The 125032-nt window shown below is 43.6% G+C and overlaps 2 protein-coding genes across 3 annotated transcripts in view; one reads left to right on the top strand and one right to left on the bottom strand.

The window, feature by feature from the left end:
* Positions 1 to 36127: 36127 nt before the first annotated feature.
* LOC120532229 (probable polypeptide N-acetylgalactosaminyltransferase 8) lies at positions 36128 to 102056 on the top strand. The gene is made up of 12 exons (XM_039758078.1): positions 36128 to 36174; positions 40829 to 40950; positions 56066 to 56288; positions 61534 to 61700; positions 62767 to 62950; positions 70830 to 71027; positions 72976 to 73090; positions 75670 to 75855; positions 80973 to 81110; positions 86724 to 86819; positions 96435 to 96602; positions 100970 to 102056. Exons 1-12 carry the CDS (start codon positions 36128 to 36130, stop codon positions 101096 to 101098), a joined length of 1773 nt encoding a protein of 590 aa, XP_039614012.1. The 3' UTR covers positions 101099 to 102056.
* Positions 102057 to 113143: 11087 nt separating this feature from the next.
* LOC120532246 (E3 ubiquitin/ISG15 ligase TRIM25-like) overlaps positions 113144 to 125032 on the bottom strand; it is a 14210-nt gene continuing 2321 nt past the window's right edge. Inside the window, exons 2-6 of one of the 2 annotated variants that reach the window (XM_039758097.1) lie at positions 122305 to 122400; positions 120691 to 120939; positions 120381 to 120540; positions 117946 to 118011; positions 113144 to 114195 (exon numbers count right to left, since the gene is read on the bottom strand). In XM_039758097.1, the coding sequence (XP_039614031.1) occupies positions 113993 to 114195; positions 117946 to 118011; positions 120381 to 120540; positions 120691 to 120870 (609 nt within the window). In that variant the 5' untranslated portion in view covers positions 120871 to 120939; positions 122305 to 122400 and the 3' untranslated portion in view covers positions 113144 to 113992. The other variant, XM_039758096.1, reaches the window with a different exon arrangement.

Raw genomic sequence — 125032 nt, 5'->3', positions numbered from 1 at the left:
GGGTGAAGATCAGGTGACTGACTTGGCCATTCAAGGATTTTCCACTTCTTTGCTTTAATAAACTCCTGGGTTGCTTTGGCTGTATGTTTTGGGTCATTGTCCATCTGTATCATGAATCAATTGGACGTCATTGAGCTGGATTTGATGTCTCTGAACACCTCAGAATTTATTCGGCTGCTTCTGTCCTGTGTCACCTCATCAATAAACACCAGTGTCCCAGTGCCACTGGCAGCCATCACACTGCCTGACTCCACTGTGTTTTACAGATTATGTTCTATGCTTTGGTTCCACGCCTTCCTTCTCCATCCTTTTTTCTTGCCATCATTCTGTTAGAGGTTCATCTTGGTTTCATCTCTCCAAAGAATGTTTTTCCAGAACTCTGCTGGCTTTTTTAGATGTTCTTTAGCAAAGTCCAATCTAGCCTTTTTATTCTTGAGGCTTATGAGTGGCTGGCACCTTGCAGTGCACCCTCTGTATTTACTTTCATTCAGTCTTCTCTTTATGGTAGACGTGGATATCGATACGCCTACCAGGCCCTGGAGAGTGTTGTTCACTTGGCTGGCTGTTGTGAACGGGTTCTCTTCACCATGGAAATGATTCTGCGCTCATCCACCACTGTTGTCTTCCGTGGACGTCCAGGTCTTTTTGTGTTGCTGAGTTCACCAGTGCTTGCTTTCTTTCTCACAATGTACCAAACTGTAGATTTTGCCACTCGTAATATTGTAGCCATTTCTCTTTTGGTTTTTTTCTGTTTTCACAGCTTAAGGAGCTCCTTTGACCGCATGTTGTCTGTTCACAGCAGAATCTTCCACATGCAAGCACCACACCTCAGATCAACTCCAGGCCTTTAATTGATAAGACATAGAGATGGACTTGAACACACCTGCCCATGAAATAGCCTTTGAGTCAATCGTCCAATTACTTTTGAGCCTCTAAGATGAAGGGATTGTGTTAAAAAAATGCTTTAGTTGCCTCATAATTTTATGCAATCGTTTTGTTCAACAAACTGAATTAAAGCTGAAAGTCTGCACTTCAACTGCATCGGAGTTGTTTCATTTCAAATTCATTGTGGTAATTAATGTACAGAACCAAAATGAGAAAAACGTTGTCTCTGTCCAAATATTCATGGACCTAACTGTAAGTTTGTTAAATCAGACTCGTAATGTTTGATTTGTGTGATGAGTTACGAGGGGAATACGGGATTATTTAAATGCAATGAAGTGACAAAAACTGCGTAAGTAAGAGTGCACAATGAAGTTGGTGGGGGAAAAGCTTTTATTATTCTTTGATTGTGTCTTTTTAAACAGGAGTTTAACAAGAAAGTTTGATCGATGACTGCAGGGAATTTCAAGAAGAGGAGGATATTGGGAGATGTGACCCGACATTTGTGCGATAAACACATGCGTGCCGACAAAATAGCGCCGATTAAAACGTAAAAAGTTTCATTAAATATGAATTACTACAGTTGTGGCCAAAATGATTAGGCCCCCTTATGAAATTAGACAACACTCCTGATTCCAATATGAAAATGACCCTAACAACAACAGTTTGTTTTTTAAAGCGTATCTGTGTCCAAAATAACAAGGTCCACTAATTGTAGTTTGGATATTTTATTGACACACTGAGTAGAAAGAAGAAAGGGCAAAAATGAGACATCCAAAATTATTAGCCCCATGCCCATTAATAGTCAATACTGTACCCTTCTTGAGCCACAACTGACAACAATCTATTAGAGCAGGTCTTTACTAGATTAGCAAAGGTCTCCTGAGGGATTTTGGTCCATTCCTCCATTGCAAATTGTTCTAGCTGGTCCAAATTGCGTGGTTTCCGAGCATGGACGTTCACTTTGAGCACTCGCCACAGATTCTCGATGGGATTGAGGTCTGGGCTCTGTGCGGGCCACTCCAAGATCTTGGTTTTGGTATCCTTGAAAAACTGTTGAACTCATTTTGATGTATGCTTTGGGTCATTGTCTTGTTGGAAGACCCAGTGACGACCAAAGCCTAGACTACGAGCAGATTTCTGCATATTCTCCCTCAGAATGTCAACATCATTTTCTTTTTTCATGATGCCATGCACCCGAACAAGGCTCCCTGTGCCTGGGGCACAGCATGATACTCCCACCACCATGTTTAACTGTGTTCCTAGGGTTGAAGGCCTGTCCCTTTCTTCTATCAATCAATCAATCAACATTTATTTCTATAGCACATATTCATACAAAACAATGTAGCTCAAAGTGCTTTACAAAATGAATAGAGAAATAGAAGACACAATAAAAAATAAACATAAGTCAACATTAATTAACATAGAATAAGAGTAAGGTCCGATGGCCAGGGTGGACAGAAAAACCAAAAAAAAAACTCCAAAGGCTGGAGAAAAAAATAAAATCTGTAGGGGTTCCAGACCAAGAGACCACCTGACCAGTCCCCTTCTTTGCCAAACACAAGCAACATCCATGTGCCCAAACAGTTCCAGTTTAGTCTCATCAGAACAAAGCACAGACTTCCAAAAATCATCTTTACATTTCAAATGTTCACGGGCAAACCTCAGTCGGGCTGTGATGTGCCACTCTTTGAGTAAAGGGGTTCTTCTGGGACGATGGCCGTGAAGCCCACCACGGTGAAGAGCCCTCACAACTGTGTTCCTTGAAACATCAACTCCAGAAGAGGCCAGGTCAGCAACAATCATCTTGGCAGATGTCCGGGGTTCCTTGCTGACATCTCTGACTATTTTTCTCTCCAGAGTTCTTGAAATCTTGCGCTTACAGCCACGGCCAGGTTTGTTTCTAACAGAATTTGTCTCCTTGTACTTGGCAATGATGCAACATACAGCAGCTCTAGACACTGTGAATCGCTTGGAAATGGCAGGGTAGCCTTGCCCCTTATCACAAGCCTCTGCTATCTTCTTTCTGAGCTCCAGACTGATTTCCTTTGTCTTTGGCATGGTCAGTAACAGAAGTCCCTCTCGTGTGTTCAAGAGCCCCCCTGTGCCTTGGGAGTCTTTTGATGCTGATTGAGTGTTGTTAGGAAGCCAATTGACTGCAGGTGTGGTTTCAAAGCTGATTGGTTAATTAGTGTAGGTGTGTTTTGAAAGTAGACATTAACATGGGGCTAATATTTTTGACCACCCCATTTTTTACTATATTTGATATAAAGCAAGACTAAAAATATATTTTATATTACAAAATGTATCAAAAGCTAGTAAATAGCACTGGTGGATGTTTGATTAAATCAAGTTTCATCAATGTTGCAAACTTTGGGAAGAAGTTTAGGAAAATGTTCCATGATTCCAGGGGGGCTAATAATTTTGGCCTCAACTGTAGTTTAAAGCATACTGTATATAATAAATAATATTTACTTCAGAAGTCAATATTATGAGATGCGGTGTGCCATCAGCATGGCACTCAGATAGTCCTTAAGATCACACCCTGCATATGTAGGAAGAATTGCAGCAAGGGCGTCCCACTCTCTTGGCCTCTCTCGCGATTTTGTCAGCGCGCATTTGTCGAAAACCAGTTAGCGGGTTTGTCGGCGCTCATTTGTCCATCACGGTTTTGTCGGTAAACCATTGGCAGATATGCAGATATAAAAGCAAATACTGAAGGCTCTTGAAGCTTTTAGTGTGTGTGTGTTTGTGTGAGATAAGAGCTCCCTTCACTGGCAGTCATCATGTTATCGTCATATTTAGCTGACATCTTAGCGACAAGGCCACCGAGACGATCAGCTCTCCGATTTCACCTGATGCTGGCACTGCTGATTCATACATCTCCAGCCGCCAAGGTGCTTCATAAAGATGGCGACCTGAGAGCAGCTCTCTTTGATGTCTCTGTAAGGTGAGCGGTGGGCTTTCTGATTCACATCACTGACTCAGACTACACATTTGATTTGTTCGGTTCAATAATAAGCTTGGAGGCCAGCTTATGTGGGATTGTGTTTCCTGCAGAGGCATTAGCTCTCTTGGAAATGTGTTCTTTTAATATTGTGGCTTATTAAATAATTAAACAATATCATAATATACCAGAAAAGGCGATATCCTTCCCATAGTGATTACGGCGGTACAAGAATCACATGAGACAAAATATCTTTTAGCTTACATTTACTGACATTTTACGCGGTTACAGACGGGGAGGCATATGGACAGACTTTATATCCAGGTGGGAATCTGGATCAACACAGTCAGCCATTTTCTCCGTCCCTACGCTGGGAGGTTTTCCAACACCTTTGTGTCGACACAGCCTCGAAGGGTCTGGCCACTGTCCAGACCTTTTATATGGTTCTTGCTTCATTTGCTGGTCTTCTCTGTCTCCAAACAAGGGCTGAATTCCTCTTCCCCAAAATACAGACATATCATAGTGCTTACATGCCGATTCTCATTCTCCCAATAAGGAAAGAAGATTTGTGCTGATAGAGGACAGAAATACCCTAACCTGTGTTTAAACTGACTATACAAGCCTCCAGTTGTCTTAGGCTATCTAATCCAATGCTTGGCTAGCACTTCTACCTGCTGAGCCGCTGTGTGCCACAGTTAACATGCACATGTGAATAAAACTCATAACAGTATTGTCCAGATACAGTGACATAAAGAAACATGGAGTATAACAGATTGTAGGGGGCATGTGGGGCTCTGCTCACATTGTTTAATCATTCATATATTATTATATGTCATTAATCACATACTGTATTTAACATGCTGCTGGTTCATATGACACTGTGCAGTTTCTGTACACAAAGCATGACAATGTCGTTCAAATGGCAGACATCACAATACAATACAATGCAATATATTTGTGTATAGCCCAAAATCACACAAGAAGTGCCACAATGGGCTTGAACAGGCCCTGCCTGCCTCTTGACAGCCCCCCAGCCTCGATTCTCTAAGAAGCCAAGGAAAAACTCCCTAAAATACTGTTGGAGGGGAAAACAATGGAAGAAACCTCCGGAAAGGCAATTCAGAGAGAGACCCCTTACTTGGTAGGTTGGGTGTGCAGTGGGTGTCAAAAAGAAAAAGGGGGTCAATACAATAAAATACTCAGAACACAACACAAGTAATCCTCAATACAATCTAATAGTAGAATAAAAATATTACAAGTACGGAGTAGAATTCAACAGTAGATGATATCCCATAATATGATTTGGATTTGTTTAGAGTCCTGGAGACCTCATTCATCAAGCTGCCTCCCCCAATTGGCCATTCCACAGCTGAACAGTGCTGGGCCAGCCATTCAGATGAAAGGACCCCTCTTTCCCATGATTCCTGTGATCCTCCATCAGGGATGACTTTACCTTAGGCAGGCACAACAACTTGGCAGGGGGGCTGTGGCATCAAGTGGCACATTTGAGTACCGAGAAGAGAAACAGAATAGATGAGGGTGAGTATTCAATACTAACTATCATGTGACTTATGTTTTAGTGCTAATGACTAACAACAGAGATGCAGTCTGTACAGTTGATCAGCAGCTCTAGTCAGGGTGTGCTAAACTGAAGTCGTGAGATTTGAAAGCTGAGACCGAAGGGGCATCTCTTATAGTGGCAGGAAAACCACCCTACAGTTTAGGGGTCCTGTAACTAAAAGCTCGACCTCCCACTCTTATTTTATTAATCCTGTGAATCCTAAGCAGACCGGCATCTTGAGATCTTAATGTGCGCTCAGGTTTGTAAGTCGTGATAAGTTAAGATAAGACCAGTAAGCCGGACCTCAGCCATTTAATGCTTTATATGTTAAAAGGAGGATTTTGAAATCTGCCCTAAACTTAACAGGGCGCCAGTGTAAAGATTTAAGAACTGGAGTTATGTGTTCGTATTTTCTTGTTCTTGTAATAATTCTTGCAGCAGTATTTTGGATTAACTAGAAGCTGAATAAAAACACATGTGTTTTGTGGACTTGGAAAAGGCATTCAACCGTGTCCCTCGGGGAATCCTGTGGGGAGTGCTCCGGGAGTATGGGGTACCGGACCCCTGATAAGAGCTGTTCGGTCTCTGTACAACCGGTGTCAGAGCTTGGTCCGCATTGCCGGCAGTAAGTCGAGCCCGTTTCCAGTGAGAGTTGGACTCCGCCAGGGCTGCCCTTTGTCACCAATTCTGTTCATAACTTTTATGGACAGAATTTCTAGGCGCAGCCAGGGTGTTGAAGGGTCCGGTTTGGTGGACTCAGGATTGGGTCACTGCTTTTTGCAGATGTTGTTGTCCTGTTTGCTTCATCAGGCGTGATCTTCAGCTCTCTGGATCGGTTCGCAGCTGAGTGTGAAGCGTCTGGGATGAGAATCAGCACCTCCAAATCCGAGAGCATGGTCCTCAGCCGGAAAAGGGTGGAGTGCCCTCTCAGGGTTGGGGGAGAGATCCTGCCCCAAGTGGAGGAGTTCAAGTATCTCGGGGTCTTGTTCACGAGTGAGGGAAGAATGGAGTGTGAGATCAACAGGCGGATCGGTGCGGCGTACATACTGTAGTGACGCGGGCTCTGCATCGGTCTGTCGTGGTGAAAAAGGAGCTAAGCCGTAAGGCAAAGCTCTCAATTTACCAGTCGATCTACGCTCCTACCCTCACCTATGGTCATGAGCTATGGGTAGTGACCGAAAGAACGAGATCGCGAATACAAGCGGCTGAAATGAGTTTCCTCCGCAGAGTGTCTGGGCTTTCCCTTAAAGATAGGGTGAGGAGCTCAGTCATCCGGGAGGGGCTCAGAGTAGAGAAGAGGAGTCAGATGAGGTGGCTCGGGCATCTGATCAGGATGCCTCCTGGACGCCTCCCTGGTGAGGTGTTCCGGGCACATCCAACCGGGAGGAGGCCCCGGGGAAGACCCAGGACACGCTGGAGGGACTATGTCTCCCGGCTGGCCTGGGAACACCTTGGGATTCTCCCGGAAGAGCTGGAAGAAGTGTCCATGGAGAGGGAAGTCTGGGCCTCTCTGCTTAAGCTGTTACCCCCGCGACCCGACCTCGGATAAGCGGAAAAGGATGGATGGATGGATGGATAGAAGCTGAATAAAGAACAGTTTGAATATCAAGTGAGCACCGCATTGCAGGAGTCAATCCTACTAAAAATAAATGCAGGAATTAATTTCTCACAATCCTGTTTATTTAGAAAACGCCTTAATTTCCTAACATTTTAAAGATGGAAGAAACCTGATTTGGACAACTTTTTAATATGCACTTTAAATAACCTGCTTGACTCAAAGATAACTTCTAGATTGAGGGCTGATTCAGTGAAATTAATGGGAATTCCAGCTGAATTAAATGATGACAGAATATTATTGTGATCAGCGTCACTCCCTCCAATAATTCACATCTCGGTGTTTAAAGACAAGCCCTTCTCATTCATCCACTCCTTTAATTCACTAACACAACTAATTAAAGACAACATCGGAGAAATTTCATTTGATCTTAAAGAAAAGTAGAACTGGGCGTCATCTGCATACGAGTGATAATGAACATCTAATGAGAGACCCCAGTGAGAGCCTGTAAAGTGACAACAGTGACCGTCCCAGTACTGAGCCCTGCGGGACACCATATTGAACTTCAGTGTATGAATATGGAGTCCTGTCAGCACATTTCTGTACATATTGGAGTCGATTTAATAAATCAGAACTAAGCCAGACAAGGTCAGTGCCTGTGAGCCCAACATCATTTTAAAATCGAAGGGTCGATGGTGTCAAATGCTGCACTTAAGTCTAACAACATCATTACAGTGGAGTTTCCTTCATCAGAGGATATCAGAATGTCGTTTACAACACACGTTAGTGCCGTTTCTGTACTATGACCAGTGCGGAAACCAGACTGGAATTTCTCTAATAAATTTTAACTAATTCATTAGTTAGGTGTGACTGAAGCTGATTGGCTTTTTCTAGTATTATGGAGGGAAACGGTAAATTTGAAATAGGCCTCTAATTATTTAGTATGTGTGGGTCTACGTCTGACTTTTTAAGTAATGGTTTAATGACTGACACTTTTAGAGCCTCAGGTACTGTGCCATGCAATAATGAACTATTAATAATGTTAGAATACGCACTGCAAGAACATCCATTGCACTTTTTGCTAGTTTTGTTGGCACTGGATCAGAGGTTTCATTTTAGAAATTAAAGACTTCCTGCTCAGTTACAGGATTAAAATGACTAAAGTGCTGAATGCCATGTGAAGCGGGGTCTGATAAGCTAGTGTGTGGTTTGCACTGTAATGCTGAGATCTTATATTTTTAATTTTCTCATTGAAGAAGTTCATAAAGTCTGTACTGCTAATATCTGTTGGTATTTTGCACTGTAGATCTAAATTCCCATTTGTTAATTTAGCCGCTGTTCTAAACAGTACCCGAGGATTATTATTATTGTTTTCTATTATTGTAGAATAGTAATCTGAGCGAGCTTTAAAGAGAGCTTTTTGATATTTTTTAACACTCGCTGTCCATGCAATTTGAAAGACATGTAGTCTTGTTGTTCTCCATCTGCGCTCCAGTTTTCGACACTCTAATTTAAGAGCTCGAGTGTTCTCATTAAACCAGGGAGAGTTTCTATGTGATTTTTAAATTTTTCTAGGTCCTTTTTGTCCTTAGGGCGTCATCCCAGGTGACTGGAAAATGAGACTTGTCGTCTCAATCTGGATCGCCTGTATTGAGGTGACTACAGGGGGATACCACTACTCTCGGTGCAAAATAAGGTAAGGTAAGGTCCTTGCTAAGGTCATCCTCAATAGCATCTGTGATCACTTGCTCACCTACCAGTGACCAGAGCAGTCTGGTTTTACGCCCATGAACTCTACAATTGACCACACTGAGGGTCCTCATGGAGTGCAAATACGAATATCAGCAGAGTTTCTTTGTAGCCTTTGTCAATTTTTGTAAAGCGTTGACTCAGTTGATCGAGCTGCTGTGGGACATCCTTAGGGTTCACAGGATCCCTTTGAGGTTGCTGGATATCATGGCCGGCCTGTCCACTGGTACTGTGAGTGGTGTGCAGAGTGGAGGCAGGACCTCTGCGTTTTTCCCAATTGATTCTGGGGTCCATCAGGGGTGTCTTCTGCGCCTACTCTGTTCAATGCTTGTATGGACTGGGTGCTGGGCAGCAGCCATGGGGTATCTGTTGGTGAAGAAAGACAATGCTGTGATCTTCACAGAGTCAATGAAGGCTCTGATCGGGGCTCTCGAGAGACTGAGTGAGGGAGTCTGAATTTCTGGGCTTGTGAGGGTCCTGATAAAAACCAAGAGCCAGGCCTTTAATGACATCTTGAACATGGCCATCAGCAGTGTGTCCGTCAACGGAGAGAGTATCGACCTCATCAAGAGGTTTACTGACCTCGGCAGTGACATTCATGTCTCTGGTGACTTTTTCTATTAAGTCAGTAGACAGATTGGGAGAGCATGGCAGTTGTCATGAGGTCACTGGAAAGAGGTGTATGGTGCAAAAGGATGAAGGTTCAAGTCTTTAGAGTCCTGGAGCTCCCTGTTTGTGAGACATGGATGCTATCCAGTGACCTGAGATGAAGACTGGACTCCATCAGTGCTATGTCTCTTCAGAGGGTCCTTGGGTACTGCTGGTTTGACTTTGTGTTGCTCACAGAGTCCCGAATGAGGCACATGACCTGCATGGTGAGGGAGTGCCAGTTATGGCACTACGGCCATGTGGCACGATTACCCGAGGGTGATCCCCATTGTGAAGACTTGAGCAGCTGGGCCAGGCCAAGGGGACGCCCACATAACAGGAGGGTGGGACTGCACCACGTGTTTGTCTGGGGCATTGCCAAGCAAGATCTTGAGCTGTTTCGTCATGTGGTGGGTGCGGTGATGTGCTGTACCAGTGCCTGCTGTCCAATCTGACCCCCAAAAGTAAAACTGGCAGGGAGTTAGTTGTCAGTCCGCTGTTTCTCTGAGACAGTAGTAATCTCTCCCTGCAGAATCTGACCCGACTTTATGGATTCGATAAGGCAGATTGTGTCTCAATCGTCTTAAGAGCCAATGCTTCTGAGAAGCAGCAGTAGAGGACACAACTACTTGCCATGTCTTATTGGAAAAGGGCGGCACTTTACCCCCAAGGAGTCTACAGTCTGCACTTTAAAGTATAAAGAGTGCAGGGCATCAGTTCTGTGGAGATTCATTCCAAGTGATAACCACCATGTTTCCCAACCCCTAACCCGGACCCTCACAGCTGCCTTGAACACAAAGCAGAGGACTGCGTGGTTACAGAATGCTTCACGTCTGCTTGCAGGGTACTTTTTATTTTTCTGCTTTTGTGGCACTTTGTTCTTTCCATTTGGAGTGTTTGAACGCGAGCAGTTCATTTATTTATCGTTTTCTTGATTATTTTGATGCTCTTTTCACATCTTGACACGCTACCATGCGTTTTCGTAATGGACACCGCCATTGTTCATGCTGTGCATGTGCGGCTGCCTCGGTTCTGCTGTGTGACAACTACAAGTCCCAATGCAGGACCTCAAAATGTCAAGGCCACTTCCTGGGCGTGTCTCGCTGTTAGCTGGTGTGTGTCTTGATGAGAGGCCTGGTGAATTCTGTGGGTTCTTCATCTTCATGTTGGGTTTGGTTTACTGTCTGAGGTTTCTTTAATGGCGGTGCAGGTGCTCACAACTTTTTAAGACCTCGAGTTTTGCTCTTCCATCTCCTGGTCACGTACAGTTCAGCACAACATCAAAGAGTCCCCACTGCTGAAGCAAACGGCAGTCAACAACTCCGCAATAAACCTCCCTGTCACAATCTCCTTCTTTCAGGGTCTCGATCAGCATCTGCGCCTTTGTAGGCCCGACTCTGCTGTTAAGATTTCCCTTCACCCCCAAAATGGCAGAGTTAATCAAGCTGATTGAGAGTGTTTAAGTAATTAAATGAAGTCCCCGCTAGGCTGCCACATATCTCAAGATTGGCACGACTTGTCTGGATCTCGGGCTGACCATCAGCTTCATCACTAACAACTCTTCACATCCCTTTAGCGGATTAAACTTCATGTAAATAAGACCAGGAAGCAAATCGTCGTCATGTATTCAACGCCATTCCATAATTACAACTCCCAATGCAAAGCACATTTGTTGTGTGCCAGGCTTCTTCTCCGTAGGTCGAGTGCAGTCCCATTTGAACACCCGAGTGACAGAGCCCAGTGGGTTCATCTGCAGAAATTCATTGGATTTCTTAAATGTATTAGACGTACGTTTCCTTCTTCCTCATCTCCGTCCTCAGCACATGGAGTCCTCAGAACCTGAAGAACTGCCCTGCAGCAGGTAAGGACAAAAAAACAAAAAGGGCTTGAGCAGCCTCGCCATAGCGGTTTGGGTCTCATCCAGGCTTGGTGACAAAGCGAATGTAAAACTCGCTGACACTTCTGTCCAAAGTTGTCTTGGCTGATGCTCATGCAGTTATCCACCATATTTGTTAAAGAGACAGCCTGACTTCAAATGGCAAGCTGAAACGTGCGACCTTGAAAGTGACCGAGTGTGTGTTAGACATTCAAAGGGGACCTCTGTGTCACTTGTCACACGCTCACTCAAGGGTGTCACTCTCAGCTTGCCCGTCCCAAGGCACGTCTGCTAATAAAATGAATTGCATTTTTCATTCCAAATGATTTTGCATACAACCAACATAATAAAAGACATTTTAAACAGAAAAAATAACAGGAAGTGCCAATCCCACTGGAGCCCGCCGAGTGTCACAGTTCGGGAGGCTGCTGATGGTTTGACGGTCCTCGGAGGCCAGCGTGTCGTCTTCACACCAGTTCAGGGGTTTGTTCCGCTCTCACTTTACTACTTTAATGAGGGCTGACGACCAGAATATTTATTGGACTCAAATGAGATTAGGACCCTCTGCCATTTGTTCGATTCCCTATCTGCTGTTTCTGTTTGTAAGTCGCCGTGTCAGATGTGCGTCTGGTGTTTGCTGCACGCAGGACGCTCGACAGCAGCGCTGAAACAGAGGGGACCTGCTCTGCTGTCGTCACCTTTGAACAGACGAGGCACCAATGGAGGCGGGCGACTCAAGGATTTGGGGGGCCAGGAGTTGAGGACAAGCCAGGGTTAAAACTTGGCAGAGATACAAACGTCGAGAACCTGGAAAGTTGTAGCGCACTGCTGAAAAGCCGAAGTGAAGTAAGTAACATGAAATAAAAGGCTTACAGGTTATGAGGAATAAAACGAATCAACTGGGATTATGTGGAGCTGCCCTGAACTTTGAAATAACAGAAATGGCAGAAACCTGGATGAATAACAGAGACGGGCCACAGACGCCAAAGATGTGGGGGAGTCACCGTTTCAAGTGCCAGTGTGGTGGGCACCGAGACCATAATGTGTGCAGTTTTGAAAGAGGTTTGGCAGAGTGCATACTCAAAAATGAAAACTGTTTTTATTATTAGTAGGGCAAATATTGAGAAGATGATGAGAAAACCTAAAAATGTAACCTTAGATAAGCTTATAAGAGTGAGTGGGGAGATGCGGGCAGATTAAATTACCATGGGAAGTAAAACGTATTATTATTATTATTATTATTATTATTTACCAGGCCGTGTGGTGGAGACCTTCAAATCGTGACTTGATGTTGTTGTTGGGCTGAATGGCCTGTTCCTGTCACAATTGTTTCAATGTTCTAGGGTTTGTGATGCACCATCTGTTGGAATGAAAGATGCAAAGCATTTTATTACAACATCCACTCCAACAGACGTCACATGCACATTCAGCACATTAGTGCTGAATACGCCTCACTGAGAGTAGTTTCTAAATGGACAGAAATCGACTAATACTATAAAAATGCTGTAATGAATGTGAAACAATTTAACAAGTTTAAAAGCTGTTACAAAACTAAAACAATGCATACAGAGTAAAAAATTTGAATACAGAAATCGGACGTGCAGAAATGTAATAAAAACAAATCAATAAAATCTCAAGTCAGTGTTGGCAGAGCAGACTCTAGACGTGATCAAAGGGAGTTGACGAGAGGGAGTTAGATGCCAGGCAGTCGTTTCACAGTCTTATCGATGTCGCTCAGGGCTTGGCTACCCACATCAGCGAAGATGGCGATTGCCTGTGCAGCACCAGAGGTTTCAGCTACTCCTCACTTTTGGATGCAATGATCCCACTTATTGCAACAAGGACAGTCACTAAATTTAGGGACTTGACATGTAACCGGGCATGTCACCATAATCATGCTGAATGGCCGAGATTAGACAGTCACAACTTATCATATTTATTGACCGATTATCCAGCACAAGATGTTCAAATGGCCAAAATACGAAAAGTGCAGGCACTTGAAAAGCACACAGACTCATTCTTAAAATCCATCAGTGGATGAAAATCCGCCATCCTGAAGTCATCACGTCTCTGATTCCCAGCAAGCAACAGCAGCCGCAGGGGACTCTGCCACCAAGCTCTGAGGTGACGATGGCTGCATCTTCCTCAAAACTGAAAGTGATCAGCAGCTGTGAGGAAATGTGATGAGCAAAATCATGGAAAAGGTCACAAACGTCACCAAACTCCATGGAATACAAAGACGTCAATGGGAAGAAGGAACTTGTTGTGATGTGAACTTTTGCTTACAAGTAAATAAATATTTTGTATGTCTTTATTTGTAATTTAGGCAAAGCAAATGGAATATTAGTGTCACATTAGTGAGAAGCATTCATGTTTTCCCCCCTTTTAGGACAGAGTAGGGGGGACGTGCCTTCAACAAGTTTGGCTGATGTTTCTCTGAAGTCTCTCCGTCAACCCCCTGTGGAAAGCCGGGCTGCCTACCTGGCAAACTTCAGCTCAACAAATGGTTATCAGGTGTGAAGATGTTCTGTCCCCCCATTGGTCTGAAGTGTAGCTGTTTGGGATTGGCTTGCATCAGAAGCCTTTAAGTACCACGATGTCCTATTGGCTCGAGGGGCTGGACAGAAAATCTGTCAATTTGCTTGCTTAACCTCACACTGTCTCTCTTGCCAAAGTGATGCATGAACTGAAAAGGACAACACAATGGAGAGCACAACTCACTCGGCAGCCATATTGAGACGGGCATGCGGCCTTTTCTGAAGAACGCCGAGCACAAATGAGGACTTAACTGGAGACAAGTCTGTGTGCCACCTGAAACTACACCTCACCATTTTATCAGGTTGTATGGTTGCCAATATTCAAATGTACTTTGCATATTGTTACTATTTATGAATACATTGGGGCTTCGCTCGCCAACCCCAGTGTTTGGTTTTCTGGATACGCACTTTTCAGATTTTTTTTCCTTTGAATTGTTGCTGTTTCATTAGTTTCACTTTTATTTCAGAACTTCTGTAAAAACAATATTTGGAATCTTTGGAGTCCCAATGTCCTGAATCTTGAGGTCAGTGAGACGTGTTTAATGACTTTGTACCCTAATTCAGGATAGCTTTCTGTTTGGAATTTCAGCACAGACAAAACGATCTTCAGCATCAGCAGTGAATCGTTTTTTTGTAAAGTAACCAATAAATGTACGTGAGGTAAACTCTGGTTTTGAAATTCTCTGACTTAAACTTCAAAGCCTTACAATATTTACATACCTCTGACATATCACCTGTGTCCATATATTCGATGTCAATTCGCCTTTTCGTTATTTCTCTGAGTAATCATTTCTCTTTGTTTGCGCTAATGCGATCTTTACTTTCTTTTTTTGACCGTCGTTTTTTTTCTGCTTTCATATTCTGTATCTCGCTCTGCTTGTGTTTCGCGCCTACGTTGTTTTTGAGTCTTTTGAATTCCAGTCTTCATTATCTCTACCCCTGCTCGGCATGTGTTTTTGAACCTCTTTATGATGTTTTACTTTGTTTTCGACTCTTTGTCTTTTATTTCTGACCTCGCTTTGTCCTGCTTTTCTTTTTAATGACACCTGGTCCGTGGTGATTATTTTCCCTTTTTCGAGTAATAATTTCTGTTTGTTTGCACTACTGTGATCTTTACTTTCTTTTTTATACTTTCTAATTTTCCTACTTTCATATTCTTTAACTTTCTCCACATGTGTATTGCGCCAATGTTTTTTTTGAGCCTTTCAAATTCCACTGCTTTCATAATCTCTAACTTGCTCTGCATGTGTTTAGTGCCAACGTTTGTGAACGTCGTTATGAAGTTCTACTTTGTCTTTTAATTCTAAGCCCGAATGGACCTGCTTTTTTCAATTCCACTTTCCTTATTTTCTGAATTTCCACCTTGATTATTCTTTTTCTTTTTTGCATTTTTTTTCTCTCCAACGCTTTTGAGTCTCTTTTCTTCACGCTGCTCTTTCTTCTTCACTTAGTCGTCGACGTATTGTTCTTATCCGCTTTATACGCGCTGAGAGCCCTGGATTTGTGTCTGCTTAAAGCCTCACACTCACACGACTGAGTGTTTTGCTGCCTGTGGTCTTATTTGATATTTGGTTGTAAGTTCGGCGTGTCTCGCAAGAATCTCATGTTCTACGTCATCGCGAGACGGTCCTGGGTCAACCTCTTGGCACAAAGTCTCATGTTTAATGTCCCCACGAGATGCTCAGTGGCCATTCTCTTTCATCTTGCAAGTCTTTTAAGTGTCTTCCGTGATCTTAACGTGAAGATCACGTCTTGTGTCCCGTCTTTGTCTCCCAGGATTTTTTTTTATAATAGAGAGATTATCAATAATCCATTATTTGAATTGTAACTTAACTCCTGCTCTTTTACTACACCTAATTGCCTGAGGTCATACATGTAGAAGGGAAGGTGGGGAGAAGTTATAAAGTACAATACAGTAATCCCTCGCTATATCGCGCTTCGACTTTCACGGCTTCACTCTATCGCGGATTTTAAATGTAAGCATATCTAAATATATATCATGGATATTTCGCTGGTTCGCGGATTTCTGCAGACAATGGGTCTTTTAATTTAGGTTACACGCTTCCTCAGTTTGTTTGCCCAGTTGATTTCATACAAGGGACGCTATTGGCGGATGGCTTAGCAGCTACCCAATCAGAGCACGTATTACATATTAACTAAAACTCCTCAATGATATAAGATTTGCATCCCGCGCGGTGCTTGATTGTTTGCTTGTCTCTGCCTCTCTCTCACCCTCTCTGACATTCTCTGCGCCTGACTGAGGAGATGTGAGCAGAGGGGCTGTTTGCCTAGTGGATACGGACGCTCCTCTAAGAAATGCCGGCCGCTTTATCGCAGTGCTTACAGAAGCACACGTATTGATTTTTTGATGGTTTGCTTTTCTTTGCAAGCGCTCTCTTCTCTCTGAAATTCTCTGCTCCTGAAGATGTTTGCATTCTTTTAATTGTGAGAAAGAATTGTCATCTCTGTCTTGTAATGGAGCGCTGTTCAAACGTTTCACTAAAGGGTGTTATTTCATGTCTAGAGGGCTCTAATAAAGTTAACAGTGTGGGAGAGTTTATAAGGGTTTAAAATATATATAAAAATAACTACACAAACATATGGTTTCTACTTCGCGGATTTTCATTTATCGCGGATTGGGGGGTGGGATGTTCTGGAACGCAACCCCCGCGATGGAGGAGGGATTACTGTACCTGATAAAGAGTGCTGAGTCTGGGAGATTTGAGCCGTTCTGACAAGGGCTACTTAATAATACAAAAGGGGAAAGGAGAGCAATATATCACTCTACCAAGACAAAACTGAACTGAACCGGTTTTGAGTCATTAAAATGCTGCTGTGCTCTCTTAACAACAACAACAACAACATTTATTTCTGTAGCACATTTTCATACCAACAGTAGCTCAAAGTGCTTTACATATTAAAGAATAGAAAAATAAAAGACACAATAAGAAAACAAAATAAATCAACATTAATTAACATCAAATAAGAGTAAGGTTCAATGGCCAGGGGGGACAGAAAAAACAAAAAAACTCCAGACAGCTGGAGAAAAAATAAAATCTGTAGGGATTCCAGACCATGAGACCACCCAGTCCCCTCTGGGCAAAAGTGTCCTTGAGGTCTACAGAAAAGTATGCCAACTACGCTGGGCCGATTATGGCTGCCAAATATGTGATCTGAGCTGAGAGGCTGCAGTGCTAGGCACCGTCTCCACTATGTCCCAAAAACAAAAAACATAAAACGTGGCAAATGGCCACAAACTAGCAATACGTCAATCAGATACACAGCAGGTCAGTGCACTCAGAGCTGTGTGAGAAGAAACTGAAATGTGAGTAAAGGTAAAGAAGGAAGAAATTAAAAATAGGAGGTCTGTAAATATAAATACTGAAAATAAGAAGAACCTTAGAGTCGTAGTGGACTCGACACTCTCAACTGGCAGACAATGGACACAAGCCATTAACAATTATATAGCGCCTTGACGTGTGGAGTACGAGTCACAGGAGGTTCTGCTCAGGCTTTATAACACACTGGTGAGGCCTCATCTGGAGTCCTGTATGCAGTTTGGGTCCCCATAAAGACATAGCAGCTCTGGAGAAGGTCCAGAGAAGAGAGACGAGGCTGACTACAGGGGGCTACAGGGGACGAGTTATGAACATTAAAAGAGCTGAGCCTTTACAGTGATGAAGAGGAGACCTGAGTGAAGTGTTTAAAATTACAAAGTGAACGAGTCCAGTGGAATGAGACTGTGATTTTAAAATGAGAACACTGGGGGGACACAGCTGGACACTTGTTAAAGCACACAAACATTACAAAGTTTTCTTGACGCAGAGAGCCACAGACACATAAGCGACCAAGTAGTGCGGCAGACTCAACTTGATTTTATTAAGGATGAATAAAGTGGATGGGACTGGTGACCTTTTTGGGCTGAATGGCCCATTCCTGTGAAAATGTTTCTATTGTTCAACGGTACGCATCCCAGCCATTTGCTGTCCATTCAAGGCCCAGCGGTACTCACCCTGGATTAGTAGTGACAGCGTTTGACGCCCGTATACTGGGAGTGCATTTCAAGGTCTGCGATTTCCCAGTGTGATGGTGGTTGTCCATTTTCTTCTGCTCCTTACCTCATACACTTGGACCCCTGGTGAAGCTCGGCTCTCCTCCCTGGCTGCTCATCTCTCCATCTGCCGTCTTCTTGTGATCTTTCAGCTCATGGAGCAGCGCTGCTTTATCGATCTCGCTCTTCATTAGCTTCACTCTGCAGAAACAATATGGATATAAACATTCACAAGGGTCTCCCTGGCATGATGGGGTGGCAGTGACGCAGCCCAGATACCAATCCTCTCCTGTCACTCCCATGGCAGGTACTTTATTACTGCAGAATGGACTCTTTACCGGTTTAGCGTAGTTTCTGATTCTGTGGCTTGTGTGGCAGTTGTCTTAGCCAGTCAGACGGAATAAGAGTTGTAAAATGGTAAAATTCAAATGTCAAAGGCACCCTTCAATGGAGTCACGGATGCAAGCCTTACATTCCTAATAAGTGTGAGGCCACAGCTGGACCACTAAAGGGGTTCATCTTCTTTTATTATCTGTTAGCCCTTTTGAGTTCAGCTCTATAACCTGTAAATTGTAATTTCCCCTTGGGGGCAAATGAAGTCTGGCCTGGCCTAGTCTGGTCTGGTTTAGTCTGATCTGGTTTAGTCTGGTCTAATATAATCTAATCTAGTCAAGCGTTTTGGCCAGAAGGCCTCAGTTTTGTTGTATGGCTTGTCTAGGTTTCAGCCCGTTCATTTACGCAATTCTTTAATAAATTCCTTTTAAAGTTACTTTGCAGCTTCTCTTCTAAGTGACTCAGAGTGATTTCTGAGCCCCCTTCTTTAGCATCCACACTTACAGCTGGCACCATGGCCTACTCAGGCAGCTTTGGGCACAGCATTGGCAAGCACCCTGGGTGGCACATCAGTCCATCACAGGGCAGGCCCACTCACACACAAGCTGAAATTCACACTTATCGTTGATTGACCACTTTTACAGAATCTAAAGTGTGGCCAGAGGTTAAAGGAATCAGCTGCCTGCTTTCTGTGAGCCCAGTCACAGACTGGCGGTGGGACAATTTGGAAGGGCAGGCATTCAACTGAAACCCTGACACTAAATGTAAGGGTCAACCATAAAGCTAAAATGAATGCATTTTTAAGAAGACTGATACGAGTGCATTCATTGGTTAATAAGACCTAAGGAGCCGTGTGGTTAAGAGAAGCCAAACTAGAAATTCAGAGGAGAGGATCAGGTTGAATGGCCTCCTCTCATCAAACGTTCTCTAAGGTTCACATGCCAGCAGACGTTAAGAAGTAAAGAATTCAGGTAAAGAATCACCTTGGGCTCTGACCTAAACTTTAAGTTTAACCCTAACCAGATTACCAGGACTGCATTTTTCCATTTAAGGAACATGGCAGACCTTAGATGTCTTATTACACTGCAAGATGTTGAGAAGATCATTTACACTTTTACTTTTAGTCCATTAGGTTACCGCAACTCACTTTATTAACAGGACCACCGAAGAAAGACGTCAAGCAGTGGCAATGAGTTCAGAATGCAGCAGCAAGAATCCTAACTAGAAGAAGAAAATCTGAGCTCATCACACCAGTCATAGCGTCGTGACACTGGTGACCAGTGGCTTTCAGAATTGACTTGAAAATCCTGCTAAGCTAATCTGCTCCTTCCTACACTTGGGAGTGTCTGCTCCCTCCATTCCAATCTGCAGTCTGCTAATGGTGGTCTGCTTGTTATTCAGAGAGCTGAGGTGGTCGTCTGCTGCTATACACCAAACGTGTGGAACACTACACCAATAGAGATATGACCACTTTAGAAATCTCCCGAGGACCCACCTTGTTGTAACTTGGACTCTTAATGAACTAGATATGAACATATTCTTCAATCTGCTTTCTTTTCCAGGCACGGCCACCACCTGATCAAAGTCCTGTGCAGGCGCCTGTGATGTTGGAATGAAAGCGAATTCCACGAATTTTTCACGAGGCCCACTGAATCAAATCCTCTACAATGAATTCAAAAAGTTAAACAATGAGGACTGACTGGAGAACGTTAATGGGAGGTGGAAGGTCCAGTGGGACGGCTGGTCTTTTGGCTTTTCGGGGTTTTTTGCAGTTTTTTCAGAGTTTTGTCTTATTTTTTCTGACCTCCCAGCCATCGGATTCATCTTTAGAGACTTAAAAAACCAAATCTACACACAAGGACTCCACTTCTCTAATAATTCTACGTCTGTCTTATATAGAAGTGGGCACTATTTTCTTGAATGTTATTTATTCATTATTATCTTTGCTATTTTGAATTTGATCTTCTCTGTAATTATTTTTTGAATTCTTTCTAAAAGCTCTTTGAGCCTCGTCTCTCGTATGGAAAGGTTCTGTAGAATTAAATGTCGTTGTTGCTGACGTCAGCTGGTGTTCTTATTTTAGGAGTTAAAGTCAAACAAACGGAGCGATTGAAGGGAATTGAACAGCAGAGCTCAGTCACTGAAGGATGGTGTGCCCGCCTTGAACTCTTACAAAGATGGCCATGTGATCCTAAAAGACCCCACTGGTATCTCCACTGTGATTAAATTGGTTCAAATACGACTGCAGTTCTCAGTGGGGAGCACGCGCCCCCTGCTGGACTGGCTGAAGCCTAAGATGAGGACCCTGGGTTAGTGACTTTGGCATTTTCCACACCTGCTGTTTGCACAGGATTTTACAGTTGTGTGCTTTATAAAGACGGTGAGCTCAGGTATGGGCTGGCATCTCAGCCAGGATTGATGGTGGTCCCAGTACCCAGTCAGGAGATCAACATGATGAATGGAGAGTGTTCCCCATCATCCCACTGGGCATTTGACCCCCCAGACTTGCATGGGAGTTGGAGATCCAACAGGCAACCCAGTCACACGGAGGTACCACCTGACCTGGAAATGCTGTTTGGATGTCATACTGTTGTAGTCGAAGTACTCCTAGTCCACTTCAGCCTGGCGAGTTGGACTTTGGAGAGGAGCAGAACACATTGCCCTGGTTAAGTGGAAGGGGACATGGAGGAACGTCTACGGTGAGTCTCTAGAGCCGTCAGCATCTCCTGCAGTATTGGAATTGTATTTGAAGGTCCCATGTGTAACCAAAAGGCTTGCGTGGACTACAGTCACAGGTCTGGAGCAGTTGTGGGTGCAGGATTCCCCTAACGTCACACGTGGAGTTCAGGATCCCACCTCCCCAAAGGTTTTCCTCACCTGCTCACACCAGTCCCGTCTGAACCAGGGGTGCTGAAGGATCTCATCAAGAGTTGGCCGATCCTCTGGTGATATGGAAAGGCACCACCACAGGAGGCGCTGCAGTTCTGCCACGAGACAGAATCACAACTGTTAGCATTCATTCTTACCACTACAGGTGATCACAGCCGGCAGGGTGGCTTGCCTTTGGACACTGTATTGAAGATATGGAGGTTCCCCTCCACCAGACAATCTTCAGGGTTTCGAAATGGCCGCCCCCCAAACACCATGAAGTACAACATGAGTCCGAGGGCCCACACATTACTTGGCATCGCCTCAATCTCCCTGCTTTCCAGGTACTCTGGAGGAGAATGGACACGTGTACCTAGACAGAGAAGCACGTTTTAGTATCACGAGACTCGCAGAGAGCGACACTACGACATTGTGACAACTCACCAATCCGTCCATTAATGGCGGCTTCCGCGAGCAGAGCACCACAGCCAAAGTCAATCAGTTTTACCTCCTGAGTATCAATTTGCACAAGGAAGTTGTTCAGTTTCAGGTCTCCGTGAAAGACCCCATGGCTGTGACACTGCTGGACAGCCTGCACCATCTGCCTGAAAATACCTTTAGCCACCAGTTCGTCAAGAATGCCACCAAACTGATAGAGGAAGTCAAGCAAGTTGATGCAGGGTGTGGGCCTCTCCAAGACGAGAAGAAAATCTGACGGTGTCTCGTACCACTCCAGCAATCTTATGACTCTGGGGGAGACTGGTGGGCTGCTCATCCTCTTTAATAAGGTGACTTCCACTGGCTCACATGTCTGCAGGGACAGAGGGGGACATCAAGATAGGCAAGCAGGCGGGTAACACACTTCTCCTGGTCAAGCCCAACAAACGAAGACTGATGCCTGCTGGTGCTTTGTGGGGATTTGAACTTGAGAGGAAATCCAACTTTATACACTGGTGCTGCAATGAGCACACTAGGTGGTCACAAAGATGAAGAACGGAACTTAAAGACAGGTTCATACATCTAAAAAATAAGTTTGGGGCATGAAGCCAAAGCGGCATCTTAAAGAGCATATAGAGAAAGGATGGAGAAACGCAGCCGGATCAAATGATGGCCAAGGAATGAAGTCATTCACAGCCAGGAGTGCTCGTTGACACCAACTGTGCTGAAACCTCAACAGCCGTGGCATCATACGTGGCAAACCCCTGGTCATCCGGCCTAGCAGTAGCCCAGAATGGTGGCATTCATAATTAAAACAAAATGGCAGCACATTTTCAAAATAAATCTTCAAAAATGAGAAAAATTTTAAACAATGATCTGTCCACCACATTTCTCATTGCTGTAAAAGCGTCGAGACGATATTACGGTTACTTTTAGTGACCAAGGAAAAGGCTGTAAAGACATCGAAGCAGTCCAGAGCTGATTCAAACAATTTGGACAAAAACTGACCATTCGGCCCAACAAGCCTGCCAATCCTATGTGCCAAAATGACATCAAATTGAGCTCTAAAGGTCCACCGCAGTGCCTGGACGTTCATTCCATGTGTCTGTGGTTTTAATTTTGTACCATCTGTGGCCCCGTCTTCTTGTTAAAGTCACAGTTGGCGTCCACTGCACGAGTCCGCTCCTAATCTCCATTTGGCTCTGCTCCTTCACTTGCTCTCCGTGGTCCAAAATCAGCCTCGTTGCTCTTCTCTGGACTTTCTCTCGTGCTGCTCTGTCAGAAAAGCCAAAACTCCACTCATCTGAAGTGATTGATAAATGAGAGTTTGCCTCCTTGCTCACCGACTATCACAATGGCTTCCCATCAGTGCTCTTTTCATGTCATTAACTTGTCCTGCCCTCAGACTCCTTTTCTGGACGAAGCCCACCACATTTCTGCTTTGTTTGATGGCGCTGACGTTCTGCTTTCATTGTAATTTGTGTTAAGAATTTCAGTCAGTGCTACAAGATGAGCTTTGTGATCTTTATTCTTCAATTTTTGGCTTATGTGGGTGTTTTTGGGCTCCTCTCAGATAAAACAGCCTGCATGTACCCCCCTCAGAGGCCATGAACATTGGCATAGCCATCGTGGTGGGGTGTCATTTGGGTTTGAATCCCCCAACATATGTTCTTGGAGAGTTTCAAATGATCGATCCTGACTGCAATTACAATTCCTATACTTTCCTAGAAATGATTCCTGGCTCTGCTTCTGCTCCAGCATACTGGGAGGGCATCATATGCCCCCATTCAGGTTGTCCTTCTATGCTTTGTGGTCTCACGCCCCACCATCCAAAATGACTTCTTTTGGTCTACTCAGCACACTGGAAGACTGCGGCATCCCTGGAGGTTGTACTCACGTGGCCCTCCAATGAATGACTTGTTATAAAGTCAAAAATAAGCTGATTTGCAAATTTCAATACAAAAAAACAAAAACCCAAAACCAAGAAGAAACACAAGAATTCCTGAGCATTAAGTCAAGAAACACAAACCATCACGGCAAAAGCTTTCTGTTGGACAACAAGAGCTCTTTAAACTGTGGGGACAATGACATGTCAAAGCACAACTTTCAGTGCCACATAGCAGTAACTGGGATGGAGAGGCCACCCAAAATGGTGGCACCCACAACAGATGAAATGGTAGCACACTAAGATCCGAGATATTTTCAGATATTTAAAACTGACATCAAATTAATAAAATCAAAGATGGAATTCCATTTATTCCAAAAACCCCAAACAAACGAAAAAAGAAAGGAAATTAAATGGAATAAACAGAATAATTATTCAAAGCTTTTGCCAGCAGATACATGCGTTGGCCTGCTAGTCTCCTCCACAGTCTGAACGTGGCAGAGTCATCAACAAGACAGCAGTGCCAATGAGGCACCCTGCTCTCGGTGGGAAGGAGCCCCAGTAGCTTTCTTGATTCACTTCGCTGAAAGACCTCAGTAGTAGAGATGGCCTTCAAATGAGGAAGGAGAAGATTCCCTCGTGTTTCAATCAAAGCTGGGCTTCCAAAATGGAGGAGAACTGCTGTAAGGTGGAGCTGCTAGGCCTAATAATGATGGCGTTCAACTCAGAACATTTTCAAATATGATACCTGAGGTGACCTCTCTCATCATCTTGTGCTCAGACAATTAGTAAATGGCTTCACCGCAGAGGGTGACATTGTTACTTGGTACAGCAGACTTCCATTGAGTTTTCCTTGTAAGGCGCCACACTTAGCTTGGATGAACAAACTGCACAAATGAGTAAAGCAGCTGTGACACAGTAAAGGGACGCCATTATATGCCTACCAGTTCCAGCCAGTCCTCCACCTTTTCCTTTCCATAAATTTTGATGGCCACCTGCATGACAGAGAAAGAAAGAAACAAAAGAGCAATTCATGTTACTGTTTCAGCGTGGTGGCTGAGGGACCGGGCTGCGGACATCAAGGCTGCCACTTCATTTCACTGCTCTGAAGATGGCTGGGCTGCAGTGGTAAAGAATTTGGTTTTTAGGGTCCTTATTGTCACAAGTGCAGAGTAAATCCCTGAAACACGTGTGCCGTGTCCATAGTGAGCACTTTGGACTGCGTGTTTAGTAGTTAGTAGTGGTAGCTGAGTGATATTAAAAAGGTGAGTTTACAAGGGGATATTACAGTCATGGGGGGAACTTTAAGTATCCAAAAACTAACTGGGATAACCTTGGAGATGGCGGAGCACAAGAGCAGCAGTTTTTAGAAGCAAACAGCGACTAGCGACTAATAACCCTAACATCAGCATGTTAAAGAGCCAACACGAGGTGAGGCCTGTCTGGATTTAGTATTCTGTAATAGTCAGGACAGAACTGAGGGTGTCGAGGTGATTGGACCACTAGGGTCATGTGACCAGAATGTCATACAGCTCACAGTGTTTTGAAAGAGTGAAGACATAAGGACTAAAACTGTTAAGCTGATCTTTGGTAGGGCAAAGTCTAAGGAGGATGGACTGGGATGAGCTGTTAAGTGTGGAGACAGTCGAGGAGCAGTGGAACGGGTTTAAAAATGTGTTAAATTTAATGAAGGACAGATACAAAGTATGGTGTATAAGACGAATAACTGCAAAGTGAGTCAGAGGGTGTATGAGAACATGAGGACAACCATTAAAAAGGATATCAGGGAGGCTAAATGACAGCTGGAGAGGAATAACAGATAAGGAGAAAGACGGCCCCAAGAGATTCTTTAAATAGTAAAGGAACAGTCAAGGAGGAGGTGAAGTGCATCAGAAATATTAAAAGGGGAATTAAAAGACACAGACAGTGAAATAGCAGACGCTCTAAATTCACATTCTCCTGAGGTCTTCACGTGTGAGCAAGTGGATCACCTCAGAGCAGTAACAGGGACTACTAAGGAGGTACTGAGTGGTTTGGAAAATGTAGAGAGAGAAGAGCTGTGATGATTAAATAAGATGAAATCAAACAAATCACCAGGAGCAGATAATATTTGCCACAGAGTTCTTAAGGAAGCTAGCGAGTGCAGATAGGAACCCTTGACACAGATTTTTAGGAAGTCACTGTGCACTGGAGAATGGCAAATATTACTTTGTTATATAAAAAGGGTGAGCAGGCAGATCCAGATAACTGCAGGCCAGTAAGCTTAAAGTGCATCACAAGAAAATTAATGAAAGGAATTCTGAAGGAGAAGACTGAGCAACAATTGGCAAGGACAGGAGTTTTACTGAACAGTCGGCATGGGGTCAGAAGAGGGAGGTCGTGTTTTACTAACAGGCTGGAATTCTATGAGGTGGCAACAAAAGGATACGAGAATAGTGGAGCAGATGAGATTATTTATCTGGACTTCCAGAAAGCATTTGATAAGGTGCCACATGAGATGGTGGGCATCAAACTAAAAAAAGTGACAGTCCAGGGTGTGGTGTGTAGGCGGGTGCAGAATTGGCTCAGACACAGGAAAGGTGATGGTGTGAGGAACCTCATCAGAACTGGCCGATGTTAAGAGTGGTGACCAGCAGGGGGCAGTGCTAGGGCCGTTGCTATTTTTAAAATATATAAATGATTTAAATAGGAATAGAAGGAGCAAGCTGGTGAAGTTTGCAGAAGATACCAAGGTAGGTGGATTAGCAGATAATCTGGAATCTGTTATATCATCACAGAAGGACTTGGACAGCAGACAGGCTTGTGGATGATGAAGTTTAATGTCAGTAAATGTAAAGAATCACACATAGGAGGTCAAAATGTGAGGTTTGAATACACAAAGCGGAGTCTGACAATCGAGAGTACAAGCAAGCAAGATGGACAGCCTGACTTGAGGTCAAAGGTCAAATCACACTACTAGACTTTTTCATTTCTGTAGTTCAGATAACCAGTAAGTGTCGACAGAGTGAATTATTTCTTGGGTGCACTCCACACTGTCGGTCACTAGGAGGTGCTATCTGCAGTGTCACGTGGTGCATTGTGTACTCTTTCTCATTTGTAATTCGTCCTTTTTCTACATACTGAGTTAATTTTAAATTATTATTTGTTCCCTTTTTGCATGTTTGATATGAAGTTTGAGTCACATGTATGTGTTTCTTCTTTTTTTAACCCTTTGTAACCCTACCCATAATAACCCTGTTGCAATGTTATGGAATTTTAAGTAAAAAAGGACTGCCACTAATTTGGACCTCACCCAAAGCTGGCTTACGTGATGTGATGCTGGTCTGGCGTAGTCCTAACGTAACTGAGTTTGAAAGCGCTGAGGAGCATCCCGGTGAAATCTCATGGCAGGAGCCACAAATTGAAGAAATATTCAATGGAGCCGAGGAACAAGTCGTGTCCAAGGACTCGTTTTGAATGACACCTTTAACAAAAGGCACCACAACAAAGTGCTATACAGGCCGAGCAAATGCACATTACAGAATCATCGATAAAGTGCAGGAAAATGAAAATATTTCAAATACGAGGACACAGATTGCAGGGGGAGTCCAGAAAGATTAGTGATAAATGAAAATGGCAAATATCAGAATATTTTGATGAAAATGAAACACTACAAGGAAGAAAACCAGAAATGGAAAGAGCAGGGCCGATCAAGTTAAAAGGTTCACGGCGTAGTAATGGCAGTAAAATGTCCGCTCATTAATATGGAGACGGCAGGAGGGCCACAAGTCAGGATTTGGGGGCGGACAGAGAAGACGTCTCACATGATTCTAGAGGTCCAAGTCTACGGGTCATTTTATGTCTACGTTTGATTTTATTTCATCTGCCTTTCTTCACGTCACGTTCTTAATGTTCTCCAGTTGTGTCTTCTTTTTTATGCTGCACGTTGTTCTGCATGGATGTTGTAATTCCAGGCTTTACTTCAAGGCCGTGCTGTTTGTGTAAATGACATTCAGGGCTGGTCTGGCTGCACGTGACATTGTTATGCAGACATTCAAGACTGATGTGACACAAAAGGGACGTCCAAAGCTTTTACAGGAAAAGGACATTTGGCATCTGGGCCTGCTTGACTACATCTGTCTTTTGCATTCCAGTAAGGAAGGTGACTTGGTGGTCTTCGTCACCCTTGAAGCAGCGCTGTATTTAGCGTCTTCAGCTTACAATTCTGATGTTGAAATTGTGACTGACATCAAACGCATTTTGTGTAACAGGACCTCGCCTTTCAGTCAGCCATGCTGTCATGAACTTTTCAGAGCCAGCCTTCTCGGATGAGCCCTGAGGATGTCTTCTCCTAACCCAGAATGAGCCGCAGTAGGCCAAAGTAACAAACATTAGTCTTTATTATGATAAAACCCACAAGAGAGGGACGAACACAAACAACCAAGCAAACCACGTAAGTAAAAGACGGATGACCAACCCCTCCGGCCTCTCCGAGCCCCCAAGATCCATGACTTGTATTAATAAAACAAACGCTGTTCTTCTCATCTACCACCTCCTCCTCTATGACCGTCTGCTCCTTCTTCCTGCCGCCAGCCAAATTCGTGTCCTAACCACCCTCTGGAGTCCAAGCCCACCAGTTAATGGACTTTCAGGGGCATTTGGGCCCCAGTCTGGGTCTGGTTTGAATGGTCGGTCAAGAAGAGCCCTTGCATGTGCGCCCTCTGCTGGCTGCAGATACGTCTAGGAAGTTCTTTGTAACTCACAGCAGAGGTCCACAGTACTGGAGAGGACCACCTTACTGACCCTCCTTCGAAGGTACTCGTTGCTCGCCATTGTCTTTCTCCCACTTCTTTCTCAGTAAGGTGTGGCCTTTTGTACGGTAGTCAGTGACTTTCAGACATTGCTCTTAAATTTTCGGACCAAGTCGTTTGTTGAGGATCAGAAACTGGGAAAATGAAAACCCAGGGCCTTCTGGGGCAGCGGTATTGGAGGTCAGGGGGCGAAACAAACCCTCATCACTCTGATGGCTTCACCTACACAGACAACTGCATGATACCCTGGGCTGCCAAGAAAGAGGAGGTGCCACAGGTAGTGCCATGTTTGAAGTGTAGAATGCCCATCTGGCCCACTGCTCTGACATTGACTGCCCACCTCTTCTTATTCTGACACCTCATTCTTTGCAATGTCCACTGTGGCGCCCATCATAAGCCCCGTACTACGTAACTCTGCACAACAGTCCTGTGGCCCCCCAGTGCTGGTGCCTAAGATGGCCTCTCTAACTTTCTATCCAGGCAGGCGGTCTCCTTACCGGCAACTTGTCGACATTTCGGAATCCTTCATAAACGGCTGCAAAGCCGCCCTCCTCCAGCAGACACAGCTGCGTGTAACACTGGGAGAAAGTGCGGAAGTCTGCAAAAAGAGCAAATCAGATGGCAGAGAAAAGCCCAGCGGACAACTGGCATCTTAGTCTTGTCTGGGAAGCTCACCTCCTTTCACAATGGATTTGGTCGCATGTTGCCACCACACTCTTCCTCTGTCCTCTTCTTCTGAAGGGGACCTGCTTGTTGGGGTCTGGTTGCTGTGATCTGTGCACTGCATTGTCACCAAGGCCCTCTTACTCATCTTTTCATTCATTTCCTCAGTCTGCTGCACTTTCTGCTGTTCTAAGAAATGGAAGAAAAGTCAAATATGGAGAAAGTCCAAGGGTGAGGCGACGGCAGTTACTGGCATTTAATCGCAAATTCAGAAAAGTAAGTAGCTGGCTGTCAGAGCATGTCAAAGTAGTGGAAGACAGAAGGAAAGGGGAGCAGACCAGATAGTCAAGTCAAATTAGAGGGTCTCACGGGACCACCTTCCAGGCTTCACTTGGCATTCCAACAGGGAAGAATGAGAAAGGCAAGCCTCATGGACTCGACAGAGAGCACAGAATGTCCATGCGAAAGACCGCTGAGTGGCACACGAGGCCTCCACCTGCCAGATTGAAGACATCACTTTCCATTTTCCAAAGTGCAGGACACAAAGAGCAGGATGAACACATGGCAGACGGTCAACGTGTTCAGCCCAAGAGAAAATGCCCTGGATGAGGCAACTGGCATATATGCCAATCAAAAGCAGTGATATGCAAGAAGACCCCCAAAGCCCGGCCTCTCCGTTTGCCCTGACCTGGGATGAGAACCTCCCTCTGCCTCAGGAACTTTAATAAATGACAGGCTGCCCCCTAGTGGCTTGTCAAAGTCCATAGGCAGGAGGACTCCGGCTGACAGCAAATACAAATGAGCACATTAAACCCAAGCAACTTGTTTTTCAACTGATGCTCAATTCCTGTTCCTCTAACAACTTCTACTTTCTAGTTATGGACGAGACAAACTGGTTTTGATGCCGATGACTATGTAGCCATGTGGCCATCACTCAAGCGGAGCTAAATCACTTTCCATCACATGTAACTGGTGGTGTGTACAGCGGCCATGCAATGAGCTCCAGCTGGCCACTGAGATGAGGAGGAGGAGGAGGATGAGGGCCACGCCATGCCACACCCACCACGCTTGCAGGGCTGAATGCAGATTAGCCTCTATGGTAATTCTTGGTGTCTTTCTGACACGTCCCACCTGTGCCATCTTGGGCAGTACAGCTGCTGCCAGGTGGTTCTGCACAATCAGCACTTAGTGGTGGCTTTACCAACTCCATTGGGCACCAAATCATCATGAAAAAGTGTAAGAGGTTTGTTTAGGCGTGGCGTCTACACACGGGACACACCTTTTTTTTTAACAAAATGAGACTATGTAAGGGATGGATGCCATTTGGTCAACAGTTAGTGCCCCCATTAGATGGGACAAGCAGGTGTGCTAGTGACTGGCCAAGCCACATAAGGCTGACGACGGACTCTGGGCAGACGTACGCCTGGTGCAGTGCTGCTGTCCTTTCCTTTTTGCTGGCCAGATGGTTGATGGAACTCCTAAATGGACTTCTGACCAGTAGAAAAACACTAACTGGCCAGTTAGGAGAAAGAAATTGATTACATTTTCATTCAGTTGATAAAAGAAAACACTTATTTCCATACTGACGAGGAAATCCGCACAAGTGAGACGTGTGCTGTCACCCTGCAGCAGAGAATCGTCACATGTAGGTGACACGGTCATAGAAGGCCAAAAGCAAGCATACAGATCAGAAGTGGCTTATCTCAGAGCTACAAATGGAGCCCAACATTGAGCAGTTAAGGAAGTAAAAGAAGACATTTGTGAAGAGCGGAGCACGAGTCACACTGAGAAGGAAAACAGAAAAGCCAGTCGGCCGTCAGGTGCAAAAGACACAGGCCTATGCCACCTCGACACAAGTCCCAGAGCCGTCCGTGCTTTTGGTGTGTTGTGCTCCCGGTAAATGGTTTGGATTCCTGTGGCCTCACGTGTGTGTCAATTCTCTGCCGCAGCGTCAGAAGACACATCTCTGACTTCCTAATTGCGCAAAAGTCAATTTGAAAAGGCAGAGGAGCAGACAAGGAGAAGAGGAGCGTAAATACACAGAAGAGCAATAACTGAGCACGGAGTGACAAATGTGCTACAAGGATTAAAAAGGCAAAAAAACAAACAAAACAAATAAACTACAGGAATCTGACAAGAGTCACCAATGAAGGCAGTGGTGGATAACACAGTCGGTTTAAGGTCTTTAGCCATTGTTGTAAAATTAACTTAGAAAGAGTATGTGCTGACCCTGGTCAATACATTCCTGCTAACTTCAAATATGTCACAAGAAACAATTAGAAGAGAAGATGAAGAAGAAGCCTCATGGGAGGTGGTTACAGATACAAGAAAATGTTACAAAATGTCACCGTCACCTCCTGGAGGCGCAGAAGAAGCAAAGCGACAGCAGCAGCGCTGGCAGCAGCAGCAGTACAAGTGTCCAAAACACAAGCCGGCCTGGGCCTTTAGCAAACGCTCGGCCTGAAGAACCGACCCAGGCCAGAAGTCACAAAGACTCAAATCAGGCTGGATAATCGAGCAAATGTGCGCCATCTGACCGCTGGGAAGCTCAATTCAACAATAGTTTCCTCTGTTGAGGGTGAAGGTTTTCAGGTTTTTAAAGATGTCATTAAAAAATATGTATTCCTTTTTAAATAATTATAGATTAAGCATGACATTAGAAGAATAAAGAAAAAGAATATAACAAAAACTTTATAATCATACAAGAAATGTATTTTTTATCTATGATGTATGTTAAAATTAGAAGAGGCAGTCCTGCACTTGCACAGAACAGAACAGCCTTACGTTGCTGTGCCCAATGGTGTGCCCGCCGCTCGATGGACCAAAGACAGAATTTAAAGGTGGCAGTGGAATTCACAAATCAATGCAGACATGAAGGGAGAAATCTGTGCCAGTTTGACTGGAGTATTGGCTCCAGCAGACCCCCGTGACCCTGTACTTAGGATATAGCAGGTTGGATAATGCATGGATGGATGGATTTTAACTGAATTAGAGAGTCCTGAGCTGAAGTAGTTTCTCTTGTTTTGTGTTCATTTATTGTTGTGTTTTAAAAATAAAGAATCCATTTGGTCCAGAAACTCACACTATTCTGGCCTCAGAGGTTCTGGTGTGGGAGTTTTCAACCCAGGGGTCTCTTTGAAGGGCTCATCAGAGTTAAGGATGTGAACTGCAGGACAGTGTGGGCATCAGGCCTACAGGTCTGGAAATGCAGGGTGCGACTCCAAGGACCTTAACGTCCCCACTGCCTGCAGGTCTCTCAGACCCTGTGAAGGTGAAGGGTGGCTTGGGTGGCTTGGGTGTCCAGCAGACCCTGCTCTCGACAAGGCTTACGATTTGCTGAAACCCTGGAAAAGCTTTCACTGCTCTGCTTGCGGACTTATCAGGTGTCAAATGGTAAAGCACTGATGCAGAACAGAAAGAACAATTCAGATGTCAATGAGCTCTTTCTGAATTAGCCAAAGTGGCATATATTGGAGTAAATGACTTATGCCATCGCCCTTTTACATTAAAAAACAAATCAGATCTGAGGAGACAGATGAAATTTCAAGTTAATATATGGTGAGTCCTACGTTTTTATTCATTCATCCATGCATGCAGTTCAAAGGAACAGGGCCCTCAAAATATACCCTGCCATAATCCAGAAGCCATTCCTGGACATGGTGCTAATGAGATGAGGCCATTCCCCACTGTGCCACCCCAGCCATAACATCAAATAGTGAGTCTGAATTAGATGGACATCACAAACTATTAATTAAGAGCGGACAGTGCTACATCAACAGCTGGTATCCATTCTCTGCTTCTCTCTGTTGTTTCATTGACAGAAACAAAGCAAAGGCAATCAGGGAACGGTTACGGCGACAGCCTTGTAACTCTACACAAGTGTACCTTGAGGCAGTGTGTTGAGTTGTGCAGTGGGCGATCAATGGAACTAATGTGCTTCTGACGGGAGCCTTTGATGGACTGGCAGTGCCAGGTGCCTTCATCCTATTAAACACAACTGCTTTATGACATCACCCTCCATATAAGGCATGCAGGCGCTCTGATAGGGACGACGGCCCATTGGATAAAGCCGTGAGGCTGCAGGTGGTTTCATGCACTACTAGCTTTGCTTGAACTGAATTAAGTTTATTCTTATATAGGAGACAAATAAGTAGATGAGTGCGGATTGCAAGGACTGGTAAATTAAGATTACAAAAAGAACCCAAATAGGTGAATACAAGAACAACAACATTTATTTCTTTAGCAAAAAAACAAATAAATCTATACGATCTTATAAACAGATAAATATCAATGAGAACAGTGGCGTCCTTATATAAAATATCATGTTGTGTGTGTCTAAAGATGAGTCTGATGACAAGGTCAGATGGCCAGGAGGACCAAAGACTCTATTTAAGCTGGAGAAAAAAACATAAATCTGCAGGGGTTCAAGGGGGCACAAGACCACCCAGCCCCACTGGGCATCCATCCATTATCCAACCCGCTATATCCTAACTACAGGGTCATGGGGGGCCGCTGGAGCCAATCCCAGCCAACACAGGGTGTAAGGCAGGAAACAAACCCCGGGCAGGATTGACTTGTGAGTTTATTACATCATACACTGAAATATGGTGGTGTCTCTCAAACAGTACACCTTGTGTTATTTTACACTCCTGCATTAAAAGAAAAAGCCTCTGAAACTGGTGACAAGGACGCCTACTGACGTTCCAGGAATCGGCTAAACAACACAGTCACAGATACCTGGAATGGAAACACAGAAATAAACAGTGTGGAGCAGACAATGGTGCAACCTTCAGTTTCTTACAAAGTACAAAAAGTCCTCCGCTGGTGCACTCTCCAACTCATCCGTTCCTGACAAACTTAAAAAGTTTTATGGCAGATTTGAACAACAAGGTGCCAAGGCCTTTGATCCCCTCTGCTCCTTGAGCTCTGAGGTGGTTTGACCGGCAGCCTCTTCACTGAAGTCTGTCTCTGTGTCTCCTTTTCTTCTAAGCTACGTGATGTCTGCAAGTTGTCAGCTGGCCCTGACTGTCTCACCTGCCACAATTCAGCTCACTCCTCTCCTCGGACATCTTGAACTCGTCTCTCTACCTGATTGTTTAAATCTTGTGGTGGTGTCCCTGTACCCAAAGGTGAGGAGATGAGCTGCCTCGGAGATCACAGGCCTGTCGCTCCTCCATCACTTCTAATGACATTTGAACGACTTGTTGTTACCCATCTGAAGTCTTACTGCTGCTGATCTCGGCCCTCTTCACTTTGCACATCGAGCACACAGATCTGTGGACGACGCCATCACCGTGGACCTTCACTTTGTGTTGGAGCCCCTGGACTGTAAAAGAACTTGTGCCAGAATGCGCTTTGGAGACGTCAGTCCAGCTTTTAACACCATTGTCGCTGAGCTGATGGGAATCCTTCCCTCTGTGACTGGATTTACAGTTTTCTACTAAAGCAGATTCAATACGTTCATATGGACTCCCACCTCTTAGATGGTCTCTGCATTAGTGCAGGAGACCCTCAAGGCTGTGGACTTTACCCTTTGAACACCAAAGTCTGCAGGTCCAGTGATCCTTCAGTTAAAATCATTAAATTTGCTGATAGCCCCACCATTATTGGTCTAATTACCACTGCCAATGAAACACCTTCTAGAAAACGGGGGTCTCGTCTTGTGTCCTGATGTGCTTCTAACAACCTGGTGCTCAGTGCCACCAAGATGGTGGAAATGGTCCTTGACTTTCACAAATGGCAGTGACAACCTCACACACTAGAAATGAAGGATTCTGCAGTCACTATGGGGGACTTCTTAGAGTTTATGGGCACAACTGAAGACCACGGCCATCACTAAGAAGGCACAGCGGTGATTGCACTTCTTACACCAACTAAAGAAACTCCATTTGCCAGCCAATCCTAGTTCAGTTTTACAAGGCCTGTAAGCCCGCCCTCTGTAACCCCGCCCTCTGTAAGCCCAGCCTCTGTAAGCCCGCCCTCTGTAAGCCCAGCCTCTGTAAACCCGCCCTCTGTAAGCCCGCCCTCTGTAAGCCCAGCCTCTGTAAGCCCGCCCTCTGTAAGCCCGTCCTCCAGGTCTGGTTGGCTTCAGCTCACTCCACATCTAAATTCCAGCGCGTTGTGGGGTCTGCGGAGAAGAGAATTGGCTGTGCTGTTCCATCTGTGGCAGACCTGTGGACCCCTCGTGTCACTAACCGTGTCCTAAGGACCACCAGCTCATCACATATTCCAAATCTCCCCTCTGCTAAACCCTTCAGGTCAAGTCAAACACAAAATAAGACGCCTCAGTGGTTTCATTCCCAGAGCCTCAGCAACTGAGCCTCTGTATGTTCACCTGTTGTGTCCTATGCTGTGTGTGTAGATGTAGGCGTGTGTGTGCCCAACACACTCGCCCAGCACACTCGCTCATCTTCCTTATTATGGTACTATTCTGTAAATTTGAAGTTTGTCTTTTTAACCTCTGCTATTTGTCACTTTAAGTGACGTTCTGCCTCCGTCTTCTAGCAGCTCCAAACCACAAGTCCAAGTCCAGTACGTTAAGTTCTGGCGAGTAAAAGGGACTCGGACTCCGATTCTACTTTTCACAAAAGTTGGCCGAAGTGGGGATCGCTAATCCTGGCATCTGGACTGTCATTTTGTTTCGCATCACTTTGCGGCATCCTCACAACAGGCTGGAGGTCTCACATAAGACCCGCTCATCATGGCACTGTGTGAAGTGGACTCCAGGAACATTATGATGAATTATCTGGTTGAAATAATCTCGAAATGTACAATTCTAGGGCTCCTACAGTATACTGTCCTGCCACTCTGCTGTTATATTAACTTTAGAGGTGTGTCAGCGGCCTGCTGCTTTCTTTTCTGCTTGATTTTCTGATATGCAGACTATCGGAGGCCTGGGACTCGGGTCAAGGCAGAGTGGGCTTGTTGGGGAGGTAACTGACATCAATTTTTATCCACAGTTATTTTAAAGTATTTCTCGTTAGAAGGTTTGCTTTGTTAAAGAGATAGATGGAAGCAGAACAAAATATGTAACTCCAAGTTTGACAGGATTGAATTCTGCACCCAGCGGAAGTTCTGCCAACATCTTTTCTCCTGGAGATGGACTAGAATATTGTTTTTTGCAATGAAGCCCAAATGGACTGAATTCTCTTAAAATCAGGGGGCAACACCTCACTTGAGGTGCTCACCAAAACGTCTCTCATATCACAAACAGTCACAACTCATCAGTTTTCCCTCACCAAGTGGCAGCTTCAGTTTGGGTGTCTCCATATCAAAGGGTCAGAACACAAAGAACAGCAGAACAAAGAACCACAAGGTGCTTCTCCAGATCATTCCACTGACACGATGGGGGCTCAAGCAGAAAATCCTGACACCTTGTGCTCCTTGGCCAGGTTAGCCAAAAGGGTTCGCTGAAGGAGTCGTGAGGTTTTCCTTCCTGCGTCCGAGAATCACAAAGCTTAATGTCAATTCAACTCTATCGACTGCCAGTCAGTGCTCAGAAGCCATTAAGAAGGCTAACAGACTGTCAGGTTATATAGCGCCTTGATGTGTGGAGTTCAAGTCACAGGAGGTGATGCTCAGCTTTATAACCCACTGGTGAGGCCTCATCTGGAGTGTGGTGGACAGTTTGGGTCTCCAGGCTACAAAAAGGACATAACAGCACTAGAGAAGGTCCAGAGAAGAGCGACTACGGTGACTACAGGGGGCTACAGGGGATGAGTTATAAAGATTAACAGAGCTGAGCCTTTACAGTCTAAGCAGAAGAAGATGTAATGTCAGTAAATGTCAAGAATTAGATATAGGAAGTACAGATGTGGAATACATGATGGGGGTCTGAAAGTCAAAAAAAGCCCACTTTATGAGAAGGACTTAGGGGTTATAGTGGACTTGACTCTATCGACTGCCAGACAGAGTTCAGAAACCATTAAGAAGGCTAACAGACTGTCAGGTTATATAGCGCCTTGACGTGTGGACTACAAGTCACAGGAGGTCCTGCTCAGTCTTTATAACACACTGGTGAGGCCTCATCTGGAGTGTGGTGTGCAGTTTGGGTCTCCATAAAGACACAGCAGCACTTGAGAAGGTCCAGAGAAGAGTGACCAGGCTGACTCAGGGCTACAGGGGATGAGTTATAAAGATTAACAGAGCTGAGCCTTTACAGTTTAACAGGAGAGCCGAATGAAGTGTTTAAAACGACAAAAGCAGATCCAGCGGATCGAGACGGTGACTTTAAAACAAGTTCATCAAGAACACAGTAATCACAAGCGGAAACTTAAGGGTGAATTTCGCACAAACATCAGGAAGTTGTTCTTTACACAGAGAACCACAGACACTTGGACTAAGCAACCAAGGTGTGTGGTGGGCAGGAGGACTTTAGGGACTCTCAAAACTCGACTTTTAGAATGAAGTGGATAGGACTGGCGAGCTTTGTTGGGCTGAATGGCCTGCTCTTGTCCTGATTGTTCTAATGTTCTAAAGCACAGGACGTCACAGCTCTGTTCAAACTGTCCATCCTATAACTGAGGACTGGCATCTCGGCCAGTTTCCATTAGCAGCACCCACATCATAAAGAAAGGCTGATGTTTTTACAGACAATATGACACCTAAGACATGTGTCCACTTGGTAGAGAATTGAAAGACCAGAAAGCCAACTTACAGAGCAGAGAATCTGCTGATCAATAGCCATGATAAAGAGTGTGTGATGAAGACGGAGATTAGGGAGGAAGATGAGAAGCAGGAGGGCAGTTCAATATGGCCAAGGCAAGAAAGGAGAATCTAAAATGAGTCACAAGTCTGAAGTGATGAGCAGCAGAGCCCCAAGTGAGGCGTGTGTGCCATCAGGAGATACCAAACAGCAGCCGCCAGCAGGGGAGGACACTCTGAGGCCACGTTAGGCCACCTGACGATCACCGAGACAAACATAAAGGGTTGGGTGGACGGACTTACACTACAGAGACCTTGTCTTTGTTTGTCAGCTGTCACCTGTGTGCCTTCATGTAAGGACACTGAAGGGGGTGCAGCATCTCGCCCTTCTATCTGCAGCAGTGTGACGATAGGATCTGAGGGACTTAAGCCACATGCCACCTGCAGGACGGGACGGGACAGGACTCAAAGATGAACTGTGGGAACAGTAATAAGAAGCAGACGGCTATAATTATAATACAAACGATACATTTTATTTATGTAGCGCCTGTCCAATGCTCAAAGCTCTTCACAGAAATTCAGAATGAACAACGGGGCGTACACAACATCGCATTCCTCATAAAACAGTAAATAAAGATGAACACAGCGTATCCAAAGCACTGAAACTGAAAAAAACACAATAAGCCAGAATAAATGGCAGACCCCGTGAGCCTGTAGTTAGGGTATAGCGATCTGGATAATGGATGGATGGAAATGCAAATACTACGAGCAAAAAACAAGTTGTGATGCAAACAGAAATCCTTCTGGGCAGCTGGACAGGCAGAGTGTGAGGGTCCGTTCAGCGCCTTCCTGAACAAATGAGGGTCTGAAAAGAATGAACTGCGTCAGCTGATCTCATTAATGAGGGGCACTCATTCTAAAGTTGGGCACCATAGAGCCGAAGGCTCTGTCATCCATTGAGTTCAGGTTGGGGCACAATATAGATATAGATATAAAATTAAACCTGTAATAGTCAATACTGTTATCTATCTATCTGTCATATAGTGCCTTTCACATCTATCTATCTATCTATCTATCTATCTATCTATCTATCTATCTATCTATCTATCTATCTATCTGTCATATAGTGCCTTTCACTCTATCTATCTGTCTGTCTGTCTATCTATCTATCTATCTATCTATTATATAGTGCCTTATCTATCTATCTATCTATCTATCTATCTATCTATCTATCTATCTATCTATCTATCTATGTATTATATAGTGCCTTATTTATCTATCTATCTATCTATTATATAGTGCCTTATCTATCTATCTATCTATCTATCTATCTATCTATCTATCTATCTATCATTATATAGTGCCTTTCACATCTATCTATCTATTATATAGTGCCTTATCTATCTATCTATCTGTCATATAGTGCCTTTCACTCTATCTATCTATCTATCTATCTATCTATCTATCTATCTATCTATCATTATATAGTGCCTTTCACTCTATCTATCTATCTATCTATCTATCTATCTATCTATCTATCTATCTATCTATCTATCTATCTATCTGTCTGTCTGTCTGTCTGTCTGTCTGTCTGTCTGTCTGTCTGTCAGCACATCTCTTGTAGAACTTAAGAACAATTATCAGGACACTTGTTCATGTTGATTGCCATCTCAATTTTTCACAATGTTAGTTTAAGAAGAGCATCCCACGGACTTTGTGAAAACCTGAAAGAGCATCCTATGCAATTTTAAATCCAGGCTTAAATCCTTAAAATAGTAAAACATAAAAACTGACTTTTGGCAGGATGACATTACTTTAAAAAAATAACTAAATAAATTGATATGCTTTGTCAGTCGGTCAAAATCGTGGTATTTTTATTTTTTATTGTTTGCGGACTTAAGCATGGATTTAGACAGCTGATGGTGACAGACAGCTAGACAGATATAATAGACAGACAGGGAAGCCAACAGTATTAGCTCTATATTACAGTTAGATATTTCTATTTATATATATCAACAGACTGTACAGGCAGGCAAGCAGCTAGTGAGAGCAGAGACAGATGTGATTATCTTTGATTATAAATTATAGCATTGTATATTTAAAACTTTACGATTTACATACGGAAAAAAGAAAACCGCACCGCCGTGATTTGAACCCGGGACTCCTTGTTACGAGGCCACTGGGCAGATCATTTGCATTGGCACCATTGTGTTTAGCGGATGTTTAACGGCGCGCTTATGTAAAGTCTCGTAATCACGTCTTAAATGGTGCCTGCCAATCAGTTTACATTCTAACGATGCCCCCCAGGGGCCTGGCACTGAACCCCAATTCTAAATGGCTCGAGATCGCGAGGCTTTACGTGAGTCCATCACGGCCACTCCGCGGTGTGTAACTTGTCATCCTGCGCCCCCTGCCACTTCACGTGTGATTTGAGTCCTTCTTTTGTCAGCCTGTCTGTCCGAGCCGATCCTTCACAGACGGCATAGAGCATCGGGTAAGAATACAAAATCAAACAACAAGAAAGGATTTCTGCGCTCCAGCCTGTAACTCAAGTACGTTAACCGTTTTTTGACTCATCCAGTCAGTCATGGCAGTCGCGACTTCGTTGTGTGTCCATCGACTGTTTCCTGACCAGAAGAATTAGCTTCAGAAAGCTCAGCAATTTAAGAAATTGTTATTTATGTCGACAGAAATCATTTTGAACTCAAAGAGCACCTCACAGTTATTTATGAAGACTTAGCAATTTCGTTTAGAAAGCCGTTCATGTAAATTGTTAATTATTAAGTAAACTAACGGGGTTCGTTTCCCCAGGGTGTCCTGTAAATGACGGCGGACAGTAAACTTGAGTGGTATCGAAAAATGTCACCGGTTAGCGGGCCCCACAAGCCCAAGTGCCCCACGCTAATCTGTGTGTGTTGTGGCTTGCTGACAGGTTGGGTGTGGGGGGGATTTCTATACTGCTCTCAAGATGGCCCTGCTTGTCAGTTGTATTTTCAGTCGTTTTGGCTTTTTAACTATTTGTTCTGTTAACTCTTCAACTGCGGGGCACATCAACAAAGAAAAATGGGGGATAAGATTTAGTAGAATATCAATAATAATAATTCATTACTACCACCTAATAACTCAGTACAAAGACATTTCAAAGACAAATTGTGAAAAGAAAAGTAGTGATCCCACGCTCTTTCAGCATTTACGTAGGCAGTTGTTCCTGGGGATTAAAGGAGGAAAAAAAATCCATCGCGAAGGTTTTGTTGTCAGAACTCAGCCATATGAGTGATGAAAACCGTTGGAACGAAATACTTTAAGTTCTATAAAAAAATAAACCTAAAAAAATCCACCTACATTAGATACAGAATTGCTCCTAGGAGATTAGAACTATCAAATGTATTTGAAAACTTGTAGGGAGCAGTCAATGGAGATGAGTGTCCCCTGCAGTGATGATGATGATGATGATGATGATGATGATGATGATGATAAAGCTCAGGCCGCATCCAGCACGTCTTTAGTGCCTGCGTTCTGGAGAGGCAAGTAACTGTTGGGCGAGGGTCTGCTGTTTTGGCCTTCGCCGTCTCTGCCATCTCCTCGCATTGCGCTCATTTCAGTCATTCACTGCTGTGTATTGATTGTCCGGCGGCAGTGCTGCTCTGCCCTGTTCTGTTGATTTGCTTTGCTTTGGATTGTAAGAACTGAACACCATAAGAGTTCTCTTTCAGTTCAATGCTCTTATTTGTTGTGCTTTTCTACTTAGATTTTATTAACCTCCTTTATTGCATAAAATGTCAAGGTGTGAGCCTAAGTCTTTGTCTGTTTGTTTCTATTTTTGGGTAAAAAGAACTTGATGAAGATAATTCAAGAAAATCTTTAAAAAGCCAAAAGATAACAATTTGAAAGAAAGTAAACTTATGCTGTGGGATGTTTATGCTGGAAAAAAAGTGCAGCGGAGTGACATTGAGGAGAGTGACTGAGGACGCAGATTCTAATGCAGGCCTTCATCTGGAGCTGAAGAAATGCCCACCTGGCTGCCCATCCGTCTGCTTTCCCTTCATACTGATGTATGAAATTGTGTTTGGTGTTTAGCACATCTTTCTTACCGAGGTGAGTAATTGTTTAGTAAAGTTTAGTAAAGTTCTGGAGCCTACAAATACATTTTAAAAGATTGTGAAATGTTGTGATGTTACAGTAGTTAGCTGTCTTAGAAACTGGAGACCTTTTGGGTGTTCAGCAAACAGCAGCCCCTCACTGACCCCAAGTGCTGTCTCTTCTTATCCAATGCTGTGCTCAGATATCTTTGACTGGGCTCTATCGAGTATGATTGCACCTTGCTACCCAATAGTTTATGCTTTTCTCCTGTCACTTTGTCATGGTGTGCTGGACATACGTGTCAGTCAGTGATGGGGGCAAACAGCTTTGTGCCCACCACTCCCTTTAACATGTCACTTGCGCTCATCATATTCTGCTTCTGTGCCCGACTGTGCCAGTCTGGGAGTGAAGGTTAGGGGTCTTCATCACACGGGACGGATACTTCATAATAAGGACAGCGGACTAGCAAAGCTCACTCATCTCTGAGCTCAACTTCAGCGTAGCATAAAAGAGGCAGATGCTTGAATTTCAAGGCCTCAGAGTCAAATTGCTCTCGGTGAAGATGCCACTTTTCCAGACTGATTTTTATACGCCTTGTGTTATTTTCCACAGTGAACTATGAAGCTCAGTTACAATAAAACGTTTTGCCTGATGGTGCTGTTTATTGTGGCAGCTGCACTTTATCTGAGCAACGTGTGTTTTGAGAGAAGTGGGAAGAACAAACTTCTTGAAGACATTCAATTATTGTTACGGCAAAATAAAGAAATCCTGAATTATCTAAAAAGAAGAGAAGAACAATCGGGTGAGTTTTTGCTCTTCAATTACGTTTACTGTTTTTTGTAATATTATAGTGAATGTTAAAGATTACTTTTAAATGTCTCATTCACAGTCTTTACATGAAACAGACATACTTTACGTGATTAATTACAGTTAGGACTTGCAACCTAATATTGGACTTTAAACTTCTTTGGAGTTTCCTCCAAACTATTGATTCACATCGAAAAGTAACAACTTGAAAACAGCAATAAAAGTGAAATTGCGAAGGAGGCCTGCGGATGAACGAGGCGCGCAGGCCGCGCGTGTTACGGGGCTGTGCTGCCACCTGGTGGCGGACACTGTAAGCTGACGGCAAATTCGAAGTTGGCTCGTGTGTGGTTTGTATGTTCGCTGCGGAGTGTCGGTCACAACGAACACTGCCAAATGATTCATCGGGGTATTCCACACAGCAGCTCTGGAAGAAATTCTGGCTAATTTACGGAACGATATGGAGAGAATTATAGACACATGTGAGTACGCGAGGGGCTACAATAAAGAAAGGATACAGAGAAACCCATTAGTAACTTATTGTCGGCAGTATGAAATTTAAAGCAATAAACAGTATTAACTTAAAGTATCATAATAATGTAAAAACATGAACTTATTATTGAAATAAATAGTACTGCATGTAAATAACACGGAGGCAACCCTTCTTCCTATGTAAACGCTAAACAACGCGATATCTTATAACAAACAGGGCATGCAAGTTAAACAAATGAACTTACTCCTGGTCATTAAACACGCTCTTTCTTGTGGTTTCGGTTAGTTATTACAAATTACTCTTTTTATATGCCGAAATCCTTCCTCTCGAGGAACATCCCATAATACTACGCGTTCTCACAGAAGTGAGAGGATTAAGAAGAACAACATTTATTTCTATAGCACATTTTCATACAAAAAGTAACTCAACGTGCTGTACATAATGAAGAATAGAAAAATAAAAGACACAGTAAGAAAACAAAATAAGTCAACATTAATTAACACAGAATAAGAATAAGGTGGTCCAATGGCCAGGGTGGACAGAAAAAAAAAAAACTCCAGACGGCTGGAGAAAAAAAAAATCTGCAGGGATTCCAGGCCACGGGACCACCCAGACCCCTCTGGGCATTCTACCTAACATAAATGAAAGAGTCCTCTCCTCTATGTATTTAGGGTCCTCACGGAAGGACTTGATGAAGATGATGGTCACGTAGACTTCTGGCTTTTAATCCATCCATCATTGCTGGAGCATCATGATGCTTTGAGTAGGTGGTGGTGGCGCTGTCATGTCAGCTTCTAACCTGATTAATTCAAGCCCCCGTCGTGGGGTGGACATCTGAGCGCATCCCACCTGATATTAGGTACAAGGCAGGAACAAACTCTGGACAGGATGCCCGTCCATCACAAGGCTAACACGCGCCCAGGCCAAATTAGCGTCTCATATTCACCAAAACCTTCGCAGAAACGCCGATAACACGCGAACTCCACACCGGCCGGGACGCCCCCTGTATGTTGTCCTTCCTGGGAGGCAGCGGCGCCACCTCTGCGCAACTCGACAATAAAGAGTAACAGCGTGAAAACAAAATGAAAAAGGACGGTGAAATTAGTACTAAAAAGTGAGAACACTACATCCAACAAAAATGAAATAAATAAATTTAACAACGAGAAGGGCATTTTGAAAACGGAAATGACGCTCGCCCTCGGGATGCACACTTAGCCCCAGTTTCCCACAGTGTGCTGCCCCTCTAATTTCCGCCCGGACCGCGTTATCGAAGGGGCGACAGCGAAGACATCGATTTCCCGGCCACGAGGACACGTGTGCTCCGCTAGACGGAGAGGACAGCCTCGTGCGACCGCTGGGGTGGCGGAGGGTTGAAATCCCAGCCCAGGAGCCACCTGTCCCGAGTTTCGGCTGAGATAAGCACCCACTCTTATTGGAGTTGGTCGTTATTCTTTCATGATCTGCTGTTTATGCATTAAGGTATAGTAACACACTAGGTGTTCTGGCCAGCTGGCAGCTCCAGGTCACCGAGTGCCAATCCCACTCCTGGCCTTCGACTGAATGGATTTTGCTCCTGCGATGCTCTTCCAGCGGGCACGGGCGCCACCCTCTGACCCTCCACGGCATTGCCAAGGTGATACAAGCGGGAAGTTTTTATAGGAGGGGTGGCCTGCCGTTCACCTGTAAGTTTATCATTCTGAAGAACTGGCGGCGGCATTTATGGCGACTTCTCATAGAAAACTAAAAGAGGAACCTGCAGGGAGTTTGCCTGGCCACCCACATCAGGGCTACCGAGAATCCCGTCAACACGACATAGTCGCGACTTAAACGATGCTATCGGTAGGTCGGAGGAGAGGCGAGCCAAACACAAAGACATACAAATACGAAGGCGGGCGAAAGGCAGAAACCACGCGGCGCAATTTTAATACGTGCGAGGAAAAGCCACGCAGACACGAGGAGAACACGCGCAGCCCCAGCAGACACAGGGGGGCAAAACATCTCGAGTGAAACTGAACGTTTAATCCTGAAATACTGTAACTGATCGCAAAAGAACAACACAATACAATAAACAAGTCTATTCATTTCGGCATCAATTTTATACGTGCGCTTCCTGGCCGAGGACTCTGAACCTATGCGCCTGTGGGCAATGGGATTGCTCGTCCATCGGGGGGCGCTACATAATTTTAAGCAAAAAAACATATAAAGACGCGAAGACAAAAAGTTCAATAAAATGTACACATATTTAATTAAATATAGAGTTTCTTTGAAATAGTTTTTGTACGTCATTTTTGTGCATTAGGATGCCACCTGTAAATAAATTAATTTAGAAACATGAATATGTCACTTAAAATGTAAACACTAGCTACAATACTTGTGCTGCATGGGTTTTATTTTGAGCGGCCATCACAGGCTAGTTGTTCCATGTGCTGTTTTCATTAATATGTATGGTGACATTAATGACAGAAAGCACACATTAAATTGTTTTCTCTCAGGTCAGTTTCTTCTTTTTTTTATTTTTCACTTGATATGATTTGCGTGTGACCGATGACAGTTGCTGTTACTTCTAACAAGGACAGCCATTAGCGTACAAGTTTGAAAACCGTCCGCTTTCAAATCGCTGTCGCCGTCCTCATCACATCGCTTGTCTCATTGATTGTCAAGACGCGCTTGGGGGGTCCGTGGGATTTCTCGCTCTTTCCATGCAGTTACTGCGCCCCCTGGCTTTGGGTTTGGCAGCCGTGATTCTAGCAGCCCTGCGCCGCCGTCCTCTTCCGTTCACCTACCGGGGCGATGACCGCGGACCGCTGCACGAGTGAATGGGAAATGGCGATTGTGAAACAGAGCCTCTGCTCGTGAGTCCTACACATCGATAAATTCATTTTCTTCATATCTGCGTCCGTTTCTCCGTTCACAAACTTTCAACAACGCAGTTGACAGCGAAGGAAACGGCCGGGGGGCGCCTGCGCATTATTTCGGTTTCCATTTCCCAGAGTGGGTGCAGCCAGAGCCATCTCTTCATCCCTTAAGCTTAACCTCTTTATTATTTAACTTTAACTTTACATTCTCATTTTTTGTTAATTTTACACTCTTCTTTTTGTAATTTTCGTTTTACCTTTGAGAATGGTCAGTTTTCTAATGTTATTTAGGCTTTGTTGTATTTTTTTATTGCCTTTCTTTAAAAGAAAGGAGAAGATGTCTTGAATTACAGCGCCCTCCATAATGTTCGGGACAAAGACACATTTTGTTCTTGATTTCCCCCTCAGCTCGACCGTTTAATATTACAAACCAAGAAATTCAGACATCGCGAATAAAGTGCACATTGCCGAGATTCTTTTAAGAGGATTTGCAAATCTCTGGCCCACCACATAGAAATGGCAATGTTTTATCTACATGGTCCACTGTTTCCTGGGGCAGGGGGCACCATAATGTTCTTCTGAACCCCTTGTATAAAGGCATCGGGCAAATATCTGTGATATAAGGCAGTTTCTGTGAAACTCTAGGCGTATTCCACGTTAATACCTGTGATGCACCACCTGTTGGAATGCATTTTGTGATGTGTTTTGTGTTCTAATTTTTACAAGGTGGTTGTAAGTTGCCAGGAAGTATTAGAATAAGAAATGGCTTGGCACGCTGAGACATGATGCCAATCATGCAGCACACACCCAGTCAGGCTAATTAGAGTTTCTCATGAGGCCAACATGAACATCTTTGGGAATGGAAGGAACATTTCAGTGTCTGGAGACACCGTGCAGAGGGCCTGTAGACAGCGACGGGGCAGAGGGCTCAAACCCACAATTCTGCATCTGGAGGCAGCAGTGATTGCACAATTCATATTGCATCATTTTCCTCAATGTCTCAATATTTTTAGATTCATCCATCCATCCATCCATCCATTTTCCAACCCACTATATCTTAACTACAGGGTCATGGGGGTCTGCCGGAGCCAATCCCAGACAACACAGGGTGCAAGGCAGGAAACAAACCCCGGGCAGGGCCCCAGCCCACCACAGGGCACACACACACCAAGCACACACTAGGGACAATTTAGGATCGCCAATGCACCTAACCTGCATGTCTTTGGACTGTAGGAGGAAACCCACACAGACACGGGGAGAACATGCAAATTCCACACAGGGAGGACCCGGGAAGCGAACCCAGCTGGGTCTCCTAACTGCGAGGCAGCAGCGCCACCATGCCACCCATTTTTAGATTCAGATTATTAAAAATTGTTCATTGTGTGCTGGAGCTAAAGGTGAGAATATAAGCTGGTTTAAATGTAACTGAGGTAGTGCAGTAACACTTCATGAAAGCTAAACTCCTAAATGTTAAGTCACGTGAGCCAATCCGTTGTCTCTCAGTTTCTTTCTGATCTTTGCTTTGATTGCAGTTTTTGCCCACTGGATCTCTGCGTCAGCAGCAAGGCACAGCGGCCAAGTCCTTCACCTTTAAGCCACAAGTCTGCAGCCTCCATTCTTGGTCATTCATCTTGATCCCGAATCAGTCGCTTGTGTGTTAATTGTGTTGTAACCAAAGCTGCCTCGAATAAACTAAGGACAAAAACAGCAGACCTGATTGAGCTCTTTATAAGTGGCCCGGAATTATTAATTCTATTAAAGAATCTGCCAAAGATTCCACCATCCGGTTGATGGCCTGACATATCTGAAGGAGCCATTGACTCATTTTACTGTGGAGTTATTGGGGATTTTTGCTGAATCCCGTTAACCAGCCCGCTCTTTACGTGCTTTAAACGCCCTCTAGTGGTCTTCTAATACAACTACAACACCAAGACAACGCTAACGCTAGGATAACTTCATTCATTTTCAGATAAAAACGAGGGCTAGCTACTTTGTTGTTAATGAAGCCAATTTAGGAGCCACTTAATAATATTTCAAAATTGTGTTTGTGTAATTATGACGTTTGTAGAAGTGAGGGTTAGAGTTTGCAACAACCAGTTGGTCTAAAATGTCTGATGCTCATTGTTGTCTATTGACGTCAGAACAGTCCGACTATGGTATGTATTGCCATTGTTCTCAAGGTGACAAAGCAGAGCCAATTATTGGTTACAGTTTGAGTTTTAAAATTTACTCACCCAGTAAGTCCAATCTAATCATTTAATGCAGGGGTGCAATACATCAATTGCAATCGACTGGTAGATCGGAAAAGTAGTGCAGGTAGATCACGTTACATTCCAAAAAAAACTTTTTTAAATGTTAGTCTATCTTATATCCTCCCTATGGCATTTGCCACTTGATTGGCATACAGGACGGCCAGTCTGAGATCTCTTTTCTTCTCACACACTGGTCATCCCGCTCGCACGATCAAACGCGTGAGCTACTGCAAAACTCCGGCTGTGATCGAGTTAGCCTTCCAATTTATATCAACTAAAGAAGGGATTTAAAAAAAAATTGGGAAGCGGGGGTTATGGGCTGGATGTGGAATTGGAAGAGGATTTTTTTTTCTCTCACAATGTCACAATCGAAGTGCGTTTGTCTGATCTGTCAATCTGTCATTGCTATTCCAAAGAAGCAAAATGTGGAAAGGCACTTTGGAACTGTTCAGAAAAACTACAAACCTGACGTCCATCTGAAAAGCGATCTGAGAAAGAGAGAGGGAACTAAAATCACAGTTAATCGGACAGCCTTCATTTTTTACTTGGCTGAATTCAAAAGCAAAGGCAGACACACCAAAGCGTCGTTCAGGGCGAGTCACTCGATCATTAAGCATAAGAAGTCCTTCCAAGATGGAGAGATGATAAAAGAGGCCTTCATTGAGGCAGATGGCTAGGGAGAAACTCCTGCTGAGATTTCAAGACCCCTGGCCGGAGAAAAAGGAGTTTCTCCTCGTTGTCATTAAACATGCAGAATACAAGCAACTTAATAACGATGAATGCCTGCTAGACTTGGCATTTTTACTGATCTGAACAACTTGTTCAAAGAGCTTAATTTACAGCTGCAAGGAAAAGAGAAAAAATGTGGTCAGTATGATTAGCTCAGTTAATGCTTTCAAACGCAACATCTGTCCTCAAAGCTGCAGCGCCTCGATTTGGGGAACATCCGACACCTCGTGACAGAGCTGGAGACGCAATGGAAGGCGTGTGCGCAACTTGACAGTGTGAGCTCCTCGGAGCAGATTGAAAATAAACTGTCAGACTTTATCTAATGGAACAAAAGTAACGAGTCGAGTGTCGCCCAATGTAGCGGAGTAAGAGCAGCGTTTCTTCTTCACAAATGTACTCAAGTAAAAGTACAAAGTATGGTGCAGTAAAACTACTCTTAATGTTTTAAAAAGTTACTCAAGTAAATGTAACTCGTTACTGCCCACCTCTGATACTCAGTATTAGTATATATAGAAATATCGATTGTGACGTGTCTTGCCATTGTAAGGGCTGTAGGGAATGGAAGCAGTGTTGGGGTTAGGGTTAGGGGGGAACCCTGTTTGTAAGGGCTTGGGACACCTCCCTAGAGAGAGATGAGTGACAGGGATCCGGGTTAATTAACGGTGCGTGATAAAAAGGGCAGCTGGTGGCCGGAAGTGGAGTTGGAGGGGCTGGAGAAAAGAGGAGAACAGCATCAGGTGGAAAAAGGGAAGTAAATGTTTTTAAGAGGGGGAGATAGGATGAAGGTAATTTGTCTTTATTATTTTGGAGGTGTCCCCGTGCCCCAGACAACGGGCAGCTGTAGGGCACCGTTTATATCGTGGCATATTGAATAAAAAGCCAGTTGGCATTTGAAAGACTTCCCCGGACAAGCGGCTCCTGAGTGTGTTTATTCGACGAGACGTCACTATATACATATTATATTCTATTTTTATATATATATATATATATATATATATAACATTTTAATGTAGGTAGATCATTGTGACCTGATCATTTTAAAAGTAGCTCACATGCTGAAAAAGTGTGGACACCCCGATTTAATGTAAAAGGTGCTGGGAATAATTGAATACCTGCACTAATTGAATGTGGAAAGCCGAAACAAAGCCAACAGGAATAGTTGAGCATTGAAGAGGGGCCTAGTAGGCACTACTGCCATCATCACCATGGTGTGTTTTTGCTCATCTGGGGTGGGGACGTGTGAGGGGTCTCCTTTATTGTGACTATGTGAGAAAAGTGCTTTATACAAACTTGTCAAATGAAGGATATTAGTGAAATTCAGGAGCTTTACTGAGATGTCTGGGCTGCTCTCAGGGTAAAGTCTGTTTTTGCACAAATCTTGGCCAGTTTATTTCTAATTGTGCCATTAGTTCATTCAACTAGTGCAGTGGATTTAGAATGATAAGAACAATGCAGAATATGCCGAATGCTTAATTCTTTACAAATGTCCTGAATGACTTTATCTGTCACCGGCCAGAGCCCACGGTATTCCAAAGTGAGACGTGAAGTCCTTTAAGTGAAAAGCTTCTACCCGTTTAGATAAGCTGGTCTGACGGGGACAAATCACACTTCAGCAAAGGGATGGTGCAAAAGGCGCAAAGTGCTTTTATTAAAAACAAAAAAAAAATCCAAGAATACCAAAACAGTGTCCAAATAAAGTGCAGTGCATCAAAGTCCATAAATAAATAAATAATCCATAAAAGCAGTGAAAGGTGGAGGTTAAAATAATCCAAAGACAAATCCATTAAAACGAGGTTAAAATACTGGCTGGAAGCAGTTTCATTTTAATAAACCCGGTGCCTTCTTTTAGCAGGCGGCTCCCCTGCTTCTCCCATCGGGCTTTGCAGCTCCCTGCAGCTGAGCTTCTCCACGTCTGGTTGTCTTCTGCACTGGGCTACATATGGCTACTTTCCCGGACCGACACTTGGGTCCCACCAATGGCCAGGGCGCTCACGCTGAATTTCCAATTCCAAACCTCCAACTCCTGCTGCCTTCCCGGTCTTACATGGCGAGCCGTTCACAACCCTGGTCACTCCTGCTCCACAGACACAGCTCGAGTGTCTGCCTACACCCTACCAGGGCTGGTCCCCCCAGTGAGCCTGCTCTCACTCGATCGCTCCTGGACCGGCTCCTTCACCGGCTCCTTCACCTCCTGCCTTCCTCCTGCCTTCTTCTTTTGTTGCAGCCGTGTCAACGGCAAAGGAAACAATTTTCCCCTCTACAGTTAAAGTTGTTTGAGGTTCACCTAAAGTAGTTAGGTCTAAGTAATGAACGACATTAACATGAGTTTAGGCTCCTCAGTAGAACTCAGATCCATAAATTGCTCTCCTTGACCTGTTGGGCTCCTCAGTCCAGGACACATAGTAAGACCATCATTTCTGATTTCCCTCACTCCTGGATTCATTTGTATATTTTTAGGACAATCGCCATTCTCTCTTCAGGTAAAGCAGAGACCCCTTGGTAGAAAATATTACCTCAGCCTCGAGTATGGCTTTGCGGTCTAAAGTGCCTTTGCCTCTGTTACTTTGGCTCATATAAACTAAGTCTGAGCAATCTGTAATTTATCTGATTGTTTTTGTTTCTTTTCTTTAATCTGGTTATAAAAATGCATGGCTGCTGAGTCTCACCAAAAGTGCCGAAGTCAATGCAGTGCTCCTTACACATGCACTTCAGAAGAAGCTAATCATGTTTGGGCCCAGCCAGTATGTGGACGGGAGACCATCTAGGAAATGTTTGGTTTGCTACTGGAAGAGGAGCCAGCAGGAGCCAGGGTGAGGCCAGCAGGGGGCGCTTACCCGGTGGTCTGAATGTGGATCTCAAAGCCCCTGTGCAGTGACAGGGACACTGCACTGTAAAAATGGTGCTGTCCTTTGAATAAGATGTAAAACCGATGTCCTCACTCTTTGTAGTCATGAAAGATCCCAGGGCATCCTTTGTAAAGAGTAAGGTGTATCCTGATGTCCAGGCTAAGTTGCCCACCACAGCCTGGTCATTCTGACCCCTTAATCATCCCCTGTCTCTAACTGGCTCACTGTCTCTCACCCCTTCACCACCTAACAAAGTGTACTGGCACAAAAAGGCTGCCATGGCATCATCCAGCGCTATGGCTCTCAACTCACTAAAAAAGCAGTTTGAGTAGTGAGGAAAGCACGATATAAATGTAAAGAATTTTTATTATTATTACTTTGCGATCCATCAATGAATATGGTAACAAATAAAGGCAAATTGTCTGGACCCGCAATCTGGTTAGCATATTTCTCAAACATCTCCCCTAACCTTTTGCAATGTTCTTCTTCAGACTTTTGCAATGCAGTCTTTTACCTTAAATCTCCAGTCAGTCTTAATTGGATGCGTTACCTTCAACTTGTTCAACAACCTCTGCTCCTTAGAGACAAGCTGACTGAGATGGCAGTAGACTCACACCTGGTGGCATGGATCATCTCACAGACAGACCTCAGTATGTGCGTCTCGGGAGCTGCAGGTCTGACATTGTGGTCAGCAGCACAGGAGCGCCGCAGGGGACTGGACTTTCTCCGGTCCTGTTCAGCCAACATACATTGGACTTCCAATACAACTCGGAGTCCTGCCACGTGGAGAAGTTCACTGACGACACTGCTATGGTGGGCTGCATCAGGAGTGGGCAGGAGGAGTAGTATAGGAAGCTAATCAAGGACTTTGTTAGATGGTGCGACTCAAACCACCTACACCTGAACACCAGCAAAACGAAGGAGCTGGTGGTGGATTTTAGGAGGCCCAGGCCCCTCATGGACCCCGTGACCATCAGAGGTGACTGTGCAGAGGGTGCAGACCTTTAAATACCTGGGAGTGCAGCTGGATGACAAACTGGACTGGACTGCCAATACTGATGATCTGTGTAAGAGAGGACAGAGCCGACTATACTTCATTAGAAGGCTGGTGTCCATCAACATCTGCAATAAGATGCTGCAGATGTTCTACCAGACGGTTGTGACGAGCGCCCTCTTCTATGCGGTGGTGTGCTGGGGAGGCAATAATAAGATGCTGCAGATGTTCTACCAGACGGTTGTGATGAGCGCCCTCTTCTATGCGGTGGTGTGCTGGGGAGGCAACATAAAGAAGAGGGACAAACTGGTGAGGAAGGCAGGCTCTATAGTAGGAATACAGCTGGATTTCCCAGTTCTTTGATTATCTCCCAGAGGTCCAAAGAACTTCAGCCACTACATTCCCACGGCAAGTGCCTGTGCTTGTAACCTCTCTGAACCGCCTTCCTGTCCTAAATCTTTATCTTCCTCTGTGGAAGCAACTTGACAGTCAGCAACTGCTAGTTGGGCAATGGAAGGCTGGGCTAGGATGTGGATGGCAGCAGCTGCCTGCTGATTTTGATTATAAGCAGGAGGTGACAGAAGAGGTGGTGCCCATTCTTCATCCTCCTGGTGCCATTTTGAATGGCAGTCTAATGTTGGGACTGCAGATGCTTTAGTGATTTGGAAATATAAAGCGATTTTGTCTGTGGAACCGCCATAGAATTTGTACCAGGGTGCCACCCAACTGCTTATGATCCTGTTTCCATATACTGTATTTGCTTTCATCTTTTATATTTCTTTCTTTTGATTTTCTAATTTACTGGCCATAATTGATTTTCATGTTTGTCAGACAATCCACCTTTCCAAGCATTATATGCCTTTTTGTTTGTCCGGTCTTACTTATCTTTAGACAATACTTCTTGTAAATGAGCCCATCTCCTCTGGCCACAGTGTTAATCCTGCAGTCTTTATGTGCCATTATTTTCTTATTATATTTATCATCATCTGGCCCTTATTTATTAGCTGTCTGTGCAGATGGACTACGGTCACCTGTGCTTACTTCACCTTTTTCACCTGAGCTTTGTTTTTGACTCATTGCCACTAAATTAATGCCAGTTTAGTTAGAAGAAGTGCTCATTAATTTATCAAGGCCCCTCTTTGATTTTATTAATTAAAACTGTTATATGTGCAGGAGAAACAAACCTAACACCCTCAAGGACTCACTTTGAGCAAATATGTACAGTATATGTGTAAGCCTGTGCTGTAAAAAGCCCAGGGTCCTAAAAACTATTGAAATCGTCAGAAAAAAACTGAAACATGGAGTGGAGATGTCGGGTAATTGAAAGGAACTCTTCTGGGTGTCTCTGTCCTAGGAGGATTCGTTTTGCTGACGCGTTCACCTTGCTTGGGCATTAGCGATGGGAGGAAAAGTAAAAGGGCTACCGTCTTTTAGCAGCTAAGTGACTTTGTCTTTCTTCGGAGGTTTCGTTTTACTGACGCGTTCACCTCACTTGTGTATTAGCAGCTAAGTGAATTTTTTGTTTCCATGAAGGCGAAGCCCTCACCCCGACTCCACCTCTCACCTCTCAGACACACACACTTCCAGGCGTAGACGTTTCTATGCAAGATATACAGTATATGAGATGCTAAACCAAGGTCCTGACTCTTTGTAGCCATAAAAGACTACATAAAAGACTGGGCATCCTTCATAAAGAGTAGGGTGTACCCTGATGTCCAGGCTATTCCGGTTTGTTTCAGAGCTCTCTGAGAATGTTCTGCAGGCAGACCTGAGTCATGCATGTGAGAAGAGACCATTTTCTAAAAAGGAATTCCTACCTTCTCACAATGCAGTCCCACATTGGATCCCATGAAGCTGGAAAGAATCATCCGAGTGGCCTGATCCCACTGCTGACACCAATAACTGTGGAAGGAAAATGTTTAATTTCGAAAATGGAGGTCTTTAGTAGCATTGATGCTAATGCAGAACCTTAATATTAAGTCCTGATTGACCAATTAACACAGATTGCCCCCCCACCCCTTCTCTTTGCCATGTCGTAAGTTAATTGCAAACTGCTTAGTTTATACCAAACAGGAGTTAAGTTATGTCTGGTTATGTTCTGGAGAATTGTACTTAGCAAACATTTATCAGCCTTACTGCCTACATACTGTAGATCATTCATTGTCTTATCAGTAACAGCCCATCTTTAAACTCTACGATACTCCATTAACAAAAACAGGACCCCTTCATGTAACATTAACAGCTGGCTGCCTGTGGGAGTATTTTATGGGTATGATATACTGAATAAATACCTATAAAAATACTGATTTGGTTAAATGTAAAGAAAATAACTAGGGTGAAACTATTTAGCATGCATGAAACCCATCTCATTGCTTACTGTTAAATAATAAAATATATTTTGCAAGTGACAGGATTCAAAGTTCACAGAGTAGAATACAAACCCTGAGTAGGTTTACGTAAATGCAACCCAAGCTCAACTTCTATTTCCACATCAAAGAGTTGGCATCACTTACAGCCAATTTACTAGAGACCCACAATTAATAAAATAAAGCAGGGTGACATTTTAACTGTAATGGAAAGAACCGTTTGTTAAAAATCGTAACACACATTTATGCAGCACTAATCTGGATAATGACGAGTTCCCAAACTTCTCTTGGTCAGGAGAATCGGCATCTTCAAGTAAAGATCCACAAGTAAAGAAATACTCAAAAGCAAAGAAAACATTTCTCTACATGCAAGTCTTTCAAATCTCTCAAAGGTGCTGAATTATCCTCTTAAGAATTTGAAGCCTATTTGAAAGTCTATTTTATGATTTAAAATGTAAATTATCTAACGCTATTATAAAAGAGTGCAGCGACAAAGGAAAAGAAGAGCTGGAGATTCAGCCAGGACTCCCCATTTATTTGGCTCTTTGGTTTGTTTAAATGGCACCCTGGCGCTCAGAACCCAGCAGTCTTCCTGTTGACAGACAGTCGCCACCAAAGAGGATGATGAAATCTGGGGACCATTTTGTACGGTGACATAAAGTCAAATGAATTTTTAAATTTGGTGAGTTCTGAAATAGAAACAAAATATTATTTTTATGCTTTTCGAGAATGATATTTTAATGTTGTTTGAAATAAAAACAATCTTTCACACTGAGTCAGTGATCCAGACAACCACAAGAGTTTCAAAAGCCCTATAAACAATAAAAAATGTTGTGGAATTTTTGCTTTTATTTTCAGCTGTAAAAGTCAGAAATGTTCATTCTGTTCCTCCATTAAATTGTAACTTCCGTTTAGGTTTAAAATACTAATCATATCCAGCATACGTGTTTTCAATGAAAGACAGATGATGAACTGAACCAGAAGTGAGGGCTCAGAGCTGCGTTTATTCACCAGATGCCCAACTCTGTCGTCCCTTCTGAACTGGTTTAATTGGCAGCTCCAAACTGGTCCAGTGTAGCTGCGCTGCCCTTCGATGAACTGATGCTGGGTTGACGTTAGTAAAGATGAAAGATGAGTACAAATGAACCAATGAAAATTGCAAAAAGAAGAGAACTATTTCATTCTTTCATTTGATATTTATGGACCCATCTCTCTTTCAGAAAAGGAACAGAATGAAGAGTTCAAGGACGCTCCAAAAATGAAGGCAAAGAAAGTTACTAAGAAAATTTTCCCCAGTTCCCCTCTGTTTGAGAAGTGGGGAGGCGAGTTGTCTGAGAAAGAACAAAAGGAGGCAGAAAGCTTGTTTCTACAATATGGATACAACGTTTTTCTAAGTGACAGGCTGCCCCTGAACAGGGACATCCCAGACACCAGAGATCCCAGGTACAGTAGGTAGCCATGTCAGGCCTACTTTGGGTCTCAGCTTTTTGTTCACAAGGAACTTAAAAGAAAAATCATAAAGTGAAAGGCCCACCTTAACACACAAGGATGAGCTTTTAAAGAGATGTTTCTGCCTGATATTTCAGCTTTTTGTTGTTCTGTTCTAACTTTGTAAAATCTCAATGTCACTGTCTTAGCTTGTTTTATCCATCCACTTAGGAATGAAAATCTTACGCCAACAAAATCTTTTTAGTCCTCTGGATACTGCTGGCTTGAAGCGCTTCATTTACAGGCACACAAATGACATTAAACATGAACACGCCACTATGATCTCTTAATGGCAGAAGGTAACCTCATGGTAGGTGCAGGGGAAGACATGCCCCACTGTAGTGGAGTCTAGATTGATTAAAATTACCTTCAGCGTAGCCATTTATGACCCTTCTCTGGAGATACAGATGTGTCTGCTGGCCAATCAGATGAGTAATACGTAAACTACTACCACCTCTTGGGGCGTGTGGGGATGTTCTGGGGTGAGTATTGGACACGGTGTTGAAGAGTTATTGTTAATTAAACTGTTGTCCTGAATTGTCCCTCTGCGTGTGACACCTTCTAGATCAGCAATTTGGGAGAGCGGTGAGTTGACCGAAGTGGACCAGCTGTGTGGAGGTGCTGGGCTTGCTAAGAAACTTACAATCCCATTGCCCCCGGAAGGAAGCCCAGACTGGAGGGCAGGTTTGAAAAGATAGTTTGCTCTGAGATGTGCCTGGACTGGATTGGTCTGAAGTAGAGAGTCGCCTTCTCCTATTGGTCCAGGACGTTTATCAGAAATGATAAAGACAGAAGTAACAAAGAAACTGTCTCCCTTGTGCCAGTTTTCTCTTGGCAGCCATATTAAGACAGACAGACACGCCATTCAAAGGCCTGGTGGTACCTGACAGAACATCATACGATGGAGAGGCGCCACCTATGGACGCCTGGTTAACTGCTGTGTAGTCTGTTGTAGTGTTTTTCTCCCACTCATTTTACTTTGCTTATAATTTTGGGCATATTATCTAAAATCCATACTGCCTTTCCTGTCCTAGATAGAAACACAAGTAGGGAAGTGCAGAACTTCAGTAACTGGCAGTAAGGTAATTGTGTGGGATGTGAGACGCTTTGCTAAAGTCTGCATATTAAAGCGTATAACACAGGGTCAACCTGTTAAGACAAAACATCCGCAATTTCTGAAAGTCTGCACTTTTTGCAATGAAATCTAAAAACATTAAAAGTGCAAATCACGTCCACCCGCAGTTTATGTTACCCCTGAAGTTGTTTTGCATTGGATGCAGTGGGGCGGACTGCCTGCTCCCCTTCCACTGTTCCACTGACACCATCTTGTTATTAAATGGCAGCTTGTTGCACCTGAAATGGAGATGTGGTGTTGAGCTTCATGCTGAGACACCTTTTCTCCTTCAGTAGTTTTTTCAAGTCTGCTGGAAGAGAAAGTTTGGCTTGTTGTGTAGATGTAGGAAAAACGCTGGTCACGTGTGCTTTGTGTAAAATCCTTTTGTTTGCTGACATTTTTATGATAATTGGTGGAAGGAGAGGAACCCTGAATAGTCTTTGAAATTACAGACTCCAAACAATGAATTATTACAAGAAATTACAAGAAGGAAAATAATTGTTTAATATTTTAATGTCACCGGTCATGAGTCCAAGGATATGGGATGTCTTGTTAGCTTTGAGGTGGCCGGACCCTCGTTACATGGGGGGTTCCATCATTTTAGTCTCAAGTAGCTGTTTCAGGTTAGTCATCTTGGCCTCAGTCATTTGTCAAGTGTCATTATTTGAGACTCCCTCTAATTCGGTGGCAGTGCTGTAGATATGTCACCCTTCAAATTGTTGAGATATCACACATTTTAATGGCGCTGCTGCGTTTGTTTTATATTTCCAAAACTACAACTAAAGACCCACTGATGCCAACACAAGTGATGCGGCTTTGGGCAGATGGCAGCAAATAAAGAGGAGACCGACAAGGGCCCTGATCTGCTCTACCTGGCACTGAAGTTGACCATTTGGCTTCAACAAGACCAGGAGTGAAGACTCCTTGCATTCAGTCTACAAAACAAAACACGAGCTCGTCTTCAAACAACAAGTGTTTAGAAAACGCCATCATAGCAGTGATAAAATGCTCCTGACTTGAGGAAGCTGACCATTAAGCTGCTGGCTGTGGACAGAAAAGAAATGAATGGAAAACTAGCAGAGCTTGAGTGATGCTAAAGAAGAAATGAAGGGTGCAACGAGATGTTTAGAAGATATAAGAATATGGCGAGGAAAGCTGGGGGCGAAATTAATATGTTTAGCATCCAACCTGATAACATGACATGTGAACATCCTACTGAATAGTTGAAACAAATGGCAACTACTAAAGTGTGATGGATTGGGAGTATCTCTATGTATAGTGAACAACAATCCTGTTTTAAAAAATGAGATTGCAATTTGATTACTCTGAAAAGCAAAGCAGCCGTGTATTAAAAGATGACTCTTCAAATATCTAAAGCAGTGAGCGGCCTGACATTACCTACGTCACAAATGTTTGTAGTTCAGACTACATAAGGAACAGATGGTGACAGAACAGCACCTGCTTACCAATAGAAAGGACACGTTTAAGTCTTTATGCTTTACTTGTGCTCCAGCCATTAATTAAAAGAAATTCAGAGTTGAGTCATTCACTCAAAATCAAGAGCCGGTGCTGCAGCAAGTCTTTGATATTCAAGTCATCAGAGGCGCTAGGTATCCCAACCTTAAGATACGTTTACATTGACATCCCTTTCAAGGACACTTCAAATAGACTTTTCTAGCATCGCACCATATTTTCTATGTAGAAAACTTGTTTTCTGCGCCTTGAAACTAATCTATCAACTAATGTCAAGGTGCCCATTCTTAGAAGATCAATGACAGAAAAAAGGCCTCTCAGTTGGAATTCAAGATAAAGAATGGAATTCAGCCTCTGCAAAAGAAGACGTGTTCAGTGCATTGCAAACATCCACCTCAACTAAAATGATCCAAACTACAGTACATCAGAGACAGGATACAAGCCGTGAAAGATGCCCTCAAGCTGCAGTCTCACCAGATCCAAAGCTTTGAAAATGATTGCCCAACTCTCAGATTTGATTATTTGATCATTCATCAGATAGTATCATGTTTGCAAAACTCTCAGTCATTTGACAACACAACAATGGGATAAGATTGTGCAACACAAATCTCTCTGCTGCAGTACATTGCATGCATGTTGATTCATTTTACTCAGATGGAAGAATCCTTACCCACCATTGATGATTCAGTAGTAAAGAGATGTACTGTAATATCCAAAACTGGAAATAAATGGATTATGTAGGTCATATGAGAACATGGCAACCATTTTAGGGGGGCTAAATGGCAGTTTGAAAGGAATATAGCAGATAAGGTGAGAAATGACCCAAAGAGATTCTTTCAGTATTTTAGTAGTAAAAGAACAGTCAAGGAGGAGGTCAAGTACATCAGAAATAGTTAAGGACAATTAAAAACACTGACAGTGAAATAGCAGACGCTCTAAACGCACATATTCTGAAGTCTACACATGTGAGGAAGTGGATAACCTCCCAGAGGTAACAGGGACTACTAAGGAGGTACTGAGGGATTTAGAAATTGTAGAGAGAGAAGAGCTGCTCAGATTAAATAGGCTGAAATCAAACAAATCACCAGGACCAGATAATACTTAAGTTCTTAAAGAGTACAGATGTAAACCCTTGACACATATTTTTAGGAAGTCACTGGGCACTGGGCAGATTCCAAAGAACTGGAAACTGGCAAATATTATCCTATTATATAAAAAAGGTGACCAGAAAGATCCAAACAACTATAGGCCAATAAGTTTAAAGTCCATCACAGGAAAATTAATGGAAGGAATTATTAAGAATAAGATTGAGCAGCACATGGCAAGTACAGGAGTTTTATTGAACAATCAGCATGAGCTCAGAAGAGGGAGGTCATGTTTTACTAACATGCTGGAAATTCTATGAGGAGGCAACAAAAGGTTATGATAAGAGTGGAGCTTCTGATATTATTGATCTGAACTTTCAGAGAGCTTTTGATAAGGTGCCACATGAGAAGTTGGGCATCAAAAAAAGTGGGAGTTCAAGTTGTGATGGGTAAATGGGTGCAGAATTGGCTCAGACACAGGAAGCAGAGGGTGATGGTGTGAGGAACCTCATCAGAATTGTGCAATGCCACTGTAAGTGTCAAAGTCAAAGTCAAAGTGAACTGTGTACTGGCATCTCAACCATATACAAGTATAGACGAAATTACGAAGCTCAGGGTCCACAGTGTAACAACATGATGTGCAAATAATAAATCAAAAATAGAATTAAAATTAAAATTTAAAATTAAAACACAAACAAGACAAGACATTGTGCAAAGACAAGACAAAGAATTAGCAATATTGACGTGTAGTTAGCAATATGAACATTGACGCAATGTATATACTTGAGCACTTTAAAACATATTGTAATGGTGCATGCTGTTAATGGTGCTGATTGATTGATTGATAAAAAGAGAATGAGAAGGAATTTGCTGAATGAGGCCTTTGAAAAGTTTACCACCTGCCATGCTGTATAAGCACAAAACTCAGAAAAGTTGAAATCAAGACACCCAGTTCAACATCAGCGCTTTACACAGTGACGCATAAAGGACACTCATCTCCCAACATGCATTTTTCACACTGAAATAAATATACAAAAACAGCATGAATACACAAAAAATACAATCCCACAATGATACTGTATGTAGGAGATACTAGTTTATTGTTAGGGACTTGTATAACGAGTAGAAGTTATATGATTGTGTAACGTTTGTAGCCGCAGTCATGGTACTTGTACTGTCATGTGTCCAGAATTCAACATGGACTCTAATATCAAATGTCCAACCAGCATACAAGTCACCACACACTCCAGTACCATGATAAAAAAGGATCTTTTAAAATATATAACTTTATTTAATTAGATGAAAGCAAATTCAAATAAACAATTTAACAAAATATTGTATTCTCTAATTTGAAAGTGCCAGTCTGTTGGCGCATTCAGCATTAAGATTCACGATGCGCCATCCATTGGAATGTACACAAAGACACTTGTCCTTTTCTTAGGGTGGATAATACATTAATGAGGTGTAGACATACGGTATAATGTTAGATACCTGTGCTAATTTTGAACTTTCCATGTCTTCTGTACAGTTGTGCAAACAAACAATATCCAGAGGACCTTCCGACCCTGAGTGTGGTTCTAATTTATCTGAATGAAGCCCTGTCCATCCTGAAGCGCGCCATCAGGAGCGTCATTGATAAGACCCCTCCTCACCTGTTGAAGGAGATCATTCTCGTTGATGACTGCAGCACAAATGGTTTGTATTGTGGTGTTGGGCCAAAAAGTAGTTTGCTTCACATGCACGTAAGATTGGAGTTATCTGCAACAAAGAAACCAGCGTTTCACTTTCAGGCATCACAGGGAGTCCCAGCTTATTACGGTAGCACTGAAGAGAAGGCAATAAGCAGTCCTGGATGGGACACCAATTCCTTATTACACACTCACTTTCACTCATAGGGGGTGAATTTCGAGTCTTCGCACTGCATGGCATACTTAATTACTGCATGTGTCTTTGTGGAAGATAAAAATAAACAGTGCCGTATAAAGCAAGCCAAGCCCATAAGAGTATTTGGCTCATCAAATTCTAAAGAATATGTACTCCCTCTTATTATTTAGCAGACCTGTTGAAGCCAATCTTAAATGGGCACAAAATCATAATTTACTTCTGTTTGACTGTGCAGCCTGCCTGTTAAACAAACAAGACCAAACAAAGTCAAGGCCAGAGACCCGCCAATGTCAGAATCAAATGTCATATTCCCAGAGTAAAGGCCAAAAGTAGAGCTTCCTTTGGGAGATATTGACCTGAGTCAACTGTCCAATCTGTACCCTTCTTTCCACCTGCTTTTGAGAAAAGGATGGACAAACCATTGCATGAGCTTTGGTGTGTCCAATTATTTTATCAAAGTGCAAAAACCCGTCCTGATTTCATTTTAAAAGCATGGCCTAGATGCCAAACAAAATGCCCACATAAATGGCGACGGCCTCAGAAAACATCATGGAAACTTGCTCAGATATTCCAGTGGTGGTTCCTCCCTTTCATCTGATGCTGCCAGGACAGTACTTGACTTCCCACAAGTTTTTAAAAGATAGCAGTAGTTTGATGGTGTTCTTGGTACTAAAGAATATCCTAAATATTGTAATACCTTTCTTTTTGACTTAACGTCCATGATGGAAATAGAAATTAGCATGGACATTCTCTGTATACTGCAACATTAAAATCTCAAAGAGACTTTCTCCGACAGAGACAAGGAAGTTGGCACAATTCCGAGCAAACACAAATGAGGCATTGTCACTAATCAGTAACACTTTGCTTCCATTAACAGATGATCTGAAAGACAAGCTTGAAGACTACATCAGGCTAATAAACAAGCAGCGTCCCGGGCTGGTTAAGCAGGTGAAACATGCCAAACAGATGGGGCTGACACAGGCACGGATATCTGGATGGAAAGCATCGACGGGAGATGTTGTTGCTATCTTGGATGCCCATATTGAAGTTCAAGTAGAATGGTAGAGTATCTGTAATAAGTTGGTATGTTAAGGAAAGCTGCCAGTTGAAATGTGGTCTTCAATTCTGGAGTAATGAGACTTTACATTATTGTTGTTAGTTCCTAACCATCACACAGATTGGCAGTTTTGTTTCTCTTTGGGATATTTGACAACATTTAGGAGGCATGTCATTTGTCATTTGTCATTTTCTAACCTGCTGAATCCCCAACCAGGGTCATGAGTGGGGAGCCAGAGGCTGTCCCAGATAGCAGGAACAAATCCTGGACAGGGCGTCAGTCCATCACAGAGTGAACAAACACACACACAGATCCAAACACACACAGGTGACAATTTAGTGTCACTAGTTCTCCTAACTTGTATATCTTTGGGCAGAAAGTAGAGAGCAAGTGCTCACTGGGCGTTATAAAGGAAGAAGCCTGCCAATGGCTTTCTTGAGTGGACATAAATGCCACCTTTTTGTGCACAGTCTCTTCCATTAAGGTTGTTGCCAGTTGAGGTTTGGCTGTTTGTTCAGTGACAGGGAGTAGCAGGCAGTGGCAGACAGACACCTCTGGATGTCACTTGCCTGTGCTTGATCTCTCTTATGAGAAGAGGCTCAGAACCTCCGAAGAGATGCCCTGAGAGGAGAACCTACACTGATTGTCAAAAGAAGGCTTCTTTAAGAAAAGACATGTGTACCAAAGAAAAGTAAAATGGACAATGCCAGCCCTAAATCAAACATATTTAGCCAAGTTGTGCACTGTAACCATTTTCAGAATCTTGTAAATGTCAGAAAAAAACAAAGGTGGTTTTATGATTTCTCTGCCTTTGGACTAAGGATGTAGGACGTCCATACTAACAAGATCTGCTTAATGAAGAATAGAAAGGATGATAAAGCACAACAGTCACTGGCTGTGACAAACATGAAAATGGATACATGCCAAATGCACAATGGAAGCATTTTAGATGTTTTTATCAATTAGTTGCTTCCCACAGATCTGAACAAAATAAATCAGAACATACCAAACTCGAGTACAAACATACGGGTTATTACTTACATTTGCTTTTGAAGTGGAACCTGCACCAGGATAAGTAACTTGCTGTAAGTCGTCAGTCAGTTGATCAACGATGAGGACTAATCCAGCACTCCACTGGTGACTGAGACCATCTCCTTGGCCACAGATCTCCAAGTGGTGTGCGTATATCCCACGTGCCCTGTGAATTTAAACACACAATCAAAACCACAACATACATCAGCTGCTCCTGTTATCTTTTAAGTTAACTGGATCAGTGGGTTCGTCAATTGTTCCATCTTGTCATTCAGGTGGGACTATAGAAAACATTTAGCTGCTTAAGAAGAAAATTGGTTAGAGTTTTAATTAGCAAATGTCACAAATGGTCTTACTTTTAATTGCATTTCACTAAGACAACAGAATAAAGAGCAAGACAGCCAGGGCCCTTACCTGGCCAGGACGCCTATTTTATGGAGGGACATCATCTCTCCTGGAGCACTAGATGGCAGTCCCCCTAGGTTGCAGTGGTGCCTCAGACTCCCACAGGGCATCATGGGAGTTGGAGTTCGGAACAGCCCTGTTGGGTTCTGTCACAACCTGGGGGTCTGCCATCTAACTCTCCCAGGGACTTGATGCCCTGTGCATGTTTCCTCCCACTGTACTTCCATAAAGTAGGTGTCCCGGTTGGGTACAGGGTCAAACATGAATACATGTTGTCAGGGATGCCAGGGGCCATGACCCGGCCGGGACGCCAGGAGGGACCGGAAGAGGGTCAGAGCCCTGCCTGGATCACGTGGGGTTTGCCTTCCGGGTTGCTTTGGGGGCCACGGGTCAAGGGCATGGAAGCCCTTCCCTGTAGGAGCCCGTGGTCACCGCCAGGAGGCGCCCCAATGCCTTGGGGACTTGTTTCCCCAGCACTCCCGCCACACCAGGAAGTGCTGGGGGGAAGATTTATGACGGCGCCCGGAGAGCAGCCGGGAGGACAGCCGGCACTTCCGCCACACTTGGGCGTGGCCAGAAGATTGCCGGGAACACCTGGGGCTCATCCGGGTCCTCCATAAAAGGGGCCGTCTCCATTCATTCGGGGCTGGAGTCGGGTGGAAGGAGGACGAAGCAGTGGAGAGTGGAGGCGGCCCGAAGAAAGGCATTGTGGCCAGGACTTTGGATTTGGGGTTTGTGCACGTGATTAGGGTCTGTGTGACCATTGGACTGGGTCTTTGTGACCATAATTAGTTGTAAATATTGTATTAAATAAACGTGTGGTGATTTTAAACAACATGTCCGCCTGTCTGTGCCCGGGTGCCGTTCACATCTGGCGTAGTCGGCAGGATGCTCCGCCTGTTTCAAGGCGGAGACCTGTTCAAAAAAATATTATTGTGGGCGGCCGGTGCAGCAGGGACCCCACCCACGTACGCGGTGCTGCGTGCACACAGCCCGCGGTAAAGAACCCACGGACCGCCAGGGGTCCGCAGGAGGGCCGTTATTCCCTGAAGCGGCGGGCGGGCGTGCATTGGAGGAGTGCAGCGGGCTCCCACGATCGCGCCCGTTGCTGGAAGCGCCGGGGCGGCATGGCGTCCAGAGAGGCCACGCCGAGGCTTTTCCTCGGTTAGGCGGGACCTGGGAGGTGAGTTCCCTGCCTATCGGCAGCCGGCCCTTGGGGGCCGGGCGTGTGTTTTGTTTTCCAGGCAGGGACCTCCCGGATCCGCGTCCGTGGCGGGCGCATGCTGGTTTGCGGGGCTCCGGTAAGACGGCGGCAGCCGCGAGGGCTGCGGAGGAAGAGACGCTGCAGCTCGAAAGGTGCTGGCAACGACAAGGCTGCCGGCAAGCACGCGTCGCCGCCGCAGAAGGGGAGCCAAGATGGCCGCGGACCAGAAGTCCCTCCCCCTGACAGGCACGCGATTGGGCGGTGTGTCTTGTGTGCCCGCCGATGACTGCAGAGAGGCGGGACCAAGGAATGTCCATCACGGGCAGGGGAGACCCGATTGGGCGGAGGAAAGGCCTACAGGAAGTGGCGGCGTCGGAGGCTGACAGACAGGTAGGCTCAGCGTCGGTTAACTTCCTGTCTTTGCCGGCTGCTCTGGCGGAGCTGGGCGTCCCTTCAGCCCGTGGAGCAGCGTGTTTACAGATGCTACGTGCCCTCCGGGCTGAGGTGCTGGAACTGGAGAGGAAGGCGCTGGGCGCTGCAAACGTTCGATCGACAGCGGGGCGGCGCGGCGCTGGAATCTCCAGCCGGAGAGGTACGGCGGAGGCGGTGAGTACAGCCGACTCCGTACAGCATGCGGGAGGGTCTGTTGAAAAGGCTGTGATGATAGCGATCAGTTCGAGTAAGCAGCCCTCCGACAGGAGGTGCGGCGCCGCGGGCTGTATCTTGGCGAGGGGAGTCGAGGGGCGCTGACTGGACACGGGCTGCTAAGTGCCCCGGGTCCTAGCGCCCTCCGCCCCGAGTCGGCTGCGGTCTTGCACCGCACTATAGGGACGCAGACGGAAAGAGGCGCCTTCATTTCCATAAGGAGTCTCAAACCGTCATGGCGTCCCAGAGTGAACGGAGGAATAAGAGGCTGGGTGCGATTCCTCCGATATATTGCGGACGCAGACGGAAAGGGGCTCGTGTTGGTTATCACGAGTCGCATATCGTCAAAGGCGTCCGAAAGTGAAGGGAGGATTAAGCGGCTGGGTGCCGCCTCCTCCAATACAGTGAGGCAGCGTTGCTGGGTGCAGCGTCGGCTGGCCGCCCTCTGAGGGAGCAGAGGGAATCCCTGAGGCGGCGGTGAGAGAGCAGGCGGTGCCGACAGTTCCACTATCGAGAGGACACGGAAGCCGCGGAGAGGGTGCCGATCAGGCAAGTGCGGGGTGCGGTTGGAGGCGCTGCCCGTGCGTGGCACGAGCTGGGTGCTGGCAGCGGTTCTGCCCCTGTATTCTCTTTGTAGGGGCGGACCCCGGCGAGTTGAAGGAACCCCTTGGCGGAACAGCCCTCTGATGTCGGGCCGTCTGCAGAATGATCTCTCTGCCGGTGCGCAGGTGCGCTCACAGCTGGAGGAGCCAGCGGGGAACCAGTGACTCGGAACAAAGGCGTGGAGGTCCCGGAGGGTGCCTACCGAGGAGGCCCGGGGTGCCGGTAAAAGGGGGGAGCACAACCTGTGCGAGGCGCAGGGATGCACCATGGGTTGGTGCTCGGATTGTGTCTCCGCCCCTGTCCCTGCTAGGAGTGCGGGGCCGGACCCCGGCTATCCTCGAGTGGGACCCGTTTCGGGGCTCTGCTGCCCTCGGGGGACGGGTCGCTCTTACCCACGAGTGGTCTTCGCTGGCTGTGGGGCACTGTCAGGGATGCCAGGGGCCATGACCCGGCCGGGGCGCCCGGAGGGACCGGAAGAGGGTCAGAGCCCTGCCTGGATCACGTGGGGTTTGCCTTCCGGGTTGCTTTGGGGGCCACGGGTCAAGGGCATGGAAGCCCTTCCCTGTAGGAGCCCGTGGTCACCGCCAGGAGGCGCCCCAATGCCTTGGGGACTTGTTTCCCCAGCACTCCCGCCACACCAGGAAGTGCTGGGGGGAAGATTTATGACGGCGCCCGGAGAGCAGCCGGGAGGACAGCCGGCACTTCCGCCACACTTGGGCGTGGCCAGAAGATTGCCGGGAACACCTGGGGCTCATCCGGGTCCTCCATAAAAGGGGCCGTCTCCATTCATTCGGGGCTGGAGTCGGGTGGAAGAAGGAGAAAGCAGTGGAGAGTGGAGGCGGCCCGAAGAAAGGCATTGTGGCCAGGACTTGGGGATTTGGGGTTTGTGCACGTGATTAGGGTCTGTGTGACCATTGGACTGGGTCTTTGTGACCATAATTAGTTGTAAATATTGTATTAAATAAACGTGTGGTGATTTTAAACAACATGTCCGCCTGTCTGTGCCCGGGTGCCGTTCACAATGTGTACACAACTGTTAACAAAAAACGTCGCGGTGGTCCAGGGGAGAACTTCCTGGTGTAAACAGGCAATCAGTCAAATAACTTGCTATAGCAGCTAATTAAGAAATGGAGTGATATTCAGTGTAGCTGCCATTTTGGTCATCTGTGCTGTTGTTGGTTTTCACTCTTCATTTCTTTCAAATATCCCTGCTGTGGATGTTAAAGCAAAGGCCTTTCCTACCTCCATGAAGCATGCCAGAGAGTATTCAGAGCACCAACTGCACAAGCACTCTCTCAAAGCCAGCTTGACTGACAGCATACAGATAGCTCCAGGGTTCCTCCAGTTCCCTCACTGGCGTGCCCACCTGGCTTAGCATCTCCTTCACACTCACTCTATCACTGAGCTCGGCCCTGTACTGTTTCCTCAGGCTTTTCATTGACCTTTCTTTGACAGTAGAAGATTGTGTCTTCTCAACCTGGAATCAAAACTGGTCCTCGACAGACCCCTTCTTCAGGACTAAGCTTCTAGATTTTGATGGTGTAATCTCCATCAGAGCTACCTGTCCTCTGGGACTGTCCTTGATATTATTGCTAAGTTATCCTTGAATACTGCAATTGTCAAAACTTCAGCCCATCTTAGCTTCTCCATGGTAGGCAGAGTAACAATGCCAGCACACAGCTGAAATAACTCTGGACAAGTTGCTGAACTTTTCTGGTAACATGTTAGGCTCACAGCGTGGCTTCTACCAGCTTGTCACCTATTGTTCCATCAGAGCTGGCCAGGTGAAGCCATCGCACTGCTAGATCCCCTTGCATAAGTTCATTGGAAGGTTTTTTGAACCCATTTAATCCACCCAGATGGATTGCTGTTGGTGGCTGGAGTTGATCCTGAGCTTTTCAGCAGAAGGAACAGAAAGGCAATTAACAGTTACTATAGTTTATTAAATACTAGAAAATACCCGCGCTTCGCAGCGGCGAAGTACTGCCTTAAAATTTTTATTAAGAAGAAAATTAAACCTTTTTAAACTGAGGGGAAATATGGCAATAATTATCTGTTAAGGATCTCTTTGTATACCACGTTGTGAGTTCGGCCCTCCGGTTGTAATCTGACCAAGCTGTGCACTGAGCCTACTCTTGAGCATGTAACGTACAGTCGGCCATGTGAACAGTAATCTTGTCTCAAATCTCACAACTTGGATTGCTGCTGTCATAATCGGTTTGAGTTTCATGGTTTGTTTCAATGACGACAGTATTTGCAGGATTTGTTGTGTTGAAGTGACATTCGGCATCTGTCAACCGTTGTAAGCACACAACCAATAATTATTTGTTAAGGATCTCTTTGTATATCACGTTGTGAGTTCGGCCCTTGTAATCTGACCAAGCTGTGCTCTGATCTTACTCTTGAGCATGTAACGTACAGTCGGCCATGTGAACAGTAATCTTGTCTCAAATCTCACAGCTTGGATTGCTGCTGTCATAATCGGTTTGAGTTTCATGGTTTGTTTCAATGACGACAGTATTTGTAGGACTTGTGTTGAAGTGACATTCGGCATCTGTCAAGCGTTGTAAGCACACAACCGGTTTCATCGATAAAATCACATCCAGCTTTTGAGAGTTTAAACATTCATAAACATCAAAGTGTCCACTACTCAAATCGTCACCTGTCAATCTAAGATGTTTAAGAGGCATTGGCGGTTGTCCAAAGGTGTAAAATATTTGGCCATTTCGGTACACTTGACAGCAACAACCAAACAATTCAGCGGCAGCCATCAACTCACATGCAGATCCATAGGTGAAGGGTTTAAGCATTTCACTCTTCTAGTGCTCCTGTGTAGTCTAATTATCTCCTGTACGTCATCAGTCCACACCTTGAACCTGTCCAGTCATTCAATACATAAGACACAATGGATATCAAGAGTGAGCCTGATATGGCCGTGCAATATGTAACACAGAGAATGGAAAAGGCAGGTGCCATCTCCGGGCATGGAAACCACTCGGTAACTGACAGTTCTTTGATCGATGGTGATCACCTCGATAGACATGTTAATGGGGGTACAGTTGGAATGATAAAGGAAATGGGTACCTGAACAATATAAAGTAAGTCTAAAATACCTACACAATAACTATAATCGTAATAAACAAACAATAAAACAGCTGAGAAGCCGTGGATTAAATAAAAAGGCTGTAGTTATCAGCAGGGAGATGTGAATCATGTGGCGAAGCAAGGAAGGGAATGTAGAGACCAGAGCGACAGACTGTCTTATATAGGCAGGCAGCCAACAACGTGGGAGGCATTGAGATGGGGGACCCAACGCCACCTCACATGGTGACCGAGCTGCAGGCTATGGACGTATATATGTACGTAAGTAGGATTCAGTTAGCATTGGGAACCCGCGTATCAAATTTCTTGAAGATGGGCCCGTAAGTAACAAAGACCGTTGAAACGTTCAATATGGCGGCCGACAGTGGCATCATACCACCGAAATAAGTACCAAATTTCAGCATTCTGCCTACACGGGAAGTTGGAGAATTAGTGACGTTGGAAAGTTCAATATGGCGGCCGACAGTGGCGTCATACCACCGAAATAAGTACATACATCGGTTTTGGTTAGCGCAGGGAAGCCGCCTACCAAATTTTGTGAAGATGGGGCCATGAAAAAGAAAGTTCAACATGGCGGACGTTGTCGACCGTTATGACCGTTACGTGTAAAATTTTGAAATGAAACCTGCTTAACTTTTGTAAGTATGCTGTAAGGAATGAGCTGCCAAATTTCAGTCTTCTACCTAATTAGTGATGAGTCAGTGAGTGAGTGAGTGAGTGAGGGCTTTGCCTTTTGTTAGTATAGATCATTCAGTCATTTCTATCACATTTTGAGTGATTTGGTCACATTCATGTTTACAACCTACAGAGTGTCATCTTGTTTTCAGGATCAAGAACCAACGTGCATTTTGCTGCTTGTTAAATGTTTGCCTTGTCTGTTATGTCTGTGCAGGGCTCAGCCAGTTCTTGCCCGGATTAAGGAAGATCGCACCGTGATTGTGTCACCAGTCTTTGACAAGGTGAACTTCGACACCCTAAACGTGGTCCATTATGCTACTGCAGCTCATGCTTTTGACTGGGCGTTGTGGTGCATTTATGAGTCGTTTTCACCCGACTGGTACAAACTAAATGATGTCTCCATTCCAGGAAAGTAAGTTCTGCTCTTCCTTTCTGCCAGCTAAGGATTTCTAAAGCTGCATGATGTGTTTTGTGTGATGATACTACCAACAACGCTGGACTCTGCAGTGTTAATTTAGCTTCACTGTGTGTTCACTTAACACAAATCATTTTGACCTGCCAAAAATCTGACTTCCGTTTATGACTACGTACATATGCATCTGCTGGATTCTAAATGTCATTTAAAGTGCTTTGGTCATCTTGAAAACGTTTTAGATTAAGTATGGATTGAGTGACAATTCATGGCCATATTCCAGTAAATTCAAGGTATCAAGGTGTATGAACATCTTGTAAAGTAACATTTGGGCCTCACCCATCCATCTTTCACAAGGACCCTGTGACTCTTCTGGAAGTAGTGGATGCAAGGTGGGGATCATCAGCCTCGTCCCCTCATGGCGACCCGCTGACAGACCCACCCTGCTGACATGCTGTAATGACACTTCCACTTGGACAGACCCAGCTGGGAATCATCTCCTGGAGCTGAAAGGCAGCCGTGATAAGCGCGGCACCAGCTCTCATCCTAATAGCTTTTGATTTCAGGGCTTCATCCATTAATCTGCCTTTGATTGCACAGATGTGCTTATTGCCTATCGCAGGGGTCGCCATCTCCAGTCCTGGAGGACCACCAAGGCTGCAGGTTTGCATTCTAATCCTTTTTTAATGAGTGCCCTGCTTGTGCTGCTAATTAACTTTCAATTTTAATTGAATTGCTTCTTAAAGATTTGTTCCCCTGAATTTCTTCCTCATTCCTCTTTATGGCTTCATTTCTTTCCTTAAATGGCACCCAAACAGAAATGAAATGTGAAGTGAGTGAGCCATCAGAAGACCACCTAAGTCAGGGCCTCAAACTCCAACCAGTTTCACTCCAACCAGCTGCTTAATGAGGTGCTGGTTCTTGTCGTTAATTAAGCCCTAATTCTTTAATTCTGTGGCTTCTTGCTGCTCTCATGGTGTATTAACAGACATTTCTGAAATTGTCGATTTCCTCTCCCTAAGAGCAACTGTTCAAAAGTTTTGGGGAGCGGAGCAGATTGACATTCCTGAGACCCTCACCTTTATTCTCTGATGGTCTCAGTTTGCTAGTCACGTTTTGGCTCATTTTGTATCTCGTTATAGTTTGGCTGCTAATTAATGAAAAGGAAACAATTAAGGGGTCTGAGTCTTTAGAAGCAAGTCAATTAAAACGCAGCGAAAGCAGGTCCCGCATTAAGAAAAGGGTTTGAATGAAAAGCTGCAGCCACGGTGGTCCTCCAGGACCGGAGTTGGCGACCCCTGGCCTAAAATGAATGTTTTTTTTCTTGACTTTAGATTGGATAATAAATGAAGTACAAAAACAAGTACAAGGAACTAAATACACAAAATAAACCATTCTATTTGAAAGCATTCAAATACTTAATGGCAAAATAAAGTTTAAGTAGTTTGCAAAAACAGCAATTAGCATTTCTGGAAAGAACTAATAGATAAACAAATGTATTAAACAAGAGAAAATTGCTGAATAAGGAAGGCCTGCATTGTATTAGTGATTGATGGGCTTAGCAGCAGAGTGGCACAGCTACTGCAGCAGCACCATCATAGCTCCAGGGTGCCCGGGTGTGAAGCCCACTCTGGGTGGGCAGCTGTTTACTTGGCACCCATGTCTGCTTGGAGCGTCTCTGGGCACACTCACATTCTAAAGACACGCTTGTTAGCTCAGTGGGCAGCACTAAAGTGACCCTCTGTGGCTGTGACTACTATTCAGGTCCATGAAGGTCTGGTGATCCCATCACGAATGCTGCCTGGAGAGTCTTCAGCTCCTTGGGACCCTGTGCTGGGAAACACTGGTCCAGAAAAAGGAATGATGGACAGATGAATGAAAATCTCTGCATGTCTTCTGGCATCATTTAAAAAATGTTTAATGTGGTGTGATATTCGATTGTCTGCAGGTCTCCTTCTATTATGGGCATTCTCTTTGCAGACAGATTATTTTTTGGAGAAATTGGTGCTCTGGATGATGGAATGAAAATCTATGGTGGAGAAAATGTGGAGCTGGGAATTCGAGTAAGTCAAGCCACATTCACTTTACAGAGAGATTGTTTCATGCTTTGAGATCCCCATTGCTGTTTTTTTAATAATTTATCTTTTGTTTTTACAAAACCCCTGAATATCCAAGTAAAGCATCAAAATCTTTAACAATCTTAGTGGACCCCCATTGCAGAGGGTCCCCGAGTTAATGCATGTAAAGCTGATGCCACAAAGTGTATGAGCCCCAGGTCTCAAAGTGCATTCTGACTGACATTTTCGTGTTCCCTCTGGGTTTGTGTGCGTTTTATCTTAACACAGGCCTTCCAGAACGGGTAAGCTGCGAAAATATGGCATTGGGCACCAGACTGTCAAAAAAGTAAGAGAACCACATGGCCAAAAGGAAAAGTCCTTTATGTGCCAAAGTAAGAAGGCTGAGGATACAACAGCAGTTCCTGTTCTGTGTGGTGCCCACTATCTGGGGGAATGAGGGGGGCAATGGGAGGGAGTGGGAGGCCATATTTGATAAGAGTCACCCAGCATGCAAGAGGGCAGACAAGGGCATTCGCCTAAGGTGGAAATCCAAGTTAGAATTACACTTGACAGTAAATGTGATCTTAAACTTGAGTTTCAGTGTCAAATTGGCTTTTTCAAAAGATGCTGAAAGATAACTTTATCATTTTTACTGTACATGATTTGAACTCTTACAAATATCTTTAAAAACTGCATGTACATTTAATAATACAGTATACTTAAATAAAATAAAGACATCTTTAAATCTGGCTACTGTGATGGAGTGTCTACATTTGAGTGCCACTAACTGTAAGAAATACGAATGCACACCGCGAATATTTGAATGGTTAGCCGAGTTCAGCCACAACAAATCATTGTGCTTCACCACGCAAGACATTTGGGTTTTCTTAGCAACATGCAAGTAAACGCCATAGAGAGGCCTTCACCATTACTTATAACATGGCAGTGTGTCGCCCAGACAATGCAAAGTGAACTTGCGCTTCCTTAAATAATGTTACATGACTGTTAGAGCATATAATTGTATTTACAAAGTCAGGTCTCCTAGGAAAGTTAAGGATACCTTAGAGTGGCCATTAAAGCACAAAGACTTAATATAAAGGGTTTATTTGAATAAAATGTGTGATAAATACAGTGGCATGTGTCGCATGGAGGTAAGCACTTGTGTGTGCTGGACTGTGTAGATTTGATATCCTGTATATTTAGGGTTTATCACCTAACTAATCCTTTGTGGTCAACTGACAGCCCCCCGTTTTCAAACAAGCTGGGTTGCAGTTTGTTATCACTTAGAAGGTAGTTGTTAATGTTAGCTTATTATCATGTCATAAGAAGTTGAGACTTCGTTGTCTACATTATCTACATGATAGTCTTTTATCCCACAACTTCATATTTCAACTTTTATGCCTGAAAAAAAGGAATGAACAAATGCTCTTCTGGATATCTTTGATTTTCAAAAAAGATACCTTTAAAGAATACAGCCTGCTTTATTTATAGATATCCTTAAACAACATCTAGATGTTTTCACATCAATTACAGACACATTTAACTTGTGGAGGCTTCCGAGCCGATGCCACTGTGTAGGTATGTAGGCTCAAAGCATCGCACGTATGCTGCATTTCAGAAAAACGCTTAGGCAGCAACCCTCGTGGGGCACAATAACTACAGTGAGAAACAAAAGCGCAAGTCTGCCCCCTACTGATGGTGCCGCGAGGCACTAAACACTTCAGGGCTCCTAAATTGCTGCTCTACAGTAAATAAAATTGTGCTGTTTTGGTGGGAGAAGCCCCTCGTTTGATTCCTCTGGGCACATTTTACTTCCCACTCTTTGAAGCAACATATAAACTATTAACACGTATACTGTAGAGAAGAACACAGCTTATAGAGGATCTGAATGTTTCTCTTATTTTACCTCAACGGCACCTTACATTAAAGTGGATTAGATGCTTGAACATATTCTTAATTTATCTTAAAAAAAAAGCCAAGTGATTTAAAAATATATGTAAGTATATCTTTAAATTCACAGATTATGGGATATATTTGTATCGTGTAAAGAGAGCTGTAATTTATGATAAATATCTGTAGGCAGTTACACTTTAATTTTGGTGTACATGATAAACTAATAATTAGCAGTCTATAAACATTTTATTTAATATGCAATTAAAAATCATAAATTATCAATAAAATAGTAAGACTGTTGCTGCAGTCATTTTTCATTGTTTTATGCAATTGTCTTTGTGCTTTGAGATCCTTTTAACTCATCCTGATACAATTGGCTTGTCACATAAGAGCGTTGCATTTCTTGTGTTCACTATTTTTGCATTAATATCATGAATCTAATCTTTAATTTAGTCTGCTGCCCTATTCCAGCAGCTGACAAAACAAAAAGGTTTCAATTATTTAGCCTTACAGTAAATTTTCCGACTCGATGACTCGCTCGCTCACTTGCATGTTATCCTGAAATCTAAGTAAAGTGAAAATGTCGGCACCACAGCAAAGATGAAATAAATTGTTGAATAAAGCAGAAAACTGAAATACGCGAACAAACCTGATCGCTGTTTTTTTTCTTGCCATTTGCTGTGCTGATGCAGGTCTGGCTGTGTGGGGGCAGCGTGGAGGTGGTCCCCTGTACCCGCATTGCCCACATCGAGAGGGCACACAAGCCGTATCTCCCAGACCTGAGCATCACAATGAAGAGAAATGCCCTGAGGGTGGCCGAGGTTTGGATGGATGAATATAAAAGAAATGTACTTGTTGCCTGGAATCTCCCAATTAAGGTAAGACGTTTTAGAGACAATTTTTCCTTTGAGAAGCAGTTGTGCATTTTAAAATATTTTTCCTCTTTACAAAAATGAAATAGCTATAGTTGCCAAGTAATTTAATACTGTGGTAAATAGCCCCCAAAATATTTTTCTTGACAAAATGTTTGAGAGACGGACTTAACCACCTAACAAAAATCAATCACTTGTATCCATCATATAAGCACTCGTCTGTTTTGAAAGATGAGAGCTGTGCTTTGAGAGATGTGCTTTACAGTCTGAGAAAGGCTCTGACACTGCTGGATCATCCAAACCCACTCATGATGTCATCTCTCTGAGCGTGTGGATCAGATGATTATTATCTAAGACGCGTTCCCTTTTCCAACAGACAATAAAAGTGGGGTTCAATAAGTGAAGAAAATGGTTCAATATCCTGATATTTGTATTATTGAATTCTCTGTTACTAGGACTTATTTTTTGATTAATTTATGTTTTGTTTGATACATTCATCCAAGATTATTTACAACATTAGAATCCATCCATTCATTACCTAACCCGCTGAATCCGAATAGGGTCACGGGGGTCTGCTGGAGCCAATCCCAGCCAACACAGGGCACAAGGCAGGAACCAATCCCAGGCAGGGTGCCAACCCACCGCAGGACACACACAAACACACCCACACACCAAGCACACACTAGGGCCAATTTAGAATCGCCAATCCACCTAACCTGCATGTCTTTGGATTGTGGGAGGAAACCGGAGCGCCCAGAGGAAACCCACGCAGACACGGGGAGAACATGCAAACTCCACGCAGGGAGGACCCGGGAAGTGAACCCGGGTCTCCTAACTGCGAGGCAGCAGCGCTACCACTGCGCCACCGTGCCGCCCCAACATTAGAATTCATTGCAAAAATCTTTTTTACAAGTAAAGCACAGACAAGCTGGGCGAATTGCTGTGAATGTGCGACAGAGACAGACAGGAAACAAACAAGTGCCTAGAAATGAAGACACTCTGGGCAGGCAAATCATTTTCAAGCATTTATTAATTTCTCCTTACCCTGCGTACATTTGTGAAGCATCCAGATGTGTTTTACTATGTAAGAAATGGAACTCAGATACAGTATACCATATAGTGATGTCTGGAGAAGGAGGCGAGTCCAGGTTTCTGAAGAAATCAGCTTTATTGTTAGCCAAACAGGAACATTTCTCAATACTCCATACGGGAGTTTCACTTCAGTGCACACAAACACAGCAAGCAGCAGTGACGTTGTCAGTCGTCTTGTATGAAAGAGAAAAATAGAAAGCTGTTATTGTCATTGTAAAAAATGACAACCAAAAAAGATGCTCTCGATGGCTGAACAATAAAAAGCCACCAATAGTTTTCAGTATAGTGCAGTCTCTGTTGCACTTTCTGGACCATTCCTGTGGTGTTCTCAGACCAGGAAAGGTTTTCTGAGATGTGGGTTCCCAGAATATGTATACAATATACTGTACTGTATAAATGAACTCTCTTCTTCAGATTAAAAAGAACACATAGCCTCCTTCACCAGGTTCACCAAACAGGTTCATTCTGGAGGAGAGATGACAGAAAAATGAGCACACAGCCAGTGTGTTGTCCACATCAGCCATCAGGTGACAGACAAGTTATACGGCAAGCCTGCGAACTTGCAGTTGCAGTGACAGAAGACAACCACTTCCTGCCTTTTTCAGTACATAGCACAGTTGGGGGTAGTCAAGTGCCCTTTCTACGGTAATGGGGGCTCAAAACTCTCATTATATTATATTATATTATATTATATTATATTATATTATATTATATTATATTATATTATATTATATTATATTATATTATATTATATATCTATCTGTTATAAAAAAAAACCTGTGACAAGGCGAGACTTTTTCCCAGGGACAAGACGTGATCTTTTGAAGAGAAACAGAGAGACACTTTCACTTCCCGCGAGACGTACAAGTCACGTCATACTTACTACCTTCAGAAGCAAGTCCCGTGATACACATTCAGAGCAGGTTAGAGATAATGGAAGTAGGAAAATTCAAAAGTCTCCAAAAATGAGAGTAAAGATCGCATTAGCGCAAGCAATCTGAAAATATTACTCAGGGAAATAACGGAACAACGAAAACAGATTGAATATTCAGGTGCTGTACAGACTTTAAAATGTTCGCATCTCCGCATGAAATGCAGATCACGCAGCAGCAGCAGCAGCAAGCCAACAGCTTCTCGAGCAAAGAGGCGGTGAAAAAAACAAATGTTACTTGTTTCCCATTGTATCACCGTTTAAGAGGGGGTTTCAGAGGAGCGACTGCGTCTCCTTGGGGTGCGCTCAGCCACCCTCTTCACAACAGTGCCCACTGCTGGGGGGGGGAAAGGGTAGGCAAACGAAACACAAATCACACGTGAGGGCAGCAGCAGCACACCAGCAGCTGCTCGAGCAAAGAGGAGTTAAAAAAATGTATTTGTTTCCCATTGTATCACCGTTTAAGAGGGGTTTTGTAGAGGTGGCCGCTGGCGGGGGGGAAGTATATATATAAACGTCTACGCATGGAAGTGTGTGTGTCTGTCCAGCCAGGAAGTGAGAGGTGGAGTTGGGGTGAGGGCTCCATCTCTGAGGAAACAGAAAACTCGCTTAGCCGCTAATACATAAGCGAGGTGAGCACGTCAGCAAAATGAAACCTTCAAAGAAAGACAAAGTCGCTGAGCTGCTAACATCGGCAAAACGGTATCCCTTTTACTTTTCCTCCCGTCGCTAATGCACAAGCAAGACGAACGCGTCAGCAAAACAAATCCTCCTAGGACAGAGACGCCCAGAGTAGTTCCCTTCAATTACCTGTCATCTCCACATTTTAAATTTTTCAGACAATTTCAATAGTTTTTTTGGACCATGGGCTTTTTACAGCTAGTTATATTATATTATATTATATTATATTATATTATATTATATTATATTATATTATATTATATGTGTGTGTGCGCGCCCTGCGGTGGGCTGCCGCCCTGCCCAGGGTCCGTTTCCTGCCTTGCACCCTGTATTAGCTGGAATTAGCTCCAGCGGACCCCCGTGACCCTGTAATTAGGATATAGCGGGTTGGCTAATGGATGGATGGATATTAAATTATATGTTTGATATTAGCAGACCTGTGCCACAAAGGAGTGTCGGAGAACCATCGTGTGTGTGTGTAGCATTTAAATCCACACCGTTAAACCCATCTCCAACAATTTTTGTTCATCTGTAATGTAAACTGAAATTCTTCTTTTCACATACATTAAAAAAAAACATTGGTATGTTAAAAATAAGTGCAAACGTAGAAATACATTAACATGTATTTGCTTAAAAGACGCTTTTATCCAAAGTGACTTACAAAAGAGGTAAACATAATTGAGTAACATTAGGCCTGGGCCCATTTATTCAGCAGGTAACATAAGTTGATTGCCACAAGTGAAAAGATGTAATAAGTAATAATTTACAATCAGTAGATTGTTTCGACAAACGTCATGAAGACAGGAGGACAGAGTGGACAAAGGGTGTCTGAGGCAGTGTTGGTGTAGAGAGAGCAGAAATGGTCAGGAGGAGGGAGAGCAGAGGAGACCAGTCTGGGAAATGTACAGTATACAAATGCATTACACAAGCGTCAACTGGCAGAATTTTACAATATACCATGATATGAATTTTTGTCATATCACCAGCTCCTACTTACAGTATAACAGTTTTATCATCCAGGAGCGGCTTTGTATAGTAATCTCTGCTATTGTAATGCTTGCGTTTCATGATGGTGGCCATGTTTTTATAGCAACAGTAGCCATTCTCAGTCTAGCAAGTTACATAACGTTTGGCTTTTTGTGTCTCACCTATTAAGATGATGGCCCACAGTGCTTTGCATGCAAGCTTCACAATAAAATAAATGTAAAAAAGGACTGATAGTTAGGGGTATTAAAATAATCAGTGTAGGGACCATCTTTGACAATCTCACTGTATGAAATTTCAGACCCCTGACTTCTTCAAAGCCAGGATGTTTTATCTGCTGGGCATTTCGCTCTCCATTTTCACCAGCATGAAATCACCCAGTCTCATCTGCTCCTTTCGGTTGTGACTGTTTTGGTTGGTTTCTTTTTCCAGAAATAGTCTAATTTTCCTGATTATTAATACATTTATTCTAAACATTTGAAGGTATGATTTGCAAAACCAATGCACTTGTAAAGGTGTTGCTTTTGAGTTTCACATGGTGGTTTGTGAAGAGTGTTCTGTTTAGCACAGTTTGTTTGATTGATATGGAGCTTGTGATTAGATAGATGATTTAGTTTTGAACATTCTCCCCAATGTTAGTTTAGGTATCTGTTCTGAATAGTGTGTCACAAAAAATCGCATGCATTTTTAATATGCTGTAAAACAAAAATGACTGTAAACATTTGATGTGTTGCTATGTTTTGTGATAATTAACTAGTGTTAGCAGCGTAGTTAATTTGCAGGTCCAGGCTGCTCATAGCTGGTTTAGAATAGCTGCCTAAAGTAAAGTGTGACCACGACTGAAGAGACTCTGGTCTTCTCAAAGTCTAATGACGTGAGGTTGTTTGTCCACTCTAAGCTGACCGCATTCTGAAATTGTGGACAGCCTCCTTCTCACTGGCTGCTCCTGTGGCACCATGGGAAATGGCACCTGATGTCACTGGACTGTGACATGAGCCACATCAGCATTCAAGGGGAGTTAAAAATAATAGGCTTTTAAAAAGTAATTGCTAAACCAGATATTTTTCATTTCAAAAGAACCTTTAGCTCTTAACGGGTTATAATGGAATACAGACATACAGTATATGTTGGTTCTTGGTGGCACTACGATTACGCTGAGGTTTTTGATGATTCTAAAATTACCAGCTGTGGATGCAATGCAGTGGTCTGGCGCCCCATGCGGGGATGATTCTTGTCCATTATATGCTGCTTCCAGAACAGGCTCTAATTTCTCTTTGACCTCAAGTGATCAAATAAGGATCTAAAAATTCCAAAATTCATACAAAGCTCCGAATTTATTTTAAAGAGATACTGATAGAGACAACACCTTAGCTGGAAATGCAATATTAATATTTTCCTTTTCTTCTAAAACATCATTTAATCTGAATTTATTTAGGATCACGGTCTTGACATTGGTGACATTTCAGAAAGAAAGAAGCTCAGAGAAAAGCTGCAGTGCAAGCCTTTCAAATGGTATCTGGATAATGTGTACCCTCAGCTTGATCTGTGGGAAGATCTTCTTGCATATGGAGTTGTAAGTCATTTTCAGTTCTCAAACAGCAGTTCACATGCAGAGATGAGTATTTGCTATTGTGCAGTCAAGTCATTTTTATTGCAATGAGTTCAGAGTACCAAAATATTAAATGTTTTAAATTTTGTTGTATTGTTCTCAATGTAATGACAATAAAAGTTGTTCAAATCAATTGAGTTCAATTTAAAATGACAAGTCAAGAGTTAAGTCCTTTCACCTTCCTTTGCTGATTAATTGCTAAATACAGAAATATGACTTAAGAATTTTATTTTAGCAATAATAATAATAATAAAGGAAGAAAACATGTTTGTATGTATTTGTTTCATTAAACATAAATTACATTACTTAATCTCAATTTGCAAAAGATCTATGTTCTACCTTGTGCACAGTAATGTGAATTATTAATGGGAGCATTGCAAAGGTATACTAGTATATGAATAATAATAGTAGTAGTAGTAGTAGTAAAAGGGAAACGTCAAGATTTTGGTGATTCTGGTGATATGGATGAACTCAAAAACACAAGAATCAATGGTGCATGAGTTAAGGGGTGTGTGTGAGTCAGTCCACACCATTGCATTGAGTTTTGTGTTTCTGAAGTTCTCCCCAGCACAATGCTAGACTAGAAGATAGATAGATAGATAGAGTGAAAGGCACTATATAATAGATAGATAGATAGATAGATAGATAGATAGATAGAGTGAAAGGCACTATATAATAGATAGATAGATAGATAGATAGAGTGAAAGGCACTATATAATAGATAGATAGATAGATAGATAGATAGATAGATAGATAGATATGAAAGGCACTATACAGAGGTAAATGAAACTCTGAAATGAAGCAGAGAAAGCAGAAAATAGTCAGGCTCTGGCAGTCAACTTTAAAGCTCAAATGCGACAAAACTAAAACTTGATGTAAAAAAGCAATGAAATAAGCTGCAATTCTTAAATTGATTCTCTTATTTACAAACAATAAAAATCTCTCCTTTTTATTTTATACTTCAGGCAAGTTGTAAATGTAGTCAGAATGACTCAGAATGACTGGCATAAAATGTATCACAGGCTATGGGCAACACTCCTTTGACAATAGCAAACCGGAAAGACACAATGTAATGACAAGTTGATGCTCATTGTCACATACAGTATTTTATGACTGGCATTTTATCTAACTTCTAGTGCCTCTACATATAATGATTTTCCATTGATCTTAATGACATAATTGGTTAGCACTTCATGCTGCTTTCTTCCAGTACCAGGCACCTGAATGTGATTTCCACTCAGGTCATCGTCATTGTCACAACTGCATGCTCTTTGTCTTTTCTGTCACTTTTGCCTCTGGATACACTGTTTTCTTCCCACATTAAATGTCAGTGTTTCAATCCATACAAGTCTATCTACATTCAACATCCCAACATCTAAACATCTTTGAATTGCCATTGCGTTGACGCCCTGAGGGACGGGGTCTGGGTCATCCATGCACTCGCCTTGACCTGTCTGAGGTGGCAGAGTCCGTGTTTCTGCGCTGCGTTTTGTGGTACAGCTCAAGACATCACAATGCGGCAAAACTGTGTGGAGCTGCACAGCAGCCTAACTTCAACCACCACCATCTTCCTTTTAATGAACCAATCATCTTTTCTATCACCAGCCAGTCTGGGAGAGCCTTTCATTGTATCTTCTTTCTTGTGGTGTTTGTGGGTTGTTGTGTGGTGTGAGGAGCCAGGCTTTGAGGGGGGTATCCACTATCACCTGAAAGAGATTATCGAAGTTGTGCTGTGTGTTGTACAACATGACTAGCAATGGCTCTTTCAAAAGATATCACCAATGGCAGGCTACGGAATGAGCAAGTTGTTGGCAATCATGGTGGCTTCTTGGCCCATGACGATGACCGCCTTATAAGCCGGTTTAGACTTTCCAGAGCTTTCCCTCTGGAGTTGTAAGCTGACTTGGAGCCTGTAATGCAGAGGTCATCTTGCAGAAATCAGGTGACTGCCTGCTGCTTTACAGGTTTTAACAACTGTAGGCATATTTGGCGACAGGCACGTTTTAGGGTGAACTGGCTGAGTGGTCAGGAACCTCGCAGTCATCTCTGACCCATTCCATGCCAACATGTATGCGATGCTATAATGAAGTTGCTGCCCAGATACATCCAGTCTCCTTGCGTAGGGTGAGCAGACTGACATTAAAAGGCAACTTGCACTGATTGCTGCTCTTCCTAATGTAGTTGCTGAAGATGACTGAACACAATACAATAAAGGCTCCATCACAGAACAAATTTATCTTTGCAAACAGAAGGCACTTTCATTCAAATTTAATTCAACTAATATGTGATGCTCAGCTATATCTGACTATTGGACTGATTGAACCCTGTAATAAAACAAGACAAAGACAGATAAAGGTTTGGGGCAACCACCCATATAATTTGGTATCCTGGCTGCAAAAGTCGTTTTCAAAGCACTGGCACTGAAGTGCATACAACAGAGTCTAAAACCAGACTGCAGGAGAAGGGAAAAGGTAGGCTTTTAAAGGGGAAGACAGGAAGTGAGGTCATAAGGATCGGGCACGCGTTCATTATTCATTGGATCAGGCCCGGATGTGACATCAGGGGGGCCGGAGCTGGTAAGGTCTGTTTCCATTGGTTCGGTCCCAGAAGTGATGTCAAGAGAGCCAGGTGGAGCCTCCCGGGTTTGGTCTACAGGGAAGTGAGAAAAAGAGTAAGTGCACTCTGCCACATCCTGGCATGCCTCAGAACTGCCTTCATTTAAGCACTTTAGCTGCCTCCCATGCGCGCGTGCGTGACAACCCACAATTCCTTCATTGTATTAAATAATAGAGTGGAAGGCAGCCTTCGGGGTCGTGCTGTGTGTGAAGGCTGGCTTCTGGGTAACGCTGCCATTGTGACTTATGTCTTACAAGATACAGCACACCCTTTTATAGAAGCTATCGACAGGCTACACACTAATTATTACCAACACTGAAGACCGCCATACTGAGAGAACATGTCCAGTAACTGTGATAAAATCAGTTCAAGACATGTCATTGAAACAAGATCTTCTGTTCACTTCATTGTCTTACTGCCTGCAGTCACCACAACACCAGCACCAAAAAGTTACTCTTATCTTAAGCCAATTTTCACACTGTCACAGGTGGCTGAGGGTGGTACCCAGCTGGGACGCCCCAGAGGACCAGAGGAGAGCTTATGCCTCCCCCAGACCATGAGAGGGCGACCGCCCTGGTGGCTTTGGGGACCACGGGAACAGAGCTTGGAAGCTCAACCCTATAGTGGCCCGTGGTCACTGCCAGGGGGCGCCCCAATGCCTGAGGAGCCCTGGCCCTCAGCACCTCTGCCACACCTGGAAGTGCTGGGGGGAAGAAGACCAGGGACACCCAGAGTGCTTCCGGGTGCGCTGCCGGTACTTCTGCCACACTGGGGAGTGCCGGCGGAAGATAATCAGGAGGCACCTGGAGCACGTCCGGATGGGAATAAAAGGGGCTGCCTCCCACCATTCAATGGCTGGAGTCGGGTGGAAAAAAGGGGCTGCCTCCCACCATTCAATGGCTGGAGTATGGTGGAAGAGGACAGAGCTCATGAGGAGAGGAGTGGAGGCAGTCAAAGACAAAGAAGAAGGCATTGGATAGAGAGGCCTAGACTTTGGGGGAGTCTGTGGGTTATATGCCCAATTGTAAATAGTAGACTTGTAAATAAACGTGTGGTGGTGCTGAATACAATGTCTGCCTGTCTGTGTCCGGGCCATTTTCCACAACACCAAGTTTTTGTGTTTTAGAAATCTCACATTTTGCCTAAGGAATGGCTAATTCACATTTCTGAGCGTAATCACATTTTGTACATGAGGCCCTTGGCATTCAAGTGAACTCAAAAGATGTGCAAAAGGCTTAATCTGTTGAGGCCAAGTGTGAATTGATACTACAATCACATTATGAACAATTCTGTGCCAATGTGGTCATTGTAGTTGAGCTGATATTCTATTATCTGTTGGGTCTAAATTAAGATCAGGATTAATCTATATGATGATGGTTATTAAGAGTTAAAGACGAGATAACAGACATAAAAACATGAAATGTAGTACACTACCATACAGTTCATCTGCCATGAAATTCACAGACCCTCGTAAATTGCAGAAACACTCAGAATGCCATGTGCTGCAAACATTTATTTGATTCAAATACACTTGTCTTGTTCAGTAGATGCTTGTTTCTTTGAGATAAACCATCGCACATATTCATTTTTAAGCAGGTTAGACAAGTCCATTTATAAAACTTAAGTGCTGCCAGGTGCTGATTAAATAGTTTTATTCTGCTTCTGCATATCACACTTGCAGGATGCCTTTAAGTTTCAGAAATGCCAGCGGTGTTCAATGGCATGAGGTTTGACAGCTGCCCGTCCACGATCCAGTGAACTTCTTCTCAGGTAATGTGGGTGGTTTTCAGATCTTTACATCATCGCCTTGCTGTTGAGAACGTTCTAGGACGTCCTGTTGAGACCCTAAAGGAAACCGAAGGCAATTTCTGTCAAAATCTTGTTTTTTCAGCTGAGACGTTTGGCAAAGATAAAAAACATTCTTTCTAAAGATCAATTCACAACAGTAATCCATGCCTTTATTACAACTCGGTTGGACTATTGTAATTCATTGTATGTTGGTGTTAGCCAGTCTACCCTGTCTTGGCTCCAGCTGGTGCAAAATGCTGCTGCACATCTTCTAACTGGCACACGAAAGAATGAGCGTATTACACCTGTATTATCCTCACTGCACTGGCTGCCTGTTCCGTTTAGAGTTCATTTTAAGATTCTTTTATTTGGTTTGAAGTCTTTAAATGGCGCACTCCGCCCTACCTCGCCGAGCTGCTGCATATGCTCAGATCAGCTGGTCAGCTGTTTCTGGATGTGCCCAGGACTCCGCGAAAGCTCAGGGGTTTAGGGCTTTTCCTGTTGTGGCTCCAAGGCTCTGGAATTCATTGACGATCTGCATTAGACAGGCCTCCTCACTGCCCATCTTTAAGTCTGCGCTTAAGACCTATCTTTTTGGTTTGCCGTTTGATTCTGTGTGAGCACTTGATGTTATTTGTTTTAAATGTGTTTAGTTGTTTTTATTACGTTGTAATTAATTATTATTGTGTTTTATTGATTGAGTTATTACTTTGTTTTGTTTAAATTTATTTAGTTTATGTACAGCACTTTGGTCAGCGGCTATTGTATGTAAAGTGCTTTATAAATAAAGTTGACTTGACTTCTGTGAATCATATCACATTGAAAGCCTGAGCAAGCACTTCAAAAAACCTTAAGAAAATATGAGTGTAAGATAATAACTCATTAATGGTTTCACTTTTTAAATGTTCAGATTTCAGAGGTTTAATCCAACCAACCATTTCTAGGAGTGCCGTTATCTGATTCTGGCATTTTAAAAAGGCTCCACTGCAGTGAGACCTGACGTGGGTCAGATGCGGGAGGATGTGATTTGCTGAAACAAAAGTGAAATGAGAACGCTGACTTGAGCCCCTGTGAATGACGAAATGATCACCGTATATGATTTGAACTCTTAACTTGTAGCTGTATCTTTGTCACAGAACATGATTTTTATCTTCCGTACTTTGTGACCTGCAGCTCAAGAACACTCTGGAAGAAGAACTTTGTGTTGATCAAGGAGCAGTTTCAGGAAGTGTACCGATAATCTATGGATGTCATTACTATACCCAACAGGTGAGACTATTAAGGGCAAGGGAAATGTGAACTTTGTTTCATTGAATATTAAATTGAGTAAGTTCTGTGAATTATTATTAATGATGATAGCCAACATAAGCAAGTAGACAAGCATGAGCACCCTGGTTTAAGCTCAATATTCATCGCAGTCTGTCTTGGACTGTCCATAAGAGCACAAGAAAAGTGTTGGCCAATGCAGGCCATTCATCCCAACACAGGTGGCCAGTCTCCATGAATAACTCGGTTTGAGATCTGAAGGTAGCCACACTGCCTGCTAATGCATTCCATTTGCTGAGTACTGCTGTGGTCTTTTTCCCTAATATAGCTGCTTTATAGCGCCCTACATGTACAGCCTTATCTGCACGTCTCCTTTAAGTAAAGAGACTTGCTGGCTCAGCATAAGTGGACCACAAACGGTTAAGCTACACCTGTGCCAATCACCAAAGCAGGTGCCCACTCACCATGCTGCTTTTATCATTACAGGCATCCCCGTCCAGGTGCTCTTAATGACCCAATCAAACGGTATAACATGAATATTATTATAAGGCCTCATTAATAAAACACAGTAAAACTGATGGTAGCAAAGGTAGGAAAAGTATTTGAAATGAGGCTTATTGAAAATACTTCTGCAGAAAATAAAGGCGATATTTCCAAGTCTGAGCACAGACTGGCGTTCAGTCCGCAGAGGTCTTTTCTTTGAATTCACATGCACCCCAAACTTTAAAGGCCTCACTTCACGTCAAATTAACAAGGATTTCTCTATTAATTTACAAATAAAGTATTTATAACCATCTGCTTGTTAAAGATTCTAAAGAATGATTTAAAAGATAGAAGGTTCAAGTCAGTAAAGATACAGAATTTAAGGTGAATCTATAGCAGTTATTAAAATTATATCAAATTTTCTCAGAACATTAAAGCTTTTATTTCTGTTCTCCAGATTTGTTTAAAAGTTCTTCTCGGGTTTGGCACAATCAGACCCCCATTTTCCAGAATCCTGCTGTTTGTATTCATGTAAACTCATCTCATTTCCATCCTGGGCAGGTCAAGTTTGGAATGATTCTGATTAATGAGGTCCAGGTTTTCTTTTCTTTCTTTCTCTTAATTTTCTCCTCTAATTCTCATTTTTCTCCAGTAGAAATAGATAGATAGATAAGACTTTATTGTCTGTGCCCCAAAGGGGTCACAGAAATTTCCCTTTTGACACGCTCATGAGACAAACAGACCATAAAAATACAAATATAAGCAAACCATAATAAAAAGAAAACCTACTTCATCTGATTCAGAACAGATACTGCTGAGGGTACAAAAGATTTCTTGTATGCATTCTTCCGCGCCAATGGGGTTTTATACCCCCTGCCTAATGGCAGCAATCTAAAGAACATAAAAAGAGGGTGAGAGACATCCTTCACAATCATGGTTGCCTTCCTCAACAGTGCACGGTTGTGCGGTTCAGAAAGGGGAGTTTGAGGTGATCCAATTATTTTGGAAGCCTGGTTAACTACACGACACAGTTTTGTTCTGTGTTTAACGGTTAATAAGTTGTACCAAGATGAGTAATTAAAAGTGAGAACAGATTCAATGAGTGATCTGTAAACCAGTGTTAAAACCTCCTTGCTAACATGAAAGGCTCTAAGTTGCCTTAGTAGATGGAGGCGCTGCTGTGCCTTCTTATATGCAGCATCTGCATGCTGCATGAAAGACAGACAGGTGTCAATCTCTGTCCCGAGGTATTTAAAAGTCTGAACCTGCTCCACCAACTGACCCTGGATACTAAGTGGCTGGAACAGCGGTGATGGAGCCCGTCCTTTGGGGCCACAACACAGTTCCTTAGTTTTAGAAACATTTAACTCCAGTGAGTTTTCTGCCAATAACTGAACCAGTCTCTGGGCCTCCTGCTGATATGCAGAGAGGGCACAGGTATCAGTCATATGGGCCACCAGGGCCATGTCATCAGCATATTTATACAGTGTCATTGCTGCACTGCTGCAGGAAACATTGTTTATGTAGACAGAGAAAAGAAGAGGAGATAGAACACATCCCTGAGGGAGGTCTGCATTTAAAACGGATGTGCTAGAACTTATACAATTTAAAAACACCTGCTGTGGTCTTTCCGTTAAAAAATGTTTTACCCATAAAATCAGCATGGGATGTACTTGAAAGTCAGAGAGGCGGTATAGCAGGATATCTATCTGAACAGTATTAAAAGCAGAGGATAAATCCATGAATAAAATCCTTGTATGTGGATGTACCGAATCCATTTGTCTAGTAACAGTATCTAAAAGTGTGAGACATGCATCCTCCACTCCACGCTTTGCTTTATATGCAAACTGGAGTGGGTCAAGTTTGTCCGGCAACATGCTGGAGAGATAATCACACAGGACTCTCTCCATACATTTACACAAGACAGATGTTAGGGCTACTGGCCTGTAGTCCTTTGGATCCTTGGCATATGCCTGCTTGGGAATCGGAATTATAGTAGATTGCTTCCACTGACTTGGGACACAGCTGGAATCAAGAAGGTGTTGAAACAGTCTTGTGATGACCCCACCTAGCTGAGTATCACAATCCTTTAACACTCTGCCTCCAAGCCTGTCAGGGCCAGAGGCTTTATTAGGGTTAAGTTTATGCAAGATGGCAGTCACCAGCTGCTCATCAATATTTAAGGTCTCAAGGGGGGAGTCAGGAGTTACAGGAGTCCAAGTGATTGGTGTACTTAGGCTATTAAACCGGATAAAGAAGTTGTTTAATTTTTCCACAAAGGAAGCAGGATCTAAGCAGTCAATTATCGTGGGTTTGGGGTCCTTGCCCATCATAATATTTAAACCCTGCCATGCTTCCCTTGCGTTTCCCGAGGTTAGTTTCTGCTCCACCTTGTCCTTATAATTTATCCTGGCTAATTTAGCCTTTCTTCTGAACTCCTTTTCCAATTCCCTCACTTTTATCTTATCACCCATCAGGAATGCTTTCCTTTTCTGAACCAAGCAGTCTTTCATGTCCTTAGTAACCCACTTTTTATTATTTGGATGAATAATTATTTGTTTAGTGGGAGTGACCATGTCTTCACAAAATACAATATAGGAAGTTAATAACTCCAACAGGGTATTAAAATCATTGCCACAGTCATCAAAAAACAGATCCCAGTCCGTCAGCTCAAAACAGCCCCTTAGAGTTTCAGCTGCATCGTTGTTCCAGACTTTAATGGTTTTTAAAATGGGTTTACCAGTCTTCAGCTGTGACCTGTACTTTGGCAATAAAAGAATGACATTATGATCTGAGAGACCAAGAGGTGGGTGTGATTTTGAAATGTATGCAGTAAGGATGTTTCCAAAACACAAATCCAGAATATTCTGCATCCTCGTGGGGGTTGTTACATATTGCTCCAAGTGTGGTAAATGTGTGGTGATGTCACATCTGTTAAAATCACCAAGTAAAAACACGGGCTGCCCTCCAGTCCGATTGACAGCTTTGTTGTAACAATCTGCAATATGTTCAGCTGCTATGTTAAAATCAGGTCCCGGTTACATACACTAAGATTACAGTGATTTCTGAGAATTCTCTAGGTAGATAATGTGGCCTAAAGGACACAGTCATTAGCTCATAGTGTTTGCAGCACTCAGTTTCTCTCACTGTAATATTTGTTGCCCACTTACTGTTGACAGCCATGCAAAGCCCGTTGCCCCAACCGATTTCCGCGTTCTTACTGTATCCCTGTCAAATCGAATGATGTTAAACCCATCCAGCTGAAAGTCCATGTCTCCAGAAAGCCACGTCTTCGTAAAACAGAAGAGACTTGTGCGCTGATAGTCCGGATCAGTCCTTACGGTGTTGAGTTCCTCCTCCTTATTCCGTAGTGATCGAACATTTGATAAGGTGATGGCAGGTAAAGGTAGCCGACTCCCTCTCCTCCTCAATCTGTTCCGTATCCCTCCTCTAGAGCCTCTTCTCTTTCGGATCTGCTTCCGATTATATCCCCGAAGTAGCTCCGGGGGCACGTTATTTGTTTGAAATGTTACTTCCATCGGTCTTAATTGACGGCGGTTCAATTCCAGCAGGTAATCACGTGAGTAAGCAAGCCTTCCTGGGGTAACGCCGAGAGGCTGTGCTGGATGTGAATAAAGTCCGTTTACCTGCCATAGGTTGTTAATCAAATTCCACAGGCAGGCCCAATAAATAATCGTTGCCATCAACATTTAATATAATAAAAAAATAAAAAGCGAGGTCAATAAAAACAAGACCAAAAAAGACATAAAAACAATACACAAATGAGCCGTATCAAGAGTCGCTTCCGCATAGAACAGGTATAGTCACTACAACCTAATGCTAGCCTCTCACGGAAATACTTTCTGTAAACGTCTATAAATCCTCTGTCTTTAACAAACGTTATTTGGACTGCCAGTGTCACGTATCAAAGGATCAAATGGCACCGGTTTTGAGAAGAAGCAATCTAGTTGTCCATTAGGCTGGGAGATGGATGGCCAGTGTTTGTTGTCTTAATTTGTGATTTCTTCCTTTTTACCTGCCTCATCTCTGTTTTTGGGTCTTTTTTTTCTCCTCCTTGAACCGTCACCTTATCGTGGTGGAGGGGTTTGCGTGTCCCAATGATCCTAGGAGCTATGTTGTCCGGGGCTTTATGCCTGGTAGAACCACCAAGGCAAACTGGTCCTAGGTGAGGATGAGACAAAGAGCGGTTCAACAAACCTCCAATGAAGAAAAAACTTTGGACAGCGTTTTCCCTTGCCGGGCCTGGGTCACGGGCCCCCTCTGGAGCCAGGCCTGGAGGTGGGGCTCGATGGCGGCGCCTGGTGGCGGGCCTGCACCCATGGGGCTCGGCGGGCACAGCCGAAGAGGTAACGTGGGTCCTCCTCCCCATGGGCTCACCACCTATGGGAGGGGCCAAGGAGGTTGGGTGCAGTGTGAGTTGGGTGGTGGCCGAAGGCGGGGACCTTGGCGGTCTGATCCTCGGCTACAGAAACTGGCTCTTGGGACGTGGAATGTCACCTCTCTGAAGGGAAGGAGCCTGAGCTAGTGCGCGAGGTGAGAGGTTCGGCTAGATATAGTGGACTCACCTCGGCGCACAGCTTGGACTCTGGAACCAATCTCCTTGAGAGGGGCTGGACTCTCTACCACTCTGGAGTTGCCCCGGTGAGGCGCCGAGCAGGTGTGGGCATACTTATTGCCCCGACTTGGAGCCTGTGCATTGGGGTTTACCCGGTGGGCGAGAGGGTGGCCTCCCTCCGCCGGGTGGGGAAGGGTCCTGACTGTTGTTTGTGCGTATCGCCCGAACAGCAGTTTGGAGTATCCACCCTTTTGGAGTCTCTGGAGGGTTGCTAGAGGGCATACCTTCTGGGGATTCCCTCGTTTTGCTGGGAGACTTCAATGCTCCGTGGGCAATGACAGTGAGACCTGGAAGGGCGTGATTGGGAGGAATGGCCCCGATCTGAACCCGGCGGTGTTTTGTTATTGGACTTCTGTGCTCGTCATGGATTGTCCATACGAACACCATGTTCAAGCATAAGGGTGTTCATATGTGCACTTGGCACCAGGACACCCTAGGCCTCAGGTCGATGATCGACTTTGTGGTGTGTCGTGGACTTGCGGCCATATGTCTTGGACACTTTCGGGTGAAGAGAGGGCGCTGTCAACTGATCACCACCTGGTGGTGAGTTGGCCGATGGTGGGGAAGATGCGGTCAGACCTGGTAGGCCCAAGCGTGTTGTGAGGGTCTGCTGGGAGCGGCTGGCAGAGTCCCCTGTCAGAAGTAGCTTCAACTCCCACCTCCGGCAGAACTTCAACCCGTCCGAGGGAGGTGGGGACATTGAGTCGAATGGGCCATGTTCCGTGCCTCTATTGTTGAGGCGGCTGACGGGGCTGTGGCCGCAAGGTGGTGGTGCCTGTCGTGGCGGCAATCCCGAACCCGTTGGTGGACACGGCGGTGAGGATGCCGTCAAGCTGAAGAAGAGTCCTATAGGACTTTTTGTCCTGTGGGTCTCTGGAGGCAGCTGATAGGTACCGGCAGGCCAAGCGGAGCGGCCGGTTGTTGCTGAGGCAAAACTTCGGGCATGGGAGGAGTTTGGAGGCCATGGAGAGCGACTTTGGACGGCCGAGGAGATTCTGGTCCACCGTCCGGCGTCTCAGGAGGGAAGCAGTGCAGTGTCAACACCGTATATGGTGGGGATGGTGCGCTGCTGACCTCGACTTCGGGCGTTGTGGGTGGTGGGAGGAGTACTTGAAGACCTCCTCAATCCCACTAACATGCCTTCCAATGAGGAAGCAGAGCCTGGGGACTCTGAGGTGGGCTCTCCCATCTCTGGGACTGAAGTCACCGAGGTGGTCAAAAACTCCTTGGTGGCAGGGCCCGGGGTGGATGAGATCGCCGGAGTTCCTTAAGGCTCTGGATGTTGTAGGACTGTCTTGGTTGACACGTCTCTGCAACATCGCATGGACATCGGGACAGTGCCTCTGGATTGGCAGACCGGGGTGGTGGTCCCCTCTTTAAAAGGGGACGGAGGGTGTGTTCCAACTATAGAGGGATCACACTCCTCAGCCTCCCTGGAAAAGTCTATTGGGGGTTCTGGAGAGGAGGGTCCGTCGGATAGTGAACCTCGGATTCAGGAGGAACAGTGTGGTTTTAGTCCTGGTGGGAACAGTGGACCAGCTCTTCACCCTTAGCAGAGTCCTGGAGGGTGCATGGGAGTTTGCCCGACCGGTCTACATGTGTTTTGTGGACTTGGAAAGGCATTGACCGTGTCCCTCGGGGAATCCTGTGGGGGTGCTCGGGAGTATGGGGTACGGACCCCTGATAAGAGCTGTTGGTCTCTGTACAACGGTGTCAGAGCTTGGTCCGCATTGCGGCAGTAAGTCGAGCCCGTTTCCAGTGAGAGTTGGACTCCGCCAGGGCTGCCCTTTGTCACCGATTCTGTTCATAACTTTTATGGACAGAATTTCTAAGCGCAACCAGGGTGTTGAAGGGGTCGGTTTGGTGGACTCAGGATTGGGTCACTGCTTTTGCAGATGATGTTGTCCTGTTTGCTTCATCAGGCCGTGATCTTCAGCTCTCTCTGGATCGGTTCGCAGCTGAGTGTGAAGCGGCTGGGATGAGAATCAGCACCTCCAAATCCGAGAGCATGGTCCTCAGCGGAAAGGGTGGAGTGCCCTCTCAGGGTTGGGGAGATCCTGCCCCAAGTGGAGGAGTTCAAGTATCTCGGGGTCTTGTTCACGAGTGAGGGAAGAATGGAGCGTGAGATCGACAGGCGGATCGGTGCGGCGTCCGCAGTGATGCGGGCTCTGCATCGGTCTGTCGTGGTGAAAAAGGAGCTGAGCCGTAAGGCAAGGCTCTCAATTTACCAGTCGATCTACGCTCCTACCCTCACCTATGGTCATGAGCTATGGGTAGTGACCGAAAGAACGAGATCGCGAATACAAGCGGCTGAAATGAGTTTCCTCCGCAGGGTGTCTGGGCTTTCCCTTAAAGATAGGGTGAGAAGCTCAGTCATCCGGGAGGGGCTCAGAGTAGAGCCGCTGCTCCTCCGCATCGAGAGGAGTCAGATGAGGTGGCTCGGGCATCTGATCAGGATGCCTCCTGGACGCCTCCCTGGTGAGGTGTTCCGGGCACGTCCAACCGGGAGGAGGCCCCGGGGAAGACCCAGGACACGCTGGAGGGACTATGTCTCCCGGCTGGCCTGGGAGCATGGGATTCTCCGGAAGAGCTGGAAGAAGTGGCGGGGAGGGGAAGTCTGGGCCTCTCTGCTTAAGCTGCTGCCCCCGCGACCCGACCTCGGATAAGCGGAAGAGGATGGATGGATGGATGGATGGATGGATGGATCTCTGTTTTTGGGGTTGCTTTGTCTGCCATGTTTGTAATTATCTAGATTGTTAATATTTAATTTAAAATCGAAAAAAAAGATGGGTCTCTTAGTCAACATCCACATAATTATGTTTTCATTTAAAAATGGTGTTTTAAACAGCAATGCTCTCTGTCCACAGTAGCATTTTCACATTGTTCACAAAAGTATTTCTCTACACACTAAAATGACTGAAGCCATTCTGTATATGACAGACATTCACCAGCCCTGGGGCGATAATGCTGCTGGCCTCAGGATTTATCACAAAAGTGTAGCAGCAAACAAATGAATTGCCTTTTGCACAGGACATCCAATCAGGGAAAGACATCAAATAAGCACAGTAGCCAATAGTGTGATTAGAGTCTGTTTTATGGACCATAAACACTACAGCGCCAAGGCTGCATTTTCATAAATGGATGGCTCTGGGGAGTTCTGTGTTTTTTAGGGGTTGAAAACACCAGGGTAGTGTGAATGAAAGGTGAAAGTGGAAAGTAATATCTGCGTTTTTTAAATGAAAATGTAGTAGCGTGGACTGGGCCTTAGACTAGGAGCAAGTTGAGAAGATCTGAGTGAATCCGATTGATTATCCGCTCTCTCCACCTCTTATCAGTCAGGTCACTTGTTCCACTGTTTTCACTAAATTAGACACAGAGTGTCTGTAATTTTATTCAAATACAGGAAAGAGATGAGTGGAAGGAGGCCTTCAGTGCTTCTTCAGGGAGTAGTTACTGTGGTTTGGAAAATGCCTCTGTCTTATTTCAGTCTTCTATTAATGATGCCTTCTTGACCCGATGGGCCTGTTGATGTCCTAGTAAGATGATATCCTGAGTATTTTCCTTGCATATGATTGTGAGAAAACCAAATAACCAAATGTTTGCTAAGCCAGAAAAGTAAGACTTTCACAGATCAAATATTGAATTTTTGGGATATAACATGACTCGTCAAGGCCAAAGTATGGATGAAAGCAAAATCAAGTTCCCTTATACGGGACAGCAGAAATTTAGTTCAATAAGCATGGCCTGGGTCAGCCTGTGATTCTTTTATTTTCAGAGGCAAAGTAGCTTGGACAGATGAGCTGTTGGTAAGCTAAACCCTCGGTGTTTCACAAGGCCCCTACTGTTCATTATAACAGCAATCACGTCATTAAATGAGCCCTGGTGATAGTGGCTACCTGTTCGGACACTGCTGTCTTGTGCCTTACCTGACCTACAGAATGCAGAGGGGTGGTGATATCAAGCAGTGGCACTAAAGTGTCCTGATACGCGTGAATGCAGGTGGCAGAGTCTTGATGGCGTCATGTCAAGGCTGCTCTACCAGCCAGTGAAGTTCTGCAGTGTCGTGGTGGCACACGTATGAGGCTGATTAGCATGCTGCATATATGGATATTTCAATGCATGTTGCTATACACATATTTACAAGGTAATTATGGTTTATAAAAGTAATTGTGTAGTTTTTTTCTGTAGGCCAAGTTTTATAAATCTGATTTTTCTTTTTTCCTGTTGTTTGGTGTGCATGTGTGATTGTACCTTTCATGCAAATAATGGGCTCTGCTTACACACCATGCAATTGCTGTAAGCTTAGTGACACGTATATAATCAATTACAAACTTCTTACTTAAAATCTTGACTGAGCCATCAAGCTGACAATGCTGACAATTCCATTACAGGATTTTAGGATTAGTTAAGGTATAAGGAAGACTTGTTTTCACATGAAATAATTTGACGCCCTTTGGGTTTTCAGAAATGGATTTTAACTGTTGTATTTCTCCCTACAGAACACATACTATCATAGGAATGGTGAGTTTTATATTGGAGGAATAAAATCACATAAATACAACAGTAATCTCTGTTTAGTGGATCATGGGAATTCCAACTCCCCAGCTTTACATAACTGCAAAACAGCAAAGGAGAAAGGCTTCAACATGCTCTGGGACTTCAAACAGGTACCGTACCTTTGGAACGATTTGTCATTTCATTTCCATTAATAACAGCCAAGAACATCTTCATAAGGGGAGCACATTATTGGTAATTCTTGTCCACTTTGCTGGCTGGGGTAGCCACCCCCAGTGACCTCTTGTCACGTCATCACGTCATCACAACAGCTGCTACAAAATGGTGTTGTGCACACAAAACAAGATGCCATTGCAGAGAATTGCAAAGTATAACAATAAGAATCATACATTTTACATCACAAGGTGTTGTTATAATTTGAATAATTTGCAATTTTTTCCCTTGTTTTTAAAAGGGGTGTGTATAATTCCATTTATGGCAATTATATTTTTTAGTTTGCTGAATTCATTACTAACATTATTTTTTAATGAAATTAAATTTTCAAGAAGTTAAAAAGTATTTGCAGCTTTTTTGTTTTCGTGAGCACCAAAATTATGTGAAGAACACGATCTTCAATTGTGAATGTTTTTCTTTTTGAAAATGGTTTTGACAGGTTCTTGTACCTAAAGAAAGGTGATCAAGTCGTTGGTTCTGTTTGGTGTAAAGCTCTTCACTTGAATTGAGTCTGTCCTACAGCAAATAAAAGTAAATGCAAATATGTCACCATGAATCACAGAGCTGAGGAGAGAATGAGAGGAACAATAAAAAAGGGAATTACAAAATCCAAATCCAGGCACTTACAGACGAATGTATCCATAAATACAGACACTGTATCAGTATGTCAGCAGTTGAGTGCAGTCATAGAGAAGTGTATTTGGAATATTATGGGGGGTGAATAAAAGTTACAATTAGATTAATAGCAGATAGTTAGGAATATATTTCTATTTTCTTTGAGACTCTTAATTACAACCTGAGGCTGCTTTGGTCTAAGATAAAGTGGAATTGGATGACTGGAGTAAATGGACCACCTCACAGTATAAATTGTGTCATTTAATAGGGCGGCCATGCTATGCTTCTGATGAGCACTTGAACTCATTCTCTCCATTCCACAGTTTCTACCTGGAAGCCCATACCAGCTGCACACCTTTTTACGTGTTGTTTGTATCTTTGTACTTAGTTCAAACTTAATATAGGATACACTGTAGCTTTTTCACATCTTATCTTCATTTTTTGAAGCTTGGCCACTCGTTTTTTAGGGATCAAGGTCACGTCCAGTTCAGGCGGCACAGGGGGCACATCAGGTGAAGGACGCTGTGCCAGTCACACTCATACACTCGCTTGGCCAGCCCCACAAATGTCAGAGACACCTGAGGAAGCAAAGCCTGTGGAGAAAACTTAAATGACTTGGGAGGAAAATTAGGAAACTCCTCCGAGACGAAAACCAGAGCAGCATTTAATGCCAGGACCCTGAAGACGTGAAGCAGCTGCACCGTCCACTGCACCTTCAAGGCACAAACAGGAGCTCCTTGACTCACTGGAACTGTGAAAAACTAACTCTACGTTATAAATGAATAAACTGGTAACACTGTGCCAATCAAAACATGTACACAACCACAGCTAATAAATCACTGATTTTATTTTTATACAAAATAAATCAAAAACAGCAAATCCAAATAAAATCAAAAAACGAGGACTGACAGAGAGAGCAGAGATTTTAACAGAATAAAATAGACGTCACTAAATGCAAATCCGTAGTTCTTATGAAATAACATGTGGAGCTCGGCCCGGACACAGACAGGCGGACGGACACGTTTAAGTCACCCACAACACGTTCATTATACATATTTACAACAAGTGCACAAACCTCAAAGTCCCCAAAAGTCCAGGCCAACAGTCCAATGCCTCACTTTCTCTTCAGGCCACCTCGTTGCCTCTCGAAGACCCTGTCTTTCTCCTCACCCGACTCCAGCCCACGAATGGAGGGAGGCGGCCCCTTTTATAATCACCCGGCTGTGCTCCAGGTGCCTCCCGATCCTCTTCCCCCCCAGCACTTCTCGGTGTGGCAGAAGTGCTGAGGTCCAGGGTTCCACAGGCATTGGGGCGCCCCCTGGTGGTGACCATGGGCCCCTACAGGGTTGAGCTTCAAAGCTCTGTACCCGTGGTCCCCATAGCCACCAGGGTGGTTGCCCCCTCTTGGTCTGGGGGAGGTGTAAACCCTCCTCCGGTCCTCTGGGGTGTCCCGGTCAGGTCACAAACAAAAGAAAATCCTACAGCCTGTTGACCAACAGGCAGAGCGCTGCCCACCCACTTTTCCACCACGTCTACTGCACCACACAAATCTGTCCTATTAATCTTCTTCTTCATCACTCAGTCTTTCTCAACCTCAGCCTCTTTCTCTTTCCATTCTCCTCCTGCTTCTATGCTCAATAGCCCTCAATGGTCCCTTCCAGGCCAGTCATCAGAAAGGTCACAAGTGGTTCCAGAGGTGTTCTCCCAGCCCTGAGACTTCCATTGTTTTTAAAGGCGAAACTCTCATGGCTGTTCTCGGGGAACTGCTCTGGTAGTAAGACAGCACAGTCCCTCCATACATCTTCTGCTGAGACCCCAAGTCGCCAAGCAGGAAGGCCATGTCTGCACCTCTGGCCTCACTCCCTTTCTAGTCATAGAGTTGGGCATAGCATCCCTGCATAATGGTGGATCATCTTACATAGTTCATCCATTCCAGCTCTTTCATGCTCATTCTGATGCTCTTGGGGTTCCTGCTGCATGCACACGGCCCTGTGGCAGCCTAAATATTCTCACACCAGCCTTTTTTTGCCCATGAACCTCCCCATCTCTCCCTCTCTTTGTGCCCCCTAAAGGTTTTCTATAGAAGACAACCCTGCTTGTGCCCAGAGCTTCCATGATGGGGTCCATGATCAGAGAACCAGTGTGGGGGTGGCCATTGGGGATTCACAGACCTCCATGATTCTGCTGGAGAGCCCACTGGATTGCACAGTTTTGTTGCTTAGTTTACTCAAATCAGATAAACTGTAATGTTAACCGTAGTGTAACTGAGTGTGTGGCGTAACATCACTGAAGTGTAATGCAAAGTGACAACCTCCTCAATGGAGCAGAGCTCTGGTGGTCCACAGCTTGACACTGTTGGGGTTATAGCCGTTTCGTAAATCATCAGATTAACATTGTTGACAGTCACAGTGAGCACAGAAATGACTTCAAGACAACACCAGTAAGGAGAGCAGAAAAAGTGAACGTCTGAAGAAGCAGCACACGCTGCACTAGCAGCAGGTGTGTTTAGAAATCCAACTTTGTCCAGTAAGCCATCTGACTTTACATCACTTACCTCTGCACTAAAGTTGAACATTACTGAGGTAGCATTAAGGGTAATGGTTTTGATTTTGAGTGTTTTAACGATCTGATGTTACAACACGCTGCTGAGAATGATTTATTACCGCCATATTAACCTCAGGACCTCTACACGTTGTTAATGGCTGCTAACGTGCTAATGACAGGTGAAACGCTCTGAGTGTTCTTACACTGAGGACACGTCTGTAAATTTAGCTGACACACACAGGCAGCTCTCATGCTTACTAGTCAGTTTTCAGCTGAATTGTGGAATAACACCAGACAAGGAGCTTTGACATCCAAAAAGAGCAGTCAGCTCAGAAGAATGTCAATTGCTGATTCATTTTATTGGCAGCTAACATCGCTGAGTCAGTTATGGCCATAATGCTGTCTGCTGTCAAAGGAAGAAAAAATGAAGACGTTTAGATAAATCCATAAGTAAAAGTGCTGAGCGCTTTGAGTAGTGAGAAAAGCGCTATATAAATGCAAAGAACTATTATTATTTTACCTAAATATGCAGCATATTAGAAGTTTTTATTTTCTTATTATTAGTAGTACTATAGTAGTAGTTGTATTTTATCTTATTATCTTTATTTTTAGTCATAATTGTAGTGGCAATAGCAGTATTAGAATTGTTCTTGTTGTTGTGTCACACTGGCTGTATCAAATAACAAAGTCTAACAGCACATTGGTACCCTGGACTATAATTATTATTACTATTATTATTACTCATTAGGCCTTCATTTATAAAGGAAACAAATCAAAAAGTTATTTCTATCGGGTAATGTGTGCTTGTTTATGTATTTATTAATTATTGTTCAAATGAAATGGATTGAGGGAGAGGTGTCCCAGTCTGGCTCAGGGTGGCACTGCATGTGCCATTCCGATGTTTGCACCCTCACAACAGTTTGAGGTTTAGAGCCAGTCCTCCAAGTTAGAATGAGGGTCATTCCTATCACTGCGAAATGGTGAGACCCTTAAAATGTGTACATGTAGGCAGCTGAAGCATTAAAAGCCCAACAACAGTTTATTTGCATTTGAGAGTCACAAACTAAACTTGCTCACTGTGCCACATGCTACCATGATATGAAGATCACTCAAATAATTTGTGTTTTTAATTGTGACTCTTTTGCAGGGACAAGCACTTAGAAACAGAAAAACAAAGAGATGTCTTGAAATTGCAAAGCATGACTACTACCATTTAGTCATTCAAGAATGCACAGGACAGGCCTGGAAAATACAGCATGTTATCCATGAGTTTTAACGAATGTTTGATCAAAGGACTACAGTGGGCTGGCACCCTGCCCGGGGTTTGTTTCCTGCCTTGCGCCCTGTGTTGGCTGGAATTGGCTCCAGCAGACCCCCGTGACCCTGTAGTTAGGATGTAGCGGGTTGGAAAATGGCTGGCTGACTGACTGACTGGATGGATCAAAGGAAATCAAACCAAAAAAACGTATCAACGATATTCATGGGTCTGCCTCAGCACAGTAGAAGAAGCCCATTTTACATATCATCTCTCCTTAGATGTGATGTGTCATTGAGATATGAAAGTGTGTGTGACCTGACGAGAGGCCCATCTAAACACACGAGAGGTTCTGCAGCTTGGCTGACATGCTGCTGGCTGTGAGGTTCCAATAAGCCGTGACTGTAACCAGCTGAATTTAGCACCACGTTTTAATTATCTTCTACATTGTCATGATGTGCTATTGTGTTGTTTAATTTTAGTTTTAATTTTAAAAGAAGCAAAAATTCATTCATTGCAAACCTTTTTACATTTGGTGATGTCCTCCACCTACCGTATTCAGTGCAAATGTGAGAGCTGGTGACTGCTGCCCTTTTGTTTTCATCCATTTTGGAGAAGTACAGTCGTTGAAGAGATGTACAAGATTATTTATAGTCTGTGGAGAAGCTCCTCCAACACGTGCACTGTGCATGCAGAAGATTTTGGCTGTGGAGGAAAACCAGGAGTCTTGAGGAACAACGAATTTCAGTCTCCGTTCAGCAGCACACATCACAGACTGATTTATTATTCCACGTCATTGCATGGAGAGCAGCACCACAGCAGCAGGAAGAATAACACCAACTTCTCCATGACGGCCATCACAAAACTGACTTTGATCTCGTCAGAACAGTAAATGTGCAGTGTGGGCATTTTCTATTGACCAGATAACTATGGCTGACTTCATTTGTAATTTTTAGTAAACCTCTTGTTTTAAGATTGACCCATGTTCTAGTAAAACAGAGCATTACTTCATCAGTCCAGACCAGGCCTGTCATTTTCATGAGAAGTCCCAGGCCAGGTCTAATCGCTCCATTTGTAATCCTGGCTGTTACAGTATGTATAGAGACACTGGCGGCCCTTACATGCAACACCAAACTCCTCAGACCAAAGACATCAAACTCTCACCTCACAAATGCACACCTACAGCACATGGCTGCATAATCAAACCCAATAATTCAATTATGAAACGGCACACATATATAACACCCCCTGTTCCCCGAACTGCAAAGAAATGCAAGTATGCCACAGAACAGTCAAACATGAAATGTAGTAACAAAGTCCTGCAGGTGTCAAGGCGAGAACACATCCAAGTGGGTCGTGGTGATGGCTCTTGGGGCTGAAAAACGACTCGGCATCATTGTGTGCTGTGCCAGGCTAGACAACAAGGTCATCCAGCCGTACCTTCGGAATGGTCAAGGAATTTGCATTGCATTTGTGAGCAGGGTGTGATTCTACAGCAGATGATGGTGGTGACACCTTTCAAAGACATGTGGCATGTCACCGAGAATCATCAGCAAGACAAATGTGGCTGGGCCAAGTTGTCAGGTGACTTGTTCTGGAGAGGACCACACAGAGGCTATTTTGTTATTTTAATGAGGCTTTCAAACTCTTACCAGTCTGAGACTGCCTGGATCCATCTTGACCGATCAAACCTTTGTTTCATTCTCTCTGTTGCTGTCTGGTGAAAGAGGGCTTCACATGGCGTACTGAAGGTAGGGCAAAGGGTAAACACTGACTGAACAAAGGGCCTAGCATGAGGAACACAGGGCGAGACTCCAGTCATGGTATGCTGGGGTAATCTGTAGTGCAAGAGGGCATTACGCAGAACCTGATCAAAACAACACCCATGTGCCTGCTGTGCCCTAAGGCCATTTTTAATGACTGGTTGAAACATTCCACTCCTCTCCTCCATTGGCCTGCAGATGGTAATATGCAGTGCAAATGTGCTGAATTCCTTTTGATTCAAGAAATGAGGTAAATTTGTTACCGGTGAGCTGTGGCCTTTTATCCCTAGTAATGGTCTTGGGGAGCCCCTCGTAAGAAGAGAGTGATTCCAGAAAGTTAATAATGACACAATATTACTGTGCCAGCTGCAATAACCTCTGGCCATTTCGAGTGTGAGTCATACACAAAAACCAAATACCGCTGGTGGTGAGGGACACCATGAATTTCTCCAGAGATGTCCACCTGTACATGTTCCCAGAGTTGGATGGACCAGGAAATTGGCTGTAATGGGGAAGGAGTCTGGTGACCCATTTTGCCACTTACCAGGAAGGCCACAAAATCATTGTAAGCAGAGTCTCAATGACCCTGTCTGTGTCAGGCCACCACACAAAGTCAAGACAGATCTGTGTTTTATTTTCACTATACCTAACTGGCCGTCATGTGTCATTGACAACACAGGCACACAAACAGCATTTGGTACCACAGTATGAAACCCGCATGCCACACAAGAACCATTCCAGCAGCTCTTCTTTCACTGTATCAAAGAGTTTAGCAGTTCTTTGGGTACTGTGCGAGGCCAACCATTCTTGATAAGGTGGCATACCTGGGATAGTACTGGGTCTTGTTCAGAGTCCTCCTTGAGTTCCTGGAGAGATGTGAGATGCTAATTTGTAGCAACAAATGTGGGTCTAGAGATGTCAAAGTGGGGTAGAATCGGAGGGGAGGTAAGCTGTGATTTCAGGAGGTGAACAACCCTGGCACAGGCAGGAGTCACCCATGGCTCCTACTTCTTCAGGAGCTGGCACAGTGATGCAGTCGTAACAGAACACAAGGGTAAAAACATCATATAGAAACTGGCCATGCCCAGAAAGGAAGCCACCTTAGCAGCAGATGTAGGCTCTGGAAGAGTGTGGATTGCATCAACATTTGATTAGAGTGGAGATATGCCAGCAGGTGTCACGAAATCCAAGAAACTATCTGTGGCACTGCAAATGTCATGTATTTAGACAGAGCCAAGAAGATAATGAAGATGTTTCTCACGAAGAGCGGCGGTGGGCCAATGTACAACAATGTTGGCTTAGTATAAGACCACTCCAGGAATACCAGCAAGACCTGAGGACGTGACTACTTGAAGGCAGGTTGGTGCTGAACATGATTGAGATGGTACTCTTGTGTAGCAAAACATGCCATCATGGGGTGGAGGGGCAAATAGCCCTGTCTAAGATCCAATTTAGAAAATGAGATGGAGCCATAAAACTGTTCCATGAGTTCTTCTCAAGTGGGCACTTGTCTGCAATTATAGCTTTATTTACTGCATGCAGATCTACTCGGATGCACAAGCCACCAGATGATGACTTACAGTAGCTACTACAGTGTTAGGTTGGAGACCCATGAGGAGGCCTTCACCAGCTCAGTGATGCCAGTTACTAGCAGCTGCTGCCGCTCAGAGGGCACCCCGTCTTGGAAGGCCAGTGGGATGCGTTGAAGTGGCCGTATAACTGGGGTGACGGTGGGACTGAGTAAAGGCTTGTGAGTGAAGGCAGTGAGTCAACCCAAACTGTAAAGAGCCCTGGCCATTTTTGTTGCTGTGGTGAGGTTACCTGTAAGATTTGCATGCCACTTTTATCCCAGATGGAAAATCCCAGCGCAAGAAACACACCTAGCCCCATTAGATTTGGCCCTTAGTGTGCAACCTCAAAAGAACAAAACTAGGCAGAACACCTTTGCTATGTAGAACAGTGAGGTGGACTGAACTCACCAGGGAGATTTGAGAGTCCCCCTAACCCTTTGCATTAGTGGGAGGTGCGGACAGGATCATAGAACTAAAAAACTTGTGCATATTAAGAGGGACATAGTAGCACCAGTGCCCAACAAGAGAGGCGTGTTCCCATGGTTTAAACTGACTGTGCATGACGTGAAAACTGCTGGTCTTGAAATCACATTGTGAATAATAGTTGCAGTCTGTCCCTCCTCCGTCCTGAGTATGACGTTACCTGCATCCAGCCCTGCGAGTAGGCCCTCCAACCTGCAGGGTAAAACTTGGGGTTGGTGACAGAATTGGCACTCCAGCCACCATAAAAAACCTCCCACTATTCCACTCCATCTGAACCAGTGTGCTGAGATGTCACCCGCTGCATGGCTGTACTCGGGTCCTTATCTGGGGTCCTGAGATGGTTTGTCATGTGGCGGGTGTGTCAATGTGCTGTATCAGTGTGGGCTCCTAGCCTCTTGGGAGAAGAACGACATACCTTAGCAAAGTGGCCCTGTTGACCACAGCTGTGACAGGTCTGGCCGTGTGACATCGTGAGTGCTGCTGAGGTTGTTCTGAACGTCTGTGATGGACAAGCTGGCCTGTCTGAGGTGGAGGAGGGAGCAGAGTGCAGACTCCACATTGAATTCCTAATGTCAAATCATTCTTTTCAAGTAAAACCCTTTTGTAAACTTTAGTGATGCCAGTGCATTCAATTAGCTGGTCCCAGATCATCTCATCCAGTAACACCCCGAACTTGCATAAGCTACCAGTCCCCTTAAGTTTGTGACATACTGAAGCTGACAGAGCTGTCTGAGAATAAATCTCCATAGGAGAACACGTTGTGGGGCAAAGACGTCAGCATTAAAAAGTGCAACTGCAGCATCCTAAATGTCAGCCGGTCCCAAAGTTCCGACCACTCGATGGCCTTCTGCTACCAGGCAGTGAACAAGGAGCACCACAAGGTAGTGAGAGACCTCAAAGAACTGTCACCAATGCGTCCACGGGATCGGAGGGTCACTGGGTAAAGGTAGAAAGGGAGGTGGCGGTGGTGAAAGAGAAAACTCAGCCATCCTCGTCACCAAATATTATGTCTGAAGAGAGACACGGACAGCCCTTCAGTGCAACACCAAACTGCTGTTTTAGTTATTTATTCCCCTCAAGAACCTCTCAGGCCAAAGAAATCAAACTCTCATCTCACAAACACAGACTTACAGCACAGGGCTGGCTGCATAATCAAACCCAATAATTCATTTATGACACAGTGGCACAACTCCAAGAAACCTCATTAAGGATCAGCGTCACAAAACCTAACAAATAAAGCTGAATGTGCCGGTTGAGTCCGTCTCTGCCAGATTTTGCCCAGATTCTCCATTTGTGCAGAGGACGAGTGCAACTTCTGTTTCGTTTCAGACTTTAGTTGGTGCTGGGCAACCTGCTAGTGTCTGTCATTGTCGAAAGATTTCAGCACCATTGGAAAAAGCAGACAAGTCCTATCTTCTGAACATCCAAGATGAAATATGCACAATGTGAACAATGGGAGCTCAACCGGGATCCCTTCAGAGTCCTAATGTGAATGTTAGTCAGTCTGGACAAATTGCTGCACAAAAACAAGCTATGGGATGGACTCTCAGAAGATTTGACATATTTTCTCACACTTGCAAGAATTTGTTCTCATCTGACATATTTATGTGTACTGGTCAACACAATCCATTCATCTGTCCATCCATTTACAAACCTATCAACCCATCTTTTAAAACTGCTGATTGAAGATGGTGGGGCCAGAGACTGATGTCATTTTAGAGCTTCCAGTTAATGTAATGGCGGGCAGTGAGTCTTCTCAGCCAGTGCTCGCTCCCTGCCTTGCAGTAGATGGCAGAACTCTTCATTCCATACTGCTTAACAGATACGCCTGCATCGTGTGCTCACAACATGTTCACTCCATTGTGAACGTCTGAAGGCCACTTTGAGATGTCCATGGCCATGTTCAACATAAGGCACTGACAATGAGAGATTGAGAGATATGGAGTCTGATTTAAATGGTGTAAGAAGACATATGTTGTAGTAGGAACTGCTGAATGGAGCCTGATACCGAGTTTTAGAAATGAAGTCTTCATAGGTTTGTTATATGACTACTGTGACCTGTAGGGGGCGCACCTGCACCCCAGACACTAGCACACTAAGACAGTAAGCATTTTATTCACAAATACATCTCACACAGTCCACAGCACACTCCTCACTTCACAATAACTCATTCACTCCTCTTCCTCCGTCCTCCTGACTCTGACCCCCTAAGTGAGGTAAGATGGCTCCTTTTATGAAATAACGAGCGGACTGCTCATGGCTGGCTATGGGACAGCTTGTCAATCAATTATCCAAATGCTTTTCAGCCCCTAAAAATGGGGGGCAACATATAAAAGCAGCTAGCATTCCAAAATGGCCCCTAAGATATTTGTGTTAAATCCCTTGAATGAAAGTTGAAAATGTACATTTTGATCACATCTTGATGTCCTCATTTCAGATTCATTGTGCTGGTGGTGCACAGAGCCAGAATTGTGAACACTGTGTCACTGCCCAAACACCTGACTGTACTTCATATTATTGATTGTCATTTTAACTGGTAAATAATAAAGAGTTGGCCTCACAATGTTAAGCCAACTAAAGCATCGACACTTCATTAATGGCTCTGCTCTTGTTAATAAAGGCACAAAGAGATTAGCTTGGGCCTTTGTGTGATGATCGCTTCTTTTAAAAACACCGAAACATTCCACTTCCCATCTCTATGGTTAGTTGAGCTCTCCAGCTTGATTACAGCGAGTGGAAGGCAATCCCCCCGTTGAATTTGCACCCATGGAAGACTCAATGGCCACGCAGTTCAGCTGACAGGAGCTACGAAAAACAAATCCCTCAAATGAGGAATGGTGGAAAATCACACCAAGGAAACTAAGAACGTAAGCCTAATAATCAAAGTGGCATCGCGTGACACATGCAAACACCTTGCAACTGCTCCTTAACACCATCCAGAACAACACAACAGAACGTGATTATACATTTTTTTTAATAATTGATTTTCCTTATGGAGTAATAAACAGTAGCCCACCATGCTGTAATAAAGCCCATTGCTTACTTTTACATTTTCTGTTTCTTTCTTCTAAACAAAAAGGACGAGTGTCCCTAATGGGTAAACAAAGGCACTTGAGCCAAAGAGCAGAAAGGGACGGGGACATGAAGGACTGCATTGGCACCTAAAATAATTAAACACGAAAGATCAGACTCAAGGTAAAGAAGTATCTCGGTGGCTGTGTCTGCTTATGAGCATTCTCCATCATTATCACAAATAAAAAATTAAAGTTAAACAAAATCACTTGCAAAAAATAATTAAGAAATAAAACGATACTTAGATACGCAGCATATACAGTTGTGCTTGAAAGTCTGTGAACCCTTTAGAATTTTCTCTATTTCTGCATAACGATGACCTAAAACATCATCAGATATTCACTCAAGTCCTAAAAGTAGATAAAGAGAAACCAGTTTAACAAATGAGACACAAATTTTAGACTTGGTCATTTATTTATTGAGGAAAGTGATGGAATATTACATATTTGTGAGTATGTGAACCTTTGCTTTCAGTATCTGCTGTGACCCCCCGTACTAAACGTTTCCGGTAACTTTTACTCATTCCTGCACTCCGTCTTGGAGGAGTTTTCGCCCATTCCTCCTAACAGAACAGCTTCAACTCTGGGATGTTGGTGGGTTTCCTCACATGAACTGCTCACTTCAGGTCCTTCCACAACATTTCGATTGGATTAAGGTCAGGACTTTGACTTGGCCATTCCAGAACATTCACTTTATTCTTCTTTAACCATTCTTTGGTAGAACGACTTGTGTGCTCAGGGTCGTTGTCTTGCTGTATGATCCACCTTCTCTTGAGATTCAGTTCATGGACAGATGTCCTGACATTTTCCTTTAGAATTCTCTGATATAATTCAGAATTCATTGTTCCATCAATGAAGGCATGCCGTCCTGGCCCAGATGCAGCAAGACAGGCCCAAACCGTAATACGACCACCACCATGTTTCACAGATGGGATAAGGTTCTTATGCTGGAATGCAGTGTTTTCCTTTCTCCAAACATAACGCTTTTCATTTAAACCAAAACGTTCTATTTATTGTCTCATCCGTCCACAAAATATTCTTGAATAGCCTTCTGGTTTGTCCACATGATCTTTAGCAAACTGCAGACAAGCAGCAATGTGGCTTTCTCCTTGCAACCCTGCCATGCACACCATTGTTGTTCAGTGTTCTCCTGATGGTGGACTCATGAACATGAACATTAGCCAATGTGAGAGAGGCCTTCAGTTGGGGTCCTTTGTGACCTCGCCGACTATTACACGTGTGCCTTGCTCTTGGAGTGATCTTTGTTGGTCGACCACTCCTGGGGAGGGTCACAATGGTCTTGAATTTCCTCCATTTGTACACAATCTGTCTGACTGTGGATTGGTGGAGTCCAAACTCTTCTGAGATGGTTTTGTCACCTTTTCCAGCCCGATGAGCATCAACAACTCTTTTTGTAAAGGTCCCCAGAAATCTCCTTTGTTCGTGCCGTGATACACTTCCACAAACGTGTGTTGTGAAGAGCAGACTTTGATAGATCCTGGTCTTTAAATAACACAGGGTGCCCACTCACACCTGATTGGCATCCCATTGATTGAAAACACCAGACTCGAATTTCACCTTCAAACTAACTGATCATCCATGAGGTTCACATACTTTTGCCACTCACAAATGTGTAATATTCGATCATTTTCCTCAATAAATAAATGACCAAGTCTAATATTTTTGTCTCATTTGTTTAACTGGTTTCTCTTTATCTACTTTTAGGACTTGAGTGAAAATCTGATGATGTTTTAGGTCATATTTATGTAGAAATATAGAAAATTCTAAAGGATTCACAAACTTTCAAGCACCACTGTACATACTATATATATATATATATATATATATATATATATATATATATATATATATATATATATATATATATATATATATATACCCTAAATAGATACATTATACTTATAAATATTGTAAATATAATACAATAACTTCTCACGTTGCTTCTGGCTTGCTAAGCACCCGCTTTCTGCACGTCTTTTCGCTAATTAAGAACACGAAGTTAAGGGTTTCAGGCTGAGGTCCCAGAATGTGTCCAGAGAAGCCCCTGGAATGTTACTGACATCCGTCTATCCATCCTTCCATTTTTGAAATGAGTTTATAAAGGGGTGGGGTCACACGCACACGCACACACACACACATCGGGTACTAGTCTCGCGCCGCCAGTCCGCCTAATCCGCAGGTTTTTGGACTGTGTGAGCGAAGCGGGGCGCTGCTGTGGGGATTTGCTGCCACCCAGTGGCAGACTCTCTACAACATGCAAGTCGTCTCGGCTGCCGCTTGCTGCAAATTCAAATCAAGCAGCGCCAAGCTGGCTTGTAGAAAGCGATTCTTTGTGGTTCACATGCAGAAACAAACAGCCGGAGAAAATCCACAAATAAACAGGGAAAACACGGAAACTTCACAAAGAAACATGTTTTATGGCATTCTCTTTAACCTCTCAGAATATTTCATAAACAATTTACACTAAGCCAGGATCTCCTCTCTCTTTACGTACAATCATCTGCGTGCCTCTCGCAAAAGGCTCCGTGCTACAACAACTTGCATTTGCCCGTGTTACATACCCGCCGTGATTCGAACCCCTGACTGCTTGTTGTCAGGCACCGACGGCACCGGTCGTTACTGAGATGTCACCACAGATCATTTGCATTGGCACGATTATGTATAGCGGATGTTAAACAGCGCGTTACATGTAAAGTCTCGTAATCACGTCGTAAATTGTGTGCTTGCCGATCAGTTTACAATCTAACGATGCCCTCCAGGGGCTGGGCAATAAACCCCAATTTCAAATGGCTCGAGATCGCGAGGCTTTACGTGAGTCCATCACGGCCACTCCGTAACTGGTCGTCATGCGCCCCTGCACTTCGCTCGCTTTCTTCACGTGAGATTTGAGTCCTTATTTTGACAGCCTCTGTCTGCCCAAGTCGATCCTTCACAGCCTGCACAGAGCACCGAGACAACAAGAAAGGATTTCTGCGGTCCAGCCTGTAACTCAAGAACGTTAACCGTTTTTTGACTCATCCGGAGGGCGGACAGTCATGGCAGTCGAGACTTCGTTGTGTGCCAATCGACTGTTTCTGACCAGAAGAATTAGCTTCAGAAAGCTCAGCAATTTAAGAAATAGTTATTTATGACGACAGAAATCATCTTTAACTCAAAGTGCACCTCATACTTATTTATGAAGACTTGACAATTTAATTTAGTAAACCGTTCAAGTAAGTTGTCGAGGGGATTTTTTTTATTTATTAATTAAACAAACGGGGCTGGTTTTGCTCTCCCTAATTGTAAAAAGATGTCATAGTTTATCTTTGCTCACTGATCTTCTTCATTTGTATGTTTTATGAAGATTTGATTTAAAACATTCTTAAACAAATATGGATGTCTTTAATATGTAAAAAGTTTCCATGCATGTAACCCTAACATTTAGTGTCCTTTTCAAGGTAACATGTCGACTTCTTAATTGTGTAGTTTAATTGCTGCCAAGTCAGAAGTTGTTCGTTCTTTCCTTTTAACTTTCCAACCTTTTAGTCATTCTGGTGTGTGTGTGTCAAACCATAATATGTCTGTCTGTCTGTCTGTCTGTGCCAAATATTTGAAAGTTCACTTGGCTTATTGTTCACCAGAGCTTTAAAAAAGGCTGAGAAGCCCTGATTTTGTTAAGAAGTTTAGAGTGTGGACATATTACACACCAGGCCTGAAATTGCTACCTTTTCTTTCTTTTTTTTCTTAGAAACAATGAACTCTTACAAGCATAAGAATATACACTCACCTAAAGGATTATTAGGAACACCTGTTCAATTTCTCATTAATGCAATTATCTAATCAACCAATCACATGGCAGTTGCTTCAATGCATTTAGGGGTGTGGTCCTGGTCAAGACAATCTCCTGAACTCCAAACTGAATGTCAGAATGGGAAAGAAAGGTGCTTTAAGCAATTTGGAGCGTCGCATGGTTGTTGGTGCCAGACAGGCTGGTCTGAGTATTTCACAATCTGCTCAGTTACTGGGATTTTCACGCACAACCATTTCTAGGGTTTACAAAGAATGGTGTGAAAAGGGAAAAACATCCAGTAGGCGGCAGTCCTGTGGGCGAAAATGCCTTGTTGATGCTAGAGGTCAGAGGAGAATGGGCCGACTGATTCAAGCTGATAGAAGAGCAACTTTGACTGAAATAACCACTCGTTACAACCGAGGTATGCAGCAAAGCTTTTGTGAAGCCACAACACGCACAACCTTGAGGCGGATGGGCTACAACAGCAGAAGACCCCACGGGGTACCACTCATCTCCACTACAAATAGGAAAAAGAGGCTACAATTTGCACGAGCTCACCAAAATTGGACAGTTGAAGACTGGAAAAATGTTGCCTGGTCTGATGAGTCTCGATTTCTGTTGAGACATTCAAATGGTAGAGTCAGAATTTGGTGTGAACAGAATGAGAACATGGATCCATCATGCCTTGTTACCACTGTGCAGGCTGGTGGTGGTGGTGTAATGGTGTGGGGGATGTTTTCTTGGCACACTTTAGGCCCCTTAGTGCCAATTGGGCATCGTTTAAATGCCACGGGCTACCTGAGCATTGTTTCTGACCATGTCCATCCCTTCATGACCACCATGTACCCATCCTCTGATGGCTACTTCCAGCAGGATAATGCACCATGTCACAAAGCTCGAATCATTTCAAATTGGTTTCTTGAACATGACAATGAGTTCACTGTACTAAAATGGCCCCCACAGTCACCAGATCTCAACCCAATAGAGCACAATCACACTCCACTGTATGGCTCCAATCACTTTGATTCTGAAGAAATTCAGATTGTCAAAAAGAGTCCTGAAGTTCTTTTGTCACATGGCTGCTGAAAGCCTACAGGAAGGAGACCTCACTGCATAGTAGAGAAATGGCTCAAAAAAGAACCAGGTGGCACTGCAGAGAGTTGTGCCCTCAGCTGAGCGTGCCATGTAGATGTCACTACCATCCCTGCAGGACCACATATCTACAAAAAGGACTCCTCTCACCCGGTCTGCAGTCTGGAGAAGATCTGGCAGACACCCGCTTCACCTCAAAGAGCTTCATTGACCGGGTGATAAAAATAAGAAATGCTCATCGTGTCCGGCTGTCCTCAAAATTGTACAAGTGGCCTCCTATTTCTTAGATTTAGCTCTTTTTATTATTCAATAATTATGTAACAATTATTGTACCTCTAATGTGCATACAGTATTTGTCACACAGTTACCATTACACAAGTATTTTAATTCTGCACCTTTTTAATTTTTAATACATTTTTTTAATGTATACTTTTTTACTTTATTGCATAGTACAGGCTGCTTACTGAGCTGCATTTCACTGTATTGTTATATATGTGACAAATAAAATCAAAATCTAGATGATTCATTTGTCAATCTGATTAAAATGTTTTGTATTAATTTTAACAAGTAAATGAATCAAGCAGCGGTGTGATTTTTTTCATTTTAAAATATATGTGAACATTTCAATGCAAGCGAGAAACTGTGCGCCTCTAACTGATTTCCCTTTCGACCACTCAACCTGTTGACGTCGGCTTTCTTTGGGTTTGTGTTGCCAGGAAGTTGGGATGTGCTGTCAGAATCCCGAGCTCATGGACAATTTGTGACAGGAAATGGCACCTTGCAGAAACATGAAGTGGCCACAGAAGTCGCTAGTCAGAGGTCCCCAGATAGCAGATTGTCACACTAGAACCAAGTCCAACCTCAAACCCTGGATAGAGCGGCTCGGTGAAGGTGGTCTTGAATGTGTACAGGTGGATCATTGTATCTGAGATACTATAAAATGACAGAGAGCCAGAAGGGTAGTCCAGATACACGCCTATTCGGGGGCTCCGTGTGGCACTGATTACCGTCTCCTTATTATTATGACACACCAAGTGACGGGAATTAAAGCGGAACAAACTCCAGGACTTGTTATTATATCCAAGACGGCATTCGGCACCATCGCTGTTCCGGCCAATTCCTTTGTATGTGACTCCAACTGCAGCTCACAGCCCATTCCACTCGACCTCCCAGTAAAAGCGAGTCCCAGTCAGCGCTTGTCCACACAGAACTTGAGGCCAGAAGTCAAATCTGTCCGGATGAAAAGAACACTGGCTTTGTTTCCAATGACATGTCACCTTCCGGTTGACTTCAGAGAAAGTGAGGTGTCTGTGTCCTGTGCTGGGGTCCAGCGTGAGTGGACAGGAATCTGAAAGGAGAGAGCAGAAAGTAAGTGAGGAAATCTTCTCTGGCTCTGATGGACCTGCGATGTCCAAATGTTACTGTCTGATTTTAAAGGCAAGCACAGGACACGAGATATCAATTAACAGTAAGCAACAAAGAACTGCAGTGACATGACACAAATGTCTGCTGTGAATTTGATGCCACAAAACCAAAAAACAGAAATTGAACTCACAAACAAGATCTTATGAATTCACTTGAGCCCTGAAAACACGAGGCATTCCTGGCCCTGAAACCTCCAAAGCAGGATATTTATGGAAATATTACAAAAGGGACCAAAAAGGCCAGCTGGAGCAAACAATTCACAATACGCAGTCCAAAGATCAAAACCTCAGAACAGAAGCAAACATATCGACAAATGTACAGTACATGACAGAAATGACACAGAAATCTATAAAATAATGGATTCAAAGTTAACAAAAACCAAACAATGGAAAACAAACAAAAGGCAGGAAATAAACCCTGGATGTAATATTGTGAAGATGGGCCGATCGTTCGTCATACCATTTTTTGTTAGGTTCTTAACAGTTGCCATGCTGGTGGTGGTTATGTGACCACCCTGCTGTTAGATTTGTCATCATCACACACCATTTATTTAAGATGGAGACGCGATGCCCGAAGCATGCAGGCTTCTCGATAAACAAACAAACAGAATTCTCTGTCATTTCGCCTCAAGTTTATTTCTGTTTTATTACAGCCCGGTTGTCCCTGGCTTGAATCTCTTGTCAGCTTTTTCCACTCTTGTTAATAGAGAGGGTTAGAGTTGAAAAACACATAAGAGTCTGAATTGGAAGAGCAAAAGGAAAGGGCAAAATAAAAATCAAAGTCAAAAATGAAAAAGTTATGACAACCAAAGAATTCTGAGCCTCCAGCTAACTAGCACTCTGTGAAGTTTTTCTGGTTCTTCTTCAGTCCAAAGAAGGACACTGATTAATGAATACCACCATCTTATGTAGTCATGGTGCTGTGACGATATGCACAGTGACAGTGTCATACGTGTTAGCAACTGTTCTGAAAGGTGACAACCAATAAAATAGCAGCAAGACTAATAACACTGGGCAGCAAAGATATGAGGGGTGTCAATCAGTCTTTGGCTTTCATTAGTTGACTAATGTTTTGAATAACTTCCACTCTGTATCACATCAAAAGCATTCTCTTAAATGTTCCTGTCCAAAATGTCATCATTGTAACTTTTTAAAAATGTAATCTGTATAGGGCTGAAGTAAAGATGTCATAAAACAACGATGATTTCACATCAAGTGAGTGTTGAGTGGTGATGAAGTATTTGTTCTTCAAAGACATGTCAGAGCCGTTAGGTGATGTGTGCCCTTCTTACTCCACAGTCAAAAACTGGCTTTCTCAATTTAGTGAAGGACATTTCAGTACAGAAGATGAAGGACATCCTGGGAGAACAACTGAAGAGACAATCCTGGAAGATGTGGATGCCATTCATTACATGACTTTGGAGGATCAAAGAATATCTGACAAGAAGATACCAGAGACCCTGCAGATATCTCAGAAACACACAAACTATATAATTCATAGACACGGTGGCTCACTGAGTCCACAGAAGTTCTAAACAAAGACATCAGCAGGTAGGTGATGGCATCTCTCTGGTCAGTTGGTCAGCCAGAACATTCCTTGTATTCTCTGCTGAAACAGGTTGTCATATAAGTTAGGTTACTCAAAAATGAGCTAAACTGCAAAAGCCAAAGCCTTCTCAACACACTCTTGCATTGTTTCCTGGACACTTTGGTGTATTTTTTTAGACTTGGCATGCTGTTCTCAATAATCACCTTGGAATTTCCTGTCACATACCATTTTATTGCAGTCGCTTATTTTTGTGATATCCTCTGATCTTTTAAGTCCACTAATGTGTTGCCCACAAAGTAATTGCCCTGACTTTGATGGGATATTCATGGCTTTGGGTTGTGAGCATGACCCTCAACAATGGCATCTTTTTATTGATTTTCATTGTTAAGTCTAACATTTGTTATGTTACAGAATGGTAATGTCCTTCCATGCCAATTGTCTATGCAGAAACCTACAAAAACAAGGAACTGCTGTTAAAACAAACACCACACAATATCTACAACAGGAACGTTTTTGGTGATCTGAAAGTATTGGCACTACTACAAGGAATGTCTAAATACTGCATATGGAACAGCCATGCTACATAGTCTCTCAGTATATTAAACACAACTCTGTAAGCATTTGGTTCCAGGGCAGAAACGTGTGGCACACACACCACTTGTCAGACTCAACAAGGACACCCTCTTCATATAAAACTTGGACTGGTGAACATTTCGGAAAAGCAATGACCAAGGGAGGTAAACTATTTCAATATTTGAGGCAGATATTTCTTTGAATAACTGATGCCAAGATTAAAGAAGGCATTTTTGTTGGTCCACAAACCAGACGTGTCATTAACAAGTGCTTTAAAGATATGCTAGGGGGGCCAGAGGAGATCACACGGAAGGCATTCAAGGATGTTGTTGAGAAATTCAAACAACATTCAGCTGATTGACAACATGCTTCACACATGCTGATCCGTGAAGGGCAACATGTCGCTCAAGATTTAGTTTCTGCATTAACAATATTGGACTTCTGCCTTGCTAATCTTGTTGCTGTCAATGATGAACATGGGGAAAGGATTCACAACGAATGTGCAACAATAAAAAGTGGCATCAGTTCAAATGGAATCCAAAACATTTGCATCTCAGTTGAACAAATGCAGTGTGTCAGTGTTACTAAGTGACTAAAGATGCTAAATTTAAGCAAAGTTAATTTCATGTTCCTCCAAATTCCTATGTGAAACAGTCAATCTACAGTTATAATTGTGTTCAGCTTGACGCTGTCTGCCATAATCATCAAATATTTCAGGAAGCAAAACTGGTGTGTTTTCCAGTGTGATGATAGCAACACATAAGAGAGAACAAAGATAATTTAAAATGGCATTATGGCAGGATGTGACACTCAGGGGCTACAGCTTATCCAAATGTCATCTTGTTTAAATGTGCTTCACTATTGTGTGAGAAAGCAATTTCCAGAAATGGTTAACCTAAAAATATTTTTACCAAACTAAGCAGTGAAATTACACTTCTTAGAGTTTTAGTATATAGTTAGCCAAGAAAAGACGTACAAGTCAAAAATCGAACGTTTCACCAGCTGAAAGGTTAAAACGCCCTTAAAGATGTCACTAACATTTTGTTCCTACTCCTGATAACAGAAATACACCTTTATATATACTGTACATTTATTTATATCTGTAAATATGCAGCTACAAGCAACATTTAAACACTGAATGTTTAAATGAACTATTTTATATTTCTGTATTTCCGCTAACACTGGCCTTCCAGAATTAAAAAATATAACAAAGAGGAGGGTCAGAAAGCAGAAAGAGAGACATTAAAACATTACACTTGTGCGTCAAGCGATCCCAGTTCAACTGTGAGGGCATTTGGTAGACATAAAGATCGTTAATTTCCCTCTGTTGACACAAAGTTCTCTCTACGGTTTGAATCTCACAGATTCCTTGGCTTGACCCGAGACTATTCAATCAGTGGGGCACAAGTCACAGGACCAGCATTTGCTTCGGTAAAACCATAAGGACACCCTGTTGCTCCCACACAGACTTTACTTTGGCAGCAAAGACAGAAATATTGAAGGTGAAAAGCTTCTCATTTAGACTGTAAATGTAATAAAAGCACAGACTTACACCGCAGAAACTCCAGTCTTGTCTGAGGTGCTGTAAAACACTGGAAACAATCCGGTGGTTTACTTCCTGAATTGAAAAGGAGGAGGGTGGGGAAACAAAAGAAAACTTTACAGAAAGCATTTTGACTCTTTTGTCGTGTTGTAAAAAGGCTGAAATAAATAAAAGACTGCAATTTGTGGGCCTCACAGCTTCACCAATCTGTGCCCATATTTATCAAACATCTTAGAATTACTCCTAGGAACTGATCTAAAAGACTGATTGACATAAGAATTTGTCCCATCACAGAGTGGGGCACGAGAAGTCGTTATGAAGCATCCAACTCCTAGATCCAGCATGGAGTAGGGGTTCACATTTGAGAATGCCAGACATCATGATTTTATGTCTGTAGATGAAGGCACTTTGTAGTTTCCTGGGAAATCATTATGACATTCTGTGGTTTTCTGACACTAAGAGTTCACCACAAACATAATAATAGTAATAACATTATTAGTCAAAGAGACATGATTATGTTCAAATAAAAGGTATATGCCCCTCTCTCTGACTCAATCTAATGTTTGCTTCCTGACATGTAAAGGCTCTTTATAAGAACATAAGAAATATGACAAATAAGAGGAGACCATGCAGTCCATCAAGCCAGATTGTTTAGCTAACAGCTAAGCTGTCCCATTAGCTCATCAAGAGTCTTCTTAAAGGTTCTCAAGGTTTCTGTTTTAACTTAATGTCTCAGTTGTTTGTTCCAGAGTTCCACAACTCTTTGTGTGAAGAAGTGCTTCCTGTCTTCAGTTTTCGTGTACTTCCCTTTCATTTCCACTGCTGTCCTCGAGTATGTGACTCAACCTTAAGATCAAAAAATGTTGTTGGATCTTCTTTATCAATCGATGCCTTTAAGTATTCTGAAGACCTGCATGAGGTCCCCACGCAGACTCCTTTTGTCGAAACTAAACAGGTTTAATTCTCTGAGCCTGTCAGAGCTGGACGTGTTCTTTTGTTAAATCCGGGGATGCCCCTGATTGTTCTCCTCTGCATGGCTTCAGGTGCTGCTCTGTCTTTCTTTTACAGTGGTGACCAAAACTGCGCACAATACTCCAGATGTTGTCTTAAAGTGCATTATATTGTCCGAACAGAACATCCCTCGACTTATATTCAAATGTTTATACAATATAACCTAATGTTTTATTTTCCTTTTTAACTGCTTGTGTACATTGCTTAGTCGATGACACGTTGTATCAACATAAACCCCTAAATCCTTTTCCGATGTTCCTTTCTGAATGAAAGTGTCTGCCATCTGGTATTTATAACTGATGTTCTGTTTGCCCACATGTATCACTTTGCACTTTTCTACACTAAACTGCATCTTCCAAGTGTTCGCCCAGTTCTGTCTTTTGGAATTCTTGTTGGTCTACCCTTCGTGTCTGCCATTCTTACAGTTTTTGTGTCATCTGTGAATTGCACAAGTTAACTTCCTATACCAGAATCAATGTCATTAATATAATTTAGAAAAAATAATGGAGGGTCCAAGGACAGACCTCTGAGGGACTCTACTGATGACTTTGGTCCGTGTGGAGAACTCTCCTTTTCTCTGTACTCTTTCTATCCTGACGATTTACAAGCTTGAGCTCCAGTTTTGTAGGTGATCTCTGATGCCCACAGCTTCTAGTTTCAGAATTCATCTTTGGTGTGGGACGACTGAGTCAAAGGCTTTTTGAAAGTCTAAATAAATTATAATGTATGCTTTATTTTTGTCAATTATTCAAGTTGCATCTTTAAGAAAATCTGTAAGATTGGTTATGGCAGGACCTTTCTCTCATAAACCCTTTCTGGCTGTTATTTGGTATAGTATTTTCATTTAGGTAATTTTCTAATTTATTTCTTATTATAGCTTTCATAATTTTGCATGACACAGAAGTAAGACTTGTTGGCCTGTAACTACCAGGATTCAAAACCCTTTTTTATACCTCTCCTCTCTACAGATTATTCTCTAATTGTTCATGTCAGTAATTGATTTTTCAAGAGAATAAGGCTTTTGTTAATGAAATTATTTGGATTCAGTAGTACAGTAGGCAATTGCTCTGCTGTTTTTGCAGAGGAGAAACAGCCAATGATTTATAAAATCTTTTCTGATTACATTTACTGTTATTAAAAAAGTGTAACGATCATCACAAACACTGACATGCGTACAGTGGAGATAGCATATGACCCAATCAGGTTTTGGTGGTGTTTTAATGCTATGCTTGAAGGGGAAATCTCAAAGATGTGTCAATGCAATGAGTACCACGTTAAACAGACCCCCAAAGGGTAATTGCCTGCCTTGTCGATGCACCACTGATGAGTACGAGTCTTGTGCTCTGGTTCCACATTTGATATTCTATGGATAATCTACTAACCCTGAACCTGTCCAACTTTATGAAGCTGTAACATGTGACAAGACTGAATACCTGATTGAGTTACGTTCTCAAAGTACCACTGGTACATTTTCTCCAGATGGCCCTTCACATACAAAATTTCATTCCTCATGTTCTCACAAGAGACGAGAGCAGGAACAGTAACTTTGAGTGTGGCCTTGTCTCTTAGAAAGACATTAACAGATGAGCAGGCCTGTATCAGGGAAAAAAAGTGAATACAGGATTTCAGGGTGGCAAATCAAATGTTTTGTAGGAAAAGAGACCACAAGAGCTTCAATCTGTGCCATAAATGCCCTCATGTCCTACCAGCCTGGTCAGACCTCTTATGAAATGTCTCTCTCACCTTGTGGAAGTAGTCTGTAGTAGTCACCTTGCGGTCATCAGTCTCTAGAAGCTTTGTCATCTCACTGTCTCTCCTCCTCAGCTCCGCCATCTCTTTCTCCAGCTGCTTCATGATTTTTTGGGCCTTGTCCACTTTTCTCATTTCTTGCTCTCTAATTTTCTGTGTCACTTTTCTCTGCATTTCCGTAATCTAGCAGATCAGGTTAGTGAAGCTCTCCTCACTTTCCTGGACCTCCTTGTCTGCAGATACCTGCATGGATGAAGAGAAACATTTTAATTATACTGTACATCTGGAACACATTTGTGGTTGTTTGAAGAGAAAACGGAAACAAATTCTGACTTTATTACTTTAATTTCATGAAATCTTAATGTACATTTTTGATGGATCTGTGCTTTATTTCTCAGTATAATCCCGTCAGTGAGAGTTTGGCTCATAAGTAGCAATGAGGCAGTGATTCATGTGAAATTGAATTTGCAGTGACTCTTACAACTTCTACTAAAATTTGCCAAATTGTCACCAGAAGAGAGATGTGTACTGCCTGTCTTGAAGTGTTTTCTTGTGTAAATTGCTGCTGCTTCTCATTTAGTGTTTATATAAATTTTTTCAGTGAAAACAAAAATCACCAAACTTTTTAAGCCACACATGGACATTTTGTTGAACTGTGAGGCATGTGGTTGATGTTGTTGTATGATGCCTGATATTAATGGCAGCCTTAGCAAACACAACCCTAAAGAAATGTCAAAAGACAGAAATGATACTCATTCCATTCTTCCATGGAGCTTGGACCGTTCAAGTGCTCGGCCTCATCTACAAGCATTAAGAAACAGTGAAGGGCAGTTGCTATTGGTGGTCTTCCTGTGGAGTGGGCTTTACAGATTCCCAAAATGCCTTTAAACTACACATCCCAAAAAATCCCTTTAGAGAGTTCTGCATTTCATGCTTGCACAACTGATTATAACAAATTTCAGCCTAGTGTTTGTAAAACCGTATGCATAATAAATCTTGTCTGTTTTGCTTCTCCCTTCTCATAAGATATGGGGGGCACAGTCTGACCAGACATTTCAAGCCTATGAGGTTCCTCTCTGGGACAGCAGATTTGTGCCTACGTAACACAGGACAAATGTTCTCAGAGTGAAGGCACAGAGAACTTTCTATTACAGTGTAAGACATTTGGTAAATGAGAGGAAGCCATTGAGTTCTCATGTCACTCGCTTGGTTAGTCATTAGATAGGTGGTCCCACTGTCTTATTCAAATACTTTGTAAAAGTTTTCAAGTTTTCCTCTGCAACTACATTGGCAGTTCCTTCCTGGCTGTACACCAACTTCTTTCTGGCTTTTGTCTTCAAAAGAGCTCTTATTGATTTTAATTGGTGTGTGAGCATATGACAGACTGTTTCATTAAAAAATAAAATCTGTTAAATCAACTTTGAAAGCGTTTGATTAGGTCCAGTAGTACCCTTCACTGATTGAGACTAGAGAAGTTTCACTCACCTCAACGTCAAACTCTATCAAAGCTGACTGGTCTAGCCTGGACACTGGACCACTTGGAGAACACTCTAGTCCCATATTCTGAGACAAGCCCACTATAATAAGTGCCACCATAATTCAATTCACCTTAATCAACTCCACCGTCTCCTTCATTTCTTGCATTTTCATTTCACTTTCCCAGAATCTCTTTTGAATTCTTGTCACTATCACCCCCACTGGATTCTGTTTGGGAACGCAAAAAGGATCATGGAACAAAAAAATAACATCATATACATAATAAAATATAATGAAATGTAAAGGAACACAATATGACAAAATATAATGTAATATAAAGTAGAAAAATGTAATGTAATTTCACAAAACATAACACACTGTAGTAAAATGTAAATACACAACATAAAATATTGCAGTGACCCGGGCGCGGGAGAGAGACAGAGGAATGGAATCAACCACTTCATGCCCAATGCCACAGAGTGGCCCTAAAAAGGTCCTGTGCTTTCTTCTGTAGCCACTTCCACCGCACCACCTAGATGTTTGGCATGGCATGCACTCCCCCAGCTGCTTTGTCACTTTATTCTGTCATATATGCCGCCTGGCTGTGCCTCACTTCACTCATCCAGACAACCCATATGCCATGCTAACCCCTGGTTCTGCAAGCTGGCCCAAGGCCATGGTCCATATCAAGACACACCGGTGGTTATGCATCACAGCTAATGGTTTTTTGCAGCCAGGATACATGTCTGAAGTGTTCTGAGTGTCTAAGTGCTCTGTCTAAACTGCTCCCTCAACATCACCCGTAGAGTTGCTTTTATGCTAGCTTCTCTTGAAAGTTCTACTTTCTAAAAAGGTGGTCAAGGATCCTGTTTCAAATACATGTCTCGTAATTTGTTCCAGATAAAATATGTTGATGAAAACAGTCCATCTGAAATTTTTAATGCTACCAACTGACAATGTGAGTAATGTCAAAGATTCTACTTTACAGCTTGTCTCACATTTTCAATATTTTCTTGTGTCACACATGTGCGATTAAGAGGCAGTCAAGGAGCCTAAAGGTGAGTAGAATGTTGCGAGATAAAGGGTTGTCACATGGTGCTTACCTGAACTCTCTTTTTTCATCAACAGAAAACAGGAAGAAAAATAATCCCACAACTCCCGGGTTTCCAAAATGGCCGCGATGACGTCACTTCCGGCCACCACTGATGACGTCACTTCCAGCACCCACAAATCACCTCACTTCTGGCTCATCAGAATACCGTTGTTTCCGGGTCCTGTTGCAACGTCACCATATGCCAACCATTTCCTGTCACATGTTTTTTGCTCTATATAACCACCATCTTGTAAACAGTAAAATCGTTCATTCTACTTTTCAAGGCTTTGAATAAATTAATTTTTCTTATTGTCTGTTCGACAATATACGGGGACGGTCCCCAAAACTTTATTTTGTACTTGTGATGTTTTATTCGACCACACTTGTGTTCTTACAGTTGTCCATCATTCAAAAAACATGTCCTTCTTACTGCCAGTAAGTTGTCATTTATTGAACCAATAAAATGATAATTACATACTGAAGTAATCAACAGAATACTTTCACAAATAGTTTAAATCCTTAGAATAAACGTGGAAGGGAGAAATGTGCACACGGCTGCACAAATATTACGTACTGGAGAACTGAAAATGGGAATGTGGAGCTTATATGATTTTGTTAATTTGAGTTTTTCCAAAAGCTGAATGGAAGTTTACTGGTCCTGTGATTTTTGCACTGATTGGTCCTCATTTTCGAACGTTTCAGTAGATACAGGGAGACAATACCAAAATACATTTGCAGTTTGGAATAATAGATTGAAATCTACTTGTAACTTGTGCAGGGACCTCCACAGAACATGGCTTTCTGACTCTTCTGTCTTTTTTTATTTGAAATTTGAACCTGGATTATTCTGTGTTCTCATTATTTAGTTACTTTATTGGGACTGGTTTCAAGCTTTTCCCTGACTGACCCCCTTTGGGTCCCCCATTCCATCCTGCCTTTGTTAACAAACTAGTGGAAATTATGCCTTTTAAGTCTAGATCTTATTTCATATTGTCCAAAATATATAGAATTTGATTCTGTTGGCAAAATTGACACAAAACAATGGGATTGGGAGGTAATATTGACATCCTGAAATAATCAACAAAGAAATAATCAACTACTTTTACAAATAGTAATTTGGGATCTATATCAAGGACTGCTTTGCCTGCTTTGTCCATAAAGATTACTATAAGTAGAAAACTTAATTAAAATGTCCTTCTACTCTAATTGCTGGCATTAATGGCTGTAAGTGGTACTCCCAACAAAACAAACCTTTGGGTCTCATACCTCATATATTACTAATGGGACGATTGTCGCAAGAGATGGAGCCTTCCACCCTCTCCTATAGGAGCTTTAAACACTTTTTAATGAATATTGCAGTATTGTTTACTAAAGAGAGAAAATTAAATTCTTGAGCCTTTTACCAGCCTGTGATTTACATTCAGCCAAATGCAGAAACTACAAGAGAGACCTGATTGAGTCCTCCCATCCTACTTCTGGGAAAAATTTATGTAATCAAGCTATTAACTGGGTAACAACTAAACCTCCATTTATAACAACAGAGCTGATGTTTCAGCATTGAGTTTTAGCTGCTTCCTGGGAAGAGATGGATGAAAGAAGACAGACCTTGCTGAAATGACCCAGACTGAGGAAAAAGTCATCCTGTGGCAAGTCCTGTGGACCTAACAGCATAACAGGCGGTGCTCTGAAGCCTACTTTAACATCAGAGCAGTATTGTTACTCAGAAAAATTACTCAGTGAGTTACATGGTTACATGAAGCAAGCCTT

This window comes from Polypterus senegalus, chromosome 7 (assembly GCF_016835505.1).
Source record: "Polypterus senegalus isolate Bchr_013 chromosome 7, ASM1683550v1, whole genome shotgun sequence".
NCBI lineage: Eukaryota > Metazoa > Chordata > Cladistia > Polypteriformes > Polypteridae > Polypterus > Polypterus senegalus.
Note: the sequence above shows the minus strand (reverse complement) of the source record. Positions and strands in the feature narration are given on the sequence as shown.

Excerpts from the sequence above, each read along its gene's own strand:
- LOC120532229 (XM_039758078.1), top strand. The coding sequence starts at position 36,128 with ATGGGGGCTCAAGCAGAAAATCCTGACACCTTGTGCTCCTTGGCCAG. Across the intron at positions 40,951-56,065 it reads AGTGCCTGCGTTCTGGAGAG|AAAAGGAACAGAATGAAGAG; the intron begins GCAAGTAACTGT and ends TCTCTCTTTCAG. Across the intron at positions 86,820-96,434 it reads GTCATTACTATACCCAACAG|AACACATACTATCATAGGAA; the intron begins GTGAGACTATTA and ends TTCTCCCTACAG.